Source organism: Bidens hawaiensis, unplaced genomic scaffold, assembly GCF_021521415.1.
Source record: "Bidens hawaiensis isolate Kalapana, Puna unplaced genomic scaffold, B.hawaiensis_p1.1 tig00005142_1, whole genome shotgun sequence".
NCBI classification, from domain to species: Eukaryota; Viridiplantae; Streptophyta; class Magnoliopsida; order Asterales; family Asteraceae; genus Bidens; species Bidens hawaiensis.
In genome coordinates, this window is record NW_027491327.1 from 44850 (window position 1) to 189028 (window position 144179).

Below are 144179 nucleotides of genomic sequence, written 5' to 3' on the forward strand. Positions count from 1 at the left end.
TGTTGTCACCACAACCTACCGTTTGCCACCACCAACACATCTAGAACGCCAATGCCTTCAGCGCCACCCTCCTACTGATGCAGCCACACCGTCATAGACACGTATACCACTGCAACCACCGCATACACCACGGTCTCCGTCTTCAACACTGCCACCAAGACACATCCACCACTGTCGGCGCCACAACCACCGCTGACGCCCAATAACTCCCGCCACGTGGTGTGACACTGTGACAGTATATGATTTAAACACTTCTGTAAACACAAACTGGTAGGCCAAAAACCCCTTGTTCGATCGTCATATAAAACAAACCTTGAAATAAAATTCCAATAACAAGCTCAAGTAAAAATAACATAATTCGACTCAAGTGACAATCATATGTCCATAAACTTAAGTTCTAGATTAGTTTCTAAGAATTAAGTGTAGGACTGAACACACTATTCTGGATTAATATGTTTACTGGAGCACATTTGTAAATGATATGACTGGCTTGGTTTTGAAAAGATGATGGTGGCAGAACAAGATGGATGATAGATCAGTTAGATGGTTTTGAAGGCACATATTGTTCTGATGCAGAGAGAATGAAGTTGAGTAAATGGCTATTGAATCGGCTACTGATACATTATTATGACGTGAACCCATTTTAACCTAACGCCCAACCCAACCCGCCCGCCCGCTTCGCCAGACCGTCAAGAACATGATATGCTTGAACGATTGCTATGGTTTCTGATTAACTAGTTTATAACTAAACTTAAAACATTCTCGTGATATCTAGATTATAGTACAGTTACTGCACCACTGGCCATCACATATTTTGAAAGTCTTTTTAGTAAATTTGGGATACCTATTAGGTTTGTCAATTAACACAAGCAGTAAACTAGAAACACAACAATCTTTCCTGTGAGTTATGATCCTAAAAATAAGAATGATAATCTATAACCAAAGCATTCGGTATTGCTTTCGTGTTGATGTTCTTCATTTGACGTGTCTGTTCTTTTTGGCCTATATAACCTTTTTTACCGGTCATGTTACTCACTCTTACCATGAAGAAACAAATATAACCCATTTCCTTTGAAAAACCAGGTTGCATTAGCCCAGTTTTATTTGATAATCACCAACTTAAACCTGTGCAGTGAAGCACGGGTAATAATACTAATTCTAGAACAGAAAACACACAATTTGGTTACTAAAAAGTGCATATTGTTGTACAAAAATTAATAACTAGATAGATAACATATTCTAATAAGCAATCCCTACACCCTGAACAACAGAGGTGCATAAAAACAAAGTAGCAGGCACCACCTTAATAAACCAAAACTTTACTGAACATTTTAAAAGCATTAGAAAACTTAATAGAAAAACACAACTAAACACATTCTAGAAAGAAGACAAGGTTTCGATGTAACGATAAAAACTTGAGAGTTGCAAGTTTTGTGAACATTTGCAACTATATAACTCCTTAAAACTCTTTTTGTGAACACTTATCATCTTCCTAGGAGTTACCAGCACCAAGAATGTGTCTTCTTCTTCTTTACCTCTAACCACATCAACGACTTCAAAACCCTTTTGGTATGGATGTCCCATTCCCCATAAAGCACCCGGAATCTTGTATTGAAGGAGCAAGCATGGAAAATCACGCAAAAGCTTGCTAAGTTGTACTCGATACTTGACAAGCCACCCTGAATGATCCCTCAACATCTCGTACACATTCACTTGCAAAATATAGTCTTCCCCATCTGTGTGAAATATTAAATGTAGATGACCTCTCGATTCCCCAAAATACATTATATTTGTTTCATAAGACATCATCTCCACTGGTAAGGGCAACATTTGCAATTGTTCAGCATCTAATTTCAAGTACCATAAATTATTTTGATAAGAGGAAGCCCAATAAACGGTTCCATTCCAGTAAACCGGGTTGTCAAAAATAGCTTTTGGCGCATAGAAAGATTTGATACAAATCTTCCATTTCCTCGTATTAGACGAGTAGACTTGAATCTGACACAAGTCCTTGTCAGGGTCTAAAACAAGAATACAAACAACTTGGTAGTGTTTTCGATCAAACGCCATACCCATAAAACGGATGGTCTTGGGGAGCAATGGGATGGCTGACAATTGCTTGGTGGTGGGTTGAAAACATAATATTCACGAGCACCAATAATGTGAATTTCATAGCAAAGTAATAAACCGTTACAAGATTGTTCGATTCTGACGGCGGAATGATTAAAGTAGGAATCAAGACTATGGAAAGGAGGAGTGCTTCTGTTTTCAACATCAAACGGGACATATATATCGCCAGCAAGATGAGCATTAGATTTTGAAAAGCGGGTTAAATAAGTGCGACCGAAACTACCTGGAGGTTTTGAAAGGTTATTATTATCATAGCGGTGGGTGAAGTGTGTGTGAGACAAAAGCAATCGCTAGTGTTTACATACGGATTTGAAACGAAGGATGGAGGTAACCGGGAGTCAGATAAGGATTTTGGTTAAAGGTCTTCGTTGGAACCGATTAGTGCTCCGGATTGAGTCGATTGATGATCAGAATTCTCCATGGAAGCCTGGGAGAAGCAGGTTTTAAGGGTTTTGTTTGATTTGCTGGCCACTTCTCCATGGGATTGTTTATTCGAATCCTCCATTAGAAGATTATCATAAGCACCAAAGTTGTTATTTTGATTAAGCGTACTCCTTGATAAACCCTAATGGCAAGAAGACACTTGAGACCTCCAACTTACGAAAGATGAGTATTGTAGCCCTTCAAGTTCAACGTACGTTGACTGAACGGCAGCAAAATATTCGAAGATTGCTAATTGAAATATAAAAAAAAAAAATTACTCATATTCTAAACAGAAGATTTTTTGGTTTATGGATTTCTTTTCATGTTTGCTATTTTGGTAAATGTGATTTGTTGATTGTAATTATTGAGGTCCGGTCATTAAACCTTTAACAATTTGAGTAATTAAAGTTTTAATTTGTGACGATTTTAATCCAATTGACTAGGGGTGCAAACAAGCCGAGCCGAGCCCGAGCTCGACTAGGCTCGAGCTCGGCTCGTTTAACTCGTTTCGAGCTCTATTTTCAAAGCTCGAGCTCGTCTCATAAATAGATTTTCAAGCTCGAGCTCAACTTGGGCTCGGCTCGTTTACTATATATATCAACTATTTTTTATATAATTATAATTATTTTTATATATTTTTTTCTATTATAATTTTATGTATAAAATGATATATATTATTGAGTTATTTTTATTTATTTTTTCATAACATTATATATATTAATTAATAATTATTACATATATATTTTAAAATATTATATAAATAGCAGGCTCGTTTAGGCTCGCGAGCCGGCTCGAGCTTGACAAGTGAAGCTCGGGCTCGGGCTCGATTAAGCTCGGGTCGATCAAGATTTTTAACGAGCCAATCTCAAGTAGCTTGCGAGTAGCTCGGCTCATTTGCATTGACAAACACCATCCAACTTATCCGCTAAAACCCCTCATGCTCGCCCTGAGGGGTATTTTCATCCACCCATATTTGTCTTTTTATTCACGTGATCATCCTTATTTTGTTAATATTGAAGGTTATATTTATATTTGTTAGAATTATTTTCATATCAATTATATGTTTAGAAGATATGGTTAGATATTTGATTTGATTTATCTCTTTGTATGTTAAGGGGTTTCCTTTTCAATAGTCGTCATGAAATATTGGGATACCATAAACCCTTTTAGTTAAAACCCAAGAACCATCAAAATCCTTCCACCACCATAAATCCGGCCACCAGCCGAAAAGCTATTTGGGGGCCTTGCGGCCGGTACCCATACAAACAATCATGGCGTTGACTGTGTGGTGGTGCTGCAAAGCAAACGATAACTGTGGCTTCCTAACAGACCTCGGCGATCTCATAGGACTAAACGGTAATACTCCAATGAAGACGGTGGCGCTGGTGTGATCACGTTGGAGAGCGGTGGTGGCTAGGGTTCAGAGACGGCGGATGAACAAGAGGGGTGTCACAGTCGTGCACTTGCTTCCCAATATAGAGATCGTTTACCGACGAAATGTGTTTTTTCTAAGAAGAGTTTTGATGAACCAATAGCTTTCCGATGAACGATGAACAGGATTATTCAATCACAATTCTTGGCGATCTAGAGAGCTTTCCTGCGAATCCCGTATCTCCAGTGAACCAGGTCCGGATAGTGATACAACTTCATGCGAGCTTTGTTTTCCGCTATAAGGCCCCTACATCGGTTTGTAGGAGTGGTGGTGGTGGATGGTGGGGGACATATTTTGAAATCAGAATGGACGAAAATACCCTTTAAATAGGGCACACATGGGGTTTTAATAGAGAAATTGGATGGTTTTTATCAATTTGACAAACATTGTTACATATTAAAACTTTAGTGACTCAAATTGTTAACGGTTTGACGTAAGGGTGGCAAAACAAACCCATTTAGGTTGTTTTGGGTCAATTTGGATAACTTTTAAAATTGAGATGGGTCAGGATGGATCAAAAGAATTTTGCAAGAAGGTTAAGATGGGTTGGGAAAATGCTAGTGACTTTTGGTTATAGGTTAGAATGAGTTTGTTTATGGGTTAGAATGGACTAAAACAAGTTTTATCCAATTTTATTTCAAACAAAACCCACAGAACCGAATAGAAACCAAGAAATCGAAACCGAAATCGTTGAAACCAAACATATACCGAAACCGACCGAAATGAAAAAAAGCAAAACCAAAGCGAAAAAAAACTGAAAAACCGAACCTAAACCGAGACAAAATCGAGTTTTTATTTTTTTTATTTTTTTTATGAATGAGGAAAAAGGGGGAAACGTTTTAGTTATTTTACTTTTTGCGTTTTCGATTTATAATTTGAGTTATTATTTTTTTATTAATTTTTTTAGGGGTTTTTGAACCCTTTGTATTTTAACCTTTACTTACTTCAAGATAAGGGTTAACTTTACCCATCTTGACCCATATCCGTCCTAAACCGAATGAAACCGAGAAATCAAAACCGAACAAAAACCGAAAACATTAAAACTGAATAGATACCAAAACGAAAAAAAAACAAAAATGAACCCAAAAAAAACCGAGCCTGAACCAAGACAAAACGGAGTTTTTTTTTTATGAATCGAGAACAACGGCGATGACATTTTAGTTATTTTACATTTTGCGTTTTTGATTTATATTTTGAGTTATTAATTTTTTATTAAATTTTTTGAATATTTTTTGAGGGGTTTTTAAAACCCTTTGCATTTTATCTTTACTTGGGTCAAGATTGATTAACTTTACCCATCTTGACCCATACCCATCTTAACCCTCTATTTTAAAAATCCATCATGACCCAAACCCATCACCCAAATCCAACCCAACCCACTCATATTGCCATCTCTAGTTTGACGATCAGACCAAAATAGTTAAAATTAGCAAACCATATGGAACAAAATAGTCATTCCCTCTATTTTTATTTATAAAGTTTTTCGTATTATTTCTAAGAATTCATTTTATTACTATGGAATATACCTTATGTGTAAAATAATTTAAGAAAAACAACTTACAAAAAGAGAGTTTGGTGTTGTGATTGCTTGTGAAACTAAAGGTCCGAGGACAATCCATACGAAAAGTAAAATATTTTACCTACCTTCATGGCTTCATGGATGAGACTATATGGTGCTATTTGTTTTTTTAGAGATAAGATGTGTGTATTCTTTGGATCATATTTGCAGACATCTGTAGAAAAAGAGTTGGACCAAACCTTCTCAGTTTACAAGAAAACTGTTTATTTTTTAACATCTGTAGACTGCTAAAATAAGCTGCTGCTGGTGTACAAACGGTGATGGTGGGTGTGTGGTGGTGGTGCATGGTGTTAGTGGTAGTGGTAGTGGACGGTGGTGGATAGTGGTGATGGTGGACGATGGTGGTAAACAATGGTGATAGGTGGCAGTCGGTGGGTGGTGGTGGTAGACAACGGACGGTGGTGGTGGGGGATGGTGGGTGGTGGGTTGTGGTGGCGGTAAATGGCGGTGGTGGGTGGTACTGGTGGTAAACGGTGGTGATGGGTGATGGTGGTGGACAGTGGGTGTTGGTAAGTGGTGATGTTTAACCCTCTGCAAACCTTAGAAGAACTTCTTAGAAGTTGATGAGCCAAGTCTGCACCAAAAATAGTTCGCGTAAACGCTTTCTAATAAAATGTTTTCGAAAAAACAAACAATTCGCAGATGACAATATCTGTACGTGGTCAGCGCGACACAAACAAAAGAGCCTACTCAGACATTTTTAAAAAATAATAAACACTTACCCAAGTCTAGTACAATGAATACAACCTACTACATCACAATAATAAATATATCTTTTACTTTTTTCTATAAATATTTATTCTAAAAAAATATTTAATATATATATAAGAAAAGTATGATTTTGCCACATATGCATGACAAATCATCTATCAATCACACAAACAGAGTCAAACTTTTGTTAGTCGCGGCTCGTTGGAAACAAAAATGTTAAAAGATGAAGCCAACAGCACTCAACTCATTAGTTGAGACGATTATTTTGCCAATAATACATAGTTAAGATCATTTAAATCTAATTTACCTGTATTTTTTTGATCCATTGACCTTTGGGTTTTGATTGGCCAATTCTCAGTGCTTCGATTATATTGTTGATGATAATTGGATCATTCTCTCTGGGTTTTTTATTTTATTTTTACAATTATTTAGACATTATTAGTTAAAAGATTTTATAAAAATTTCACTTACTAAAATTTTACTATATTGACATTTTTATATACATGGTTCGTTTTTTATTTTTTAAATGTCAATGGATTCATCATCCAAAAACGAATGGGCTCGCTGGTACTATACGCTCTACAGAAAACACAAAATATATTAGCGTAAGGAAAACCCAACCTCAATAGGGTTGCTCCGCCCCAGTTAGAGATGGATGAAAATTTATGGGGCCTGAGCTTGACCTGATTCAGCTCCATCGCCAATGAGTTTTTTGTGCTTTCAGTATTAATAAGGAGCCTGCGCCTCACCCGGTTCAGCTCTGTTGCCAATGAGTTTTTTAGTAAATTAGACTATGCTTTAATTAGTTCAATTCACGACATCATATTATCATTGTTGCTGTATTGATTTTGAATATTCAAATTGTTGGACCTGACCAATTCTAAGGTGATTGATTTTCTTTGTCTCCAACTTCACATGGAGACTCTGTGGCAAGTAGCTCTATAGTGGCCTCCACTTATTTCTAATTTTAGTGAGAGCTTATCAAAAACCTATCACACTTGTTATCTGCCAACAGTCTAACATCGCTGCCTCGTCTCAGTTTGCTCTTTATTATTTGAGCGGGTCGTTTTTCTGGTAAAGACTTGGTCATTCCAATCACACTCTGCTGCATTCATAGTAGTGGTCTGACACATGATTATCAGCTAGCCAAAAAAGCTACTTATGGCACCATCATCAAGATTTTAAAAACCTATTCTATAACACATTTGTCAAATCAAACAAAATAATGCCAGAACACACATTTGTTTGACTTTCAAGAGTTGAATATGTAAGAGAACCACGAAGCCTTTCAGATTCTTGCTCATCAGTCATCATATTTACATCCTTAATGGTCTATGAATTCTACAATAAAAAGACCAGCTAATTTGGTTACTAAAAAAGGCATATTGTGGTATGAATATCAAAAATTAGATTTTTCTTTTTCTTTTGCACAGCAATTACACAAACAAATAAACAGAAACCAGATTCTAATAACCGAGGCGCAGAAACAAACGAACAAAAATTCAATTATGCCAAAATATAAACTTGCAAGTAAATAAATTCCATTTCTCCAAAAACAAAGTTTTCAACAAACACAAATTACTAAACCTTCCAGTTTTATCATCAACTTAGTACCAGATATAAACTAATACTTTAAAACGCATTCAAACACCTTAAGAGAAAAAACATAAACAAACCTGGTTGTCTTCTAGACAGAAGACAAGGTTTTGATGTAACGATGATAACTTGAGAGATGCAAGTTGTAGTTGTTGCACCTATATAACTCCTTAAAACTCTTTTTGTGAACATTGTACCTTATCATCTTCCCGTTAGATGACAACACCAAGAATGTATCTTCTTCTTCTTTACCTCTTACCACATCAACCACTTCAAAATCACTTTGGTGTGGATATTCCATTTCCCCGAATTCACCCAGAGTCTGATATTGAGAAACCAGGCACGGGAAATCACGCAGAAGCCCATTGAGTTGTACTCGATACTTGACAAGCCACCCTGAACGATCCTTCAGCATCTCATACACATTCACATGCAAAATATGTTCTTCACCGTCTGTGTGAAATATTAAATGTAGATGACCTCTCGATTCCCCAAAATACATTATATTCCTTTCATAAGGCATCATCTCCACCGGTAAGGGCAGCATTTGCAACTGTTCATCATCTAATTTGAAGCATACGAACTTACTGCCACTATGATATTTGGGAGCCCAATAAACGGCTCCATTACAGTAAACCAGATAGTCAAACTTGGATATCTGCTTAGAGAAAGATTCGACACAAATCTTCCATGTTCTTGTATCAGACGAGTAGACTTGAATCTCAAACAAGTCCCCGTCAGGCTCTAAAGCACGGAAACAAACAACTTTGTAGCACACACATTCCGTTTGATGAAACGCTAGAGCCATATAACGGATGTTTTTGGGGACTGATGGGATGAGTGCCCGTTGCTTGGTGGTGGGATGGAAAACATAATATTCACTAGCACCATTGTGAACGGCAGAACAAAGTAATAAACCATTACAAGAATGCACGATTCGGACAGTGGAACGATTGAAGTAGAAACCAAGAGCACGACTACCGAAAGGATTAGTGCTTTTGTTTTCAACATCCAACGGGGCATATATATCACCAACAATTCTAGATTGAGATGTTGAAGAGATGATTTTATAAGTGGTTGCAAAAAAACCAAGAGATCTTGGAGGGTTGATTTTATCATACCTGTGGGTGAAATGTTTGTGACTCAAAAGCAACCGCCAGTGTTTACATGCAGATTTGAAACGAAGGATGGAGGTAACGGGGACCCGGATAAGGATTTCGGATACAAGGTCTTCGTTGGAACCGATTCGTTTCCCAGATTGATGATCCATGGCGGAATCCTCCATGGAAATTTCCATGATCAATAGAATATTATATGTTATAATAAACACTAAAGTTATTAACCCTAAGCCGTCGAGAGAGAGAAAGCCAAGAAGACACTTGAGACCTCAAACTTATGAAAGATGAGCAGAGTAGCCCTTCAACGTTGACCCAACGGCAGTAAATTATTAAGATAAAGTAATATGTCAAAGCATCAAATGTGGCACACCTTGTTGAAAAATGAAAACGTTATAATTCATAAAAACTTTTGGGCTAAGGAATTCCGATATAGCTTAAGTGACGCAATAAAAGCTTTTCCATGAGGAGGTTTTACCCTGTGGAAACACGGAACTTTAGCTTTAGCTGGTCGTGATAAAGAAACCACATGCTTTACTTGGTGGGTCAGGAATCCCCAGCTTATCAATTTATAATGAATCCAATTACTGCAATTCCCCATGATATCCTTTTTTTTTAGTTTACAAGGTCTATTTCTTAGTTCAAGATCCCTTTTACTAGTTGGAATCAAAGAATTAGCAGATATGTTCAGCCGAAAATGACAATAGGCATGGGTTATGAACTTATAATCTATAATATGTCATTTTATATGTATATATATGGTAACAATTATCTGCTCCTAATGCGTCCATGATGTAGCACCGGGCGGACTATCAGCTGGTGTGTATCATCTTACTAGAATAGAGTATGACGTGAAACAAACTGAAAAGGTATGCATAAAAGTATTTGCCTTGAAGAGCCTCCTAGAATTGGATTCAACCAGAGTAATGCGTAAAAGCCCTTGGAGCTTTCTATTTGATTATATTGAAAGGCCAAATTCATCTTATTTAGCAGAAAGATGAATAATCATTGCTCATTATCAGATAATCACTTATTCACAAACTTCGTGTAATGTTAATAGTTTTCATTTCCTATCTCATGACACCTAATCTTTAAAAACTTTGTTGCGGGAGTCCATAAATTATACGCATTACTCTGGTTGAATCATATCGACTTACGTTATTTTTTTTATTATTAAACCTTAGACTTATAATAGTTCTGAATCTAATCTTTATAGAAAGAAAATCTTTTGTCTTATGGTATGAAATTATGAATAGCTTAACTTTTCAAACTGTTACTAAATCTATGGAAAGGCATCAGATAACTTGATAAACTACAACCAGAAACATCTTAATAACCAATGAAATACATGTATTACACAGGTTGAATAATAATAACGATATAATTCATGAATCTTTAATTTTTTTTTTATGATGCGCATTACATATAATATCTATCTATCTATCTATCTATATCTAAAATCTATATAAATGAAACCTTTAAAAGCTCTCTGGTTGCTTCCTAAATTCTCTCAAACCACCAGATTGCTTTATTTGTAAATAAAAGTTTCTCATGCATTGACCCGAATTTATGGGTATGGGTCTCACCAAACCCAGATAGCTCTTAAACGGGTTATTGCATCTCATTAAATTAAAAATTAATCTCACTAAATATTTGATGTGAAAAGCTTATAAATAGGGATATACTAAAAATTAATATATGATTAAAAAAAGATATTATTTATAATTAAGAACAATTTTATACTAAAATATAAGCAGGTCTCGGGTCTCACCAAACCCAGATAACTTTTAAACCGGGTTATAACATCTCATTTATTCGTGAAACTCTTTTATTATCAAACCCTAAATATATTATTAACTTCCTTACAATAAATAAAATTAGAATTCAAATAAATATATAAATATTATAAACGAATAATGTAAAACAACCCCCGTAATACGGGGGATAAATTAAATTAAAAACTAATCATAACAAATATTTTATATGAAAATCATATAAAATAGCGATATACTAAAAATTAATATACGATTTTTTTAAAAAAATATTTGTTTTAATTAAGAAACAATTTTATAGTAAAAGAAAATAAGCGGGCCATGAGCCACCAAATCCATATAGCTTTTAAACGGGTTATAACATATCATTTATTTGTTAAGCCATTTAATCATTAGGGTAAAATTAAAATACAAAGGACAACAAAAATGAGAAGGGTGAGAAGGAATCTAATCCATTGATTTTAGATTTGAATGGTAGAAACTAATTTAAGAAAATAAATTGATGAAAATGACATGAAGGTAATAACCCACTTTTGTTGGCTTTCTCTTTCCACATGCAAGGCATATGTCAATCCCCCCACCATTTTAAAACGTCCATAAATTTTTCATGCAACATTATTTTTTAAAAAATTTTTCACCATAATAACAAACGTTTTTTATCTTTAATATAAGTACCATATTGTTATATAAAAATAAAAAAAATAGTTGGTTTTTTATATTATGTTATTGATTGTTCATTATGATTTTTAATTGGGTTTTTCTATACATTGTGTAATAGATTTTGGTCATTGTGTTATCAATTAATACTCATATTAAAGATAGCAATTAAAACAAAGATAACGTCATTGTGTCTTTGTGCTCATCATTTGTCTTACTATTTATTATTGTCTTTTAGTCATTGTGCATCACATTCATGTCATTATGTAATATGTAGTTTCCATTGTGTTTAACGTTTCAGGTCATTGTGTTATATGTATTCACCGTTGTGTTTTACGTTTCTGGTCATTGTGTTACATTTCATGTAATTGTGTAATATGTATTCATCATTGTGTTTTATGTATTTAGATAATTTGTTGTTATTTTATCATTGTATTTACGTATTATTATTACACAACCATATTATTAGCATTTAAAAAAAACACAATGATGATTTGAAAGACACAATGACGAAAAAAACACAATAACAAACAGAAAGACACAACGACGAAAAGACACAATGACGAAAAGACGCAATGACACAATGACGTATTTTTTTTAATTTTTATATAACAAAGTGATACTCATATTAAAGATAAAATACGCTTGTTATTATGGTGAATTTTTTTTAAAAAGTAATGTTGCATGAAAAAATTATGGACATTTTAAAATGATGGGGAAATTAACATATGACTTACATGTGGAGAGAGAAAATATATACAATTACTTTTATACCCTTTTAACTTTGGTCCCCACTTGACACATGCCAATCAACTAAGACTTCTCATACTTCTCATTTTTGTTGGCCTTTGTAGAATAACTCAACCCTAATCATCAAACCCTAAGTATATTAATAATTTTCTTACAATAAAAAAATTAAAATCTAAAAAATAAATATTAAAAAAACTAATTTAATTAACCTTAAAAGCTTAATTAATTCTTGAGCATAGTATATTTAAACTATCTATCAAGACTTTCTCTTGACCCGTACCCTGACACAAGGTTAGAATTTATGTTTGGGTACGTGTCAAATTTCATTATCTTTTCATATTGTCAACATATAACATCATGCTAAAGTTTTAAAACACCATATATTGATATCCTTTTTAAACCGTATAGGCAAGAACTCCTTTTGTATAGCATAAACCAAACCACAGCAACAATAGTTGATACACGCATTTTCAAAGTAACCTTGATAAAAAGGCTTTTGGTATTCAATAATTTGTTGGAAAAGTTATTGGTAACTCGCCTTTGAATAACTCGTGGGTGATTTCTCAGTAATATCAGCTGGAAATCGCGTTACCCATGACTTGGTTTTTGACAAGTACGGATGATGGACGACAGTTAGTATCCACCTTCACTGACAGCGGGGGACCTATATAGAAAAGTAGAGAGGTAGCCCAGGCTAAAAAAAATTGTTCAAGGTAGCCAATACATAAAACAAAGAAGGAAAAAAAATTGCACTAAAAATGTACTTCGTCAAGAAAGTTGAGAGGGAGCTACCCCTCAACCTATGCTAGATCTGCCTTTGTTTACCAACATATCTATTTGTAAGTGAAATCATTTGTTTTACAGTGAACAAACTGTTTTCTTCTTTTTCATTGTAAATTAGGGGGTATAAGTCTAATGTTATATGCACGGTCGGTCCATACTCACATACTTATACGTCTCCATCAGTTCCATGTATAAAAGTTGGTATTTGCTCTAGAAATATTTAAAGTCTAAGGTGTGTCCATTGAGCATCTACACATATTGAGCAAAAGTGAAATCACTAGCTTATATACAAATTTTTCATTTGACGTAGCATGCTGGATCAATCACAACTGTAAAAGTGATCTAACCGAATTACATTTTAATGGATTGGATCCGTTTGTTGAAGTGGCTTGGATGGCTATGTTTTTTCTTGGGATAAATAGAATAGTCTGATGCAGACAATTGTTTTTAGAGCTTACTTTTATTTATAGAATTTGAAGGCACATATTGTTCTGACGCAGAGAGAATGAGGCTGAATAATGATAATTTAAAACGCAACCCATTTTGGCACGAACCAAGTATATGGCATGAACCCATTTTAATTAACCTGGTACCCAACCCAGCCTGCCTGCTTTGTCAGACCGTCAAGAACTTGATATGCTTGAATGATTTCTATGGTTTCTGATTAACTATTTTATAACTAAACTTAACAATCCCGTGATATCTGAATAACTGAATTAAGTGCAGTTACTGCACCAATGGTCATCACAACCAAGGTAGTAAGTTCACATTTTGGATCAAATACAAATGAAATTAACGTGCTAATTGTGAGAATCAAGTAGAATAATTATCTATACAAGCAGAGTAGTTATGTAATTACATCATAGAGTATATGTAATTACTCTACTTGATTCTCACAATTAGCAAGTTAATTTCATTTGTACGTTAACTTTCCCCCGGATACCTATTAGGTTTGTTAACTAACATAGGCAATGAACTGAGGCTGCAGGCAGTTGTTTATATACACAGGATCTTTCTTGCTCGTCATACAAGCATTCTTAATGATCTATGAACTCTGGACAAAAAAACCCCCACACAATTTGGTTACTAAAAAGTGCATATTATTGCATAAAAATCAATAATATTAGATAGCATGTTCTAATAACCAAGCCCAATATGACTTCCTACACCCAGAACAGAGGTGCAAGAACACAAACTAGCAGGCACCGCCTTGATAAACCAAAACTTTGCTGAACATTTTAAAACACATTAAAACATCTTAATAGAAAAACATAAATAAACCTAATATATTGTCTTCTAGAAAGCAGATAATGTTTCGATGTACTGATGACACCTTGAGGGATGCAAGCTGCCGTTGTTGCAACTATAAAACTCCTTAAAACTCTTGTCGTGAACATTGTACCTTATCATCTTCTCGCGAGTCAATAGCACCAAGAATGAATCTTCTTCTTCTTTACCTCTAACCACATCAACAACTTGAAAAGAACTACTGTATCGATGTTCCACTGTCCCGAAAACACCCACATGCTCATAATGAAAGAACAAGCATGGGCAGCCACGCAGAAGCATATCAAATTGTAGTCGATACTTGACAAACCACCCCGAATGATCCGTCAACATCTTGTACGCATGCAAAAGGTATTCTTCGCCCTCCGTGTGAAATATTAAATGTAGATGACCCTTGGATTCCCCAAAATACATTATACGTGATTTATTAGTCATCATCTCCACTGGTAAGGGCAGCATTTGCAGCTCTTCGGCATCTAATTTGAAGTAGAATAAATTATTTTGAGAACCAGGAGTCCAATAAACGGCTCCATTCCAGTAAACCAAGGAGCGGAAGGCGGGTGCCTGTACAGAGAAAGATTTGATAAAAATCTTCCATTTCTTTGTATCCGACGAGTAGACTTGAATCTGAAACAAGTCTCCGTAAGGCTCCAAGGAACAGATACAAACAACTTTGTAGTGCACAAAATGTGTGTGATGAAATGCCAGTGCCATAGACCAGATGTTTTCCTGGGGCGATGGGATGATTGCCAACTGCCTGGTGGTGGGATTGAAAACATAATATTCACGAGCACCATTGTGAGGGGCATAACAAAATAATAAACCGTTACAAGATTGCATGATTAGGACATTGGAACGATTAAAGTAGTCATCAAGACGACTACCGTAAAGAGGAGCGCTTGGGTTTTCAACAACAAACGGGACATATAAGGATTTTGCAAGGGATTCGTACGGGTACCTTAAAATTAAATTATTGTGACCAAAAAGACCAGGAAAAGATTTAGAAAGGTTATTATTATCATACCGGAGGGTGAAGTATTTGTGAGTCAAAAGCAATCGCCAGTGTTACATACGGATTTGAAACGAAGGATGGAGGTGGCAGAGAGCCGGATAAGGATTTCGGTTAAAAGGTCATCGTTGGAACCGATAATTAGCGCTCCAGATTGCCTCCATTGATGATCTGAATCCTCCATACGGAAGAAGACGATCAATAGTAGATTAGGATTTTGATTGAGCGTGCTCCCTAAACCTAAATAGAGATTAATAATACTTAAATAGAGAGCCAATTATAAGACGTACGCATGAGACCTCCAACTTATTAAAGATTAGCACAGTAACCCTTGAACGAAAGCAAAATAAAACAACATGATATTAGAGTACTGTTAATTGAATTTAAAAAAAAATGTTTCAACCGTAAAAAAAAAATAATAAGAGGGTTCATTCGAAAATACAACACAACACACACTAAAAAAGACGGGTTCAAAATAAAGGGAGATAACATATGACAACTAGTAACTTAGAGTGTTTATGGAGTCGAATAAGCCAAGTTCTAGTTTATTCAACTCGGTTACTCGGGTTATTTGAATTTGAAGGTATGAAAGTTGTAGGTGAATTTATATTAATCGATTCGAATAATTTATTTGAATTCGAGTGTATTCGAATAAAGGAAAAGTAAAAGGTGAAATAAAAAAAAGAAGAAAGAACCAGCGCGCCTGAAGCTGTGGAGTTACTTACCCGTGTTCAGCGGGTCATGCATAGTAATGTTATGACCCCAAGATCAGCTAATGTAGTTTTTAAAAGATTGGGTTTTGAAATTCAAAAAGAGTAGCGGCGCAGCTTGTTGCCCGCTTGCCTTTTCGATGTAATCTAAACATTTTAATCTTATAATGGGAATTATAAAGAAAACAGTTACGTCAAAAAAAAAAAAAAACCAAATCACTGTTTTTCAAAACCTTTATAAATATAGAGCACAAATAACTACAAAATCAACGTGCAAAGTGTTGATTGAGATTGTTAAAATTCAATTATATGTTGTTTAACGTGTTGATGAGTTATTCTAATGTTGGTGAGCTTATTTTACTTGAGCTTATCAGTGAACTAACCTAGCGGACTTCAAGAACATTATTGTATATAAAATTATAAATATGAATAAGCGGCCTTCAATTACTATCTTTTATATATCAGCTAATATGTCGTAATTAAGGTTTCTTAAAAGGTAAATTGGTTTTAAATAATCCCAGTTATGCCCCATTGATAAATAACGGTCATAATTTAAGACTTGGCTGGTGACGCTCCCAAGTAAAGGCCTATTATTTGCTAACGGTCTACAAATAACAGATGATTAAGTCCGTTAGTCTAATGTTGAGGTGGTATGCATGAGCGTGCTTATGCGGCATCATACAAGGCATCCTTGTTGTCAAAAGCTTAACAAATAGCAACCCCCCCCCCCCCTCCTCTCACTTTAAACCGGGTCCCTAAGAATGGGATCCTGCACAGAGAAAGATTCAATACAAATCTTCTATTCCCTGGTATCAGACGAGTAGACTTGAATCTGAAATATGCCATCATCAGGCTCTAAAGCACAAATACAAACAACTCTGTAATGCACACAATGTGTTTGATGAATGCCAGAGCCATAAAACGGGTATGGCCTCCAAGGACAGGTGGGATGACTGTCAGTTGCTTGGTGGTGGCCTGGTTGGATTGAATGCATAATATTCAAGAGGCACGATGGCGAACGGTATAACAAAGTAATAAACCGTTACAAGATTGAACCAATGAATGCTACAGATTGTTCATAAATCCTCCTTTGGTGAAATGACTATAACTTCAAATCCGGTCGCGTAAAACGGGTTTCTGCGCAAGAAAAGACTTGACTAGATTTGAATCTCAAAAACAAGTCTCCGCCCGGCTCTAAAGCACGAATACGAACAACTTTGTAGTGCACACAATCTGTTTTTGTCGGAGATAAAACCGATGGTTTTACAAAATTCTTCACAGTGATCGTGGGATAAAATGCAGAATTAAAGCTTAGGATATGGAAATGTGACTTGCAACTTCTACGCGTCTTTATGGGTCGGGTCAAGGTAGGTGGGTCGTATCATGTTCACTGTTGTTTGGAGTGATTTTGTGTTGTGATCCAAGATAAGCCCAACTTACCCAATCAAGTAGCCCGTTTAAATGGCCCAACAAGTAGACGTAACCTAGATATAAGCCGGAGAGTGAAGGGAATAGAGGATGACGAATATGATGTTAGTACGTGGTCTTCTTCTCCCATCCCCTACTCTATAACCTCTGTAATTTCTCATCTCCTTCTTAATTGTATTTCCTTCTTGTAATCAATTTCTCAATCAATACAATATATAGATGAATGGTTTGATTTGTTGTGAAATTATCCATTCACTTCATTTTGATTGTTGAGAAAGAATGTATCGAAAGAAGATATTAACAATTCAAGATTCATGATTTTTTTTTTCATTTTACTTAAAAATTATTAACAAACAAACAAAAAACTCTAAAAATCTCATCATAACAGGTTATAGTTAGGATTTGTAGAGGGGGGATGGGAAATAAAGCTGTAACAAAACAGAAAGTACTAAAAAAGTAGTGTTAACTATTAAGTTACTAGAAGCGGTGAGAAGCACAATAGTATTAACAAATAAAGGACCTCATTAAACACTTGATCAAGCCCGTATTTCACCCGATTCCCTAGCATCAACATCAATGGTTCCACTCTTCTTAGCAAACTTACACAACTGAAACACACTGTATCTGCATAACTTAATACCTTAACTTTTCCAATATCCCATCTATAGTTACTACCTCTTTATGCAGCTCTTTTAACCGGTCCAACTCCTTAAAGAACTATGATACTAAATGTTTAAAACCAGTGGATGATTCTTCTCTTTCACAAGAATTTTTTACGAATCTTTTCAGCAAGTTCATGATATGCTTGAAAAAAGTATGTTCCCTGTTTTTACCAATAATCCCATTACTCCCGTGAAGAACACGATATGCTTGAAAGATTGCTATGGTTTTGATTATGACACAACTTAGGCAAGCCCAACATTAGATGGAGGTAAACAACAAATATTTTGTTTGGATTGGTTTAAAATACAAAGGATCCGTTGTTTGACTTTTGATTTTCAAGAGTCAAACATCTAACAGAACCATGACGCTTTTCAGCTTCTTGCTCATCATATGAACATAAAAACAGACAATTTGGATATAAAAAGTGCATATTGTTGCATAAAAATCAGTCATTAGATAGCAGGGTTTAACGACCAATCCCAATACGACTTCTACATCAAGAACAGAAACACAAGCCATACACGATCCAATTAAGCCCAAATATGTATTTGCAAATTGCAACTACATGAAATTCTATTTTGTCAATACACAAAATTATCAAAAAAACATAACTTTATCCAGATGATTTCACATGCCTTATGCAAAATATATTAAAACACATATTGATAAACAAAGTTATCAACAAACACAAAACTTTATTCCGATGAAATGACATGCATGTCAGATGCAACATATATTAAAACACATATTCATACCGGAAAATTAAACGAGCGCAATTGTCTTTTAGAAAGAAGACAAGGTTTCAATGTAACGATGAAAACTTGAGGACTCTTCATAAAAGTAGCCTTCGGTGTGATTATAAATCAGATTAAAACTCTTGTCGTTAACATTGTACCTTATCAACTTCCCGTTAGTTACCAGCACCAAGAATGTTCCTTCTTCTTCGTGTTCTTTACCTCTAACCACATCAATAACATTTAAACCCGCAAGCTCATAATCGTATTGACAGCCGACCATATCCAGAAAAGCACTTGGTCCACTGGGAAGTCCATCAAGCTGTACATGATACTTGACAAACCACCCCGAATGATCACTCAACATCTCATACACATTCATGCGCATAAAATTATTTTCATGATCCTTGTGTAATACTAAATGTAGATGACCTCCAGATTCCCCAAAATACATTGTCGATATTTGATAAAACACCAACCCTCTGGCACGGGCAACGTTTGCAACCGTTCAACGTCTAGTTTGAAGTACAAGAAATTATCGCCACTTTTAAAATCAGGAGCCTAATAAACAGCTCCGTTCCAGTAAACTGGTTGGCGGAAGGTTGGGTTCTGTGTAGAGAAAGATTCGACACATATCTTCCATTTCCGGGTATCAGACAAGTAGACTAGAATCTGAAACACGTCTCCATCGGTCTCTACCTCACGAATACAAACAACCTTGTAGCGCACACAATCTTTTTGATGAAACGCCAAAGCGCAAAAACGGAGATTGCCTCCCGGGACGGGTAGGATGAATGCGTGTTGCTTGGTGGTGGGATTGAAAACATAACATTCAAGAGTACCATTGTGAACGGCGTAAATAAGGACTAAACCGTTACAAGATTGCACGATTCTGACATGGCAACGATTAAAGTAGAAATAAAGATTGCGGAAAGGAGGAGGGCTTCGGGTTTCAACATCAAACGGGAGATATGTATCGCGAGCAAAAGTACCAAGAGATTTAGAAAAGTTATTATTATTATTATCACAGCGGTGGGTGAAATATTTGTGACTCAAAAGCGATCGCCAGTGTTTAGACACGGATTTGAAACGAAGGATGGAGGTGGCGGGTAGGCGGATAAGGATTTCGGTTAAAAGGTCATCGTTGGAACCGATAATTAGTGCTCCTGATTGATGATCGGAATCCTCCTCCATTGGAAGCCTGGGATTTGGGTTTTCTAGGATGCTTAGGTTTTTGACGTTTTCCTATTTGTGCTTTGCTCTCTATCTTTTTACTTTTTTATTATTTTTTTTCTTGATAGAGAGATCGTATTCTCAATAATGGGTTGGATTCCTTTCGGGCTGGGAGGTTCATGTGGTTTAAAAGTCTAAGGCGTTGAAAGGGCTTTTTTGTGTACTAAAATGGGGAATAATTCGATTACAGGAACACACAAATGCATCCTAAAACAATCATATATGCTTACATCATCAGAATTCATACGAAGTAGAACTTTTTTTTTGATAAAACCAACCAAACGATTTACAATGAAGTGATAGGTAAGCGGGCAACAAGCTGCGCCGCAACCCCCTTTTGGATAGCAAACACAATCCTACTAAAAACAAAGTTTTGATTCTTATGAGCCGATAAATTGCTATGCATGACTTTTTGAACTCTGTTTAGAAGGTCCACGGCATCTGGAGCTAAGTAACCAAAAGTGTCAAAGGCAAAGGGGATAAACACGTGTTGATTCTCCAAACAAGCTTTCTTGTGTTTAACAACCTTACCCGAGGCCGCCTTCAATGCTGCCTGACAGGCAACAAACCCATTGTCCCTTAGCCCAACAAGAGGGGAGACTCCTGTGAGGTCCACACAAGCGTGTTTCCCCCCTACCCACCCAAAAACAAGAATATCGGCCGGTCGTAACGTAGATCTTCCTTCAAGAGGGTCCGTAAGAAAGTTTACGGGAACCTCCTTTTTAGCTGAAATTCTGGCCCGTTTAAGAACATCGCATAGAACATCCCTCACCAAATCATGTCTGTATTTAAACTCAGGTAACTCTTTGCAATGAATTGCGTGCTCGCCAAAAGAATCCAAACAGACCTTGTGGCAAACTGGGTATGGCTCACCTACAGGGAACAAAGGAATCATTAATCGATACTTAAGGATGGTCCGGTACTCCAAGGCCGACATATGTTGGCCGAGTCCTTCAATAGGGATAACACTTAAGAAATCTTGAGCCCGTGGAGATCGAAGGCACTCAAACACCGCTTTTTGACGAGGAGATAAATCAAACTTCACTTCCAAACTCTGGATGATTCCACTATAAAAGGCACTCGCCAAAGCATGTTAGGCTTTAGGTGGGGCGGTGTCTTTATTACAGAAACCGCTAATATTAAAATCAGGAAGTGAAATATGCAACCGATCTATCGCACTCCCATAATCGGAGTCAAACCCATCAATACCACAATCTCGAAGAACGTGGTCTTGCAATTTTCAAGATTGTGCCCTCGAGGCCACAAACGCATATGTAGATACGTCTGAAGCTGAACATAAACCCAAACCTTCAAAACGAGTCGGAAATGATGCCAACCGCCATTGAAAATCTTCAAAGAAGGCACCACCACAAACCACGATGTCCTCAACCGCCCCCCGAAGGCCATTGTCAAAAACACAAACAGCTTCCCCCACATACTCGGGCTGGCACGTTCTGAGGCCGAACAACAACTTACCTACTCCCATACATGATCGAAGCAAAAGGAGCTCGCATTGAGGGTCCCGCAAATGTGGGAGATGGCTCATTAGTTCTACAGCCCGCGAAGGCTAAGGGCTATTGATAGTAAGCCGATTCGAGATGGCTAATCTCCCAAGTGATAGACCCTTTGAGCAGGTTAGACTTCAAATAAATAGAGAGAACAAAACAATAAAACTTTGCTAATTTTTTTTCTTAACATTAAACATAACAAGAAGGACTTATATATGCTTACAAACTAACGAAACTAACTAGACCCACTAATCCACTAACATGACCCATTACCTAGAAGTTGTAAACTAACTTGATACAAGAAATTGGAAAACAATAAAACATGCATGAGACGTGGGTGAGTTGCTTATTGCTTGAGGGAAACATGGGTACGTATCAATACTCCCACCCTAAAAAATGTCCTTGTCCTCAAGGACGGTATCGGTATGATTGTCCCATTGCGGGCGCCATTCAACTCTCCCAATAGAATTCGGTGCAGTTTTAACATGTCGCCATGGTGGCCGCCATGCATATCTTCAAGTGGCATTTGGTTCGTCGTAGATCAATGGCAAGGCCCAGTTGGTGTGTTTGTATGAGTGGCTGGTTGGTGTGGTTGCGGGTTTAGGGTTAGCCGTCGGTTTCGATTTAGTGTTAATAGTGGTGGAATAGGGTTGTTTTGGTCTCGGTTTGGAGGTTGGTTTGTGGTGCCGATGAGTCCTTTTTTGTGGTTTTTGATGGGTGAATTTGGTGTAGGAAGGGCTTCGGAGCAAACGGTTTCGATGGCGGTGTAGGAGGTGGCAGCGGTGGTTCATGACGTAACGGTGGTGGGGGAGTGGGTAATGAAGGTGGAGGTTCTAGGCCGAGTTGAACGCAAAAAAGTAGCAGTTGCTGTTGGTTTTTCTCGATAAGACTCCACATGTCATCAATCGTTGACACGGTGTGTGAGTCCATGGTGGAAGGTGAGTAAGCCGATGAAAGCACCATTGATAGTAAGCCGATTCGATATGGCTAATCTCCCAAGTGATAGACCCTTTTGAGCGGGTTAGACTCCAAAGAAATAGAGGGAACAAGACAATAAAACTTTGCTAATTTTTTTTCTTAACATTAAACATAACAAGGACTTATATATGCTTACAAACTAACGAAACTAACTAGACCCACTAATCCGGCCGCTAACATGACCCATTACCTAGAAGTTGTAAACTAACTTAATACAAGAAATTGGAAAACAATAAAACATGCATGAGACGTGGGTGAGTTGCATATTGCTTGAGGGAAACATGGGTACGTATCAGGTATACACCCCTCAACACCAAATTCCTTATTTGTTATGTTTACGTCATGCTAGCTTTCCTCCCATAATTCAATATCACCTTTCAATTAAGGAAATACGTCATTCTCTATCAGACTCCATAATTCCATCATTAAATAATAAAAATAATTGAAAAAAAGATAATAATATATGATTGGTTGAGAGGAGATAAGGAGGTAATGAGCTTATTGACCATGGTCAGTATCATCATGTCATGCGTGACACTTTTATTTGACTTTTGAGTTAAACATGTAAGAAAGCCATGAAGCCTTTTCGCATCTTGCTCATCATATGAGCATCCTTATGTCTATGAACTCAACTCTGGAACCAAAAACCACGCAAAACATAATAATATTTTAAACAAAGTTTTCAACAAACACAAAACATTACTAATATTTTTAAAGACATTCAAACACCTTAATAACGAAAATCATAAACCTAGTGGTCTTCTAGAAAGAGGACAAGGTTTCTTACTATATAACGATGACAACTTGAGACATCAATGAAATAGTGTTTTTTACTGTATAACTCCTTAAAACTCTTGTCGTGAACATTGCACCTTATCATCTTTTCGAAAGTTAACAACACCAAGAACGTATCTTCTTCTTATTTACTCTGACCACATCAACGACTTCAAAATCATTGCAGTATGGTTGTTCCATTTCCCAAAATCATGATTTTTTTTAAATAGGAAAATTGAAGAAGATAAAATGGTTTTTAAGAGAGAAAGATTGTTGATTGAAAATAGGAGATCCGCCATTTGAAATGGCGGATGCCATATTACACATAAGGGTTGTCAGTTTTTGTCTGGTGATGTGGACGAGAACCATGAGTTCCGCCATTTAAAATGGCGGATCTTGAATATTTTATTCGTGTTCCGCCATTTGAAATGGCGGATGTCAGTTACAGCTGACCGCCGGTCACCTAAATATTTTTTATTGACATCCGTCATTTCAAATGGCGGATGTGAACAGTAACTCGTACTTCCTATGACCCACCTATGTATTTTTTATTATATTTCGGTGACATCCGCCGTTTGAAATGGCGGATGCCATTGAAATATAATAAAATACATAGAGTGGTTGTCATGTCAAGTACTAAAAGTCACTGTTCACATCCGTCATTTCAAATGACGGATGTCATTAAAATATAATTAAATACATAGAATGCTAAAAGGTTAAAACTTGCACTTGCATTGTCGATTTTCCAATAAATATTAAAGGTATTGGCGCAGCTTGTTGTCCGCTTGCTTTCTGTTTCGATTTAATCTAAACATTTGCTTAACAAGGATTATTGTTACGAGTTAAATTATATTAAGTCATTCCAATGTCCCCGTGCTACATTTAATAGTGTAGTGGTTTTAACTCTACATTCATTAGTCTAGTGGTTTAACTCATGTAATAAATGTTGTCCCTAGGGCTGTGCAAATGAATTAACCCGACCCGACCCGGGTTAAACCCGACCCAACCTGAGACCGAAATACATAGAAAACCCATAACCGAAAACTGGACCTTCGCAGAAATACGAGTATCGGGTATTTTAGGTTCGGTTCTTCAGATTTGCATGCAAAAACCGAAACCGACAAAAAGGGTTGAATTCTTTATGAAATTAACTTTAAATGTTGCTAATTCCATCTTCTCTGTGTTGAATACCCATCATGGCTATTAATGGTTTAGGGAGGAGATGAAGACAACGATAAGAAGAAGAGAAATAAGTTTTAAAGTGTGAACAAGAAATATAAAGTTGCATGACTAAGGAGAAATGATATAGTAAAAATAGTCAAAAATTTGCATGTACTATTTTGGTTTTTCTCTTACACACAAAACTTTCTGGTGTAAATAAGTTGAAACCTAGTGGAAAGTTAGAAATTTAAGAGTAGTCATTTAATAGGTTGACAAACTGAGTGTAGGCTTGCTTTCTTTATTCCCCATATACAATGTAATTTTTCGTAAGCTATCATTCTTTCTTCACCATTTCTCTTCTATCATCTATTTTTTCTTTTTCTCTCCGCACCTTTACGAAGAACCAAGAAATCTTCATATCTTATAGAGCATGATGAAGATGACAATTTAGAATGACATGCGTTTGCATGGTTGAAGGAGACACGCAATAGGGTATTCGGGTCGGTCCGAAAATTGTCGGTTAACCCGGGTCTTGGCCCGGTACCCGACCCGAAACTGAAATGAACTGGATACATGACCCGATAAATAACCGATTGTTACACTACAGGTCAGGGTTTTGGTATTTTTAAGTCCGGTTTGTCGGGCTTTTCAGCCTAGCCCTAATTACGAGCACTCCTAGTTGTCCCATTTCAAAGGTTTTAGATTGTGTCAGATTTAGATATTATACATTCTCATTTGTGAAAATCTATAATTTAAACTGTTAACTGTATCAATTACTAAGTTCTTTTTGTAGATAATTATTCTCATTATTCAAGTTGATTTTGTGTGTTAAAACAGTTAACCTAATTAAATCAAGATAATAAAGAATCTGTTGTTTGACTTTTTACTTTTAAGAGTCAAACATGTAAAAGAATCATGAAGCCTTTCAGCTTCTTGTCCATCATATGCCCATCCTTAATGGTCTCTGTCTCTATAATACCAAGAACAAAGAAACCACACCAAAAAGTGCATATTGTTGTATAAATATCCATGGTGGCTCATGGGACAGTAAAAACAAGTTAAGGCTTTAGGCATGCACTTAATTAAGGCCTCCAAATCCAAAAAAATTATATATATATATGTTTAAGTTCAGAAGAGAAATAAGATTACTGTGAGAAATGTAAGAAATGAATATGAGCCACTAGTTTTATTTTAGGTTTTAAATGTTTAAAAATAAATGAAAAAAATATAAATGCAACAATAAATGCATTCTCTCTTTTCAATTAATACAACTAATATAACCATAATAAATCACTCTCTAATTATGGATACACAAATCCTATACGTATGTAGGTTATATGTTTTTCGTGTGTAGGTAATATGTTTTCTTATTCTTAAAACAAATGTATGTTATATGGTTTTGTTTAGGTTGTATATTTTTTATTGACATTTAATGCTAACATATATAAGATAGTTTTTTGTATTATTCATCACAATGTACCTACGTGTGGATTGATATTGATATATTGAGTTGGAAGAAATTGGTTTTGGATACAAAAAAAAATTAATATATGAATAAATTGTATTTGTGTAGGATAAAATTTTTGAGTGTAGTTTATATGTTTTTTGTGTGTAGGTTATACGTTTTCGTGTGCGTGTGTAGTTTATTGATGCTGAATTTTGTGTGTCGGTTATATGTTTTTTGTGTGTAGGTTATATGTTTTCTTATTATTAGAACAAGTGTAGGTTATATGTTTTTGTGTAGGTTGTGTACTTTTTTGTTGATATTTAATGCAAACACGTGTATATAGTTTTTTGTACTATTAATCACAATGTAACTACGTGTTGATGAATATTAATATATTGAGTTGAAAGAAATTGGTTTTGGATATAAAGAAACTTTAATGTATGAATAAATTGTACTTGTGTAGGATAAAAATTCAAGAAAGAAAAAATAAGTTATAAAAATAAATGAATTCTTAATATTTTCCAATTATAATAATTTGATTAGTTATATTAATTGAATAGATAACTATTATATTTATTGGTTACATTAATTGAAGAGGGAGCATGCATTAATACTTTCCATATTTATCTTTAAGCATTTAAAACCTAAAATAAAACTAGAGGCACATATTCATTTCTCACAGTAATTTTATATCTCTCCTGAACCATCCCCTATATATATATAGGGGGCGGTTAACGTACACTAATACACTATCGTACATTACGTACGCGAGTATCCAGAACATACATTATACGCGATTAAATTATTAAATACAATTATACGCCACAATACGCCAGTTATCAAAAGGGTATTTCCGTCCAGAACGTCCAACTATACTCCCCAAATCTATTCTTCAATTCCCCCAAATCCCTGTTCTTCAAAATTCATCAATTGATTCATCGAGCGTCCATCCATATCAATATAATTCAACCATCGATCGCTATTAAACTAATTTGCATGTCAATATCAAACTAATTGAATTATATAACCCTAAAAATGTTCGTACCCTGCAAATAAAACCTCAAACCCTAATACGTTCTGCTAATACGTCCTGCTAATACTTTCTGCTAATACATTCTACTAATACGTTCAAATCTTAAACATTCAATGTCAAAAACCATCATCCAGAACTCAAAATTAATCGATTGAAGCTTCAAACTGATGATTAATTGAATCGATTTCAAAGATTAACCGATCAATTGGCTTCAAATTGTTGATGTCGCCGGCGAGCGGAATGGCACCGACGATTAACCTGCAAATAAAATTTCAAACCCTAATACGTTCTGCTAATACGTTCTGCTAATACATTCTGCTAATATTTTCTGCTAATACTTTCTGCTAATACATTCTACTAATACGTTCTACTAATACGTTCAAATCTTAAACGTTCAATGTCAAAAACCCCATCATCCAGAACTCAAAATTGATAGATTGAAGCTTCAAATTGTTGATTAATTGAATCGATTTCAATGATTAACTGATCAATTGGCTTCAATTTCAATTAGTTGATGTCGTCGGCGAGCGAAATGGCGCCGCCGTCAGCGATTAAAGGGCGGATTTTGGGGTCATTTTTGGAGATGAGGCGGAGCTCGAATAAGGATTGGGTGCATGTTTGTTCGGAAACGGAGCTGAGTTTGCCGACGAGAGGATTAGTGTAATTGTGATTTTGGGTTTCTGAAAATCAACGGTTAGAAGTGTCGCGTACGTAATGTACGATAAATGATTATTGTATTTTATCCTTTATATATATATATATATATATATATATATATATATAGGATGAGTATCATTAAAGAAATCTTAAATTATTTAAGAACTCTAAGGAACTCTTAATAACTAACGTTTTCTATAAAAATTTTTGTATGTTAATATTATTTGAGTGTAGTTTTATCACTTTTTATATTTATATATATAATTACAATTATGCATATTTGTTTTTACGCACATCTAATTTTCTTTTACACATATGGAAGTTTGTGGATTACATAAATTTTACATATATGTAAACTTGTGATTTATATATGTAAATAAAAAATTTACATATCAAATATGATAAAACTAATCTTACATAATGTTATTATATAAAAAAATTAAAAAAATATTTAGTTTTTAAGAGTTCCTAAAAAGTTCTTAACTTTTTCTGAGTTCTAAAATGATACTAACCCTATATATATATATATATATATATATATATATATATATAGGCTAAGTATAAAATGAAAACTCACTTGAGTTGTGAAAACTCTAGAAACTCATTCTCAACCACATGTTTTTAATTAATGTTTAAATCTTTTGGTTCACAATTAAAGTGAATAAAAAATGTAAATATAAATATAACTTTTTCTCTCTCCTTAAAACATATATAAAAATTAATAAAAAATTGTTAAAAAATAGCAAAACATTTTTTTTTGATGTTTCGATGTTTTGTATTAAATGTTACAACATATATTACATGTAACCAAAAAAATACGATGTTACATAGGGTTTTCGCGGGTTTTCACATCTCAAATGGGTTTTCATTTTAACCTTACCCTATATATATAGGGATTAGTGAATATAAGGCTGTTATATATTTAAGTTAGATGCAAAACTATCAAAACTACGTAGTTTTGATCCAGATCTAATTAAATCCCTAATTTCCCTGATTACCTCTTTATCATTCGTTCCTCTCCTTTCCATGCAATCGCCTACATCAATATCATCCCTTTGTAAACCTAAAAAAGCTTGGGACCAAGGGTTAGTGATTTTTCAACTCCATTGGAATTTTAATTCTCAATAACCTGTTGCATCTGGAGGTTAGTAAAAATGCTTTCAACAGTAGCTTAGTTCTTTATATTTGTACCATTATATCCATGCTCTAATAGTTCTTTGTTAATTATTTTTTCTTTAAATGGACCTTTGTTAATTGTTAATTCTTTATATATATGTGTGTGTACTATAATATCCATGTTCATTTTTCTTGAACATGGCAGATACAACAATGGATCTAGAAGTTCAGTCACCGGTTGATGTTTTTGAAACAAATCTAATTGATCGTATTGATTCAGAAGGCCTTTCGGTCATTAATAGCGGTTCAGATTTTGAAATAGAAAAAAGAAATGACATGGATTATGCATTTGAGAAAGAAGCTAATGACATAATGGGAAAGTTTTTGATACTCCTGATGATGCTTATGATTTCTACAATCACTATGTGTTTTTACATGGATTTGGATTATGTATTCATACGGCTTATAAAAATAAGACAACAAATGAGCATTATCGAAGAATGTATGTATGCAACAAAGAAGGTTTTAAAGATTTGAAGTGTAAAAGTTCTGTAGGAGATATTAAGAAACGTCGAAGGGATTTAAGGACCGGATGTAACGCATGTCTTCGGATTTCAAGAAGAAAAGATGGGAAATGGTTTGTGGATGTGTTCAATGATTCACACAATCATGAGCTTACTGTTTCTCCCACCAAAGTATTGAAACACCGGTCTCATGGGAAGTTTCACCGCTCGTTGGCTTGCAAATCTCTAATGGCGGAACTAGGTCAATCCGGGTTGAAACCTTGCCAAATCAAGAAGGTCATAAATGCCATGAAAAGTCCACAAGAAAATAATGTTACATCAAAACAATGTTCTGATGTCTTAGCCAACCAACGAAAACAATACAAAGGTAAGGAGTTCTACGGCCTTATTAAACATTTCCAAGATAAATTACTAGAAGATCATAACCTTTATTTTGTTGTGGATTTATTTGATGATGGTTCTCCGAGAAATATTTTTTGGGCTGATGGGAGATCAAGAGAATCGTACATAAAATTTAGGGATGTTGTTATGTTTGATGTCACATACATGACCAACAAATTTAAGATGCCATTTGCCCCATTTGTCGGGGTGAATCATCATGGCCAGTCTATACTTTTTGGTGGTGCACTATTGGAAAATGAGAAACAAGATACTTTTGAATGGTTATTTCAAAATTTCTTAAAGTGCATGTTTGATAAGTATCCATCGGTGATAATTACTGATCAAGATAAAGCTATTTGCAATGCAATCAAAACAGTTTTTCCAAAAACTCGACATCGCTATTGTTCATGGCATATTAAAAAACATGAGACTGAACATCTTCAGTCTCTTAAAGTTCAACATAGTGACTTTGAAGAGTTACACAATTAATGGATAAAAAGTAATACGATTGAAGATTTGAAACTCGTTGGAAATATTTATGTCGTAAATACAATTTTCAAAGTAGCAGTTGGATAACGGAGATGTATAATCAACGTAAATATTGGGCTAAAGCCTTCTTGAAAGATTGTTTTTTTGCTGGTATGACATCAAGTGGAAGAAGCGAGAGCATTCATTCTTTTTTGGATGGATATGTAAATTCAAATACCATGCTGAATGAATTTGTAGTACAATATGATAAAGCTGTTGAGGCTCGAATGGCCGCTGAAGAAGATGAAGACTTCAGGTGCATGAATTCCAAGCCAAACTTTTCTTCTGTTAATCCGATAGAAGCAAAAGCAGGTTCACGTTACACTAAACAGCTCTTTAAAGTATTTATGAAGGAATGGATCGAAGCTACCTTCAATTTAACTCACGAGACAATAAGCAAGAGTTTAGAAGAAATCAACTATAAGGTTGGACAATTGAATATTGATAAAATATATTGGAGAAATGTTAAGTTTCGTCTCTCAGATAAGTTAGATGTTGCATGTTCTTGTTCAAAGTTTGAAACATATGGGATGTTATGCAAGCATATCTTATATGTATTGAAAAAAAAAGAATGTTCAAACCCTCCTTGATCATTATATTTTACCTAGGTGGACACTTGATACTAGATATAAGTTGGCTGATTGCACTATTGGGATCGAAGACACACATAGTGGGAATGAGGTCAGTGCATTAACTTTATGGTGTGTTCAATCAAATTTTAGAAAAGTGGTCGAGCAAGCAAGAGACTCTCTATTTGAGATAACGAAACTAAATAACATGTTGTTGAAGTTTTTAGAGCAAAGTACTCGAACAAAGTCAAAACAGCCTGAGAGTGTGTCACAAGATTCTAATGTGGGAACTTCACAAGTAAATATGATGCCTCAAACTAAATAACATGTTGTTGAAGTTTTTAGAGCAAAGTACTCGAACAAAGTCAAAACAGCCTGAGAGTGTGTCACAAGATTCTAATGTGTGTCACAAGATTCTAATGTGGGAACTTCACAAGCATTAACTTTATGGTGTGTTCAATCAAATTTTAGAAAAGTGGTCGAGCAAGCAAGAGACTCTCTATTTGAGATAACGAAACTAAATAACATGTTGTTGAAGTTTTTAGAGCAAAGTACTCGAACAAAGTCAAAACAGCCTGAGAGTGTGTCACAAGATTCTAATGTGGGAACTTCACAAGTAAATATGATGCCTCAAATTTCTATTCGTGATCCACAAGTTCATACTAATACAAAAGGTCGTCCTAAAAGTGAAACTAGATTAAAATCTTCCCTAGAAGCACCAAAAAAGAGAGTTTGTTCTTACTACAAGGAACTAGGTCATTACATTACTGGGTGTCCAAAAAAGAAGGTAAGATCTAAATTAACTAATAAAAATTAATCATTTTTGTTGTTAAAATTATTCTCATATTTAAGTTTTTCTTTCAGGCGAAAGATGCTGTACTTGAAATCGAAGGATGATTTGTGGATTGGCTTGAAGATATGTGCAATGTTTTGGTGTCTTTTGATTGCTATATTGATTTTTTTTTCAATTTGATTAGATACTAAGATTTTGGTTTTTTCTCATAATGTTTTAGTATGGTGGATCTATCATTTTTGTCCAGGATCATATTGATTTTTTTGCCTATCATTTTTGTCCACTTTACTGTGCAAGATATATTGCAGTTCGATTTACACCACTTTACTGTATTACATGGATTAGTAATTGTCTTTGAGCTTTTCACTGCATTTGACAAAGTATCAATCAGGATTTGTTTATAAAAAACATGATCATCAATAATGGTAACCTGCACTAATTTTGAATTACGATATTAGCTAAAATAATGGTATTCCTACTTGGGCAGCCTGGTCAAACTAAGCTCACAGCAAATGGATGCGATAGGGGTGTTCACGTTTCGGTTTAAAATCGTGGAACCAACCAAACCGAGCATCGGTTTGGTTTCGTGGTCGGTTTTATTTTCTTACTTTCGGTCGGTCGGTGTCAAAGAATTAAAACCACAGTGAACGGTTTACTAGCCTAACTTTAGTAAATTAGTAGTTTTTGGCTTATTATTTGGAATGATCATTGGCTCGCCTTTCTGTATTGACTTTGTGTTGATACATGTAGCTATGTTATGACTTTAGAGATTCACAGTTAGTTATAGGCCTGTAGCATCTATCGTTAGTTTGATTGAAAACTTAACCTGACCCGCTCAAATATGATGTCGCGGGCATTTTGGTAAAATCTGTTTATGAACAACATTCTGTGACAAATATTTTTCTGCAAATCTGTTTACAGCATGTTTATGTTATATGTAAGAAAGTTGAAATGAAAATCAGTTGAGAACTTTTAAGTCCTCTCATTTTATAACTAACTGTATGAATGACCGATTGTTAAAAGAACAATATAGTGAAGTAATAGTAAACGGGCCAAAATAAAATGGCCTAATAAACAAAAAAAACTTAAAAAACAAAACGGGTACAAGACCAGGGGCTGAAACATACATTCACATTTGATGATAACTTGTACAAAGAATGTAAATTTTCTTTACAACATAACAAATTATAATCTAACAGGCACACAATTCACAAATTTCGTCCAATAGTTTTTGTATCAATAATCCAAGGATGTCAAATTGCTTTTGGTGCAAAGCAGGTAGCCGACACAGAAGAACACCACCATTTCCTTCACCTCAAAATGCTTCTTCCATAACTCAATCATTTGTTCATGAACGAATTTCATACTCAATCTGCAAGGAAAGAATAATATGCACAACAGTTACTGTAAACAAGTTGAACTGAGCCGAGTCAGATTGGGCTCGGGCTTGAACTCAAAGTTAAACGAGCCGCTTAGCCTATGTGGGGCCCTGCATGTTTATTTAATAAGCTTGAGCTCGGATCGTAAATAAGCACGAGCCAAACTCATTAAGTTTATTTATTTTTATATTTTTGATTTTATACATACTGATATGCAAAAGACAAAAAAGTTATATTTTTTAGTATTGCAAAATTTATAAACTAGATAACCCTGGCTCTGGCTCGGCTCAGTCACAAAACCTAGTTGGCTCGGCTTGGCTCATTTACTAGCAGGGTTTTTATTTAGAGTAAGCTTCAAGCGATTCACGAGCTTTTTAACAGCCCTAAAAAACAGTGAATAGGTCAGTGATCAAATTAAATAATTACCTTAATAATCCAACAGCAGTGAACGGGTCAGTGATCAAATGAAATAATTACCAAAATTGCGGTTTTTGGGCCCGACAATGCAAGCATCGACTGTAACAACGGTTCCAACAGATGCTGAGCATAGATGCTGTAACACATAAGAATATTGTCAAACATACAACATCAGTGCCAATAATGTAGCAGCCTAAGATTAACATCATCATTCAAACAAAAAGCATAATAAAATTCAATCAGCCTATAGTTGAAAATTACTAGGTTTAATGAATAGAAATTGGAATTCGTTAATAGACGAATTCTTTTATTCTTTCGTGTAATTTAAGAATGCTTACCGCTCTGGATTTCATTAATTTTTGGAGTAGAATTGATTGAAACGAACAATTCTCTAGGCCAAGATCGAAGAATTAGATTTTGAAGTAGAATACCCCCTATCTCCAGGCTACTCTAGGTTGCACACAACAAGCTCGCTACAGGTCTCACCAGACAAGCAAAGGAGAGGAACGAATGATGAAGAGGTAATCAGGGAAAGTAAACTCAACGTAATGTATTGGTATGGTCATAGGCTTGGTTGTCACGAAAGTATAGGTTATGAGTTTAAAACTTGTAATTGTAATAAGCAAAAAAAAATTCTTATTAATTATGATGAAAAGGCTACAAAATCTTGTTTTGATTTAGGCATTTAAATAAGCCTGGCCCTTATAAATATCAATAACTAGATAACACATGTTCTAATGAACAGAGGCGCACAAACAAACTAACAGAGCCACATTCCAATTAAGCCAGAATATAACCTTGCAAGTAAATAAATTTACCATTTCTCCATAAACAAAGTTTTCAACAAACACAAAACGTTCCTAAACCTTCAAGTCTGACCATCAACTTAGCACCAGATATAAAATAATATTTTAAAAGACATTCAAACACCTTGTTAGACAAACATAAAGACACCTAATTGTCTTCTAGAAAGAAGAAAAGGTTTCGATGTAACGATAAACACTTTCGAATTCACAGGAGTAGTATTTGTTACTATGTAACTCCTTAAAACTCTTGTCGTGAACATTGTAATTTATCACCTTCCCTTGAGTTAACAGCACCAAGAATGTATCTTCTTCTTCTTTGCCTCTAACCACATCAACCACTCGAAAACCACATTTGTTTCGAGAGATCATGTTCCCGAAGTCATCCACACTCTCAATATGTTGGATCATTTCTGGGAAATCACCCAGAAGAGCATCAAGCCTTAGCTGATACTTGACAAACCACCCCGAATGATCCCTCAACTTCTCGTACACATTCACGCACAATATATCTTCTCCCTCACCAGGGCGTGAAACTAAATGTAGATGCCCTCTCGATTTCCCAAAATGCATTACACTTGTTTTGGACACTAACCCCTCTGGCATGGGCAACACAGATAGCTGTTCAACATCTAACTTGAAGTACAAGAAACGACCGCCATTTTGGTAAGCGGGAGCCCAATGAAGGGCTCCATTCCAGTACACCGGTTCGCGAAATTTGAGTAGCCGCTCAGAGAAAGATACGATACAAGGCTTCCATATCCTTGTATCAGATGAGTACACTTGAACGTGAATCAATCTCCAGTTAGAATCTAAATAACGAATACAAACAACCTTGACACAATGTGTGTGATGAAATGCGAGAGCCATAGAATGGATGGTTTTAAGAACTTTGTGACCTCCGGGGATCGATAGGATGAATGCGAGTTGCTTGGTGGTGGGATTGAAAACATAATATTCAACATCACCATTGTGAGCAGCAGAACAAAGTAATAAACCGTTACAGGATTGCACGATTTCAACGTCAGCACGATTAAAGTAGGAATCGAGACTGCGGAAAGGAGGAGGGCTTCGGTTTTCAACATCAAAGGGAACATATATATTTCCAGCAAAAATACCATGAGATTGAGAAAGGTTATTATTATTATTATTATCATAGCGGTGGGTGAAGTGTGTGTGAGTCAAAAGCAACCGCCAGTGTTTACATACGGATTTGAAACGAAGGACGGAGGTAACAGGGAGGCGTATAAGGATCTCTGTTAAAAGGTCTTCGTTAGAACCGATTAGTGCTCCAGATTGATGATGATAGGAATCCTCCATGGAAGCATGCGAGAAGCAGGTTTAGGGTTTTTTGCTTACAATTGCATGACGGAAGACGTATAATGGAAATGAGGCGTTGAGTGATCGTGGGATTAATGGGCCAAATTGGGCCGATTCAAAGTCCAAACGCTTTAAAGTTATTTGTTATTTGATTTGAAAGTTCAATTTTCCATAATTTTATTCATTCTTTTTTTTAACGGCGGTGGATTGCACGTGTAAACCTATCATTTTAGGTTCTATGCCCAAAGTCTACTCCTCGATTGCCCTGATTCGTTCATTCGGCCAGATGTCCATAGAAATGGAACCTACATCTCCACTAACGAGGGCGTGCCAACTAACTAATAGACCAAATTCACGACATAATTTTATTTCATTTGCATCTACTAAAATCTTTTCGAGTTATTCTTTATTTGTCATATTTAATTGCAAAATCGTTGGTATAAAATAACAAAGAAACAATTGTGTTGTTTAAAATCTGGCCTATAAGGGTGAGATGGCAAACAATACCAACAATAAACAAGCAGCGAGAAAGACAATACGATCAACTATATCTCACCCTTGTTGAAACCAACATCTAACAACAAAAGCACAACCAAACACTAGTTTTTACTACCCATTTTACTAAAGTTAATTGGTAATGCACATGATTAATGCTTTTAATTGAACTATATAAACTTTAAGCTTCAAAAAACACTTGAACATAAAATTCCTCCTTTTTTTTTTGGTTAAAACATGAAATCAAAGCATTCTAAAGTGTTGAAATTAGTATCATTTTGTCAAGGACTTTACCATGTATAAAGTTTGGTAGAATGAGACAAAGAAAAAGAATATCTTAAGTACCATTTTTCAACAAACAATCAATCATCTTTGAATTTAAGACAAGCTGAGCATGACAATAGGAAACAAAGGTTACCATATGGGAGCCACCTCCATCAAAAGCCATTAAAGAGTTTCAAAGCAACTTGAATTAGAACAACTTTTGTTCAACATCAGCATGTACAAAGCGAAATTAATTCACATGTTATATTGAATAACTGTCCCATAGTCTGAGACCTTTAAAAACCACCCTCCGACGATCAAGTCAGTATTAATAATATTAATAAATAGAACATTCAAATCAATCAACATAAGTGTAATTTATTTATTAATAAATCCATTTGGAGCTAGAATGCACACAACTTACAAGTTGAGGTTAAGTTTTATTAAATATGCTTAAAAACTTTTACAAGAGTTATTATTAAACATGGTTAATGAGGTGGTGTCTTGACCAACCACTAGAGCCTTTACAATAGATACTACAAGACCTCATAAAACATCTAAATCAAGACCACGCCACGTCATCGTCCCTCGCATCAACAACCACGGTTCCAGTCTTCTTGGCAGGCTTACTCAACTGAAACACAGGGTGTCTACATAACCTCCTTACTCCTTTTCTCAAACTTAACTTTTCTAATATCCTATCTATATTTACTACCTCTCTATGCGGTTCGTCTTTTGACCGGTCAACGCCGTTTCTACTAGAAACCGGCGAGTTATTTCCTGACATGTAATCATATTCCATTATAGACCCGCTCTTTCTTGGAAAACTCCAGAATTGCTCCTCGTTTTCGCTTCCTAGTCTTTTTAAAGTCGCGGTTCCTAAAGGACTATGATTATGATACTCGGGCTTTTCTTCACATGGATGGATTGGCTTAAAACCGGGAGATGATTCTTCTCTTTCACGAAGAGTTTTTAATACGAGTGTTTTGAGCAAGTTCATGATTTGAACTGCGTGAATCAATGCGGTCAATGGATCCGCCATCTGCATCCCACAACCAACAATATGTAATAATTAACAAAAAACAAAAAATATTAGGCCCAAAGTTTCAAGCCCAAATTAATGATTTTTGACAATTATTTCGACCCAAAATTATCAAAACCTAAATGTTAATACCGAAAGTCCGAAACCATACCAACCCATTATGAAAAGCGAAAACCAAAAAAAGAGAAACCAAACAGTTATCATTAACCCAAAAATCGAATTTTTGGGTTGAGCACAAAACTGACTCAAACCGAACCCACCGAAAACCAAAAAGGACCGAAACCGTTTTCAATAACCAAAAAACTGAACTTTTGGTTTGAGCCCAAAACCGATCCAAAATGAACCCATTATGAAAACCATAAACCAAAAAAATTGAATGGTTTTCAATAGCCCAAAAATTGAATATTCGGTTTTTGGTTCCGTTTGAACCCAGCACCGACTCGAACCGATCGATGCATAATTACCCTCAAAAGGGAAATTGCAGAATAAATTAACAAACTTTTAAACAAATATTTATACTCTTTCAGTTAGTAGATATGGTATTTACTACAGCCTACAAGTACATATGCATTAAAAATTCATTAACGAAACTCAAAACTATTTAACTGGACTGAATCTGAAAATTCAACTCTTTGAATGTCAAATTGTCATCATCATCATCATCATCATCATCGTACTCAGTATATCCCACCAATAGCAAAGCTATGGTAGGGTCTGAGGAGGGTAAGATGTAGGCAGCCTTACCTCTACCCCATAGGGATAGAGAGGCTGCTTCCGGTGAGACCCCCGGCTCGATAGTAGTTTTGCATCAAGCCTTGGACATAAGGCACATAGCACTCAATCATCGGGACACCGGCTGATCGGTGCATGTACCCTTATCTTTCAGCTATCAACGCCACTACATGATGCCTGGTTAATCGTCCGTCACTTTTAACGTTATTTTCACGAGATTAGTAAAATAACGTCAAAATTAGTGCAATTTCACTTTTGCCCACCCGAGGGTTCACACATATATACATCATATGTGCGCACCGCAAGCAGGGCTATTGAATGTCAAATTGTGAAAAGCATAAACGAAATAAATATAGCAGACCTGAGTCATATTGGGGGCAAACACCATAGCAATATTCCGTGCATTCATCTTATTTACTCGATCATATTTAACAACATCCGCCATTAAATTTATGGCCCAATCGAGAAGTGCAGCCTCGGTTGGAGGTAGGGACTTAACAAGCCGAGTACACTCGTCTTCTGTATTGCAATGCATGACTTGCTCCGGGGTCAAAGAGTCTAGAACACCTCTAGGAAGTTCTCTAAACCATGCCTGTTTTGTTCATATATAACTCATTATAATTTCCTTTTTATAAAATTTAGTTCTACCACAAAACCGACAGCATACCTTAACTAAACCAGCTAAACAATGAACATCAACACCATGAGGTACAAACCCTTTGTTGAGCTGCTTCCTAATATACTCTTCTTGACCGTTTTCACCGTTTATCCGGAATATTCCTTCTGCCTTCGTTATAAAAAACATCTAAAATATAAAAAAGTCTAATTCAAATGTTATAAGATAGATATGTGGCATTGGCTTACTTGAAGACCGCCTGCAGCATATAACCGCTTTTGCATCGTTAAAAGTATCGTTGGCACGCTATTCCCTCTCGAATCATAAGAACATTGCATCGACTCCACCGATACTCCAAACACGCATACGCTATTAATTACCAAAACATTATACCAAATCAATAAACCATGATTAAACAATAAAGATCTACAAAGACAGCATTTTTATTATAAAGACTCTTCTTTTCTTGATTTTTAAATATCTAAAAGCAAATTATCATTATCCATAATGCAACTCTAGAGACAAAATGTCACTATCAAACTCACCTACCTGCACTTTTTGTTATTAATTGCAGCGGTTACAAACTTTAGTTGTGCCCAGTAATACAAAAAACAAGATTCATCATTCATCAAACCGTGTAATAATATTAGTAACGGATCACATGTGACACCTATTTTCAAGTCATATTCTATCAATTTCGTATATTTGTTAATTATAGAATAACTTGGTAACAAAAAAGCGACGCAAATTCAGTCGGAACTAAACCCAAAAAATATATTCGTGAACACTAAAAAACCAAAAATTAACATATTATAAAAAAAAGTTTAAAAATTAAATCTTGACTACGTGCATTGGTAAAACTGTGTTAGTCAACACGAATTCAGTCGGTAACCATAAATTAAATTAAAAAAAAAAGTACAAGTTTAAAAAATGGGGAATGTTAACATACAAACTAAAAAACTATATAAAACATGCGAATCAAATAGTGTAATTATATATACAGGTATTGTAATTGTAATTATGTAATTACATTGTAGTGAAATTATAGTATATAATTACACGACACTATGTTGTACATATAATTACCCTATTTGATTCTCATAATTAGCACGTTAATTTAATTTGTTTTTAATCCAGACCCTTAAAAAATATAAAAACCAAATAATAGAATAAAAAATTAAAAAAAAAAATCTAAACCAAAAAATAAATTAAAGTTTAGAAAATAAAAGTTTAAAAAATGGGGAATGTTAACATACAAACTAAAAAAAACTGTACTAAACAAGTGAATCAAATAGTGCAATTATATAAGGCTGAGGGGTGTGGGGGGCTCTAATGGGGGCGCGAGTGGGGGCTCCAGCCAATAATATTATGACGTGTGGCAGAGAGAGAAACTGGATAAGGGTGGTGTTGGAGCCCCGTTGGAGCCCCTTTGGAGCCCCTGGCCCTGGTGTGGAGGGGCTCCAGCGGATTTTTTTTTTTTATTTTTTTATAAATATATTCAAAAAACGTATTATTAAAAAAACTCATAAATTATTAAAAAAAACACACATTAATGAAAAAACACATTAATATCTAAAAATAAAATAAAAATAAAAGTACTAAAAAAAAACATTATTCTTATTCTTCGGCTTGGTCTTCTTCGATCAACCTCTTTCGGATTTTTTTTAAAAAAAGTTTGGAAGATGGGTTGATTTTGGGTTTTTTTTTTGAAGTTTTGGTAATTGTTTTATGTGAAATGGGTTATATATAGGAAGAAAAAACTTTTTTTTTTTATTAAATAAGAGCCCAACGGCTCATTTTAAATGTCCAACGGCTAGATCACACTTTCCCATGTCTCTTTACGCCCATCCTCACCCGCTAACAGGCTTGCGCCTGCTTTGTTTTTCGTGCTCGCGCCCCGATAGCGCCCCTCTCGCGCCCCGGTGGTGTGGTGCTAGCGCCTGGGGGCGCGAGCGGAGGGGCTCTAGCGCCCCCGTTGAAGCCCCACACCCCTCAGCCTAATAAGTTTTGTAGTGAAATTACAGTATGGTATAATTTAACTACTCTCTAATTACACTATTTGATTCTCATTCTCAGAATTAACACGATAATTTAATTTGTATTTAATCCAAACCCTTAAAATATATATAAACCAAATAATATAATAAAAAATTAAAAAAAAAAATCTAAACCAAAAAATTAATTCATGAAACAAATAAAAATTTAAAAAATATAAAACTTAGTGGGTAAAACCCAAATCAAAAAATATATTAAAAAAATCCAATGAAGGTTATAATTTATAACCTAAGACATTTCATTGAACAGTTGGCGGGCACAATACATACCTTGCACTAGGAACTCTACAAGGAACATCAGACCGAAGCGAAATAGGCAAACCCAGGAACCCATTAAACCGATCAAACGTCACATGCGCCACGTGGCGTACATCGGTGGGACACCCAATATCCAAAGACGTAGAAACATCATCGGAATCATTAACAGTACACGTCAGCAGCGACTTCCGCAACGCGGCTAGTAATATCGAGACAATGGTGAAATTGTGAGTGGGGTGAGATGATGGGGTTTGCTGACGTGGACTAATAAAGGGTGTGGTGATTGGTGTGTAATTGTAATCTTGACAGTAGTAGCAAATATCGTTGATTACGTCACCATCGTCGTCATCGGAGGAGTAGCGGAAGAAGGAGGATTTGGGGTGAGGTAAGCCACCGCAGGATTTGGATCTGAAGTGTGACGTCATGAAGGATGAACCAGAATTGAAGAAGGTGAAGATGAAGGATGCATCAATGGAGGAAAATGACAGGTAACAATAATATTAATAAGTAATGTAATGTAATGTAATGTAAATATGTAATGTAATGTATTGTTTCTTTGTTTCGTATAATATGAGAATGGGGTGTGGATGACAGTTCGACGGATGGTCCACTTAGTGGTTTAGGTTTTTGGTTTTGGTGGTTTGTTTTACTTTTTATTATGATTTACTAGTTTACGGCACGTGATTCAAATTATAAAATTATAAGTAAAATAAGTAATAAATATATTACATCTATGCTTGTATCTATACAATGTGTACATAAATTAATTTTATTTATATCACAAAATAATTTTTTTAAATGAACTTAATAAACAAAAATGCCCGTGCAAAATCATGCCCGAGAATGCTTCTTTCTATTGAAAAATTCATTCTCGGTGTCATATATGTATAATTGAAAAAATTTTGGTTATGAACCAATTTCGAAAATAAGACTTCTCATACGATAACTACTCAGCCTAAATACAAAAGAGGCGTTATCTTTATTGATATATTTATCAATTTACCACCCATCAAAGGAAAGTAGAATATTAAAGTGTAGCAATGAATGTTCTTCAAGGACTATGTTTTTCTGAGCTACACCATAAAAAGATATTGATAAGTTTCAGAGTGTTTCTCGACTTTGTCATAATGACAACATAAAAAATAACACGTTAACCCATTCAATTTGTGAATATTTTGTTTCATTTGAGCATAGTTTTGCATGACATGCTTCCCATACAACGTTCTGATCACCATTGAAGGAAAAATTAATGTTAACATAAATATTTCAAATTTGATAAAAGTTAGAAGTATTGATAGGCATGGGGTTGGCATGTCTAAAGTGTTCGTAATCTTTTCTTAAATTTTAATAGTTGAGGGAAAAATAGTCAATTTGCCAAATCCCGAACCTTTTGATTATAATTTCAAAAAATACCCTTAAAAATAAACTTGAAACCCGAATCATGTTTAAAATTCTAACTTTCATACTTTTGACATTTTAAAGTCAACACTTTGAACCCATAACAAATTTGACGCTAAATCTATTTTGCATTCTCAAACTTTTAAAAATACTCAAAATTTTCATTTTTGACCCGTAACAAACTTTGACCTAAATGTAGTTAACTTGTACCAAACAATCTGTTTACCAATTTTTGACCCATAAAATCAAATTTAACTACCACAAAAAACCTGAAACAATTTTCATTTGAGAAACATGATTTGTTATTGATTTTTGGAATTCACCAAGTATTTTAAAATATATAGTAAAATAATATGTTAATATTTATATTTATAAAAATATATAGATATTATATAAATATAGTGTAAAAGGAAAGTGAATAATTATTAATTTATTATATATATATTAGGGTATATTAGTTTTGGAGGGAAAAAAATTATGAGAATTAACCAAAACATGACAAGTGTCCCCATTTATTTTACTTTATTAGAATAGGTAGATTTATGATGAGGTTATTGGTATTTTACCAAACAAGATTTAAAATATGAAGAATATGGAAAATTTTTAAAATGGCTGATGTTGAGATGTTGACTCACTCTTCTCAAAAATAATCCTGGTTTTAAAGAAATTCTTAAAATGACTAAAAAAACGATGGATATGAAGTAAACTGTTTCTGACCTGACAGATAAGTGCATCCAGTCAGGAAGTTGTCATGAGTCTAGCTTTTTAGGCGGATCCGACGTTTTGCGAAATCCTCTGACGGATTTGTGAGTTAGGTGATGTAAAAAAAAGGTCAGGTCCGAATGTCCGATGGTTTAATTCTTGTTGCCGTCGGATTCGGTGGATTAATCTTTCATTGAATTTCTCTAAGTTGAATTCATGGGTTTGTCACTTTTTGTGCGAATTTGTCAAAACAAATGTGATTCGTGAAAAGTAAACACTATGGTTGTGTTCTTATCGAAAAACTAAGCGATTTATACTATAGATTTGCTTGATTATGTGAAGAAATAAGAAAGATGAAGATGGAGGTTGATTATGAAGGTTTTAGGGTTTGAGATGTAGAAGATGAAAATAAAAAATATTACGTTGGAGACTAAAAAAATTGTGTCGGACCGAAAATATTACTTCGGACAACGGAAAAACTTTGTATTTTGTCGGAGGACCAGACATCAGGACATGTGGCGACTTCTGATAAGGTAGATTAATCCGTCTGGTCAGAAAAGGTTTACGTTGGATCCGACTAAATTTAATGGCCATTTTGGAAAATTTTTAAAAACCATGACTATTTTTGGAAAAGTTTGTTAACATCGACTATTTTGGAAATTTTTCCTTTAAAATATAAAAAAATTACATAGTATGCTGCTATTTTTAAAAGTTAGTTTTTGGTCAAATTACATGAAAATGTAGTTATGTTAACTTGACAAAATCATAAGACCATGTGGTTCCTAGGGACGGATGTAGTATAGAATTTGGGGAGCATTAACTATCCCTCAACGTTTTGTCCTTAGTGTGATTTTTTTCTTTTTGGGTTGGTTTTCGTATTTCGTTACCCCTGAAAAAATATTACGTTACCCCTATTTGTTTAAACCTCAACCAATTTAAAAGTTCAAATCAAATAAAATCTAAACAAAGCTTATAACCCAAAGCAAATGCAAACCATTAACTTTTTTTTTCTTTTGTTTGAACGATATACATCAAACATAAACAGGCTCAAAAACAAACAAGCTCAACGGAATCATCATTTTTTAAAAGTTCAGATCAAATAAAGCCTAAACAAACTTTATAGCCCAATAAAAATAAAAACCATTAACCTTTTTTTTTAGCGACAAACATCAAACAGAAACAGACTCAACAAAATCATCATTTTAAGGTTAAAGTTTTTAATACGGTTTTGGATACGCAAATTCAAGAATTTGGAAATGGATTTAGTGAGATCTCAACTAGTTTGTTAGAAAATATGTATGGTTTAAAAATATGATATTTGTTTTCCAAGTTTGACATATCTATGACAGTGGCATCTCAAGAGATGTGTCCGAATGATTTTAGTAATGAATTCAGAAGAGGGTGTATTTCGGGTGATCGTACGATTTTTTATCACACTTTAAAAGAAGATGAAAAATTTGCAAAATTTGGTGAAATGTGTGATCTATAGCTCGTGTAATGGTAGAAACCGGAAAGCACACCATTTTTCATCAATTGATCGAATATTGAAGCTGGGTTGGTTTTAACGATTGCAACCGTTGAAAAATGTTTTTATAAAATGAAGCTTATCAATACGGGTTTGCACAAGCGAATGGGTGATGAGTATTTGAACAATGCTTCACTTTATGCGGTCAAAAGAGAAATATTTGATAAAGTAAAAAAAAAGTGTGTAATGGCTCAATTTCAAGTATTCAAAAACCAAAGAGGAGAAATCTACAACCCATGTGTTTAAATTAACTTATAATTTAATTTATTATCGTGTTCTTATTTTTGTTTCATTTAGATTATAAATCACCCTCTAGAACATACCTAAAAATTTAGTTTATTATATCTATTATCGTGTTCTTATTTTTGTTTCGTTTACATTGTATGAAATACGATAAAAAAAATTTTGAACGTTACACTTGAGATTTATATCTAAATCCGCCACTGGTTACCTCTTAGTCTTTGGCGCCCCTAATCTCCATCCAAGCTCCATTTGACTGGGCAGGCTATTCCCCCTTTGGCGCCTCCAACCTCCACCTTTGTCGTTACTCCGATGACAGTCGAAGGGGCTATTGCCTTTGTTGGAAAATTTAGTAAAATGTGTTTTTACTAATATAATAATGAATGAGATATCGAATGTGTGGTCGGTGTAAATAATGCTATGTCACTAATCATGTTATGACCAATAATATCTTGTCTTCAAATTGATGGTTCATGTAACCTATTAAAAACATTTCAAGAGTCCTTTTTTATTACAATTTAATATGCTAATTAGCTCTTGTTTATGGCATGATTAATTGACATAGAATTTATGGTTTGTGTTCTTATGTAATGAACATAAAAGGTTCATTTTATAAAGAAGAAAAGATGAAACTTCACTACTATGAATCACACCAACCAAAGAAAAATAACATAATTTCTTTCTTCCATGAATAATTAGAGAGGAGTACTCTTTAAAATTTATATTCATCTTTCCAAGTTCTAATACACTAATCTACCTAGTGTAACCTCGGGCGCGTGGCCTTCCCCGGCAGTACATACTGCTTCGGCTGTTGTACCCTGGGAAACAGACGGGCTCTTTAGTAGAGACCCGAAATCTGTTTTAAGGGACCCGTGTTTAACACGAATTCTTAGCCACAACCGTCAATATTTTGTTTGCTTTTTTGTTGTAGTCAAGGTGCTTAGTCGAAGACCAAATGTGATGATGACACAAGACAAGGATAGTATATGAAGACCCGTTAAAGAACCCGCTAAAGACATCAGAGCATATTAATTTTGAATATGGAGAGAAAAATCATATTTTATATTCAATTTATTCGTTTTGTAAATGGTATTGTACTACTTTATTTCTCATTACTAACGAGAGTATCGTTAGTGTTTACGTTATTATTTTATTTTTTTAAATAAAAAGTGGCTCATGTCCTACAATCTTAAAACAGATTTCGTGAGATTGTTGCTACAATCTTAAACCTTATTTATAAGAATTTTAGGTTCACGAAAGAATTGATATAAAAGATATTTTCCATGAACTTTTAGAAATAATTTTGGGAAATATAATTTGTGGTACAATATCTTTTTTAGATATTTTAAAGATTGGAGTACAATCTTATATCTAAAAAATGTTGTGTTACATAACGAAATGTTTGATTCGACCGTTTGGTTTAGAAACGATTTTTGTAATCGTTAGTATTCTAACAACAGTGTTAGAAACGGTTTTTGGATAACCATTGAGGTTTTATGTCTAACAACTATGTTAGCAATGGTTCTTAGTATCGTTCATTTTAAAATGATTGTTGTAATCGTCTGTTTTCTAAAAATCGTGTTAGAAACGGTGATTAAAAAAAAGCATCCGTTTAAAACCATTTTTATAATCGGTTATTTTTCTAACATGTGGGTTAGACCGGGTGTATTGGTATACAACATATGTTTAAATATCTAACATGTGTGTAAGATATGATTTATTATATATATATAAACATATGTGTTTAAAACGTTTTGTGTAAACGTTAATGTTCTAACGGGCGGGTTAGAAAATAGTGTACTGAGACGTACATGTTTATTTCGGTGAAATAGTGCATAAAAGATTCCACGTGTGTCTTTTCATATTCCTCTCATTAAGTCACTAATAATTCACGCATTAACTTTGTGTTAATTGAGTGACTTTTGGGTTATACACAAGAAAAACCGACGGTTTAAAGGTTTTTGTCTCAAGTTTCATGTTTCATTATAATTGTTTAAGTTCTAGCATGTTTGTTAGAAATTGTTTATTTTATAAACCATATTGAAAGGAAATGTTTTATGTAAACATTTAATTTTCTAACTTATTCGTTAGAAACAAGTAGAAATGGATTCTTTTATAGATTGTATCATTGGAAAACGTTCTATATAAACGTTCAGTTTTATAATGTGCGTTATAACATATGTCTGGAAACCATTTTAGTACAAGGGTCTTAAACCTAAACCATATAAATTGTTTGATGTTTTAGGTCTTGACTTTGTTTTTTATAAACCCTTGTTATTATTAATATAATATATTGCAAAAGTAAGAAAGTGCTTTAAAATTATTTTAAACAAAGTTTTGTATATTTTAGATAATTCAAAAATGGTTTACTACTTTTGCTAAAAGTAGAATATGTTTATTTAAGATAACGTTCCCAACGATAATATATGGTGGAAAACAACTTCGTGTTGTGAACAAAATTGATTGTTCAAGTTTCGTTACTTAAATTTAGTAATTGTAACAACTTTGATGTTGTTTTGAACATATTTGTCAAGAGTATAGTTTCAACAATAGAATGAGGATATAAGGATATGTGTGCATGGAGTTCTATTTGAGGGAGTACCTCAATACATAACATAAAATGATATCATTGAAATGATTTCCATCGGATAATGAAAGTGTTGAAGATAATAACACTTTGAGATTTGATGTCTAAATGTCGTCTGTTTGCCCATTGATCGAATTTTTTTTTATTAAAAAGGGTTTTACACTTTATGTTGTAGTTTTGGTTGTATTATTATTTTGTGTTCAATATCTTCGGATAACACATGCAGTTTTACAACCAAATACAACAATATTTATCGTGACGAACAAAATGATTTTATAGATTTTTTTAACGGAAAATTTATGTTAAAAAAAAGATAATTTTTAAATTGATAGTTCAAAAAGAATTTTGCATAAAAACAATTTGTGAGTTGTTGCGTTGACTAAAATCTAAGACGACAGATCAATTGTATAACAATATCATGAGAGGGTCATGAAATAACGCGGTGAGTGTATTAAGATGAAATACACAAGAATGTGATATTTACCTCCTTGCAAATCAGTAAATGTGAATTAATATATGTTGATGACGTATTTAACTCCTTGGAGATTCACTAAATGTGAATTGTAACATAATATACGTAATGAGATATTTATATCTTTGGATATTCATCTTTGAAAATTCACCGAGCTAGTGTGAATCATAAGAGATCTATTATGTTATTATTATAATTGAATTTAAGTAAATCTTAAAAGTAATATGCTTACAAAATTGATGAATATATAAATGTTTCTATTTTCATCCATTTTGTTTGAACTATGTGAAAGTTTGCCTTTCATTTTGAGAGAGTATCTCAATAAATAGTTTCAAAAGACAACAATGAAATGTATAAATTACTTTATGCAAATGTGAATTCTAAGATTTTGAGTGTCAATCTAGTTGACTTTATCTCAACATAATAGTGATTGTAGACAAGTAGCGTTCATCTTGTTGGTAATAAATGTATTCATCAAAATGATTTGGATTAAGACTTATGTTCAAAGTCCATATAAGTCAATGGTGAAGCCTTGAAGATCAAAGGCAAAAGAGTTATGTTCCTTAAATGAATGAAAAAGTTATGTATGTTCTATATACAATAACTTGTGAGACTTTTCTGAATATTAAGGTTTAGGGATTGTGAATAAGTCTTGTAATTTTGTCTAACAAATGGTGGAGTGTTTCAAAGTGATAGTGTAATGGCTGTGAAGGATCAGAATGATGCATCTTCTGTTCACATGCTAAAGTATTGAAGTCTAAAGCATGATAGACTAATATTTGTTAATTATGTGCTTTGGGAAGACTAATTAACACGAAACATTTGAAACATTACAAGAACGAATTTGTGTATAGACAAATTTAAAGAAATTTTCATTTAATCTAAGGAAATGATATAACTTATGAGGATCTTAAGAAGACCTCAACTTTTTAGGTATGTTCTAGAGGGTGATTTATAATCTTTCCAGATTTGTGATGGTTTGTTAACAACCTTATGACGAGTTTAGCTTAAACTTTATCAAGTGGTGGAAGTTAACACTAAGGCATGTGCTACTTTATTAGTTAGTAAGCATTGATGAACTCATTGATACAAAGACATGGTCTTGTTCAAATCATGAGTGTCGAGTTGTCTTCATAAGTAAAGTTAAACAAACTATATTAAAATGCAAGAAATGTGGGGGGAAATTATTTAAGAAACTACTCTTTAGAAGTATGCAGAAAAGGTAATTGATATGATTTATCAATCTTGTGTAGAAAGGAAGAACCTTTCTTTACCCCATTCAAAAGTTGGATGATGTTATCCAATAGCACTTAAATGTGGAGGTGTCTTGCATTTGAACTTGGAAGGTTTAGCAATGAGGATTATTATAAAGCAATCTAACATTGCAAACACACGACTAAGTGGAGCACAAAAAGGTCGGAGTACATAATGGAGATGTGTTTGCCTTAATGATAAGTGTATCTTAAAAAGACAAATATTATAACCAGATTCAGGTGTCCACTGAGGTTATAGTCTTAGAAAGTTGACAATAGGAAAAATTAACTTATAATTTAAGAATACATCATAATAACTGATCTCAACTACGCAAGTTATCTGTAGTGACTAGACAAAGTCAAAGATAATGCTATGGACCCAACAACCCGAGGGTTTTGTAGAGATCAAGTTACGGAATAAGACTAAAGCCCATGAAAAAGGGTATATAAAGGTAAACCTAACTTAGTTGACTGGAGATCCCAAGATCTAAGTTCAATAGGACAACCTAATTATATATCTAAGGGTGGTCGCTGTGGGGGCATAGCTTATGTATAAGTTAACACATAAGCTGATGTATATATCCTCCTAAATTTTAAAGGGAGTCTAGTTACTTCCTAGTTCATTCCTATAACAACAGTGACATGTTATGAGGCTAAGCAATATGGTTAATGATTTGTGTAAATCATTATAGCCTTAATGCTTTTAATGATTTGTGGATAATCACCTATGTGAAAGAGAAGTAGGGTCGCTTCGAATGAAATTGTGGGGTGACAATTCCTAGAGCTTTCGCAGAACCAGGCTAGTGTTCCAAGACCATAATGGACACGACAATGAGGGGATGTGCCGCGCTAGGGAGAGTATTATGTGAAGTTTATTGTCGTCTACACAAATGGGGGTTTGTTCAAGGACATTGCGTCTACTAACCGCTAGGAGACTAAGTATGCTTCACAAAGAAAGGTTCAAAGCTAACACCTACCTATCTTGCAATTCTCAACTGTCGAGGTTATATTGGAAATTTTATGTGTATTGATCGATCTCCATTCATGTGGGGGATTGTTGAAAAATTTAGTAAAATGTGTTTTTACTAATATAATAATGAATGAGATATCGAATGTGTGGTCGGTGTAAATAATGCTATGTCACTAATCATGTTATGACCAATAATAACTTGTCTTCAAATTGATGGTTCATGTAACCTATTAAAAACATTTCAAGAGTCCTTTTTTATTACAATTTAATATGCTAATTAGCTCTTGTTTATGGCATGATTAATTGACATAGAATTTATGGTTTGTGTTCTTATGTAATGAACATAAAAGGTTCATTTTATAAAGAAGAAAATATGAAGCTTCACTACTACGAATCACACCAACCAAAGAAAAATAACATATTTCTTTCTTTCATGAATAATTAGAGAGGAGTACTCTTTAAAATTTATATTCATCTTTCCAAGTTCTAATACACTAATCTACCCAGTGTAACCTCGGGCGCGTGGCCTTCCCTGGCAGTATATACTGCTTCGGCTGTTGTACCCTGGGAAACAGACGGGCTCTTTAGTAGAGACCCGAAATCTGTTTTAAGGGACCCGTGTTTAACACGAATCCTCAGCCACAACCGTCAATATTTTGTTTGCTTTTTTGTTGTAGTCAAGGTGCTTAGTCGAAGACCAAATGTGATGATGACACAAGACAAGGATAGTATATGAAGACCCGTTAAAGAACCCGCTAAAGACATCGGAGCATATTAATTTTGAATATGGAGAGAAAAACCATATTTTATATTTAATTATTCGTTTTGTAAATGGTATTGTACTACTTTATTTCTCATTACTAACGAGAGTATCGTTAGTATTTACGTTATTATTTTATTTTTTTAAATAAAAAGTGACCCATGTCGCCACCAATAGAGTAGCAGAGCCAGCATGGGGTAACATAGTAACACGTTTCAACAAGTTGTATAACTATTAAGTAATATGTCTTATACATTTTGACTACTAACTAGCCTGTCATTTTAAAAAGATTGCATGTTCATCTACCACTTTTTTAACATGGCTGGTCAAGCGAAGTAATAACCACCTACTCAGCGCCTTAATTGTAGGAACACAAGATGAAAGAACGAAAAAAATAAAGAAAAACAAACAAATAACTGTCATAAGAAGAACAATTAGTCAACACCATGTAGAGCATATATCAAAGTATCAAACTACTGTTCATGTTGATCGATTCACAATCACTAGTACAACCTATTGGCATTGTAATGAAAACTAAACATGCACAACATTCTTTAATATTGGTTTAAAAGTTCTTGGGTAATAATTTATGTTTAACTTGTTCCTAAAAGTTCTAGGATAACAAACTCGTTGATTTGTTGTTTCCTTAAATAATTAATTATTATTTTTGTCAACATTCATTCATTCATTGCATAGTAACTTTTTCTAGATGAGAGAAGGGAAAACTTTCAGAGAATCCATTGAACTGTAGTTGGAAGTAACAAAACTCACCAACCCTAATCAGCTAAAAGTATGTAATTCACCGAGCATATTAATTTACGTATTTATTTACCTATTTAGTTTAACCAATTAACTTTCAGCTTTAATAAATTTTAAGATTTATTTTTAAATGTTAAGATTTCACAATATTAGTTAAATTTAAAATTTTCTTATGAAAAGCTTTGAAATATTATTAGTTAAAACATTAAACAATATATCAATTTTTGCCTTTTACAGTATTCTTTTCATTTATTATTTATGCCATAAAAGCATTCTCTTTATGCATTATTCCTCAATGCATCACAAATTAACATATTTTTAAAAGTTTATATTAAGGGAGTATTATTGATATTTGGTATAGGGTCACGTGGTGTGTTAGGAACAAACAATTTAGTTCTGAATTCTGAACATGCACCTGCAACCTGTTCCACCACCAAATTAATATTTTTAAGACTGAGGGGAGTGGGGCTTCAACGGGGGCGCTAGAGCCCCTCCGCTCGCGCCCCCAGGCGCTAACACCACACCACCAGGTCGCTAGCGGGGGCGCTAACGGTGCGCTAACGCGAAAAACAATGCAGGCGTGAGCCGGTTAGCGGGAGAAGAGAGAGGGCTGCACAACTTTTGATGGTTTTTTGACCGTTGGGAGCCGAACAAACCAAAAAAAAAAATATTTTTCCTATATAATTATACCCCATTTCACCCATTTTTATACCAAAACTTCAAACCTTCACCCAAAACCAATTCATCTTCTCAACTTTTTTTTAAAAAAAATGGCTGGAAATTGGTTCCCAAACCTTGATTCAGATTATCTTGACGATGATTTATGGTCGTTACCGCACCAACCGATGTTTTATTCGGAGCCGCAAGAATCATCCGGCTTTCAACCATCCAACACACAACCGTCTCCTAACTTTGTTGTTCCGGAGACACAAGAATCACACGGTGAAGCTACGGGACCAAAAAGACGCGTCCACCGGAAAAAACAAGTTGCAACGGACGGGTCGGGACCGGCTTCGACTCCGAGGACGAAACGGAAAGCCACTCCGTGGTCATCGGATGAGAAGGAAGCCTTGTGTCGGGCTTGGATAGTCATTTCTGAGGATCGGCGTTGCGGTAATTGTTTTAACGTTTTTAAAAATGATTTTTAATAAAAAAGTTAAATGGAAATCTAATTTATTTAGTCATTTTGCAGCCGACTACCAAAAGAGCAAGATTTGTTGGACAAAGGTTAGGGAGACGTTCTACATGCTCGTTGGGAGTACAGAGCGGAACGCCGATATGATTTCGGGTCGGTGGTCCGAAATCAGAAGATTTGTCGGCTTGTTTACTAATCTTTTCAACAGGATCAGCGGTCGTATGAGACCAAGTGGCAGTGATGATTTGGCGGTTTACAATTTCACGATCGAAGAGTGGAAGCAGGAGTGTTTGCGGAGGTATGGGATGGTGAAGACGTGGGACGATTTAAAGTTGTGGGAGAGGTTGAAAAGGTGTTCCAAGTGGGTTGAGCTGGTGGCGCCGGACTTTGATGCGGAAGTAAGGCCGAAACGGACTAAAACTAGTTCGTCTGGAGCGTATAGCACTTCAACCGGGTCGGATTGCCGCGTTGGATTCGACCTAAACATTGCGGAGGAGGAAACGTCTTCACCGCCGAGGAGGTGGCCATTGGGAAGGGACGCCAAGGGGAAAAAACCGGCTGAGGGGGAAGCCGTAAACATCGCCAATCTTGTTGAATCCCTCAATAAATTCAACAAAACCATGGAGGTGGTCTCTTATGACAAAAAGGAAAAAAGTCGAATGAGAGATTTGGACTTTCTTACTAGAGACTTCAGTAACCTAAATCCGGTCGATCAAATGCTAATGGAAAAGCAAAAGGAACGTATCCGAAAGAGGTTGATCGTAGAAGACCAAGCCGAAGAATAAGAAGAATGTTTTTTTTAGTACTTTAATTTTTATTTTATTTTTATATATTAATGTGTTTTTTTATTAATGTGTGTTTTTTTTAATAATTTATGAGTTTTTTTAATAATACGTTGTTTGAATATATTTATAAAAAAATAAAAAAAAAATTCGCTGGAGCCCCTGCTGGAGCCCCTCCACACCAGGGCCAGAGACTCCAACGGGGGCTCCAACACCCCCCTTATCCAGTTTCTCTCTCTGCCACACGTCATAATATTATTGGTTGGAGCCCCCATTAAAGCCCCCCACACCCCTCAGCCTAACATGGCTTTGGTCACATCCCAATCACACTCTCTCACTCACGTTTGGTTCTTGTCAAATAATACTTTATTAGATACATACATCGGCAGTACTGCCAGATCATAAAATGATTTTACAAGGGCATTGGCCACAACCTTCTTCACATTTGTTTCGGGTTTATAACATAATGAATACTATGTTTTCAAAGGGATGTTATATTCAAACACCATCTCATGGTGTTTTTACAACCCTATACGGCTTGTATAAGGGCTATAAGAGTCGTATAGCTATTGGCCTTTGCATAACTGACAAAAGTACGAAAGAAACAAGATGACAACCTTTTAAAAATACATATTTTGATTCATAATAATTAAACAACCTACGAACAACAAGAGTGTTTCGGGTACAAAAATTGAGAGAGATGTATGAAATAATGTTGGTACCTCGAAACTCTCATGTTGTTCGTACGTTGTTTAATTCGTTTGTAACAAAATATGTACTTTTAAATTACGTCTCTAGAATGATAATGATTCCTTGCCCTCTTTCATTCACAATCGACAGTATATAATGATACAATGGATCTCCTATTTTTGGAGATAAATCATACAATTGAACACAAAATATAATACTATAAATACATGCAAAATTGGTGGCATAATTAGTGGCGTCCATTACACCCCCGCAGTCGAAGCGGGAGGCAAACGTATGCTTAGACTGGATCTAAAATCATCGAAGAGGACCCGTGGAAGACCCTTGGTGAAGATGTCGGCAATCTGAAATCGAGAGGGCATGTGAATTATACGAACCAGACCTTTTTGAACGTGCTCCCTGACGAAGTGAATGTCGAGTTCGATGTGCTTGGTTCGTTGATGTTGGACTGGGTTACCCGATAAGTAAATAGCACTGACATTGTCATAGTAGACTAAGGAGGCTTTGGTCAAGGGATGATGTAGTTCAAGAAGAAGATTTTGCAGCCAACATATTTCTGCAACCACATTGGCAACCCCACAGTATTCTGCCTCTACATTGGAACGGGAGATGGTGGATTGTTGCTTGGACGACCATGAAATCAGGTTGTTGCCGAGATAGACACAGTACCCGGATGTAGAGCGACGAGTATCTGGGCAGCCTACCCAATCTGCATCTGTGTAGGCACGAATGGGGAGTGCCGAGGAGGGGCGGAGATGAAGTCCATATTCAGCAGTGCCTTGTAAGTACCTGATGATACGCTTAAGAGCGTTCTAGTGAGCCATGCAAGGAGAGTGCACGTGCATACATATTTGCTGAACGGCGTATGCTATGTCGGGTCTTGTGAACGTTAGGTACTGAAGTGCACCTGCAAGGCTTCTGTATGTGGTGGGGTCATGGAATAATGAATCTGGTTCGCTGGCCAATTTACTCTGAGTGTCAACTGGTGTTGCCGCCGGTTTGCATGAGTCCATACCCGCGCGATGAATGATATCTTTAGCATATGTGTGTTGTGACAGGAAAAGCGTGTCACCCGTTCTAGTAACTGAGATGCCCAAAAAATAGGATAAGGGGCCCAAATCCTTCATAGCAAATTCACCCGCAAGAATAGTCATAAGCCATTGGCAGAGTTGGTCAGAGGAGGTGGTGAGTATGATGTCATCCACATATATTAGAAGATAGGCGACATCCTGACTATGGTGATAGATAAATAAGGAATTATCCGTCTTGCATTGGGTGAATCCATGCTAAGTGACAAAATCAGTGAACCGTTGATACCAGGCCCTGGGTGCCTGTTTGAGGCCATAGAGGGACTTCTTGAGGCGGCAAACATGATCAGGATAGTTCCGATGGCGAAATCCCATTGGTTGGTGCATGTAGACGGTTTCCTGCAGGTGGCCGTGTAAAAAAGCATTTGTGACATCTAATTGATGTATCGGCCATGATTTTGAGAGAGCCAAAGTAAGGACTGTTCGTATGGTGGTTGGTTTAACCACCGGACTGAAGGTGTCACCACAGTCAACCCCAACCTGTTGACTACGACCATCACATACCAATCTTGCTTTGTAACGTTCTAAAGAGCCATCAGAACGAAATTTGTGCTTAAAGAGCCACATGCTACGAATAATATTCATGTCCGAGCGTCGTGGTATTAGTTCCCAAGTGTCATTTTTAATAAGTGCACTAAATTCGTTTTGCATGGCATCATACCATTGTTCCTTTAGATGTTGATCATAGGATGAGCAAGAAGCTGAAAGACTTCATTGTTCCTTTAGATGTTTGACTCTTGAAAGTTAAACAATTGATTTATCATCTATGTTCAGACATTATTTTGTGTTATTTGACAAAAGGTTGTGGGAGAATATGTTTTTAATATCTTGATGATTAGACTATGTGTTGCCGATGAAGCCCAACTCTTAATTCATCGTCTAATATTGCGTCACTTGACGTTGACTGTACACTTGATAAAACTCATGTTTCAAGAACAGCATATGCAAAGTCCAAAACTATATCCTCTCCCACAACGACGAGTTTGCTCGAACAGAGTCCATATAAACACAAATAAACACAGGTTATGTTTTCACAAATATACGACATAGTCGCAAGTGAATATTTGCAATTCGATTTGCCTTTGTAGATGCAACAAGTGCTAGTCAAGTATTCAATAAAACTGAATTGAGCATGCTGTTGTATACTTGTATAATCCAACCGAAACGAATATGTCCTTGTTAATGTTCATTCATTAAGTTTTTATCGGACAAGCGAACAGTTCACGAACACCTAACTGAACGAAGTTTCTTGTTCGTGTTTGTTCGTTAAGGAAATGAAGAACTTTTTTGTGAAAGGTTAACGAACATAAATAAACACAAATTATGTTTTTAAGTTGAGTTGGCTAACTGAAAATGGCCAGTGTCAATGGTTTTGTTTGACTACTAAGTTTGTGTTGGTATTTTTTTTTTAACATTCAACTTAAAAACATAATTTGTGTTTATTTATGTTCGTTAACCTTTCACAAAAAACCATTGACACTGGCCATTTTAACTTGATTTTAAGTTGAGTTGGCTAACTGTGTGAAGTAGTTTTGAGAATAATACCACTTTCCGGTACTCAGGTATTTATGTAGTGACAATGGATACGGCATTATGTTTCTATTTTATCATCACAATCTAATTAATGGCATATGAGTGTAGGCCTGTAGGGGTGTAAACAAGCTGAGCTCGAGCTTAAGCTCGGGTCGTTTTGAATTGTTCTTTGTCAAACTCGAGCTTGGCACATTTATTATTAATTTATTATTTACGCATATCTTTATGATTGTAATTTTTGTATATAATATAATATATATAATTAATATATATTATTTAAATACTTTTTGTCATAAGTTTATATATAATTATTGTTATTATTATAAAGAATGTATTAAGTAAAAATCATATAGATAAAAAGCTTGTCTAGTCTCGAGCCTGCTCGAGCTCGATTCTTGAAGCGTGGGCTCGAGCTCGTTTAAGCTCGGCTCGATTCTAGTTTTTAACGATTCGATCTTGAGTAGCTGACGAGCAGCTCGTTTACGCCTCTACTTGCTTGAAAAGATCTGTTCAAGTTACATCATAAAGGCTTGGCAGTTAAAACTAACTTGGTTAAGTTTCAGAGTGCGTTAATATTCTGTGTTTGCAGGTTGAGAAAATGGATGCTGAAAAATGGAATAAGTTGAAAAGAAACTACATTATCGAAATTCAGTTTAGCATTGATACATAGGCTTGTAATGAAATGAAAGGAGCCTGTACGTAATGCTCGAACACGAACAGTTAAACGGACGGGGTTTTCTTGTTCATGTTGGTTCGTTAAGAAATTGAACGTCTTCGTTTATGTTTGTTCGTTAACGGTATAAACAAACGAACATAACTGAATATAGATGAATGAACATAAATGAATGTGTGGGACTAAAAAGTTGTTAAAATTAGACTAAGTTGTAATAGGCCAAAAAAATTTTAATATGACAAACGTAAACTAACAAACATAAATGAACGTAAACGAACGTTCACGGACATAAATGAACGAACATGTGTTCGTGTTCGTTTATTTAGCTAAATGAACAAAAGTTTTTGTTCATGTTCATTCGTAATTTCGTATATTAAAATAAACGAACGTTAGAGAACTTCCCACCAAACTGTTCTGTTCATTGAACGTTTGGTTCATTTATAGGCCTATTGATACACATACAAGAAAATAAACCAAAACTTAGACAAATTGCTTGTTATAAACTGTTCTGTTGAACGTTTGGTTCGTTTATAGGCCTATTGATATACAAGAAAATTAACCAAACATTAGACAAATTGCTTGTTATAAACTGTTCTGTTCATTGAACGTTTAGTTCATTTATAGGCCTATTGATACACATACAAGAAAATTAACCAAAACTTAGACAAATTGCTTGTTATAAACTGTTCTGTTCATTGAATGTTTGGTTCGTTTATAGGCCTATTGATACACATACAAGAAATAAAACAGTAATACGTGAAATATCATAAATTTTAGAGAGTTTAAATATGTACTTCTTTAGAACAGTTTATAACAAGCAATTTTGTTTAAGTGTTGGCTAATTTCAAATTGAATCTGAACAAGATTGTATTATATTAAAGTAATTCCAACTTAAAATACATTTCTATCACAGGATTATTCAAGCTTTTCTCATCTGAGAGGTGTGCCATATCCGAAGCGGCTTCACAGCTATTGGAACTAGTGCATCAAACACTCAAGGTTGGCGATATTTAACTAGGGATGACTCCATCAAAGTATCACTTTTTTTGTTATTGTATGTAAGAACAAAAGTATATCTTCTTTTATTTTTATTGTAAAACACTTTTATGTCCACCCCACCAACCTGCTATAAAAAGGTTGCATACAGTTTTAAAAGTTACAATGGCAAAAAAGGCAAAATAGTTGGTTGCATTTTTGTGTAATAAACCCTATGAAAAAGTTGAAAGGGTTGATTGCTACATTTGTAACCTGCTTACAATCTCTTGCCATTATATGTGTGTAAAAAAAGTAATGTTTTTTCATTGTGTGTAACACTGTAACAGATTTTCAGTTTTTTACCATTGCATGCAAGCAATCTTCTTTTTTATGTTAATTTTCAGTATCAGTCCGATTTCCCACCTTCCATGAAAGGAGCCGTGTTTATTGATATTGGCATAAGATACAAACTAATGGCAGAAGAGATATTACAAAGACAAATAAACCTTGCTAAGCATAATTTGATGGAAGTAATTTTAGATTTTTAGTAATTAATAAAGTTATAAAAAGTTAAAAACCTTTTTTTAACTTAATTTAAATACATTACAGTTAAAACTGTCACCAGGCAATTGATGGTGCAGATGGATTTCAAAACATTATTTTTTTAAAATTTGCTAATAATTAAGTGACTTTTTTTTTATATATATTATATGAGAGAGATTGTTATTAATTTGTTATGCATGAATCTGGCAGGTGAAGGATTTTTTCAGATCGATATTTGCGGATTCGCCCCTACGGAAAGAATGCTTGTGGAGGATTGAAAATATCAAGTTTTAGGAGTGTGTCATTTTAAAGCTTTTGAAAATTTGTTCAGCATGCCTAACAAAATTAGGTTTTTCGTTCGGTTTGGCCCGGCCCAGCCCGGCCCGACTCGCATTACAAAAGAAGTTTAGGTTTTCTTAACTGTGAATACTTTGATAACCCTACTGATGTAGTGGAATCAATGAACAAGTATCTTTAATTATGGAGTTTTTTTGGTGGTTTTGGTTTAAGGCTAATGGGCCGGGATGGGCTATTCATTTTTTTTCATACAATTTTACTTTTTAAATGTGCACACTATATCAAGTTTTTTAATTGGTTTTTTCCCGGCTATTTACTGGTTAACCGGTTTGGTTTAACCGGTTTTAAGCTTTTTAATTGGTTTTTTACTGGTGAGCCGGTTCGGTTTTATCCGAAACCGGTTGTACCTGTTAGGGTTTTTGTGCTCGAAAACCGGGTTGTACCTGACCCGATTAACTGGTCTTACCAGGTTAGTTGACTGTTGACCACTAACTGGTTATTAAATTAACCTGTTTTTGAATACCTGGTTAACCAGGTTGTGCATGTCTAATGTGGGCTTTGGGTTTTTTCTTTTTATTAGTTTTTTCTATAATACAACAAACTTTCTTTTTTTTTTTTTTTTTTTCGGGTATATTCGAACATTGCTTGAATTTTTTTATTGGTTCTATAAAAGGTTGCCATTTAAACAATGTCTCGTTTGATAAATTATTTAAGCGTTGGCAGTGAGTTGTCATCTGTCAATGATTGATAATAAAGACGAATAAATTTCAGTTAAAGTAATCTAAATATTCTAAAATAAACAAGTTGAGACAAGGTGTTTCCATGGAAGGGTATTACTTTTAGAAACTTTGGTCTAGTGGTAAGACGTCTACTCTTTATATGTGGGGACGTAGGTTTGATTCTTACCGATCAAGGAGTCAAACCTTTTACATGACTCTAAAATGGTAGATTTACACGTGAAATCCTCTTCTGTTCAAAAAAATAAATAAAATAAAAAAACAAGTTGAGGCAGGGTGTTTCCATGAGATGGTATTACGACTTGAAGTCACAAAATATACAATAGGGCCCACCTTGAAACTAAAAGCGGTTGATAGACGGTTGTTTGAAAAGCAGGGGAGCTATGATTTAACATTTTATCCTGTGTGTAGTCATTTGACTAGTCCGCAAACAGTCGTTTGAAAAGTAGAGGCTGTGATTGACATTGTAGCCACCACTGTTTAACTGGTTCTCAAAATGTCATATTAATCGCTGTGTGGATTAGATTTCAAATGACGTATGGTCCCGTATAAATAATAAACATTATATTTTTTACAAGGTATTAAATAGTTAAAATATTTTTTTTAATCTTTTAAAACACGTTTATCACTCCACTCATTAATTTGTTTCCAAAAGGAATATTGTTTTAAAAAAAGTGTTTAGATAGACAACAAAAAAGTAAAGTGGTACCGAACGTTTTCCAATGCTTAATTTTGTATGCAAAGTTCATCAAAAGAACTAAAATTTAAAATCCTTTTGAGGGTATGTGTTGAAACAAGGGCCAAATAACCATTATAAAGAACATAAAGCATACTATGATTTTCTTTTATTATTCCTTCTATTGATTTCGATGTGAATCTCTCCAACAAATCTTTGTGAAAGAGCTTTTATGTTTTAACAAACAAACACCAATTTATATTATCATGATGACATAGAGGTGATAATTAACGCTTAGGTAGAGGTGCACAAATCGGTTAATCAATAATCGGTTAATTTTCTAACCGTTTTATTTTTGGCAGGAAATAACCGGTTAGACCGGTTAATCGGGTCGGGTACTAACCGGTTTTGATAAAATAATTTAAAAAAAAAATCGGTAAACTGGTCAGCGAATAACCGGTTAAAAACCGGTTTTTAATAAAATAATAATAAAAAAATCGGTTAACCGGTTTTGAAATCAATAATATAAACCGGTTACTAACCGACGGTTAGGATCGATTAGTAACCGGTTAGGACTGGACCGGTTAGTAACCGGTTTCTGTGTGCACCTCTACACTTAGGATCTATCTAATGATTCAAAACCTGACTTAATGGAGTTTTCTCCACAACGGTATGTTTCCACCTTGATGGTGTTTCTAGGTGAGTCAGACATAGAACGTTAAAATCAGTATAAACGGTTGATATCCTATCTCAGGAAAATTCAGTCAGGTAGTAGACAGAGTTCCGAACGCTGTTCGAAAAACAAAAATCATACTATGTCACGAGACATGGTTGTCAATAAATCATTCGATTTGTAACGAAACACAGCTTATAAGATTTACTATTTACTCAATTTTGTAAAATCTTCGGATTTGAACAGCAATCTAATATACTCCTAACAATACTACATCAATATCTACAACCGGACTAAAACCTTCAACCTCTAAAGTAAAAAGCATCTTATGACACACCAAGATACCATAAACACGAACACGAAACTCAAGTATGATTATAAGGAGAATTTTGTGTGTATCTGGTACAAATTTATTGCTACAAATTTGGTACCATTATACCATACCATCACTTTTCAACACAGATTTTCACAACACCCTCTTTTAGACCAGCTACAATCAAAACTGCTTTTATTCCAACATCAAACAAAAGCAGCGCCTATCTATTATTTCAAACTCCAAACACATCTCATATTTACTGCATCTTTTTTTTCCACACTGCAAGCAGGATTTGATCCGACATTTCTAGTCAAATTGTTTCAAAAACTTCGGTTGCCACCTTTCCAGTTTAACTTCCATTTGTTCCCTTTCAAACTTACGACTTGCATACCTTCTGCCACCAACCCAACCCGTACCTGCAAATTTAAAAATTTGTGAATATGGCAAAAAAATGTTGTGGCAATTTCAACACTCTTGTATGTTTAATGGGTCAAACATGTAAACATATGAAAAAAGGCCGGTTCGGGTTGCATATTTTACATAACATTAAATGGTGAGATTCATAAAATATAATGGTGATGACCACAAACCGATCTCATAAATTGATGTGTGGGCTTTTATATTGAAAAAGATTATTATTAAAGTTGATAAAAGTGATCATAAACGGCGGTATTAAAGTTTGTATACTTAACCGTTTTACATCTATGTGTGTATTCTTCCCGCCAAGTTGATATATATCTTTTAAGTTACTTGATCCTAGCTATATATAATACATGTATTACACAACATACAATTATTTTGTTATGGACTCGTTTTGTATTTACTCAATTCTTTATGCATCTATGCAATGTAAACCATTGCTGCCCTAAACAATATTCCTCGTAACTAAGCAATACCCCCTCTGTAGCTCATTACTTTTTACACTCACTGCCAAACCAAAAAAGATGTCAGTCGCTCCCAAGGATGCTAAAATTGTGATCAATGAAGCACCGGATCAATTTGAGTTTGCTGGGCACAAGGAACCACGCTTGAAGCTTGCCTCCAACTATAAAGTTGTTGACTCTTGGATGATCAAAATGCGCATTCACGACCGAGACCGTCGGCTCTGACCGTTATAACGGTCTTGGTTGTGATTGCATCTTCTGATCCAAGAGTCAACAACTTTACAGTTGGAGCCAGACTTCAAGTGGCATCCATTGTGCCTGACAAACTCAAATTCTTGTGCTTCATGCCCACAATTTCAACATCCACAGGAACGTCTGACAACTTCTTTTGTTGAGCGGTGAAAGTAAAAGCTAACAAAGAATACTGTTTAGTTACAAGGAATATTGTTTAGGGCTACAAAGGTTTATATAACATAATGAATTACAAATTGCATACATAAATAATTGAGTAAATATAAAAATAAGTCCATAACAATGAAGTAATACAAAGCTGGTCTAATACTTGTATCATATATACATAAGATTAAGTAACGGAAAAATAAATATCAATTTGCAGAAGGAATGCGCACGTACAATGGTTTCATTTTTTTAATAAATATACAAATTTTAATGGGATTATAAGTACCACCCATTTATGATCACTTTATTAACTCTAATAATCATTTTCAATATAAAAGTAAATTAAAGCTCACGTATCAATTTATGAGATCGGGGTGGGTTCATCAAATTGTATTTGTTTGATTACGGATCCAAAATGCAAAGATATGAAAAGGGCTAATTAAGATCGTATATGCTTCATAACAGGTCAATAAGAATATGAAACAAGCCAATTCAGATAACGGGTCAAACATGCAAATATATGAAACAGTTCGGGTTGCATTTTTTTGATAACGGGTCAAGCAAGCAAAGATATGCAAAGGGTCAGTTCAGGTTTTATTTTTTCGATAACGAGCTAAACATGTAAAGATATAAAATAAAGGGTTAGTTCAGTTTCACACAACTAGCTATATGAAAAGGGGTCGGTTCGGGTTGTAATTGTTTAACAACGGGTCAAAACAGGTAAACCGAACAAAACAACAGCTAAAGATAAAACGGACCAAACACCTGTACCCGTTTTCACAAAACCAACCCTTGATATTTCAAATACACCATCAAAATGCAATATGCCGAATTTCATATGAAATTTTGAAAACAATATTCAAAATTAATTTAAAAAAAAATAAAACCCTAAAAGTTTTTACATTCTATGATCCAACAATAGTATTATTCTAAAAAATAACATCACATAAAAAAATCTACCTAAAATTATAAGCAAAAGGTTTTTATTGGAATACTGGATCATCATTAACATCTAAAAATTTTGGCCAATTTCAGATTTTCAGATCAAATCTTGAAAAAAATATTCAAAAATATTTTTTTTTAATAAAACCCTAAAAAGATTTAATGATCCAACAATAATATTATTTAAAAATTACAACAACACACATATTACACTAATTTAACCAAATTAATTAAAAAAAAAATTACCAGAAATTATAAGCAAAAAGGTATTGGATCATCATTAACATCTGAACAATTTGTGTCAATTTGGCCAAGGTTCATATTTTCAGATCAAATCTTGTAAACAATATTATTTAAAAAAAAAAAAAACTTTTATGATCCCTCAATAATATTATTCTACAATTACACATCCCATAAAACCCACAAATTACACTAATTTAATCACACAAAAATATATTAAAAAAAAAAACTCTTACTAGAAATTATAAGCAAAGGGTTGTCACTGGATCATCATCATCAAATTCGGGTGAAGGAAGAACATTAAGATCAAACATTACCGGTTTATTATTATTATTATTATTATTATTATTAGTCACCGATTCAACCTCGCCGGAAAACTCATCCACCACCGTCGACGACGAGTCACAGTTACTCCGGCAATCTCCGTCACCGGAACCCACCTCCGGCACCGGCGGACTTGACCGCCGTGACCAACTCGCCGACTCCACCGTACTACTCAAACTACTACTCATCGCCCAAATATTATTATTATTATTATTATTATTATTAACACCAGTGGCACGATTTGTAATTTCGTGTTCCGGCAGGGGCAAAATTGGAAAATTGGTTTTTGCTTTAGAACCAGTTAGAGCGCGTGCGGCGGCGTCGTAGGCGCGTGCAGCGTCTTCTGCAGTGTTGAAGGTACCCAGCCAAACCCTAGCTTTTTTGTACGGGTCTCTGATCTCGGCGGCGTACCGGCCCCACGGGCGCTTACGGACGCCGCGGTAGCGTGGCGCGTGGGGCTCCGGCACCGCCGTGGCGGAGGGTTTGGTGGATCGGCGCATTGGGGTGGGGTTCCGGCAAGGTGACGTTGCCGGAGATGGGTTTGTCTCTCTAGAATAATATTACGGAGAGGAAGAGAATAATAAGGGTAGTAGTCATTTGGTAGGCAAATTATTATTATTATTATTGTGGAGGTTAGGCTTGTTCACGGTTCGGTTCGAAACCGTGAAACCGTCCAAACCGGTTATCGGTTCGATTTAACGGTTGGTTTTTTTCTTCAAGTTTCGGTCGGTCGGTTTTAACAATTTCAACCTGAAGTGTACGGTTTGGTTTACGGTTTATATCAAAAACCAACCGTACAAAACCGAACCGGACCGTATAATATAATTATATATATACTTTTAAATATTTTATGTTATATATATATATATATATATAATTTCAATATTTATGTTAAATATGAATTGATAATGCAAATACAGTAGCAAGTTGCAATGAATTGGTCTTTAAATTTTCTTCATTAAAGTATTAAACCTTAAATCAAGATATACATTATGATCTCAGGCTCAGAATCTCAAGCCACTTATTCCGATGTATTTTCATATTTCTTGACAGATTGTATTTAAACATGATCATGGACGAATTGTATTTATATATGTTAAACATTTCAAATTATTCGAGACTCAAACCGCGAAACCAAACCGTAATGAACGGTTTGGTTTAAGAGTTCAACGGTTTAGTTTTGGTTTACAAGAATCAAAAACCGTTACCAACGGTTCGGTTCACGGTTTGACCCAAAAACCGTGAAAACCGGACCGTGAACACCCCTAGTGGAGGTGTAAGTGAAGATGGGAGAAAAACCGGTTAATCGAATTGACTCAAAAATTTAACTGAAGTCGAACTTGTTTGAAACTGAGTATGTAGAAATCGGTTTGAAAAAACTAATTATGTAAAAACCGATTGAAACCGTGGGTTCAAAACCTGTTTTGTAATGTTTTCCGTCGATACCGGTTAACTGAACTGGAACTGATCAAAACCCAAACCGAAACCGAACGTAACCTGGTCAAGAAACCGGTTTTAACTGAAAACGAAACCGCTCATTTGTGTAACGTTACATGTAGGGATGAGCTCAGTATCGTACTGGTACTGAAATACCGATCCCGAAAATCACAAAATCTTGGTACCGGTACCGGTATTGAAGGTAAAAATTCGGGAAATAACGGTACCATACCGATCCCGAAACTCAAAACTTTGGTACCGATTCGGTACCAAATTGGTACCAATTTCGATACCGGTACCGAATTTGCTCATCCCTAGTTACATGTTATGATGTTATTATCATTGTTGTTGTTGAGGTATGTAACGTTTTGTGTGATGAAGTGGGTATTGAAGTGAAGATATGTTTTGGGTTAGTATATTGTGTTTAATTTTATTCTATGTGATTTGTGTTTTTAACATTATAGAAAATAGAAGATTCAATGTGATTTAGACGGTATATTGTATGATTGATGTGGTATTCAGATGGTTTTAAGGGTAATAGATTAATTAAGAGTGTTACAATTGATACCAAGATCCTCATAAATGAATGAGGAAGAGCATCTTTAAACTGTTTGGATTGTAAATGAAACCTACTATTGATGTCCACTATTGGAGGTTGCCCACATGCAAGAGAGAGAGAGAGAGAAAACTGTTTGAATTGACAAATGGCTACAAACTTTGATGTAAAGGAGAAAGATGAGAGAGAAGGGTCGGGGTTAATATGGAACTGTTTGGATTAGTAAGCACTTGCAAACCATTGTGGATGCTCTAAGATTATTGTTTTGTTGTATTGGACGTTAAGTTCACCTGTTGAAGTTGAGTTTATCATGCAAAAACAGATAGTTGTTAGTCTCATCACGGTTGACCTGGTTGTTTCATTTTAGTGTCACTAAACTCTAAAATAATAAGTATTTGTTTTAGAAATAGGGTTTATAAAAAAGGGCTTCAAAGTCTTGTTTCCTATGTGACGATGCCATGAAGAGGCTTTAAAGCCTCTCCATAATAAACAGCCTAAGTGGAAAACCCCAAGTTGGCAAGTTGCATGGAGGCGTGAATCACTGAATGTACTGTAAGTTGGATTGAAAGAATGGGTCGACTTGCACGATAAACCGAGAGACCAAAATTCATCTATCGCTCGATTTGTACAATAAATACATCGTCTAAAAATAAACACAAATTCGTGTTTGTGTTAGAACTGTCACTTTTACCTGAAACTCGAAACTTAACCCGAGAAAACCCGAACCCAAACTAACCCGATCTGAGAAACCTGAATCGATGTAATTCGGGTTGGTTCTTGGGTCTGATTCCTAGGTTTTGGGTCAACCCGAATAAACTATTTAATTAAAAATATCATATTATTTATAAATATGTATATCGTATTGTCACACCCCGACTAGCACAATGCGGAAGCGTAAAACGGGAATGTAACAGACACCTCTGGTATCAACACATTGTTTATAAATAAACATTACAAACTAATTTACAATATATTACATTTCTTTGTTCTATCATTGTTTTACAGTCTAGGTGATACAAACAAAACTAGTTCATTAACTATACGTTCTTACTACTAACACCCCTGCCTCTATTCACATAGCATCAATCACACACCTTGGGCAAGTAACAGATCACCAAATCATTCCGATTTAGGTACACCTGAAAAGCAGTTTAAAAGGGGTCAACTACTAGAGTTGGTGAGTTTCACGAGTCTCAAGAAAACAGTAATGAGTATTCACAAGTTAACACTTGTAATCATGAAATAAGTATGTATGCATGTAAATGATGTAATTATGCTAAGCTACAGTGAAGCCTTGACTGTATGTGTTGCGTACATCCATTTCCCACGCTCAATCAACCACTGTGGCCCCTTTCCGCCCACAACATGCCCCGGTAGCTATGTTTAACACTACACAGCCTGTTTGTATAAATATGGTCATGTGCAAACGACGCTATGTGACACGGCAATCAGGCCGATTCCGTTTGGGTTTGTCAAACCAATAGTACTATTCACAAGCCACCGGCTCGAAGTTAATCACTGTGATCGTGGGGACTCTCATGTGTTAGCACTTAGATAATTCACATCAATACATGTTTCAGGTATGTATATGTAATCAAACATGTTTTTCACCCCAAAAGTTCGTAAAACTGTTTAAATAGTGGGGTCATGAAACTCACGATTTAGTAGATAATCAGTACTGTATCAGCTCGTGGTTTGTTCGGTTCGCTATTAGTAGTTCCTATAATCAATATTATAATAATATTAATATTTTAATATTATTATAATCTCAATACTAATCTGGGTTGTATAACTAATCTGGGTATAGCTGAAACGCCCAGAAAGTGGCAATAGGCTTAGGTTGTGATGTTGTTCAATGTCTAATACTTAAAACCGAACTTGGCTCAGATTCTCGTTTTCCCAGCTTGGCCAAGTTGTTCGTTTACGCATTCAGAAAACAGTTATGGGAAAATAAGCTTGGGTAAACGTATTGGTTAATAAGATGATTAAGTTATAAAGAAGGATCACATACTGGGGTCCCAGATTAGCCACGGGGCCCGTTTCCGTTTATTCAGTTTGATTTAAGAAGAAACGCGCACAATCCACCCGGATTGTCCAGGTTTCTCATAGAAAAGTTCGTTTTTACATAATTAGTCCAAAAATATGATTTTTGATCACTCTTGGTGTTTTGATATTCCCGCAGATTCGTTAATCGCGAACTTGCCGGTTTTTATGAAAACTAAATTTGTTTAATCTTTAAATTAGCATAATTAATTAACTGTTAATCATTAAATTATGAAAATTTAGCCACTTATCAATTAAAATATGTAGATTTTTATAAAAATATTTCTGGAATTTTTTACTGATTTATTAATTTATAAAAATTCATTTTATCAGCTATATTTCGCCTGAAAATCGTCCGTTTATCCCAAACAATTTCCAAAAAATCCACCAAAATTCCTGAATGCTCAAATCGTGTCCCAAAACAACTTGTATCAATTCCAGAATGTAAAAAGCTTGTGCGATATTCTTTTCGACCCAAATTCCGCTATAAAAATTCACACGAACGCATATACACAAAACACCTTTAGACTTCTCCAAATGATCCCAAAATTCATATGTGATCAAAATACATCAAATTTGAGTTCCCAGAAAATTTTCATAATTTTGAAGTATTTTAGCTATTTTCCCAAATAAACGTTCCAATTCGGTAATAAATTCGCCAAATATTCTCGGATGGTCGAAAAATTACCAAGTTTAAACAGGGACTCATTGACATGGTCCCTGATGTTCCTGAAAAATTTGAAGGCCTAATAATATGCACATCATAACCTTAACCTAAACAGCCCGTAAGCGAGTGTTTCGGCATTACCTTAGCGGGTTTGGCTCGTTTCCGACTTTCTAATCAACTTTTCGAGCTCTTGTGCTCCTATGTAGGCTAGGTACAAGTCCTATATCACAAACCAAGCACCCTTTAACTTAGGGTTTCGGCTAGTGCACAAAACGGAACTTTTGAACTGTAAAAACGCCGTTTCAACCATTTAATCCGTGTTTATGGCCAAAAAAACTATCAAAACAGGTTCCTTACCATGTGTATGATCAAAACATGTTTATGGACCATCTTTGGGATTTTTACATGGTTAGGAATGATTTTTAGTAATCAAGACATGTTTTCATGGTATTAATCAAGGTTAAACAAATACAAAAGTTACTTATTTAAGCTCCTTACCTTAGGGTTCGAAGGATTCTGGAAAATCAGGTTTAGAGCTGCTTGGACCTCAACTTATTATAAATTAGAATGAATAAACAAGCTTGTGGAATAAGTTTTATAAAAAAAATGGGGGTGGGGTGTGGCTGGTCCGATCGGAAGGCTTAAGGGCCCATTTTGGGCCAATTTTCTGATTCTAAAGGCCCAAAAACGAAAAGCTCAATCCAAATTTAGTTCAAGTTCGGTTTTTGGCGCGAAAAACTTATCGGGTGCGTTAAACAGTGCGAAAACGTGTGTTTTTCGGCTAGTTTTGTATAAAATTATAAAAACATACTATATGTTTGTAAAAATCAAAAATATTTGCACGGATCGCTTAAAACATTTCAAATAAGTGTTTGGTAAGTCTTTTTCGGCTTAACGGATGATACAATGCTTGGTTTGTAACTGTCTTTCGCGTTTAAATCTATAGCGGGTAGTTAAACGAGCATGTTTTCGTTTTAACTTGTTTGTTATCGAACTAAGGCCATATTACTAATATTTTAGCTTGTATTAAACGTATATCACTTATAGATGCCCCCCGGGATATCTGGGTCATAACCCGACCCGTTCGGTTACTCGTTCGTTTGTTACGCAAAATGCGTTTATTTGCTTAATCGGTAAATACGTACTGAGGTGTACCTTGTTTTGGCTCAAATGTCACACGTATACTGAACACTTGACACATTCCACATATTATGGTTGATCGACTATTTATTATTTACATTTCTTTTTTATTTATAGCTAATAACAACCGTAATTGAATAATATGTTGCTTTACGGGGGTTATGTTTATTTATTATTTGGTTATTTACGTAACAAGTAAAGGAGAATATGTTGCTTTAGTTTTCGCGTTGTAGCTTTTCTTTACTTTTTTTTTACCTTTTATTTTCTTAGATACCCAAACCCGATTAACCCAACCCGAAATAACCTGAACCCGAAAAAACTTAGGAGATTTGGGTTGAGTTTCGGGTCTAAATGAAAACTTTGAAACCCGAAAACCCGACCTGAAAAACACACCCGAAGAACACCATAGTTTGTCACACCCTTTAACTCGTTTCGACCCATGACTCGTTTCGATCATAGTCTGACCTAACTCGTTTCGACGCCACCCAAACCCATTTGCCACCCCTTTTAAGTTCCAACTTATATAAAGAAAGAAAAGCAAACAACGTCACCTCTTCTTCATCATCTCATATGCGAATATACAAAACCCTAATGAAATCATACTCCTTAAATTGCACGTCTTCTTCAACAAAAAATGATTAACAACATATCCAAAACCTCTAAAATATTCTGCTTCTCGCAAGCTTCCATGGAGGATTCTGATCAGCAATCTGGAGCACTAATTGTCGGTTCCAACGACGACCTTTTAACCGAAATCCTTATCCAGTCTTCCAGTTACCTCCATCATTCGTTTCAAATCCGTATGTAAACACTGGCATCGCTTTTAACTCACAGATATTTCACCCACCGGTATGATAATAATAATAATAACCTTTCTAAATCTATAGGTCTTTTTGGTCCAAATATATATTTACCGTATGATGTTGAAAACCGAAGCGCTCCTCCTTTCCGCGGTCTCGATTTCTACTTTAATCGTTCCAATGTCAGAATCGAGCAATCTTGTAGCGGTCTATTACTTTGCTCTACCATTCACAATGGTGATCTTGAATATTATGTTTTTAATCCCACCACCATGCAACTGGCAGTCATCCCATCGCTCCCCAAAAACATTTGTCCTATGGCTTTGGCATTTCATCCAACGCATTGTGTGCACTACAAAGTTGTTTGTGTTATTTCTTAAAAGCCTGATAAAAACATGTTTCAGATTCAAGTCTACTCGCCTGATACAGGGAAATGGAAGATTTGTATCGAATCTTTCTCTTCGTTAGAATACGAGTGCTACAACCCGGTTTTCTTAAATGGAGCCGTTCATTGGGCTCTCTCTTGCTTACGTAGCAAATTTTTCTACTTCAAATTGTTAGTATTTTAGTGTAACTGGATTAACTGGTTGGTCAATTTAATCATAATAAACATTAAGCAAGTTCGGGATGTGTGGAGTACACACTTGCTTTAGTTTACTGTGATGTTAGGGGCGAAGCCCCTAATGAACGGTGATTCAGGGGCAGCGCCCCTGATTGCGGGGTTCTAGGGGTGGCAACCCCTAGCAGGGTCCAAGGGGCGCTGCCCCTGGCTGGGGTTAAGCTGCCAGGTTAGCTTGGAAATTTTTTTTTCATTAATAACGCTTCATTAAAAATTCATTAGAAAAATGAATTTTATGATTATGTTAACTAATCATAAGTATTATTTGAAGTTTATTTATTTATGTTTTCTAAATTTTGAATAGATAACTGCTTGAAGCAGTTATGCAGTTATCTTGAACTACAACTGCCCTGAAGATATAATACGTTATTGGATTGATCGACAAACTTACTGGTTCATCTTCCTCACAAATTCCATACGAAATTCTTGTCTCAATTTAGAGTTTTATCCGATTAAAGTGTTTTGGAGAACCGCCAAAATAACTTTTAATCCAGGTTGCTATATTGAAGTCCCCAACACAAATTAGATGTTGAACAGTTGCAAATGTTGCCCAAGTCGGTGGAGATGATGCCTTGTGAAACAAATACAATGCATTTTGGGGAATCAAGAGGTCATCTACATTTAATATTATACACTGATGACGAAGAAGATATTTTGCGCTTGAATATGTACGAGATGTTGACAGGTTATTCGGGGTGGTTTGTCAAGTATCGATTACAGCTTCATGAGGTTGTAGGTGCTTTTCCAAATATGGTCGATCAATACGGTTATGATTTTGAAGTTGGTGATGTGGTTAGAGGTAAAGAAGAAGAAGAAACATTGTTGGTGCTGTTGACTCCCGTGAAGATGATAACGTACAACTACAATGTTCATGACAAGCGTTTCAAACAGATACATAGTTACAAAACCCACCGTAGACATTTTCATCGATACATTGAAATTTGAAACCTTGTCTTCGTTCTAAAAGACCATTGGGTTTGCTTATGTTTTTTTATTTATTTTTTTATCATGGTGCTTGAATTTGTTTTAATATGTTGGTAACCTTCTGGTTTATTAAAGTAGTGCGTGTTAGTTTGCGTTTTGCGCGTTTGTTTTAGGTGTAAGAAGTGGTATTGAGATTGTTATTTGAACATGTTATAGCTAGGATCCTTAAGACTATATATTGAACCTGTTCTAGAATCCAAAAGGCTTCATGGTTCTCTTACATGTTTCACTCTTAAAAGTCAAAAGTCAAACAACAGATCAAATGTGTTCCGCCATTATGTTGTTTGATTTGACAAAGGTTTTGGTAGAATAGGTATTTAATATCTTGATGATTGTGGCACAAAGTTAATTATAAGTTTATAACGATCTTTTATTCATAACTCAAACATGAAATTGATTGCGTTATGAAAAAAATGATGGATTGGTGTTTGGGAGAAAGATGTGGAGTGGAATGCCATTTTTCCTCATTATATTATCATGTCCGTGCACACAATAATGTATGTGTATTGCATTAGCGACGGATAACTTTAGCTACGCATTACCAATGACGAGACGAGTGTTATTATTCAATTTTAATATTTATTTTTTTTTATGGAATATTACCAGTGGCATGGTGTTTTCCCATTACAAAATTGGTGGGGTTCAAAACTTTGCAAATGCATAGTTGGGTGTTGTTTAGATGTTGCCTTTTTTTACGATAATGTTTTAACATCTAAAAACCCATCACCGCATCACCATACCGTTTGACTAATAGGTAGTGAATGAGTGAATCGATAAAAACATGTAACTGTGTTTACGAACGGATGGATTTAAACATATGATCCGTTAATAAGTTGGTTATTAGAGTAATGAATGTGAAATATTATAGTATATATGACAGGTTGTTGAAATTCATGGAGTCCTTGCATATTTGTATGTCTTTTGTTCCAGTTCATATTCCCATTCTATATTCTTACTTTCCTTGTTAAACTTATTACTCATTTCCTTAATAAGACACCATTAATATTCATAAATGTATATACAACTTGCTATATACATACACAATATTCATCAATCATGAGATTCATTGTCGTTTGTAACACAATATAGATCAATATGTTCTTTTCTACTTGTCTGCAACTTATAATTCTTTGCACCGTCACAACCTTCAAACCTTCTATCTCACTCAATCTCTCGATCGTTCCCTTTAACGAAGCTTTCTCCCCACTCTACGGTAACCAAAATGTTGTACCATCCAATGATGGTAAATCTGTTCAAATCTCCATGGACCAGAGGTCAACAGACGGGTCGGGTTTTGTTTCACGATACACATACAATCATGGCTTGTTCACTTCCTTTATCAAGCTACCGAACAGCTACACGGCTGGTGTTGTTGCTACTTTCTATCTTCAAAACAATGAACCGAAGCGGGACGAGATTGATTTTGAGTTTCTTGGACATATTGATGGTGAAAAATGGGTTCTTCAAACCAATGTTTATGGTAATGGAAGCATTAATAAAGGGAGAGAAGAAAGATACACATTACCATTTGACCCTTCTAAAGATTTTCACAACTATAGTATTCTATGGAATTCGGGTCGGGTCGTTTTTTATGTGGACGAATGGCCGATTAGGAAAATGGAGAATGTTGAAGGTATGGGAGGTGAGTTTCCATCTAAGCCTATGTATTTGTATTGCACCATTTGGGATGGGTCGGCCTGGGCTACACACAAAGGCGAGTATAGGGTCGATTTACAACGTGGCCCATTTGTTACGGATTACTCTTTTGTCATAAACGGATGTTGTGTTAACCAGTCTGGGTCGACGCTAGCTGAGTGCAATGTCGATATTCCTAGTGGTGAACTTTCTTCAGATGAAAGACTTACAATGAAGTGGTTTAGAGGATGGTGTATGACATATTCATATTGTGATGATAGGGTTCGGTACCCGAATTCTTTACCCGAGTGTGAGGTTAACGGTCCAGGAATGCCGCCTGTATTCCCACCCGTTGAAGCACCAGGATCTGGGGCAAGTAGTAGGTTCATATAGTATAAAAACCTTACCTACAAGGTTCTATATATATTTATCAACGTGTTACTATTGATTGATTTTAAATAAAAACACGAATCGAGTTGGTTCTAATTAGTTCATTAATAAAAGGAGGTCCCTAACGGATATCTGGCGATAAGGTGTCTACCCCTCTGTCTAAGAGGTCAAGGGTTCAGATCCTTGTATGCCCATATAACTCTTTTTATACCCAATAAAATGAAAACAAACTAAACACAACAACGTAATCCTCGACATCGCTAGCAAAACTGAAATCCGAATTTAACAATTTCACATTAATCCAATCGCAATAACTTCTTTAACTTAAAATAAAAAACCCACCCAAACATACCGACCTCACCTAGTAGCAGCTCTAGCACTCATGGACGAATGATAATTTGTGCTCCTTTGTTTCCTATACGAACTGTAAACGTCATCATACTGACTCACTTCATTCGGGTTAGCTGTCGCCCCGAGCCCCAACCGACCCGACCCACTTGAACCGGGCTTCTTCTCTACACTTCCATCTGCAAACATCCCAGTTTCCGGGTCCACCTGTAAATTAGCCGGTGGAGGTATACACGCACCGCCTTTACGAACCACAGGCTCTCGTTCATATTCGTCTTCATCATCACTACCATCAGCCCGCATTGGGCCCTCAGACGGGTTTGGTTCACCAATTTCCTTAAAAAATTTTGAAACTTTTTCTAGAATCTCGGATGTGGGTATGGTAGACGGGGGTATAACTGTCGGGATATCTAACGGGCTCATTGGAGAGTATGGTACTCCACTACCGATTTGCATCTTTCTAACCATTCCGGGAATCAAACCTGGTGGGAATAAAGGGTAGGGCGATACTTTTTCGGTGGCAGCTGGCGGTGGCAGGACATGAGGCTGAGTTGGCAGTTGAACGGGCCCACCATACCCGCCAGGTGGGATTGATGGTGGTAATACAGGTGGCACTTGTGTATCATGATAATCTTGTTTGTCTGGCTGCCAATGCACCACATTTTGTCCTGAACAAAATAGCAAAGTAAATAACCAATTAACATAACTACTGTACATGTTTGTTTGACTTTGATTTTGACTTTACCTGGTATGGTAGACGAGTCAGTCTTGTTAAGTGGGCCATTCAGCATCTCATTCTCGAGTGCGCGTATAGTATCAGGATCATAAACTTCTTTTGATGCCCAAAATTGTACAATTTTCTGCAACCGTGACTGATTTTCATCTTTGTTTATCGGGTTGTGGTAAATTCTTGCAAGCATGGAACCTAAAACATGCCTAAATGCAAGTGCCTCGTTATCAATCTCGTGAGGGTTCACACGTCTTTGCAAGCTGCAGTTAAGTATCAAAAATCAACGTAGGTTCATAAGTCATAACTGATAGTAAATAATAATATTATTGATAATACCTGTCAAATAGGATGTCATTAGCAAGGTAAATAATATGCAACTGTCTTTCAGGGTCATCAAGTGAATACACTCTATCTCTAAGTGCCTCTGCTAAAGCAGGTGCAAATGGCGATCTCTGCATGAACCACATTTTGGCACCTTTAATAGACTCTTTGGTGCCTGTGAGACTGTTAACCACATTATTCATTTCTGCTGCCACGTCAGCAGGGAGTGGGCCAGAGAGACCTTTGAAAGGCCTAGAAGACTGGTCAAACTCAGGCCGACCATGACCAAAAGGCTGAGAATGTTGATGCTGCTGCTGTTGTTCATAATATGGCGGATACTGGTGTTGAGGCAGTTGATGTGCACCAGGACCTGGGGGTAAATGTGGGGAGTTGTAGATAACAGGATTAGAAGTGTGCAGCATGTTAACGGATGGCGAAGGGAAAGGCGGTGGGTTAAACATGGCGCCAGGTGGGCGGGTAGCTAACCAGAGTTTGTAGCGGTAGTAACCATGGCCATCACCGCCAAACAAGAAACTATAAGCGGGATTATCTTTCTGTTTATCCCGGATCATAGCTTCAAACTCGGGCCCGTTTTTGACAGCGTACTCGACAAGTTTATCAATGCATTTTTGTTGTTCAGGGTCGGATGGTGGGGCGGCAGGTGGTGGTGGTGCATCGTTTGGGTTATGGAATTGAGGTGGAATATGTGGCGATAAAGATGGCGGCGGTTGTTGGTGGAGAAGGTGGAGATGGGGGGCGGGGTGAGGGTGGATTTGTGGCGGTTGCATGAGGGGGTGGCGGGGGAATTGTTGGATTTGAGGATGTGGTGGTAGATAAGGAGGGCCACGAACTGAAGATAGAAACTGTTGATGTTGTGGGTGATAACCGTAAGGCGGTGGCTGCTGCTGATGCTGTTGCTGTTGCTGCTGGATGTTGGCGGCTTGCTGCTGTTGTTGTGCAAATGCCATGGCGGCGGCGGCAGCCGCAGCATAATCATGACCCTGTCGATCCATTAATCGTCAACAAGATGAGTTCTTGAAAGATACCTAGCATGAAGTAAAAGCATCACATTGATTAAGAAACAATGACACTAACGTATAACTATGAACTATGATAAAGATAACTATACTATTGGACGCCTGAACACGAATAACCGAAGTTAACACGTGTAACCAATGTCGCTCCCGTAACTGGCACCTAAACGTGTGTAACGGCGCCGGAATACACACAATTGACATTAAACATGTGTAACCGACGTCACGCGTTACCAGATCTGGTTACTCGTACGGAGCCAGTTATGCATCAGTCTTTGAGTTAGAAGCTGGGTTTCACGCGTTAGGTGGCGCTGGAAGCGCGCTTCCTGACCTAGTACGCGCAACTGGCTTTAGAATGGGTGTTTCCTGGCATTTAAACACGTATAACCAATTCATCATGCTTAACTGAAGCCGGTTACTCGTGTGGGACGTTGGATTAAATGCATACTGAGGCCTGTTTACACATGTTACGTGGCACTGGACACACTTTTCCAAGCCCCGGTATGCGAAACCGGCACCAGAACGTGCGTACCCAACGCCAGAATGCGCTTAACCGATGTTAAAAACCAAGAAGTAAAGCTGAAATGTACAATAGTTTCAAAAAAAACAAAGATTATACCAACCTGTTTTGACCCAAAGCCCATCCTGACCCGAGCCAAAATAACCTTTTTTTCAATCGACCAGTTCCAACCCTAACACGTTCTGGCCCATGCCCGAACCCTCCTGATTCGACCCGTTTTCCAATCCTAGACTAGATGATTAAACAATATAGCATTTCAAACCAATTTGTAACTTCCTCTCTCTTAACATTTAAAGTGTTAAAGCCATATGTTCTATAATTGCAGCCAACTAATTCAACAAGTAAAACACACATGAACTAGGCAAAGCTCAAACAATATAACTATAGCTATATTAATTAATTATATATCTACATAATTAGCGCCCTGCTTGCGGTCCGCGCATATAATGTATATATGTGTGAACCCTCGAATGGGCAAAAGTGAAATTGCACTAATTTTGACGTTATTTTACTAATCTCGTGAAAATAATGTTAAAAGCGGTGGAAGGTTACTCAGGCATCATGTGGTGGCGTTGATAGTCGAAAGACAAGGGTACATGCACCAATCGGCCGGTGTCCCGATGGTTGAGTGTTATGTGCCGTGCCTTATGTCTAAGGCTTGATGCAAAACTACTTTCGAGCTGGGGGTCTCACCGGAAGCAGCCTCTGTATTCCTACAGAGGGTACATGCACCAATCGGCCGGTGTCCCGATGGTTGAGTGTTATGTGCCGTGCCTTATGTCTAAGGCTTGATGCAAAACTACTTTCGAGCTGGGGGTCTCACCGGAAGCAGCCTCTGTATTCCTACAGGGTAGAGGTAAGGCTGTCTACATCTTACCCTCCTCAGACCCTACCATAGTTTTGCTATTGGTGGGATATACCGAGTACAATGATGATGATGATATATCTACATAATTAATATCTTAACACCAAAATGTTTTGAAATTAAGCTACTAAGCATACAAATAGTTTTGAAATAAAGTAATTACACTACAAAAAATTACTTACTCTGTTAACAAATTATGGAGTAATAATAAGTGTCACTTAGCATAATTACTCTGGTTATTTGTACGGTTTGTATTTGATCCAAACACATCAATTAGAATCATTTAATCGGCAAAGTTTAGGAAACAAAAGATTATAATAAATAAAAACCCTAAAACATGGATACGCACTTGAGGGTAGAAATTAGGGCTTGTAATCCAATAAGAAGATCTCAAAGTCGTTTTTGCCGGAACTAATTGGAGCTCCGGCGGTCGGAGTAGCGAAGATTGACGGAGCAGTTGCCGGCGTCAGCCGGAGATTCGAAGATTGGTGGTGGGCTTGATTGTTGTGGAGTCTTCAGGTTATTTTAGTACTTAACAAATTGTAAATTTCTTAAAATTCTGAAAAACAAAATTGAAATATATAAAATAAAAAATTAATATTTAAAAAAAAAAGAAGAAAAGAAAAATACCGGAAAATATATTCGTTCATCGTGAGTGGTGAGGGGGGATTAGGCTGTCACTTTTACCCGAAACTCGAACCTAACTCGAGAAAATCAGTACCTGAATCTGAGAAAAGGCTAATCCGAACCCGAACCAAAGTAATCCGGGTTGATTCCTAGGTCCGAATTTTAGGTTTCGGGTCACCCCGAACAAACTTTTAGTTTTAAAATCATATATTTTTTTTTATGTATTGTAGGCTTAGTCTTGGCCGTTGAAATTATCAAAATTTAGTCCAAATCGACTGTTTTTATTCCACATATTATGTATCAATTGGTTATTGATTATTAATGTTTCAATTTACAACTAAAATCAACTTTAACCCAACAACCTAATCATGACATACTGAAGACGATTATGTCGGTCTTGTTTATTATGGTTGAACTTTATTAAATTTTAGGTGCTGTTTGTTTTTTAAGACAAAAATTGTTTGCAATCTGATTTCATGTCTGCAACTAAAGATGTGGTCTGAAGGTTTGCAATATGAAAATATAATACTGTTTGTTTTATAAACTGAATATCGTCTACATAAGCTGAAAATTAGTTACCTATCATACACATCACAGTAGATACAAGTCATTTAACGTCTGTAGACTGCTAAAATAATTGGTGATGGTGTACGAACTGTAGAAGTGGGTGGTGGTGGACGATTGGTGGCAGACGGTGGGTGGTGGTGGACGATGTGGGTGGTGGTGGCGGATGGTGGGTGTGGCGAACGTTGGGTGGGTGGTAGTGGACGGTGGTTGTGGCCGACGGTGGGTGGTGGTGGCGGTGGGTAGTGGTGCTGATGTAAGGTGGTGGTGGGTGGTGGACGATGGTGGTGGCAGACGGTGTAGGTGGTAGTGGTGGACGGTGACGATGGGTGGTGGTGGTGGTGGGTGGTAGAGGACGATGGTTGTGGCCGACGGTGGGTGGTGGTGGTTACGGATGGTGGTGGTGGACAGAGGGTGGCGGACGGTGGGGGTGGTGGTGGTGGTGGTGTTGAAGTGTGAAGAAGTTGAACAATAACTTATTTTCTAAGATCATAATTAAAAACATTTTTCATATCCCTTTTTAAAAAAAAAGACAAACAGTTTCCAGAAGCTTTTGTCTGCGTAAGCCCCTTGCAGACCTTTAAAGCAAAATCAAATAGAATCTTACTCTTTTTATGATGTTTTATCGGTTTATTTTTGTTTTGTTATTGGTTTATTTACATTACTAGTAAAGAATAATATGTTACATTTAAATTTAGCAATGTAGTTATTTTTTTCTAGGATACTCGAAACTCAATTAACCCAACCCGAAAAAACCCAAACTCGAATTACCGGAACCCGAAGAAACCGTGATAGATTTGGGTTGGAGTTCGGGCCTGGATTTAAAACTTTCAAACCTGAAAAACTCGATCCGAAAAACTAATCCGAAGAACACCCCTAGGGGATGCATCATTTCGGCTCACATTCACAGGTACGCGATGTCGTCTTTGCGTAGGGGTATGAGAGCAGGCGCTATTTGACTCTGCTCGTGCTAATTATCTTTTTATCTACAAGTAGCCGTTTAACTTTTATTACTAATCTTTTAATTGTTAAAACTGTTTTCTAAAATAAAATGTACCGCTTGTTACTTAGTAGCTAGGTATAACACGTAGTGAGTGAGTGACTTCCTGCTGATCGAACGTTTATGCAGTTATGCGCCCTCTCATCACTCATAATATTTGTAAGAATCCAGCAATTTATAACCCGTTATCAAATCTATCTTAAAAAATCATATATAAAAATAGATTTTCAAAATGTTGCATTATATGAAATCATACTAACTTCACTTCTCACATTATGAAACAACTCAATTCCATATTCATGCCTCTTAGTATAATTTAGAGTTGTTAGTTAAACCTTTTCAATCTCTTAGGTCAAGGAAAAAATTACTTTTGTTTGCATAATATGTATCTTAGACTTCTTTTAAGACATCCAACAAGGTTTAGGAATGAGGTTGCACATGGCCAATATATTAACAATATAATTTAAGCTTTGTTGTTAACAAGAGAGGATAACGTACTAAACCAAATGTAATACAAAGATGCACTAGATCGTTCCATTGATCAAAACTAATACAAATAGAGAAGCAAATAGCATGGGTACACAACATGACTTACATAGTTCAACTTCAAAATTATATGAAACATACAGACAACTAACAAATTATAGCAAATGCAGGACAGGTAATCACGTACTCCTCGATTGCGCCCATTATTAAAAAAACTGAGTCAAAACATAGAAAACATAAGTTAGCCCGCAACGTTTACATAATCATGTGAGGTGATCACTATTTATCTATAACTATGCGGTAGATATTGATATCACTTGATATATCGGTGATATATCAGTTATTGGTTTCTTGGTAAACTATCAGTCAGAATATAAGTACATATAATATCGATGACATTGACCGATATTTGATGGATATCTGACCGATATCTCGCTGATATTTCCGATATTAGGGTTTTAAGTCTTAATTATCAATTTTTGGTGTTCATTGTTATTGTTTTTAAGTCTTAATCAGTTCCTACATGCTACGATTTTTAGTATTTTACAAGTTGCAAAAGGTTAATTTGTTAATGATCAGAGAGTATACTAAATTATTAGTGTTAAATTGCTATCTATATGAATTTTTCATGATATTAAAATTACCGATATTCCACCACGATAACTGATATCTCAAATATCGGTCATGACCGATATCCGATATTTTTTCGCATTAACTGCTTAGATCTATAATACCATGAGTTTTGAAGACCGATTCATCAAGCATCTATTTCTTGACTGACGATGGATGTACTTTCTTTCTTTTGATTCCCGATATCTGGATGGATCTTCTTCCTTAGCATCTTTCTCATCAACTGTAAACATAAATAGCAACAACCCACATTAAAAGAAATTAGTTACAAGACATGACACCTTAGCAAAGTCTCACATTGCTTTATTTGTGCACAAGATGTTAGGGTATACAAGAATACACCGTCTCAAATAATAACGAGTTTTGGGCGTAATAATTATGGATGAAATGAGAGGTACACGATTAAGCGTTTCTCTTGCAGGTAATACAATAACGGGATTAGAAACAAATTAAGATCCTTAACTCGAATACATGAGGTATGTGCATCTTGTAGTGTTCAAATAAGAAACTCACTTGTTTTGTTTTCCTGAACGGTTGAGCTAAACCATCTTTTTCGAGCTTCTTCTTCGTCTTTGAGATCAAGAAACTCTTGATGGATTCATTGTCGTTATTACTATTACTATTACTGCTACTATTACTGTGATCGAAACTTTGATCGTACGATCATCAACTAACTCGTCATTCTTGAATGAGTCACTTTCAGAATCTGCCCGAAACAAGTCAGCAAGAGTGGTTCGCTCTCCACTCTTCATGATATTAGTTGCATCTTTCACAACTTCATTTTCTTGATCCTTGTTAGCTTTAGCTACATGATCTTCTTGATGATCAAACCCATGACTAGAATCTTTTTGCACCAATATTGGAGATTCCATTTTTTCATCATTATCGTCAAAAAACACCACTTGATTACACACAAATGTGTCTTCTTTCGGCTTAAGATCTTGAAAAAGATCGTGCCCCAACGTGCCAATGGCGAGTATACCTTCTCTCCAGCCATCACACGCACCGACAAATCCTTCATTTTCAAGTAGTGCTACCTTGTCATAATTATCAGCATCCTTATTTGCACCTTTATGAACAAATTGACGATGGACCCAACCGAAGATCTACGGGTTAACAAAAAAAGCAAAATGTAAAATGTAAAATGTAAAATGCCAAATGCAAAATGAAGTATTTAGTTATATGATATATAAACTTAATAACATGTAGATGTATAATGAATATTAACCATTGAATACCTTCATTTTTCTTGTTATTTGAATGAAGTTTAAGTTGATAAAGATTAAGAAGGAACATAGAATATGTTTTATTTGTTGGATGCATGGTGGCGACAACGGACAAACTGTTAATAATAATAGGGTTTAGGTAAAAAAAGGACCAAAGTGGAAGGGGGGCTAACGTGGTTGGAGTCTTGCATTGTGACACGTATGTACGAAATGTTTTTGTGTTTTTTTCCCTTGATAAATTCATTGGGATTAGTTGGTTAATGTCTTGGTAGTTATAATATATTTTGAAACGATAGGCAATGTTAATATGTATGTATTTATGTTGTTAATAACTAAACATAGTGATGTGCATACAAGGACGAGTGTTTAGCGGTACAAGCGATTTTGTCTAGTTAGTTGATCTGGAAATCTAGGAATGACAAGAATTTCGAGGGGAAAGCTTTCTCGGTGGTCAAGGTGATTAACGAAATCAAAATAACTTCATTCTTGAGGGTAAAAAGTCAGAGCAAAAGATCTACGTTGGAGTGAGAAAAATGGTGTAAGTTTAATTTTTGTCAATTTACTAATGTAACTTTGTGTTCGGTCCTTTGGCCGTTTATTTTCTTGTTTATTTGTATTTTAGGGCTCTTGTTTCTTGTAAGTTGTTCCTTTTTCTTCTTTTATTGGGCTTTCAAAAGAAGTAGCATGCATACGAGCGGTGGTTCAAAAATACACATTTCAAAAGGTCCCTTTCTTTCTCATTCGATCAAATTTAATATATGTGTGTGAGAGGGCCAACCCCTCCGCCCCATTATATCCGGAATTTTGGACGAACACCTCTCAATCCAAAAGGGAATGGGCCCTCCAATGGGGCGTCCATCCAGCTTTTTCACGTGATCATCCATGTCTCCATCCGTTTTTTTACGATGTCCATGCTTGAAAATTTGGTTGAGTTTGCTTTTTTAGTGATGTCCATGCTCGTCCACGTCTCCATCCGTTGAAAGGAACATGGGTAAGTTCTTAAAAAATGTTTCCATCGTTATTTTCTATATTTGTTTATAATTTTCTGAAAGGCCCCTCACATTTCATATTTATATGTATTCTTTATTCAATTAAAGTTTTTACCCTTTTTTAATTATGTTTTCGACTTCTTTCACTGGTATCAGGAAAAGTTAATGTACAAATTTGGAGCAACCTTGCGGAGGGATCTAAAGCAATAACAGAAACAAGTTTGTAGTGCACACACTCTGTTTGATGAAATGCCATAGCCATAGACCAGACATATTTCGGGACCAGTGGGATGAATGCCAATTGCTTGGTGGTGGGATTGAAAACATAACATTGCGACAAGAACAACAAAGTAATAAACCGTTACAAGATTGCAGGATTATGACATTCGAGCGATTAAAGTAGAAATCAAGACTACGGAAAGGAGGGGTGCAGTTTTCAACGTCGAACGGAACATATAAATCATAGTGACCAAATAAACCGACAGATTTGGAAAGGTTATTATTATTATTACTATCATACCAATGGGTGAAGTATTTGTGAGTCAAAAACAATCGTCAGTGTTTACATACGGATTTGAAACGAAGGATGGAGGTAGCAGGGAGTCGGATAAGGATTTCGGTTAAAAGGTCTTCGTTAGAACCGATAATTAATGCTCCAGATTGAGTCGAATGAAGATCGGAATCCAAGCCAGAGAGATTATTGAATTTAAGGAGTGTATTTGATTTAGCAAAAACATTTTTAGTGTTAAAATTAATTAGTATGAAAAGAAAAGGCAAAATAAATTAAAATATGAACCAATACTTTAGTGACATGTGACCATGATGGTAGTGGGCAAACTAGTTTGTGGTGGCATACTAGTTTGTCCAAGTTTAGTGATTTTTCTTTTTTTTTTCTTTTATTAAATAGTGTCCCAATCCAAACCACTCCACCAATAGGAGAAGTCTTAGCACCCGATGAGGTGTATAAAGTCGGCATAAAGTTCGAAATTTGAAACTCCATAAAGTTATCGTGAAGCCACTTTAGTCTTTTAATTAGTTATTTTTTGGGAAATTTTGAAATTGTTTCTTTTTAACATAAAGATTTAAGAAGTTTGGTCCCTTTTTGTTTTAGACATCATAAATGTATTATCCAAATAACTTATCATGAGTTGGGAGATGTTCAGAATTGCTTATTTTATGTAACTTAAAACGTATAACTTTTAGAAAAAGCTATAAGCTGTCTAGTATTTGGAATGCTTGTGAAGGTATAAGTCAATAAGTCAAAATATTACAACTTATTGACTTATGGGAAAAAGTCATGAGGAGGGGAAGTAAGGAATCCAAAACACCCACTAGATTAATTATGTGGACGGGTATATTCACCGGTCAATGATAAATATGAGATGTGTTACTAAACATGAAACACCAATTTTACTCGTGGAAACTAAATTCCATATATTAACTATGGATCATATTATTATGCGTGTATAAAAATGAGAAAATATAAAAAAAGAGTTTTTGTGATTAAAATAAAGATAAAAATAATGGATGTGAAATGTTTTTAAAATAAGAGATAAATATTTTAAAATATGGTTTTTATTTAAATTATAAAGTAGAAAATAGTAAAGAGGTTATGAATGCTATAATATTTCTATACTAGACTCAGTGTTACGGTGAGGGCATTGGCGCCCCTTCACATGTGTCAATTTGATTAGGTTCCAGGCAATATGACGTCTTCTTCAAGTCACACAACAAAGAGCCTTATAAACGTTATCAAGAAAAAAAAGTAAGATTTCATACTTACGTCTTCCGGGTCCATCAAATTCACCAGCCCACATAAATGTAAAGTTTGTAAAAGGGGGCCTAGTTTATTACTCTAAAATACAAGTTTTTTTCTTTTTCAAAGATTTTGGGGGCAACCCAATTATTGTAAGCTGTTTGTTGCTAAGCAGCTATTACATGAGTAGTGTGAATGAACATTTGACGAGGTACGGGGTTTAAGTCTAAGGCTCTGAGCAAAGCAGTGATAAGAATGGAGTTGATTGTTTCCATGGAGTATTACCCGGACCCAAGTAGCATATTCGTTTTAGTTGATCATGCACGTTTTATAAAAATGATAATTTTGTTATTGAAAAGATAATTTATTCTCCTCAATGCTTCTATTTACATCACGTTAGTAGCATGAACCGTTAGGGGGTCTACACAAGCCAAACAAGTTATGAATTGTTTGATTTGTTAAAAAGCTCAAATCAAAGCTGTTTGGATTGGATTGGATTGGATTGACATACAACGGATCTTTTGTTTTAACTTTTTTGACTTCAAGAGTCAAACATGTAAGATAACAAAGTAGCCTTTCAGCTTCTTGCTCATCATATACCCATCCTTAGTGATCAATGAATTCAATAAATAGATAACAGTTTCTTTATTTTATTCATTTATTATTTTTTTTAACGGCCAATACTTTTTTACACTATATTTTAAGTAAGATTAAAACCCACACCCTTTTAGTTGAAACATTTGAAACTAGACTAAACTAGTTGTTGTGATAGACTAATAGGCCATAGTGCCATACGTCTGTTGTTGTTAATAGCACCTTGATAACTTCACTAATATTTTAAAACACAATCCAAACCTTAATAGAAAAAACATAAACAACCCTGCTTGTCTTCTAGAAAGAAGATAAGGTTTCGATGTAACAATGAACACTTGGGACTTCATACTCGCAGTAGTCGTTTTTTGTCTACATATAACCCCTTTAAACTTTTGTCGTGAACATTGTACCTTATTCACTTTATAGGAGTAAACAATCCCAAAAACGTTTCTTCTTCTTTTTCACCTCTAATAACATCGACTTGAAAAACACAATGGTATGGATATAGAAAGTTCCCGAAATCATTCAGGCTCTGATATTGAAACTTCAAGCACGGGAAGACACTTAACAGCACATCAAGCTGTAAATCGATACTTGACAAATCACCCCTAGTGATCCCTAAACATCTTGTACATATCTACAAGCAAAATATCTTCTTCACGATTCATGTGTAATATTAAATGTAGATGACCTCTCGATTCCCCCAACATACATTGTCAATATTTTATTACACACCATCCCCTTCGGCACTGGTAACATTTGCAACTGTTCAACATCTAATTACAAAAATACACATTCAAATGGGCCTTTTCTTTCTCATTCGATCAAATGTGTGTTGAGGGCCAACCCCCTCCTCCCCTTTCTATCCGGAATTATGGACAAATACCTCGCAATCCAAAAGACAACCCTCCAATGGGGCGTCCATCCACCTTTTTCACATGATCATCCACGTCTCCATCCGTTTTTTAGCGATGTCCATGCTTGAAAATTTGGTTGGGTTTGCTTTTTTAGTGATGTGGATGATTGAAAATTTGACTGAGTTTGCTTTTTTAGTGATGTTCATGCTTGTCCACGTCTCCATCCGTTGTAAAGGCAAACTTGGGTGAGTTCTTAAAAAGAGACTTCATCTGTTATTTTCTAAATTTATTTCTAATTTTCTAAAGGGATGTTACATCTCATAGTTATATGTATATCTTTATTCAATTAAAGTTTTGCCCCCGTTTTTAATTATGGTTTCGCTTTCTTTGACTTGGACCTACACACAAAGAATAATAAAAAATAAATATCAGGGATAAATAGTGCAATTGCGGATGAGTATGATTTCGCATAAATTTTTGGGGTCGGGTATCGGGATGGGGTATGAAATAGAGTGAATTTTTAACCTATTATATATATATATCAAAAAGTAACATTTGGTTACCTCACACTTTTCACTATTCATGAAAATGTTCACTCTCCACCGTACACGTGTTATCCGACTCATATTATTCTCTCTTCTCGACTCCTGATTTGTTTGTTTTGCTTCTCTGGTAACATTTAGGCGAACATTCTGCCTCTCTACTTCATAGTTGTTTAGTTAAAACATGAAGATGCGAGTGTGATTGTGTGAATGCTCATTTAAGAAACAGAGTAAATAAAATACTTTATCCGAAGAAATTTATAATTTAGTACGATTAAGAAATAACAAACCTAAAAACTTTGAACAAAAGTCAAATCAAAGTAAGTAAAGTAACTAACTTAGCTACGAAGGAACTTTGGCTCGGCCATTTCCTCATCACTAGGAAACCTTAAAAGTTAAAAGTGGCGAGCAAACATACTAAATATTGAATATCTATTAAATATACGGTTTGACTCACCGTGGTCAACAAACTATATAATCTAATATAGAAAATTACAAATTTTGTCCTTTTGAATATGCAAAATTATGGATTGGGTCCTTTTCAAAAATGAGTTTCACTCGTTATCCTTTATTTGCATGTTTTACTTAATTTTTGTCCTTTACAATAATGGTCATCCAATATCCGTGGCATGTGCCAAATATGTGAGAGCAAAAAGGTAATTATTATATAAAAAATTAATATTATATTTTAGATAATGTGGTCCCCATCATTCTCATCATCTTCAAATCATCTACTTCATCAAACAATCTTTAACCCTAACCCACCACTACTCCGACCAGCATTACCACTACCTGCAACTGCCGCTTACACTACTGTCACCAACACTCTGACCACCAAACTAAACCTCCCTTCACAAAACATCCTCTCAAATATGGTTCATTATTAGTGGAAAAGTGAAAAAAAGATTCATGCAAAGACCCAACTAGACCACACTGGTCAGCCACCCTTGCATAAATTAGTAGTAATAATATCTAATATCTTGTCTCATCACCAAACGCAAAGCAATATACCGAAAGACGCAAAAATTAAACAATGAAAGCTATAGTTGTACCCAACACTTCACCAAATTTATCCTTGTTTTCGGTCTCCGATTCTCCCTTCAAAAGCGTACACCGCCACACCAATCCTGTAAAAGAAGACCTAAAGCCCGCTAACGCTTGTAAAACCGGACTAGAATTTAGTTAAATAATGGCTTCTCCCCTGATAAGTATACCCATGGCCCCAATGTCTACTCTATCAGCAAATACACTTAAAGGAGTTAAATGTGCCTATGTTGGAATTGAATTCAACCGTAATTGAAACAGAAAACACGCCCAAATATAAAAACGCTTTTGCTAAAATCCCCAATATGAAATTGGGGTTAAATTCAACCCTAATTGAAACGAAAAACACCCTAATTGATCGCCCGACCGGACCGGCGACGACAAATCCTAAATCACCAAAAGAGTAGATTTTGGAGAATCCTTTGATGGATTCAAGTTTGTGTCATGTTTTAACGAGCATCATACTGTATTGGTGAGGTATCCGACATGTTTGAAGGTGTAGGGGAAGCCGAGGACACCGGCACCGATGGCGGCGATAAAGACGTTGACGAAGGTTTTGAATTGGGAGGATTGAGTGGAGTTTGAACGAAGATGAGGGGTGGTGTGTGTGATGATGAAGGTGCTTCTGAATTGTGGTTGTGTTAATCAAAACCCAGTGAATTTTGGAAGTTGAACGAAGAGGATGAGAATGATTCACAATCTTTTGTTTTTGTCAGAACGGCGACTTTCTTGTATTTAGGCTACCGCACCCTTCAAATTTGGAGAGCCCCAATGCCCCACTCTGGTCAGACTATGTTGTCTTAACCGGGCCCACACTGGCTTCAGAGTTTGGCTTGGGCGTTCCCCCGGGAAACCATACCGCCGACTGTCACTTGACAGCCGTTGTGCCACCACAAGAGTAGAACTCTCTGGCGTAACACACGGTGGGATGAAAACCCGGGTGGGCTCAAGATTCAAACTGACAACCTTTACACAAGGCCTAGCTCAAATCCATCATTGCCACTATCCACCCAAATATGACACAAGTGGGATTCGAACTTGAGTCTCCATTGGAGAACCTAAGCCTCCTACCACTAGACCACAAGTGGGGGATTCAAATATAGTATTAACTTTATAATAATAATAATAATAATAATAATAATAATAATAATAAAGATTGAAAATTACCCTTTTGCCCTCACATGCTTGGCACTAGGGGTGTGTTTTTTAACCGTACCCGAAGAACAAACCAGAACCGAAGCGACCCGAGACCCAAATAACCCAACCCGAATTCACCCGAACCGATTAAACTCCTAACCCGAACCCGAGATAAAATATTCGGGTCGGTATTTGGGTTTAAATACCTAGATTTATGTTGACCCGAATAACCCGAAGTATAATGCATTGATGCATGTATCCCTAATTTTATAAGGTAGTTTAGCGTTGAAGTAGCACAGTAACCTTATGTATTCTTGTTCGGTTGTTCTCAAGACTCCAATTAATATTGGATTATCACATCTCAATGTATTAATGACCATAAAGCATGCGGAGAATGTATCTTCAATTCAAAAACTTAAATAATATAGTATTTTAGCCAATATGTGGTGAGCATGCTTCTTCAATCTATACAAGTATTAATCCGCATGCTACAACACTCATTCATCTCGTCTAATGCATTCTTTTATGATAAATTTCACGTTTTGCTAAATAATATATGCTATTGTTGAATCGGGCATTGATTACAATGACTAAATTGTCGGTTTACCTTCACCAAGCGAATCGGGCTCCGGTTACTAAGACGGTCGTATGATCATACTAATGAGAACTCTATGCAAAAGGGGATATGTTGGACCTCTCCAAAACGTTATCAAGTAAACAATTAAATATGTAGCAATTAGCAAATAGCATTCAATTGATACTCACACAATAATTATGTTTGTGATTTTGAGTATATATATAGAATAGAAAATATGAGTAAGTACGCATATGTCCCCAAAACGTTAGAAAACAGTGTATAAAAAGGGGAATGATCAAACTCACCTGATCGATTAAGCCAAACGGGAATGAACACGACAAGAAACAATAATCACACTCTTCGAGAATTACCGACAAGAATCCTAATTAAATAATGATATAAGTGAATTATAAATGATATAATACGTATAAAGGATTTAGGATTCGATATGATTTGAGTTACAATTATGTTTAATATTTTATGGATTGAACGATTAATCACTACGAACTATTGTTATTATTTAATTATAAAAATCATTGTTTAACGAATAATCGAACTTACAAATAATTAATTTGAATAAATATAAGTTGAGAGCCATTATAATAATAATTGTTTTAAATATATAATAATAAAATTTATATCCTAAAATCGTTAACGAAACTTGATGATAAAAATATATTAACGTATTTAATATGTTTATTATAACTTTGTTTAAAACAAATAATACATATCTAGTAAATATGAGCAAATCTATAAAAACGTCTTTTGCAACGAGAAACATCAATCTTAAATGTCGGGTTTTAATAAAATAATATTGGTTCATTATTAATAATAAGATATATATATATTTATATATATATATATATACATATACGAAAACTAATAACGAGATTATTTGACATGAAAAGTTTAACTTTTATAAATGTCGGTTTTAAAGAAAATATTGTTTAATTAATATTTATTATTAATTATAATATATATATAAATAATTAAAAACATGTTTAAACAATGGAAGTAAAATAAAAACGACAAAAAGAGGTTGCTGGGTCTCGAACCCGCAACCTAGAGCCAGACCAGACACGAGCACCCACACCCTAGACAACTGGGCTAGGGCGGCAGCTGAGTTAAGTTTGTAAACGGAAGTTTTTATACAGAAATTGATTAAGATCAATTAAAAACCCTAGATCAGCAATCGATTAATCCATGTAACGTTTGTTTAAATTGGTTTAGGGTTTTCGTAAAGCATGCTGAGACGAATTAAAACGTATAACTTATTACCTAAATCGTTGATGAATCACGAGTAAATTGTGATCTCACATCACCGGCAAGAAAAGGATGACGAACGAGGTATGAACGGCCAATTATAATCCAATTAACCACAGGGCTTTTGATTGAGATGGTATGAGAATTGTGTAGACGGGATTAATTGAATTATTATCAAGCCTAGAATATATAATCGATTTTAGGGTTAGTCGGTTCATAATATAAATAAATTCGTGTTATAAAGAATCTTGTTTCTTAATTAACTAATACAGTTAGGCCGGATATGGTAAGAACAATCAAAACCAAGATTCAATTCCAAGTTTAAATCGGTATTTGAGGCTCAAGTAATCAAAACGGGTCACGGAGTTGGGTTAATGGGTCTTTATCCATGGGTTACGGGTTTGGGTTAATTGGGTTATAAAAGATTGTGTAAATATTGCATTTTTAGTCCCTGAAGCTTTGAGATGGGAACAATAGTGGATTAAAGTTTATATTCGGGTTAAAAACGTACACTTTTGAAAGTTAAATATATTTTAAATAAATATAAATCGTATAAATATTTCTCGCTAACGTGATACTTTCATCGTTAAAATTTTCCAATACTAGGACGGGTCGGGTTATAGATATAAGTGGTATGCGGAAAAACCCGAGTTGTTACAGCAGGCAGATGTAAAAATATCTTAATGCTGTAACTGTAAAATGTATCATTTACAAATGAATGTGCTCACCAGTATTTCCTGCTGATCAAATATTTTTAAACATGTTTCAGGTGACTTGTTAGAGACAAAGGAATGATGCCTGCAGGCTTCCAGCTTAAATAAGTGGCTTGTCACCAGATAAAGAAACGTGTTTTGTAAATTAGAGTTTATACCTATAAAACTTATGTTTGTATAAAAATGGGTTTTATCCCAATTTATGAAATAAGAATTATGGTGTTTTTATAACTCTGATCAATTTTTTCTAACTACGGTTCTGATGAAATATTCCGCTGCAAAGTATTTTAATTAACACCGATACCACCATTCAAAGTTCACGGCTCCCCTCCCGGGGTATAGGGGTCGGGGGCTGTGATTGGATTAAACTTTGGTCTCCATTGAAAAATCAGACTTCCTACCACTCCACCATATTCCAAAAGATCTTTATAGAGGCAAGGTAGTAAAAGTGACCCGCAAGACCAAGAAAGAGATCCGCGGATCACCAATAAACACCACGGGTCATTAATGATACCCGCGGTAGAGATCCACGGACCACGAAGAGCCCCACACGAGGAAGAATCAATAAAGAGTTCCTACGTGGCGAGGGAGAGCCGTTGTAACAATATAGTTCTAGAAGATCTCTATAACATTCCATGATAAGGACGTTAGCCAATGAAAAAGGGTAGCTGGATACCTGATAACAACAATGCACATGGCCAGGCTGTCACACCCTATCAAGGCGCGACACATGTCCATTCAGGTAGAAAAGAATATCTAGACAGTGACAACTCCACCAATTACCTTCCCCCCTTCCCCGGCTATAAATACATCCATCACCATCATGAGGTACCCATTCACAGATTACATCAATCACTTTGTACATTATCTCCTTACCAAAGAACTGTACTTATTCTCATGCCGGAGGATGGTTACGGAAAGACCCCCTTCTTGTCCTTCCCGTGACAAGACTCACGGTGTCTATTTTACAGGAATTAGTTGAAGATCTGATTACATATGACTCGTTAGTTCGTGTTGTAGTTCATACTTGATGGAAACATAGATCCAATCCTCACTGGATTAGATCCGTGCTTCTTCAATCATGACAGTACAAATTAACTGGCTAAATTTAAAGAAATAGGTATTTTGGGTCAAAATTGGTCGACAAATTTAAAGAAATGGGTTGATGTGGGTTAATGTCTTAAGGAAAAGTGGCAGGCTTGGGTTGAACGGGTTTTGGATTTGAATGAGTTCGGTTTAGGTTTTGACTCGGATTAGGTTTCGAGCCGACACGAGTTTTCGCACTTGACGGGTTGGGTTTCGGTTTCCTTTGTTTCTTTTTGGTACGAAGCACTGGACGGGTTGGGTTTCGGTTTCTTTTGTTTGTTTTTGGTCGGATTCGGATTCGTTTTCGGTTTTTTTGTTTCGTTTTGGTCGGTTTTTTCGGGTTCATTTCTGTTCGGTTTCAGCTTTTTAGTCTTGTTTGATCGATTTTTCGGTTTCGATCAATTGTTCAGTTTTGGACCTTTGGTTTTCTGTTTCGTTTTCGTCAACTTTTCAGTTTCAGTCCATTCCTCTCGTTTTTTTTTTGTTTTTTTGGGAAGGAGGACAACGGATGAAACTTTTTTGTTATTTTACTTTTTTTTGTTTTTGATTTATATTTTGAGTTATGATTTTTTTTATTAATATTTTTGAATTTTTTAGGAGGGTTTTGATGTTAATAAAAACCCCTCAAAAAAAATTCAAAAAATTAATAAAAAAAATCATAACTCAAAATATAAATCAAAAACGAAAAATGTAAAAAACAAAAACGTTTCCTTCGTTGTCCTCATTCTAAAAAAAACGATTCGAAACCCACTCGTTCTGGCCTCGACGCATTCCGACCCGGACCCTTTCTGAACCGAACCTGTTGAGGCTAACCCGTTCTGAACCGATCCAAAACAACCCATTTTTTTAGTTAACCCATTCTGACCCTAACTAATTCCGACCAGGACCTTTTTCAACCCCACCCCACCCCCACCCCCACCCCCACCCCCACCCCCAAAGAAGCTATCATTAAAAAACTATGGTGTCTCAACTTTCAACTTTAACTTTGGCCTAAGCTTTCAACTTTACTAATTACTTTATGCCGACATGGAAACCCTAATGTTAATCTCCTCATACATACGCTGCTAAATTCAAACACACGCACCCCTTAAATACATATAAACCCCAAACCTGCTTCTTTTCTTGCTGGATTCCATGGAGGATTCCGATCATCATGAATCGGCAGCACTAATCGGCTCCAACGAAGACCTTTTAACCGAAATCCTTATCCGTCTTCCTAGAGATGTTCAAAACGGTTTGGGACTAGGAACCGGAACCGGTTCCTAACCGGTTCCTATATTCAAAACCCCCTTTTAAACCGGTTCCAGGCTCGAACCGGTTAGGGAACCGAACCGGTTCTCCCACCCTCGGACACCTAACCTATCTAACCGGTTCTTACCGGTTCCTGTACCGTAACCGGTCAAAAAACGGCTATTTTTGACCCTAACGGTCAAAAAACAGCCAAAAAAAACGGTTAGGAACCGGTTCCGGATGGTTCGGTTCCAGAACCGGTTCCGGTTCGGTTCCCGTTCCTACCCGCCCCCACTCAGAAATGCAAGAACCGGTCACGGATCATCGGGTTGAATCAGATAGGGTCCGGTTCCTACAAAAAAACGGGTAGAAACCGGTTCGGGTCCGGTTCGGGTCAACTGGTTCGGTTCCAGGAACCGGTTTCGTTGAACATCTCTACGTCTTCCTGTTACCTCCATCCTCCGTTTCAAATCCGTATGTAAACACTGGCGGTTGCTTTTGACTCACACACACTTCACCCACCGCTATGATAATAATAACCTTTCCAAATCTGTTGGTTTTTTTTCTCAAAATAGGTATGTTCCGTATGATGTTGAAAACCGTAGCCCTCATCCTTTCCGTAATAATACCCTCGATTTCTACTTTACTCGTTCCGATGTCACAATCGAGCAATCTTGTAACGGTTTATTACTTTTTCGTACCTTTCACAATGGTGATCTTGAATATTATGTCTTCAATCCCACCACCAAGCAATTGGCATTCATCCCATCGGTCCCAAAATATGTCTTGTCTATGGCTATGGCATTTCATCAAACAGAGTGTGTGCACTACAAACTTGTTTCTGTTATTGCTTTAGATCCCTCCGCAAGGTTGCTCCAAATTCATGTCTACTCGTCCGATACTGGGAAATGGAAGATTTGTATTGAATATTTCTCTGCGCATATATCCGAGTTCCACCACCCGGTTTACTGGAATGGAGCCGTTCATTGGGCTCCCTATTATCTAGATAACAATTTCTTCAACTTCAAATTAGATGTTGAAGAGTTGCAAATGTTGCCTGTGCCCGAGGAGCTGGTGTCTGCTGAGTTATCGACAATGTATTTTGGGGAATCGGGAGGTCATCTACATTTAATATCGGAAACCAATCGCGAAGACAGGATATCGAACGTGAATGTGTACGAGATGTTGAGGGACCGGTCGGGGTGGTTTGTCAAGTATCGAGTAAAGTTTAATGAGCTTCCGGATTTCCCAGAGATGTTCGATTATGATTCGAGAGTTGTTGATGTGGTTAGAGGTAAAGAAGAAAATGAAACATTCTTGGTGCTGGTAACTCCCGGGAGGGTGACGAGGTACAATGTTCATGACAAGAGTTTTAATCCGATATATAGTCTAACCGACAATGACTTTTATGATGATACCTCAAGACACGAGTTTTATGCAGAAACCTCAAGTTGTCATCGTTACATTGAAGCCCTGTCTTCTTTCTAAAAGGCAATTGTGTTTGTTTAATTTTTCGTTATTAAGTTGTTTGAATGTGTGTTTTAAAATATATTGCATCAGGCATGTGAATTTATCTGTGTGATTTATATTTTGGCTTAATTGGATTGCGTTTGATTTTTGTTTGTGTGCCTTGTTCCGGCTGTAGGAAGGTGTACTGGGATTGATTATTAGAACCTGTTATCTAATTATGGTTTTTACACAACAATATGCACCTTTTAATAACCAAATTGATTAGTTTTCTGTTCTAGAATTCGTAGACTATTAAGAATGCCCATATGATGAGCAAGAGGTTGAAAGGCTTTTTTTGAGTCTATTTCATGTTTGACTCTTAAAAGTAAAAAGCCAAGCAACATATCCTTTGTTTACAATCTAATCTGAAGTTCTAAACAACTGTGATGGCCATCAATGCAGTAACTAAACTTAATCCATATATAACGGCAATGTTTAAGTTTTGTTATACGGGAGTTGATCAGAAACCACTACCCTAGTAATCATTCAAGCATTTCATGGTCTTGGCGTGGTAACGGGATTATGGGTCAAAACGGGGATATATTGTGTGTCGATTCTTGTTACCTTTCCTTACTCCTTAATAGGGATGAGATCGGTACCTACCGGTCCCGGTCCTGAAAATCGCAAATTTTTGGTACCGGTACCAAAATATTCGGTTCGGTACTGGTACCAAAGGTAAAAAATTCGGAAAATACCGGTACCGATCCCGGTCCTGAAACTCAAAACTTTGGCATACCGAATTTGCCCATCCCTGCTCCTTAACTAAACCAAAATTATGTAAGTTCCGAAGTTTGAACTTCCAAGATTATGACATGAGCTATACATATATCGTGCAGTGAACCAACGCAAAGACATGATCCATGTTGTAGATATGAATGGCAACTTGACTGGGGAGTAGTTTTTAACCTCTAGTTATTATTTATTTCACTTTATAAATTTGTTTTTGTAGTTATGTTTTTATATATTTATAACTGTAACTTTTGTTATAAATAGTATATGTTATTTTAGTTATATTTATCATTAATTTGTATATAGTATGACTTATTATTTAATATATTAAAAAAATATATACAAAATAAAATAAGTGAAGCTTGGCTCAAGATTATTTATTAAACAATTTTATATTAAGCTCTTACTTGATTCGAGCTTTTTAGCAAACTATTCTCAAGTATTTCCTAATTTGTTTGGATCGTTTACACCCCTAATTGTTCATGCTACAGCTATGATATATGAATAACATACAGATGCACTGAGGGGAACGGATTACCATTCCAATAATAATATAACCGTGGATGAAAACATAAATTATCATTTTATAAAACGTGTACGATCAACCAAAACGAGTAACAGTACTTGGGTTCAAGTTGTACTCCATGGAAACACTCAATTCCAGTCATATCACTACTTTGCTTAGAGCCTTAGACTTAAACCATCATTCAATGGTCATTTCTCACTTGGTTGGTTGTCAAGTCACAGTACTCACGTAATACCTATTTAACATTACTTTATGTTTATATGGACCGGTGGTTTTGACGGGCCCGGCCTCCCGGAAGACGTGCATATGACGCATGTTCGAAATCTTATTGTTTTTTCCTTGGTAACTTCATTGGAATTAGTTGACGTCTTTGTATCGATATAATATATTTTGAAACGATAGGTGGGGATTGATAAGCAATGTAATAGCATTCGGAACCCTCTATCATTATTTACCCTATAATTTAACAAAAAATCACTTCTTAAAATTTACCTCTTATTTAAGAAACATTTCACATCTCATCCACCATTTTCATCTTTATTTTACCCACAAATACTTATTTTATTATATTCCTTTTATTTTTACGCTCGCAATAATTTGATAAATGACGAACAATAGCTTTTCATATTTAAAAGACTACTGTAGCAATTTCGCAAGATATAGGGGTGAGATAGAGAAATGATGGATGAAAGGTAATGAGTTTTTGGTATAATTTTCTTTTAATTTAAAGAAATAGGAGACGTTGATGGATGGAACGTGAATATTTTATGTATGTTTGTTTTTGTTTTTGTTTTTTTTTTTTTAATTTTATTTTTTCTTAAGAGCCCATTCTATTAAAAGAATAGAAATCCAAGAAGAAGCTGAGAAAGTACACAAGCAAACCGTACACAACAAAACTAAAACAAAACACAAAAAAGGCTACACCGCATTATCACTAATATTACACTCAACCCACATCATTATTCTAACCGGCTTCAAACTCCCGAATGTAAAGAATTGAAGTTTACTATAACTTTTATCTTCGTCCACACCATGATCGACCATCAAACACAACTTTAGCCGGGATTTTTCTCGTAACTGCCCTCCAAGCTAGAAAATTCGCCTTTGGAATTGCCCTCCAAGTCAAATAAGAAAACATGAATCTGGTTGAATACTAACTTAATGTCGTTGAACGAACCCGCTATTATATTTTTAATGGATGTTATGATTTGATTCTATGATTTTTTGTTTCAAGTATGTTATCGATTTTTGTTTTTGTTTCATATGTGTTAAGGATTGTGATTTTTTGTTTCAGATATGTTATGAATTATTTATTAATTAAGACTTTTATGCTTGTTTTTTGAAAACTTTTGTTTCATTAGACATGTATTATTCATTGTATGTTTAAACAGATCTAGCAGGTTAACCTGTTATTAAACAGGTTCGTGTTCGTGTTTGGAAAAAAATAACACGATTAGTTGTCGTGTCGTGTTTAGTACCACCATCATGTTCGGTGGACAAAAATCATGCCAGACTGGAGGACATGAGAAGGGATACCGTCCCGAATAGTACATGTACCAAGAATCATTAGTCAGGAACTGATATATGCCGTATTCTTGCTTCAACAGTTAGGTTAGTGAGAAACCTAGTTCACTTTAATCAAGATTTGCAAGCAAATAATCTTGAAACAAAATATTTTTTCATTCTCCTTTAGTTTCTCTATACGGGATTTGCAAAGAGGCTCCAAATTGATTGCATGGCTACCTTTTATTAAAAATAATGACAATTGCAATTTTGGACTAAGCCCATAGTTTTCTATTTCTATTCTCTTCAAGTGATAAATTTATATGTTTAGGTTAATAGTCAATATCCAGTACGCCTTTAACTGAAATGATGTAAAGATATAACATGCTAGCTAGCAGTTTCCCAGAGTAATTTTTTAAAGGAAAAAGATATAAGTAACGCGTTGTCGAGAATTTTTGGAACTGCCACTAGTCACTACTGGTGTAAGTGAGCCATTAAGATAAACAAGATTCAACACACAATATATCCCCTGCTTTGCATTTATCCCATACTTGGTCAAGAACATGTTATGCCTGAATGATTGTCATGGTTTATAACAAAACTTTAAATTACTGCACCAACGGCCATCAGAATTCCAACAGGCGGGACCGTAATGAACCAAAACTTAACTAATATTTTAAAACATAATCCAACTCCTTAATTAGAAAAACATAAACAACCCTAATTGTCTTCTAGAAAGAAGACAAGGTTTCGATGTAACGAGGGAAACTTGAGAATTTAAGGGAGCCTCTTTCGTAACTACATAAGTCGTTAAAACTTTTGTCATGAACATTGTACCTTATCATCTTCAAAGGAGTTACCAGCACCAAGAATGTATCTTCTTCTTCTTTACGTCTAACCACATCAGCGACTTCAAATTTATAGCGGTGGTATCGATTATACATCTCGGGGAAAGCATCCTTAAGCTCGTCAAGCTGTACTCAATACTTGACAAACCACCCCGAATGATCCATCAACATCTCATACACTTTTAAACTATTTTCTTCATGATTCGGGCTGCATATTAAATGTAGATGACCTCTCGATTCCCCAAGATACATTGTCGATATTTCATTAGGCATCAACTCCTGCACAGGCAACGTTTGTAGCTGTTCAACATCTAATTTGAAGTACAAGAAATCGCGATAAACGGGGGCCCAATGAACAGCCCCATTCCAGTAAACCGGTGGGCTGAAGAGCGAGTTCTGTACAGAGAAAGATTCAACACATATCTTCCATTTCCTGGTATGAGACGAGTAGACTTGAATCTGAAACATGGTCTCATGGGGCTCTAAAGCACGAATACAAACAATTTTGTAATGCACGCAATGTGTTTGATGAAATGCCAGAGCCAAAAACGAATATGGCCTCCGGGGACTGGTGGGATGAATGCCAATTGCTTGGTGGTGGGATTGAAAACATAAATTTCACGAGCACAACAAAGTAATAAACCGTTACAAGATTGCACGATTATGAAATTGGAACGATTAAAGTAGAAATCGAGGCTAGGAAAAGGAGGAGGGCTTCGGTTTTCAATATCATTTGTTTCCAGCAAAAATACCAGGAGATTGAGAAAGGTGGTTATTATTATTATTATTGTTATCATACCGGTAGGTGAAGTGTTTGTGAGTCAAAAGCAATCGCCAGTGTTTAGATACGGATTTGAAACGAAGGATGGATGGATGTAACATGAAGCCAGATAAGGATTTCAGATATAAGGTCTTCGTTGGAACCGATTCGTTTCCCAGATTGATTATAGGAATCGCCGATCATTTGCTTGGTTTTGGATCTGGTGTTTACCATTTTTTTGGAGCGTTGTATAATTTGGGGTTTTGGTGTTTCGATTACTATCCTATATGATAGTGAGCTTTAATTTAAGCTGGTTTACGATTAATGGGCCTAACTTGAAAGGCCAGCCCGAAGTTGGCCAATTTAGTGGCCTGGCAATGGCCATCACAGTTGTTTAGACACATGTAAAATAAACTTTCAGCTACTTGCTCATCGCATGCCCATCATTTGGGACTCATGGTGTAACTTTAGTTTTCAACTTGTTATCGGATTTTTTTGGCACACGATACGCTAGGCAATATATCCGGACACCATGTGTCTGTCACTTATACGACTCGTATAGTGACAATTTTTTCACACATCATCAGAATTTGTTTCTATAACTATTTGCTTTTTTATTTTATAACTATGTGCATTTTTATTTATAAATTGTTTGTTATTTTTTAAAAAATATGTGGTATATCATTTCTCAAATTATGTGTTTTCTTATTAAAAGTTTTAATTAATTAAAAACATGATCTTATAAACAATTTATACAATTTTTTTTAAATTGTGCCTACTTGTATATAAACAAACTCTGTCAATATCTGATAAAACTTATCCACATTCGATTCATATAAATCTGTACGGGTGGATTGATTCCTACACCTACGGACTCAGGTTCCATTTCTCTAGTCCAAATTAAGACGGCTTCTCTTGATCTTGCTTGATCTTGCTTGTAGTGATGCCTCATCTCAGCACAGCAGATTCCAAATGAACAAATTCAAACTTGATGAGAAAAGGATCTTTCTGATTCTCGAAAAGATGAGGGCAATGGGATTGATCGAGAAAGATCTCTTGTTTTAATGGGGACCCTACAATGGATTTGATTTTATAACTATCTATCCTACAAACATATCAAGAAAAAAATAATGAACGGGTCCTTAGATTTATTTGTGATCTTTAAGGAGCCGTATGAGATGAAAATCTCATGTACGGTTTTGCAATAGGGATGGGAACAGTGATGTTATCATCTACCGAGCAGGGGCAAAAATAGGATAAGTAGACATATAATTCGAGTGTGATAGGGGTGGTGGTAAAGTCTCTCTTGTGTGTTGGCCGAAGGTAACATAGTTACATGGAAACCCATAATATGTTCGAAGATCTCGCAATGATCTTCCAGTTCCGAGGAGAATTAGCAAAACTCCATTTCCAACAAGAGAATTGAATGGACTTTTCCCGTAGCTACAATACTATATACTAAGAAAAGTATGACCTACCTCTAGTTCTGGTATAAATTCCCCCCCCCCCCCAATGATATCCATCCCCCCCTCAAAACGGCCAAGGCTTTAGAATCGGGTATAACTCAGAAGCTGATGCCTGGATTCTTGCAAACCTCTAGCAAGCATCGCAGAGCTCTTAGCATGTGCTACGTAGTGATGTTAATTATGGTTACATCTATAAGTAGCTTGGTCCATCTTTATTCCATTTCATATATGTATGAGGATCCGCATAGCCCTCTGCGAATTATAGAATATAAGAGAAGAGAAGAGAAGAAAAGATCCCCTTATAAGATCAAACAATTCCATAGACTTGAGTATGATTGTGAATGTGTGATAGCATCTACTATACTATACAATACTATAACAGGAGAGAATATCAATGAATCTGATTATTGCCATTGCTCAGGCGGGAGGGGATACCCTTTTAGCTGTATTTTCCAGGGTCAATTTTTGCCTGTCGCATAGCGTGATGGGTTTCACTCAACCTAATATATGGGCGGTGTCATACGCGACGAACCCACCCAGGAGTCCATCGTGATACGTGACGTAACCTCCACGGAGAGGTAACGCGTGTCCCACCGCGTGTCAACACGTGGCATCTTTTGAATGTGCTGAGTCATCGTGCTACGCGATGGGCTGAGAAATCAGCTTATATAAAGGGGCTAACGACATGTTCACTCACTCACACCAAACACCTTCACTCGCACACACATAGCCTTGTTTTGTGTATCGAGCATCATAGTGCGTTCCAAGCCCCGAGGTTCCGACGGTTTAAGCCCCAGTTCGCGATAGAAAGTAGAAGTGCTGCTCGTACAAGCTTAAGCATTAAACTCCGAATACCCTACGCTTAAGTTATTATTTTATTATTATATTATATGGCTTAGACCATAGTTGGGAGTATAGCCCAAACCTTGATCAAATTTATGTTTACATAAGCTTTGAATATACAAAGGTTATAGCTAAAATATTACTTCTTCATGACTAAGAAACATAAGATTTTACATACAAAGGTTATAGTCAATTGACATTTCTTCTTGAAGAAGAATCCTTTCATAGATGTTTCTTCATGAAGAAACTCAAACACATGATTAGTAAATAAACAGAAAGACTACAAGTCTAAATATTTTATTAAAACAAATGATCAATCAACGTTTAAAGCTATTAAAACCAGACTAAGGGTCTGTAGCCGGATCAAGAGACGATCTGAGTATTTAAATAAACCTATTATATTATAGGTTGAACATCATTCATTCATAAAGGTTTTCAAACATGATCATCGCATCATTCAGAATATACAATAACATGTGAATACGGTAAACCTTTTTACAATCAGTCATTAAGATAAATGGGTTGTTTATCTTAACAAGTCAGTCAGATGTTTATATGAGATTACATGATCTCTAACATATAAAGATTTAAGGGATTGCGTGATCCCTATATTACAAGATAGAAAATAAAAGCAACTCAGACCCAGTATACATGTGTCTAGATCCAAACATATATATATCTAGCCTATCATGCAAGGCTACGTGGATGCAGACTAGCAGTCATAACCAAGTTCTTCAATGAGCATCAGTTCCTGGAGAACCTTAATTGTGTGTGTATGGCAAGTGGTATAAAGATTTATTAAATGTTTTTAGAGTCAAAGATTCACTAGCACATCGCTAACGTAGTTTTCCTCACATTTCAGGAAACAAGTATAGTATAGATAGCAAGGAATTAGAGTCACTCATGGAGTTAGATGCTCGCTTTTGGAGATAGCTCAGTTTTTAATCATTCAAATATTGTAAACAGATTAAACAGGTATTATAAATAAAATACTCGAATATTAAATTATCCGAGAAGTTTTGAAATAAATGAGTTTTATTTTAAACAAAGTCTTCCGCTAAAATAACCATCTACTATGATATATTTACAAAACATGTACTAATTATTAGTCACACTTCTAAGCCCTAAGTTAGGGTGTGACAGGTTCAAAAGGCCTTGTACATGTAATGGATCCTGCAGTACTATTTCTGCATCTCCTTTACCAAATCCGCCCTTAAAGAACATTTGTGCCAGATTTGATATACATACATATATACATATATATGGTGGAGTTATAATAAGAAGTGAAGTATGTCTAAATAGTGTAAGAAGCAATCTGATGCATTAGATTTGGTAATCTGATGGTCTAGATGGAAAGTATATTTTGTAGGATGTGTGTTTTATTTTAATACTTGTTTTATAACATTTTGGGGCATAATTGTCTAGTGTTTTATATTATATATGGAAACATTGTCAATCTATAATTATCATTTTTTAATCCAAATTTAAAACACAACACCAAGAACATCACAAGATATATAACAGTGTGTTTTAAATCAAAATAATCAAAATTTAAAAAAACACCAGATTTTAATCCAAATTTAAAACACAACACCAAGAACACCAAAAACTAAAACACACTATAGCTTGAACATCATAACAAACATTAATGAACAAAATATATTACAACATGTTTTTATTAATTACAAGGCTTTTAAATAAAGAATTTTCTAACTGAAATGATTTAATCTAGACTACAAATATGAAGATCAATAATATTTAAATTTATCCTTAATACCAATAGAAAAACGTTGTGTTTAAGAACAAAAACACAGTGTCACCGATATTATCACTCCCGTTATCATATACACTTACTTGAAAAATCCGAGCTTACACCATCTACCATCCTCCATTCAACACACAAAACCCTAGAAATTGAGAATTCTTCAATTGAAGCCTAATTAATAACATTAACAGTAGAACACTAAGTTAACAAAATTGATAACATAAATCGATAGAGCAATAAGTTAACAAAAAATATTATTGATGAAAGGATTGATAAAATACACACAGAAATCAAGACGTAAAATTGAGTTTCAAAACTGAAATTGAATAAATAAAAAGACATAACTTAAAAATCAGAAATATAACCTCCAAATTAGAAAGAGCACAAAAAAATGTAATATAACCTGAAATATAACCTTCTACCAAAAAAATTTAATGTTTAAATCAAGAAAGATCCATACCTGGGTTTCAGATGTCATTTCTGTGCACGACCACGACTGTGGTGGCGAGTTTAAGACGTCGGAGGTCTGTAAAATTAGGGCTCAATTAGTTCCAAAAAAATGAAACAAATACAGAGGTAGGAGAACAGAAGACCGTAGAGCACATACCAGTTACTTTCTTGTTCTAGAGAATAAGAGTTCACCGGCGATTGTTTGTGGTGGTGGATGTGTATATGATACACATCCATATCACTTCTTACTTTTTTTTAGAAAAAATCACCTCTTATTCTAACCTTTCTCTCCCCCCACCCCTCTCTCTCTCTCTACACACACTAGGATAGAGCCCGTGTGATACACGAGTGGTTAAAAAATTAAAAATTGAGTCACGGGTTATAACATAACTAATAGGGTTCGTGTCCCATATTGTGTTTAGAAGAAGAGATTATAAAATAGGAAGCTGCTCACATGACATTTACGTAACATCTTATGTAGAAGCCTAGAATGATGTCATGTGGAAAAATCATTTTGTTTTAATATTAGATTATACACTTTTGACCCGTAAACTTGTAATACCCTAGTAAAAAAAATCAGCAAATTGATCAAAATATGAAAACTAGTTATTATTTCTTAGGTAATAACTAACTTGAGATAATTAGAAATTGTAAATAATATAATTCTAAAAAAGTCATAATTGGTTTATTAATAAATATTAAATATTAATGAATGCATTAATTGTCACATGATTTAACATAAAAATGTATTAAATTGAAGCAGTGGTAATTAAAAAGTTAGTTAATTACGTGGAATATATATAAATGGAAATTGATTAGTTGGCATCATTTGTTGATAACATATTTAAAGAACATGTGTAAAACATGTATTGTTTTAATATATTAGTTAGATTAGATTAGATATGCCATTTAGATCAGAGCACGTTTCCTACGAGATTCCCTAGACCCGTCACACGCTGACTTAGGGCCTAGGCGTGTGACCTCTTGTTTGTGGTGCACAAATTCATGGAATGTAGGTAGTGGTTATTATCGATTTGATGTAAAAGCCGGAATAGTGTGCATCTTTCGTTGTCGGCAAGGAGGCCTTCATCGCCCTCCACTAAAGAAGCCAATCCCAGGGAATAAGGACGATTCATATAGACCTGTACGATTATAATATAGAGTTTTACATCTTGAATAAAATTTGGCCTTTCAATAAAATATAAAATAAATGCAAAGAAGTTAACAAATCATTACGTAATTACTAATTAAGCTTCAATAGCCCAAATCTGAGAAACCCTAAAAGGAGTCCGATCATCAATCTGGAGGATTCCATGGAGGATTCCGATCATCTCTGGAGCAGTAATTGGTTCCAATGAAGGCATTTTAACCGAGATCATTATCCGGCTCCCTGTTACCTCCATCCTTCGTTTCAAATCCGTATCTAAACGTTGGCGATTGCTTTTGAGTCACACTCATTTCACCCACCGGTATGATGATGATAATAATAATAATAACCTTTCTAAATCTGTTGGCCTATTTAGTCGTGATGGTTTATATTTTCCATTTGATGTTGAAAACCGAAGCCCTCCTCCTTTCCGTCGTCTCAGTTTCTACTTTAATCGTTCCAATGTCATAATCGAGCAATCTTGTAACGGCTTATTACTTTGTTATGCCGTTCACAATGGTGCTTATGAATATTATGTTTTCAATCCCACCACCAAACAACTGACAATCGTCCCACCGCTCCCAAAACAAGTCTGGAATATGGCTCTGGCATTTCATCCAACACTTTGTGTGCACTACAAAGTTGTTGGTATCCGTCTTCTAGAGCCTGAAGACTTGTTTCAGATTCATATCTACTCGTCTGATACCGGGCAATGGAAGATTTGTGGTGAATCTTTCTCAGTTCAGAACCCGCCCTTCTGCCAACCAGTTTACTGGAATGGGGCTGTTCATTGGACTCCCGATTCTCGCGATCTCTTGTACTTCAAATTAGATGTTGAACAGTTGCAAACGTTGTCTGTGCAGGAGGGGTTGATGTCTAATGAAAGATCGACAATGTATTATGGGGAATCGAGAGGTCATCTGCATTTAATATCAAAAACCAATCGTGAAGAAACTAGTTTAATTGTTTACGAGATGCTGATGGATCATTCGGGGTGGTTTGCCAAGTACCGAGTACAGCTTGATAAGCTTTTGAGTGGTTTTCCGGAGATGGTCGATCAATACGGCTATAGTTTTCAAGTGATTGATGTGGTTAGAGGTAAAGAAGAAGAAGATACATTCTTGGTGCTGGACACTCCTTTGAAGATGATAAGGTACAATGTTCACGACAAAAGTTTTAAGGAGTTATATAGTTACGAAAACAACTACTACTTCGGTCTCTTAAGGTTCCATCGTTACATCGAAATCTTGTCTTCTTTCTAGAAGACAATTAGGGTTGTTTATGTTTTTTCTAATTAAGGAGTTGGATTATGTTTTAAAATATTAGTGAAGTTTTGGTTTATTACGGTCCCGCCTGTTGGAATTGTGATGGCCGTTGCTGCAGTAACTGCGAATATATTATAGAAATGCTTAAGTTTTGTTGTTCTTGGCGAGGCAACGAGATAATGGGTCAAAACAGGGGATATATGGTGTGTTGATTATTGTTTAACTAAAGCGTATGAACATATATTTTAGTTGCGTATGAACAAACATTAGTACTGTTTTGTGTTTGTTGAAAACTTTGTTTTAAAATTTATTTAGTCCTGTCTGGTTCTTTGTTCTAGAATTCATAGACATTTAAGGATGTCCAAATGATGAACAGGTAGCTGAAAGGCTTCATGGTTCTCTTGCTTGTTTGACTCTTAACAGATACTTTGTATTTCGATGGCCATTGGTGCAGTAATTGCACTTGCTCCAAATATCGTGGGGATGTTTTAAGTTTTGTTATAAATTAGTTAATCAGAAACCATAGCAATCAACTAATCATTCAAGCATATCATGTTCTTCATGAGGTAACGGATTATGGGTCAAAACAGTGGATATATTGTGTGCTGATTATTGTTTATCATAATTAAACCATTTGCACTAGCAGTGGCGGTTCCAAAATTTCTCGACAACACGTTACCTTTATCATTTTCTTTTAAAAGAGTGCTCATGTGAAATTGCTAGCTAGTAAGTTATATCTATAAATCTATTCTGTTAAAGGCATAGTCGATGTTGACTGTTAACCTAAACATATAAATCTATCCCCTGAAGAGAATAGAAGCATTACTAGACAAGAAATAATTTGTAAGTCTTCAAGCATGTCACCACATTTGACCCAGAAAAAAAATAAAAAGTTACAGGCTTCGTCCCAAATTGCAATGTCATCATTTTTAAAGGTAGCCATACAATCAATTTGGAACTCCCCCCCCCCCCCTCTTTCTTTTATTCATATGCGAAAATACCGACCTCCCATTTAAAATTAGTGTTAAGTCCCCGCCTCCACCCTACCGCCCTGTCCGTCATTGGATATGTAGAATAACGGCTAGTGAGTGACGGTTACTTGTTGTCCCATGTTAGATCTCACCATGTTCCATGGGCCATGGATCAGTGCACGGTGGGCCCGATCCCAACATCATGGCATCTTGGATTCTTATGTCCTCTAGTCTGGCATCGAGGTGGACAACAAAACCGGTTCCTGGAACCGGTTCGGTGGAACCGAACCGGAACCGAACCGGTTCCTACCCGTTTTTCGTATGAACCCGTACGGTTCCGTTTCAACCCGACGATCCGGGACCGGTTTGACATTTTTGGAGGTGTACCGGGTAGGAACCGGAACCGAACCGGAACCGGTTCTGGAACCGGTTCGACCGGAACCGGTTCGGAACCGGTTCTAGCCGTTGGAGTAGTTCTAGCCGTTGGGAAACGGTTTTATGGCCGTTTTTTGACCGTTGGGGTCAAAAATGGCCGTTTTTGGCTCCCCAAACACCCCACTACTAGTATAAATAGGTATTTGGTGTAATGGGTTCATCACAACACTCAAAACGCAAACCCGAACGCAAAAAAATAGAAAAAACGCTATTTGCTTGAAGGATCACTTGGACTCAATCGATCGTGTTCAATACGTAACCACTCTGGAAGACGAAACACCACTTGATGTTCGAGTGCACGACGAACAAGAAGGCGTTTCTACAAGTAATTCTGATGAATAAGTCGCCACTCAATAATTACGACGAACAAGAAGCCTTTTCTAGAAATAATATGTCACAACTTTATATTTATAAGTTTAATGTTTTGTTAGTTTGTTTTTGAATATTTTAAAACATGTAACCTTTTTTTTTGAACTTCTTAAAGTAAATAAAATGAATTTTATGTTAATTGTTTTTTTTATTTAACATGTTATACAAATACGAATCGTATAACACCGCTCTTGATTATAATTCAGCATTTGACTTGCGTAAGCCAAAAGACTATAATACATAGCAAACTCAACAAATGTAACACGATACAGATTTAAGTTCACCATTACACGATACACGATACAGACTAATCAATTCAAACACGCTGACACTCATAGCATTAAGTTCAATATGTTGTTTACCATTGCTCTGTGGGTGAACAACAAAAGTAGCATGAGCCTCTTCAGAAATCAGAATAACACAAATCATCACCTACACAAGCAGCGGAAACGAAAAACGAAAAAAAATAATATTTTACACTGTAACCGGTTGGAACCGGTTACAGTGTAAGAACCGGTTTAGGAACCGGTCAGAACCGGTTCCACCGGTTCCGGGTCCGAGGGTTGGGGAACCGGTTCGGTTCCCTAACCGGTTCGACCATGGAACCGGTTTAAACAGTGATGTTGACTAATGGAACCGGTTCTGAACCGGTTCCAGTTCCTTTGACCAACCCGATTTGATCACCTATAGTCTGGCATAACGTTTGTCCACCAAAAGTGATGGTGGACTCTTATGTTATTTACTTATTATGTACATCACTAAAATAAATATAAGTTTAAATAAATATAATTTTGTGAGTAGATACATGCAGTTGGAGATTTATCTATCTACTTAGTGTCCTTATCTTTCATTTATCATTAGAAATATAAAATTGAAAACATTTTAACATTTTTTTCTAAAATGTATCTATAGAGTCACATTAAACTAATGGTGAACTTGTGTAAACTTAGCAACTTAGGCCATGTGACTACTTGTTATGGTTGCGGGGTTCACCACATCATGCCATAGTAGCGACGTGGTGATCCTTGCTACTTCATACCTCCACATTTTTCCTAAAATCCTTTTTGTTTTGCGTGATGACGATCCTCTCCGGCCTCTACAATTTTCTCCACTTTTTGCTGCATGTCGGCAACTGGCACCCCTTCCAAGCAAGATAGCACATAGCCATATATTGATTGCATAATTCAGTTGCCTGCTCAAGTAAATTATTTTTGCAAACGTTTCAGGAGCTCGACCTTGACTTAGGAGTAATTTTTCCTTCTCAAGTTAATTATTTTATAATTTATTAATATATATTTATAAGTATGTTTTTATAATGTTATAGCCAGGGGCGGACCCACATAGGTCCGATCGGGGTCCCGGGACACCGATGTTTTTTAAAAATTACTTAGAGACGGTATAGTAAATTTTGTAAGGACCCCATAAAAATTAATACTTGGAACCCATATTATTAGGATTGAACTGGTACAGTAGAAAGTCCCTTGTTTTACTTGTGAGAGGTTGTAGGTTCAAGCCCACTATACTCCTTTTTTATTGTTTTTTTAATATCCTAGTCTTAGTTATTCAGTTAGGGTATTTGTGCTTTTTGTTAGTTTCTCTCATATAGTCATTATCACCATACAACATATATAATGTTAACATGGATTTTGCATATTCTTTTATTATTTACCTTGTGTATGTATATTATAATTAATCATTTATTTGTGTTAGAGTTATTTTTTCATGTTTTGGTCAATTATGTAAGACCATATATATAGATTACGTTCATGTTTTTCGGGTATGAATTAAAAGTGTATGTTTCATCTAGTTTCTAATTTAGATTCTTTCTACTTACTCGTTTCCAATGACACCATAGTTCCGTGTTTTATTATGTTCCTCGCCTCGACCCGACCCGAATAACGACCGACCCGAAAAATTTTGTAAAACGAAAAAATTGGGACCCCGTTGACAAAAAATCCTGGGTCCGCCACTGGTTATAGCTATAGTTTTTAATATAAATAATATATTATACTGTTTAGTTTTACCATATATAATATTAATTATTCTTTAATATGTTTGACTTGATTTTAGCTTTTAGCAAACAATATCAAGTAGTTCATAAGTTGTATGGCTTGTATACAACCCCTGACTATTTAGCAACAAAATAATTGTGGAAGAAAACATAACATGTTATAGAGGGAAAATATCTCATAATAGTAACCAACTTTAATCGTTTCCAATTAAGTCACTTGTATTTTAAAAAAAAAATTCACTTGGTCACTCGGCTTTCAATATATCTTAATTAAATCACTCAACTTTGAATGTGTCTCAATTAGGCCACTTAACATTTTTTTTATCAGTAAATACTAAATACATACCTCTAGTAGTATAGTAGTTATCCATCTCGTTTTAGAACACTCATTTTAGTGACCTAAATGAGACATACTAAGGGTCCATTTGGCAAGTGCTGAACCATTAAATGCTAAACCAGTAAGATGTCTGAATGGTTAAGAGACTCTGATCCAGTAAGTGTCGTTTGGTTGGACCTCTAAATGATTATGTAGAATGACTGACTATTTTATCTCTCTAAACTATTTTGTGCTAAATTCACTTAATTGCAATTAAACTCATGAAACGGGTCACAATTATTGAATTAAAATAAAAAAAAAATGACGAACGAGTAAAAATATGATGCATTGACATGAAGCATGTCAAACGATCACAAAAAGTATATTTTCACGAGTTACTAATGAGAGTTACAAGTACACGAGTTAATAGAAGCTATATGAAATTCAACTAAAAACTGAACCACACAAGATAATATTATGAAAATCAGCATCCTTGCAATTGCCCGTCTTCAGTTGAGTTTGATGTGTGATGTTTCTATTGAAACACAAGCAAAAATAATAATTTAAGACGGATTACTTCACCTGTCACTATACTTAATTAAACCCTATTTGGCCCTTGGTATATGAGATTGAGTCTTCATTATCCACGTCACTTGTCAGCAACTTCATTAAAATAGAGCATTAGCATAAAAAGTAATAATGTAGCAGTTAATAAAAATTGTTTTAAAGAATTATGCAATTATGCAGTTAATAATGTAGCAGTTAATAAAGTAATTAGTAATCAATGATTATGCAATTAAGTTTTAAAGAATCAGATAAGAGAAACTCAGAAGCATCTGAAATAGGTTTGACATAAGTGAAAGAATTGTTTTGTGTCCTACATAACCTAGTCAAACAATCATAAAGCTTAAAAAAGTAAACTAAGATTAGCATATTCTAATGATAGGGATGATGCCCATCAAACCTGCAAGTCTATATCGGTCAACTCGAACAACACTTTTCATAAATGTATTACAACTTTCAAGTCAACTTCTAGATTTCCCAAATGAACTTGTAACTCCTAGAAAAAGTGGCTAGAATCATGAAGAGATGTATCAGTTAATGTAGTTTGATATTAGAAGGTCACGAGTACTTAAGATGTCATTTAACATGGTAAGTTGAATTAAGATTACAAAGAGTTTAGTTCTAAAGTATCTGCTATATGAGGTAGGTACAAACAGATCAATGGACCTTAAACTGATCATCACGATTCTACATTTTTAGCAACAAAGCTTCCTTCCCTCAAAAATAAACAAACTGATAATAGAGATAACCACAAACTCACAAGTCACAACTCAAAGAGATCACTGCCCACTGCTTTTATAAGCTTCACATAAATGGCACCATGATAGCAGAAAATTGGGCAGACAAGCATGATAAGTACAGGCAAGGCATTAACTATGATAGGAAGGACTTTAACATACATCATATGTAACATGCTGTTTTTTCTATGTTTTCATAATAAAACAACCAAAAGACAAATCGTAAACTAAATTATCAAATGAATGGTTACAAGATCATGGCGCCTCACTAAACACAAATATTATTGGCGAAACGATGGTTGTAAGTTTTGCAAATCCATTTCTAATTATGTGCAAACTTATGTATAGTCCTACTCGCTTGTGCAAACTTTCAGTAGTCCTACTCTTTTGTATCAGAAAGAACAGATTTGTACAAGTATAGAGGGGATTGTATGTATAATAATGTAGAGATCTCATCGAGAAAGTTATGGTTAAACAATAGCCAAAAAGGTAACTAAGGTGCTGTTTGTTTTTGCAGACATAAACTGTCTGCAAGCTGATTTCATCTGTTTTCATGTCTGCAACTGAAGATGTGGTCTGAAGATCTGCAAGCTGAAAATATAAGACTGTTTGTTTTTATAAGCTGATACTGTCTGCATAACTGTCAAACTTATCTCACAAGATAGAAGTCATTTATTCAAGTTACATCTAGTTTTTAGTCTTTGCTTGCCATGCCGATTTGGTTTTGGTGGGTGGTGGAAGGTGGTGGTGGTGGATGGTGGTAGTGGCGGCGGACGGTGGGTAGTGGCGGTGGATGGTGGTGGTGGACAATGGGTGGTGGTGATGGATGGTTTTGGTTGGTGGTGGACGGTGGTGGTGATGGATGGTGGTGGTGGTGGGTGATGGATGGTGGTGGTGGCGGTGATGGATGGTGGTGGTGGTGATGGATGGTGGTGGTGATGGATGGTGGGTGGTGGACGGTGGTGGTGATGGATGGTGGTGGTGGTGGCGGACGGTGGTGGTGATGGATGGTGGGTGGTGGACGGTGGTGGTGATGGATGGTGGGTGGTGGACGGTGGTGGTGGCGGTGATGGATGGTGGTGGTGGTGGCGGTGATGGATGGTGGTGGTGGTGGGTGATGGATGGTGGTGGTGGCGGTGATGGATGGTGGTGGTGGTGGCGGACGGTGGTGGTGATGGATGGTGGGTGGTGGACGGTGGTGGTGATGGATGGTGGGTGGTGGACGGTGGTGGTGGTGGTGGCGGTGGATGGTGGTGGACGGTGGCGGCGGGGTACGGGGGTGGTGGTGGCGGCGTACGGTGGGTGGTGGTGTTGGCGGACGGTGGTAGGAGCAGTGGATGAGAGGGTGGCTGCAAAGGGAGAAGAGTAGGGTTTTTTTGTGAAGATGTTTTAAGCAAGATTTCCTTGCTTTTCTTTTAAGATGAAAGAAGATAACTTCAGATCTGTTTTAAGAAAAAAAACAAACAGTCTTCAAGGGTAATGTCTGCGCGCCTGCAGACATTAGCTCCTTGAAGATGTTTGAAGAAAAAACAAACACCCCCTAAGTATATTGCACTGTTTTTAAAACCTTTGACTTAATAACTTGCAAAAACCAACACCATACACATGGTTTTGGTAATTTCATAATCAAGATAACATAATTTACCAGGATAATATCTATAAATATGTGAGAAGTGATAAAAGCATTGTTGTTTGGGAAGAGGATAAAGAGAGATGCATGAAAGCATGAAAACAAGTAATTAATTTATGCATTTACTATTAAATAAACAAAGTTTATCTTTTTAATTGAATCCTCAAATATTTTTTATCTGTTGGCTTGAAATTTAGCATAACAGTAAATTCTATCTTCATGTGAACATGTGGTTGATCAAAGGAAACCTTAGTGGAAGTTTTAAACAAAGGATCTAGAAGGATTTTAGTGAAGATGGTCGTTACTTAAAGCTTGGTGGGATTAAACTTAGGGTATATTTGGTTGGAGGTAATGGAATAAAGGGGGAATGAAATGGGAGAAGGAATGGAATGGACAAGAGAATGAAATTGATCATTACCATTTCTTTGTCTTGTTTGGTTAACCTATAGGAATGAAATCAATTATTAATTTTTATTGTTTGGTATCCAAAAAAATTGGTGAAGTGAAATAGAAATAATAAAAACACTCATATCTCAAAATACTTTCTAACCCAAAAAAAAAAAATCCCTACAGTGGCGACGGTGGTAGCTCCGGCGACGAAAATGATAGTGGCGGTGGCGACGGTGGTGGCGGCGGCGGCGGCGGTGTCAGCGGAGTTGTTGGTGGTGCCGATGGTAGTGGTGGTGGTGGTGTTTGTTAAGTGGTGGTGTTGTTGAGAAAGTAGGGTGAATGAGGAATGGAATGAAAAAAAAGGAGGGTGTGAAGGAATGGTTTTGATGGAATGAGATTCCATGTGTAATGGATGATTCCATTCCATTGAGCAACCAAACACCACTTTTTTCATTTCCACGTAATGAATCATTTCATTCCTACTGTCATTCCTGCATACCAAACGCTACCTTAGCGTATGGCTGATCGGAGGAGACAAATCCATGAATGAATAGTACTCATATCAATGTGTTTAGCCTCTCTATGGGAAACGGGATTTTAATTTACTTAAGAACAAAACATTTTGATTATCACAAATGTGTGGTTAACCATCTAGCGGCAACTAGGCATAAAGTCAGTCCTAGACGAAGATGGGTGATCTGGTCGATCTCAATAGTCATGTTAGCCATGGTACTATGTTCGGACTCACGGCTTGAACAAGAGTGTAGCTTGCTTCTTGGCACTCCATGATAAGAGATTAACACCACGAACAATGGAGTAGAGGTAGGTTAAACGTCAGGTTAATCTAATACAACATGCTTATTTCACATCCGAATATCCAAGAATCAAACTTGTGTGAAAAAGTTGAAAAAGAAGGCCATATATATATAAGAGTGACCTTAACACAGTGAAGGAATCACTAATCGCACTGAAAGTGAGTTTTATTAGGGGCGTGTAAGCAATGACTAGCTTGATTAACTGCATAAGAGTGATCGAGTGTAGTGATTGTAAAATAGTGTAATGCCTCAACAAGTAGACGATACAACATGGGTTCCATAAAACCAGAACCAACACTTGATGCACAATTTCTGGCCAAATGGTTTGACAGGGGCGAAACTTCTTTAGGGCCAGGGCCCACCCCCCTGTTTTCTTGCGTAAAAATTAAACAACTTGTTGGTATTCCTCTGGCCACAAGTTTGATAGATTTTAGCCCATAAACCCAAATTTGCACCGCATGTGTGGTGGTAGGAGTTGTAGAAAAACACATCACAAAACTTCAAATGAGTAGTGAAGATTGCATCTTATAAACCACTAGTCATTTTGTTCCATATCTGATGTGGGATAAGGTTTTACAACTTCAAGTTTTGAGGCGTACATTCAAACACACTTTGCTTAATCTTCCAACACAACCTTCATGTGCTATGTAACAACTTGCCACGCTAACCAGACAATGAATTTGATTATTCAATTAAGAAGATAAAGTTAGTTAACTAAAAGAAAATGTATAAATTACTTTGTTTTCATGCATATATATCTTTATCCTCTTCCCAATCAACAAGATTTTATCACATCTCATATTTTTATAGATTTTATTGTAATATATTATGTTATCTCGAAAGCACAATAGCTTCAAACAAACACGTATTCTACATAACCCAACTTGTATCAACGTTTGTTATGATTCCGTATTGATAATTGTAAGTAAATTCAACTTATAAACTAACGGCTTGATGATATATAGTAAAATCACTAAAACAGTATTCTAAACCCCATGGTTGTCTTTTGAAGATTTATGATTTAATTTTATGAGCTATTAAAAGTGCTAACTCGTTTTCAAATTTCGATATTAAGATATTATGTCCAAGATAATGTGCATGAAGATCGTCATTTGTAATACGGTGCTCCTGTTGTTTCCTAATCGGGTTAAACTTTTTCAACATCTCAATGATTCCAAAAAGAATTTTCCATACTTCTTTATACAATTAGTTATTTGATCTATGAAATGCTAAATGTATTTTGCAATATATTTCGCAACTGCAGTAATCCTCAAAATGACTTGTTCCATTGATCTCTTTCTTTCTTAAACTATTTATATGCTGCTTTATCAAATTAACGTATATAAGCAATTCTGATGCCTCTTGATTCTCATTTCCGGTGCAAAGGTCAGTTATAAAATGTTACCATACCATTCTATACGTCTACATACCACATATCTTTAGTATTAGGATTGTTGCTAACCCGACCTGACATGACCTATTATCTGACTGACCCGTACTTTTTTTGGGCTTAGTCTATTAGCATATTAGCACTGATCGATCACTGGAAAAAAGGTGACCCATAGGGGGAAAAAAAGCTTAAAGTTCGGGCAAGGTGATAAGAGAAGTGTATGGTGGTGATTTTATTGATGACAAAGGGTTTAGACTTTAGATGCTGATTTAATACAAAAAGAAAAACAAAATACTAAGAGCGCGTTTGTTTCACGGACTTTTTCTAAAGAATTTGGAATTGGAATTGAATGGAATGTTTGAGAATCCCTATCATGTGTTTGGTTAGTTAATATGTATTGGAATTGGAATCTTCTTCATTCTCGGTTTTTTTTTCTTTTTTTTTTTGAAGAAACAACGAAGGAAACGTTTTAGTTTTTTTATATTTTTTGTTTTTGATTTATATTTTGAGTTATGATTTTTTTAATTATTTTTTTGAATTTTTTTGGAGGGGTTTTTATTAACAATAAAAACCCCTTCAAAAAAAATTAGATAAAAAAATCATAACTAAAAATATAAATCAAAAATGAAAAATGTAAAAAAACTAAAACGTTTCCGCCTTTGCCCTCGTTTTTAGAAAAAAAAAACGATTCGAAACCCGTTTTGACCTGTTCCGACTTTGACCCATTCCGACCTGGACCCGCTCTGACCCGAACCTTTTGACCCTAACCCGTTCCGACCGAATCAAAACAACCCTTTTTTAGTTGACCCATTCCGACCCATGGCCCGTTTCGACCCAACCCAACTCATTTGCCACCCCTAGTGATTAGGGTTAATCAAACAATCATTTATTTTCCATAACAATCCTTATAAAATATGTAGGATTTTAAAATCACATGAAATGTGGGATTTAATGGGATTTAGTTTCCATTCCCATTCTTTCATTTAATGAAACGAACATATCAATTCATGGGATTTAAAATCTCATTCCTTAGAATTCCTTCCAAATCCTTGAAACGAACAGAAACTAAGAAAAATAGATAGATGAGATGAAGGTAGGGTAGATGGGGATGACAAGACAAAGTACGAGGGGTATAAGTGTAATTACATGTGTGCCATTCGGCTAAAGTTAACAGAATGCCATGTTTTCCTTTTAAAAAACACATTGGCCCAACATTTGTTTTTCATTATTTTTAAATTTATATGTAATAAATAAAACCAAAATTGGTAGGAAAATTAAATAGTATTAGAAGGATTACTTATTATTTCTTAATCTTTTCTAATTATTATTATACTCGATAGGTTTTACAAACTGAAGAGGTAGGTCCCAGCAGAGGCGGTTAGGACCCGCAAGACTCCCTTAAAAGGAGACGTCTGCGCAGTTGAACACGCAAGACTCCTTAAACGGACGTCTGCGCAGTTGAACCCGCAGACTTCACCATAGGGACGTCTGCGCCGCGACCTACCAAACCTGCAGGACCCACCACGCTCAGAGTTGTGACGACCTCACATACGGTACGCAAGCTGGTCCCGCAGGAAATGCCTCCCTATGGTTTCCAAGTATCCCCTGTTCCCGCAGGTGCGGATACCCGCCATTAGGGACTGGCCACCCGCGCAGCATGGCTACACGCATAAAGGCTCCAACTCGTAATAATTCAGTAGTCACCTGAAGAAGGAATGAGCAAAGCCGGGAACATTCCCGCATAAAGGCGGGAGGGGGAAAACTCCCGCCTAAATGAGCCAGTCCGTATAATAATGGAGGATCTTTTGTGTGATACCTGACGAGGTATGGACAAAAGATCTGACCAACGATACGACAGCTCACTGACAGCAGCATGGCAACACGCCACAGCACTGTGACCATTAGCCTTCGCCTGCTCACCAACTCCTGCCATACCACGTGCCTAGCCTGTAGTTGGTGGAAAAGGAAAAGTGAACAGCACGCCTGGTCACTGTCAGCCGCTACCTATCCACCAATTACCAGCAGAGCACGTGCGTAGGCCACAGTTGGCAGAGTAATAGGCCGGCTAAACCTCCTTGGAAACCCACCTTCGGCTATAAAAGACATCAAATGGTAATATCATTTCATCATCTAATATCTTATATAATTTACCTGATAACTGCTCTAGTATTAATAATATACTTTTATATTCAAAGAGTAATATAGACTGATTCTCACGCCGGAGGGTGGTCACAAGGAGGAACCCCCCCCCTTTCTTAGTGACGAGCTCACGGTGTCTGTTTTGCAGATTATCGGAAGAACCATCTTGCCGGAATTAACCCCTCGTGGGAAACGTCTATCTAACCCTCAGGTTACTCGTAATCTGTCGGGTTCGACTGGTGTTTCTTCATTGGCGCCATCCGTGCATAAAGCTAGAACTTTATTTTTCTCCAGTTTTTTTTTTTTCAAAATTTCTGGAAAGATGGTTAAGGATACTCCGGTCCCAAAACCGAGTAACCATGAGACTCCGGTAATTATGACCCCAGCTACAAGGGGGAATACCGAGTACACAAACTTTACGAACACTACCCCAGCTACCCAAGCCGGGGCAAGTGAAGTAAATAATCAGACACTGGGATTCACCGATACCCAGTTAGAAAATCAACAGACGAGGCTCCCCTGCCAAACACTCGATGAGGTTAAAGCATGGGCCGAAGCACGTCAAAAAGAGTTCCAAGCTGAGTTGGATGACCGTTTACGTTCAATCCAACAAGTGGAAGAATTCGAGTACGATGATGATTCGGAGGAATCCGAGGAAGACGCGAACCCTCGTCATAGGGCGAAAGGGAAGCGTAAAGAAACGGATTCCCAACCGAGAAGGCGTTTTGGAGAAGCATTCAGTCCAATAAACGTGGGCAACAGCCCACGGGACTTCTCCAAAACATTCACGCCAACTGCGGCAAGGGCGGGAACGTCCAAATTCGCAAGGGACATTGCGGAAGCAATCGCCCCAAGAAGTGCCAAACAAATGTCTAACATAGGCACGTACGATGGTATTTCTGACCCTGACGATCACTTGAACAGATTCATCGCGGGGGCGACCGTCAGTAACTGGACGGAACCCACGTGGTGTTATATGTTCCAAATGACGCTGGTCGGGGCAGCTAGAGCGTGGTTCGACCGTCTGCCGGTCCACCACATCTACGATTGGGCAGACTTCCAACAGAAGTTCAGCCAACACTTTAGTCAGCAAAGAAAGTACACTGAGGAGCAGTGGACAATCCTCAAGTGCGTCCGAGAGGACGAAGAATCTTTGCCTGACTACATCACTCGCTTCAACTCGAAGAAGCTAAGCCTGGGCAACGTTAGCGAAGATCTCGTTCGCGCCGCTTTCATCCAGGGCGCAAACGACCCGGAACTCATCCGCACCCTGACGGGCAAAGATGGCAAGCCATCCACATGGGATGCCATCATGACCGCAGCTAAACGCTTTGCGGAAACCGAGAGGCAACTGGGTAGAGATCTTCCACAGAGCACGAACCTCTACACCCAGAAGACGAGGGAAAACAACGTCCTTACCGCCCGATTAAACAAAAAGCGGAAGCTGGGCATTTGGCAGTCAAGGGTAAACTTTGACACCCCGTCCGGTTTCCAACATCGGTTGGGCGGAAGAGACAACATGAAACCGGAGAAGAACTCCAGGTGGACGCCACTCACAAAGAGTGTGACCGAGATATTCGCCACGGATGAGCTCCCGTGGCCAAAGGCTCCGTTTATCCGGCATCGCCACAACGCTGATCGGAGAAAGTATTGTGATTTTCACAAAGTCAAAGGCCACAACACTGAAGAATGCTTAGACGTAAAGGACTTGGTCGAAGCATTTGTCAAGGATGGGACACTCGCGCACCTTGTGGCGAAGTGAGCGTCGAGCAGGCTGATGCGTGAACCCCACCTGGGGAAACGCACGAATAAAAATCGCAGCTTCAACAGAGACTACATACTGCATAAACAACGAGATCCCGAACAAGATACATGTCGGCTCGATGGTGCTCCCATCCAAGCCACGCCTAATGGGAGCTCAATTACACAGTTTGTATGTAGATCAATTCCAAATTTGTAAAGAAAAGGCCTAGAGCCACTTCTAATGGAAACGATTCTCCTTCAAATTGAAGCTGATGATTTTATATTTGTATTTTATAAACTTTGCACATGAAGATGCCGGTATCCGCCGCATCAAGTGAAGAATCGTTGCGTGGGGAAGGCGGCAAAACCCGCACAAACCCAAAAGCATCAAACCTTCACGCAGGTGAGTTAAAGGGGAAAGGTTCAGCCATCCCACTATGTGAAAGTGCCGGTATATCCGCATGAATCCTGGTAGAGGAAGCTGAACACTAACCTATTAACAACCACGCGTTGAATGGTCGATTTGAACTCTAATGCCGGTAGTCATCGCATCAAGAAGTCATTGCGTGGGGAAGGCGGCAAAACCCGCACAAACCCAAAAAACGACAGAGCCTTCACGCAGGTCAGTTAAAGGGGAAAGGTTCAGCCATCCCACTATGTGAAAGTGCCGGTATATCCGCATGAATCCTGGTAGAGGAAGCTGAACACTAACCTATTAACAACCACGCGTTGAACGGTTGATTCGAACACTAATGCCGGTATTCACCGCATCAAGTGAAGAATCGTTGCGTGGGGAAGGCGGCAAAACCCGCATAAACCTAGAATGACAAGACCTTCATGCAGGACAGTTAAAGGGGAAGAGTTTAGCCATCCCACTATGTGAAAGTGCCGGTATACCCGCATGAATCCTGGTAGCGGAAGCTGAACACTAACTCATTAACAACCGCGCGTTGAACGGTTAAAAGTCATTCTGAAAGGATAAGGAAAAACCTATGCGCAGGTCAGACAGGTAAAGTTTAGCCATCCTACCAAGTGCAAGTGCCGGTCCTATTCGCACACTCACAAAGGGGGAAGCAAAACTTCAACCTACTGTCAACCACATTCAAGGTTAACTTATTCTAAACACTTGGGAAATCGCTAATTTAAACTAAGTATGCAAGTCATATAAGGTTTATAAAGCAATGAACCCAAAGGAAATAACAGTCTTATCCACAAAAAGATTTGTATTTCACAAAGATATATTACAAAGAATGGCTGGGTAACTACCCGCCTACAAAACAAAATCTAGTCTATCCTAGCAGCGGGAAGGGATCTTCAGAATCAAGCTTCAGGACCACTTCCACTTGGACCCGCCCCATCAGTAGAGCGCGGCGGTTCAAGAAAAGCTCTGAGGATAGCAAGTCCATCATCAGCGGCAGCGACTTCGTTCACCTTCTCCACCACCGGATGCGGGAAGGCGGCATATTGGTTCACCGCTTGGTCATATGCAGCTTCGGTGTCCACATCGAACAAAGGGAAGTTGGAAGGCGGGAAGCCTTTCTCAACAAACCCTAGACCAAGCAGGAAGCCGGCCTTTTCCCCATCCTCATGAGAAGCGTTGAGGGCTGCGCTCATGGCATCATCGTAAGTAGTCTCTGAGAAGACCCGATGCACAACCTACAAAGAAAATACAAGTGTCAAACACCTTTTCTATGAACAAAGGAAAGCGTGAAGACGTAAAGCTAAACATACCTGAGACAACGCTTCTCGAAGAAGCCACTCCTTGGCAACCAGAGCTTCTTGGAGGGCGGCTTGAGCTTGGGTGCAGGCGCGTTCGGCTTCGCTTTTGTTAAGGTTGGCAAGTAGCACTTCCTTTGCGGCAGCCTCTTCGACGCCCTTAAGCTTCCGCTCGGTATGGTCAAGCACGCCCCTCTGGTCCAAGATCTCCTGGAGCTTCTTGGCATCTTCCATCGCCAAGGCATCATGAGCACGTTGGAGAGCCTCTAATTTGGCCTTGAGCTCCTCGTTCTCCACGCGTAAAGGCTCAGCAACGGCTTCAGCCTTGTTGGCCCTCTCGGTTGCGTTCCTCGCAGTCTCCTTAGCCAGCCGAAGCTGTTCGTTAACAGCTTGGGCAGCCTTGGAGCGGGCCTCGAGTCGCGCTTGAACCTCAACCTCGAGGGCCTTGAAGGCCTTCTCCTTCTCCGCAGCAGCTGCGGCCAACTGTTGGTTCTCCTCCCGAAGAGCCCGCGCTTGAGATACTTCCTTGGCGCGAGCTGCTTTCAACTTGTCGTTTTCACGACAAAGCAGCTCGACGCGTGGCTGCATCCGGGCCTGGAGAACCCGAAGCTCATTGGTTAGCCTACCCTCCTGGTAGCTAGCCATGGCTTCCCCCAACGCACCATGGGGAGCAGCGTGGCGAGCCCATTCCACGCACTCCACAGGGGTACGAAGGGTTGTTCCTCGGCGGATGTTCCATCGCGGAACATACACTTCATTGGAATCCGACACTGCAAAAGAAACAAAGCAGTTAGGAAAAGATGAAGAAAAAATATAAAGGCTAAAAGAACCCTACGCACCTGTAGGGTCGATCACAGGCCGATAGCCACCGAACCCATCGCCTGAACCTAAGGGAAATCCATCCAAAAGGTCGGGCAGATGGGAAGGTGACAAAGATTGGCGAGAAGCCCTGCGCGTACCTGATGGGCCGGCCGTCGTTGCCGGTGGCGGAGGTATAGTAGCGGCCGCCGTGGTCGCCGCCGCAGAATCTGCAGCAATCGTAACCGCCGGCTCGGTGAAAGATGCTGTAAAAATCGCACTTACCACCGGCGGTGACGTCATCTCGGCTGGAACAGTCGGCTCAAAGGAGTGAGCAACTGATCCAGCGGAAGCAGGCGCAGGCGCCTGGGTCGTCGCCTCAGGTAGGCTGACCGAGCCTACCGTCATCGGCGGAGAGGTACTCCTCTGCGCTCCACCCTGGAATGCGTCAACATCCACGCCTGCACAAGAAGATAAGTGTTTCAATAAATTTAGAAAGTGAAATCTACAAAGATAAGAAGGATGTTTGTACTTACGGGTTCTCTTGAGCTTGAACGTACGGACGGGCGGGGACGAACCCGATAGAGCCGGTCTCTTGATGCCGGTCACCGTCGTCGTCATTGGTTCTCCGGAGGTAACAGTCGTAACCTCCGGAGCAGTGGTCTTCTCACCACCGGGGTTCCCCGCCACCTCTTCATTATCTTACTCAGTGTCAGATAAGACCACTGGATCGGCTGTGGAGGCCACCTTCTCCTTCCCTTTCCCACCGGCAGCCTTCCTCTTCCGCACCAACGGAGGACCATCTGCGGATTCCTCAGAAGAAGATGGGATGTCAGGAATTCCAGCAGCAGGTACAGCATTGAGGGGTGGAGGATAGAATAACGCCTTACCTGGCCGCCGGTGGCTCAGGATCTCGTGGCCCAGCGGATAGACCTCCACAAACCGATCCGCTGTTTGTTCCAGGATGGGCAACTCGTTCTCGTCTAGAGCACGAGTACCCACCCGCACAGGACCGTCAGCTTCCCGCGGGTACATGAGCGACTCCAAATCGTTCCCCTCTGAAAGAAAAGAAACAGTTAGAAGACAAAACTCATATCAGCAAAAAAGACAAGACATACCATAAGGAATAGAGTTCAAACCGTATTCGAGAAGGATGGGAAACCGAGACGCCTCCTTCCATACCCGGCTCATCCCCAGCATTACCATCCCGGACTCCGGAAACCGGTAAACCGGAGATTGGACAAGAGATATCTTCGCGAACCATTCCGCCTCCTGGTAGCTGGAAGCGTGAAGGCTCGGAAGCGCTTGCCCCTTTTTAAACTTCATGGCAATGGGGATGGCGCGGGCAGAAATGTAGAAGAACTCCCGCTTCCACGATCGGAAACTGCGCTCGGTCGCGCAAATCTTCAAACCCTTGATCCGGGTTGTCAGGGTGTACCACCCCTGGATGCACCTCCAAGTATAGAAGGTCATCAGGCGGTCCACATAGGGCTCAATACCCAGAATCCGGCACACCCACTCGAAGTGCCGGATCTTGGCAATCGCCATCGGATGCACCTCGGTCAGGTGCACACCATGCCTCTCCAGGACACGGTACACAAACTTTGTCAATGGGAACCTAAGGTTCCCATAAACAAAGAATGCAGCATATACCCCGATCTTGCCGCTGGGGGCATCGTACACAGTCTGGTGGGGTTCAGGAAACTCAGGCTCAAGAGACTCAAGCATGAATTTCCTGACGACGTACTGGTACAGATCGACAGGTAGAGCACACTGGCACTCGCCAGCAGTACTCCTATCGTCGGCTACAGCTTCAGCATCATGGGAAGACATATTGCAGAGGAAGAAGAAACGATTTCGGAGGAATGCTCAACTGAATAAGGGAGTATTCACCAGAAATCGCTTTAGAGATGAAGAGAAGAAGTAAAGGTGTGAATTACAAAGGACCCTCTTCCCCTTTATATAGTGATCGCAATTAATGCGGTGAATTTAATGCGAATGAGAGAGAAATTGAAGGTGCAATGAAACCGTGACATGTGGCACCGGGCAAGCTGGCAACAGCTGTTGACAGGACGAGTGCCATTAATTCTGCGGCCACGCGCCCGAAAAATCGCGCCCACGCGCCGTAAAAAGCGACTGGAATGACCATATAATGTCACGTCGCCATAACTTCCAGCACGTCCTGACACAGTCAGAAGAAACCGTCGCACGACGACTGTTCTTATCCTTTCACCAACTTTTCAAATTTCAAATATTCAAAAAGATTCGAAAAGTAAGCGGGAAAAACCCCTTACCCTGGCTATCCAGTTGACCGTAAGTCGGCTGCGGGTACAGTGTTAAGGCAAAACCCTTCATATACCTAGCACCCGCAGGGAACAGAGGCCAAGAATACCCAACTATGAAGTCGGGTGCGGGTACAGTGTTAAGGCAAAACCCTTCACATACCTAGCACCCGCAGGGCACGGAAACCGGAAAAACCCAATTATGAAGCCGGGTGCGGGTACAGTGTTAAGGCAAAACCCTTCACATACCTAGCACCCGCAGGGCACGGAAACTGGAAAAAACCCGACTATAAAGCCGGGTGCGGGTATAGTGTTAAGGCAAAACCCTTCACATACCTAGCACCCACAGGGAAGTGAAGCCGAGAAAATCTTGGCATTTCACCCAACTACAAAACGGGCACAGGTACAGTGTTAAGGCAAAACCCTCCACATACCTAACACCCGTAAAAAGTCATACCTCGGCACCCAATTGTAAGTCGGGCGCGGGTACAGTGTTAAGGCAAAACCCTTCACATACCTAGCGCTCGCAGGGGATTAAACGCCAGGAACACCTCGGCAACCATAAGTCAGGTGCGGGTACAGTGTTAAGGCAAAACCCTTCACGCACCTAGCCCTGCAGGGATTTAACGCCAGGGATACCTTGGGAGTAAAGTAACTAATAAGACGAAGTGCGGGTACAGCGTCAAGGCAAAACCCTTCGCATACCGAGCACTCCATGGGAATTGAAACCAAGAAGGATCTTCTGGGCCATGCTTGCAGAAACGGGATTAACATCCCCGTATAGCGGGAACGTCAAGAACTAGATTGTTTGAAACTTCAGGATGGAATTGGTGGTTATAACATGATTGATCACTATGTTCAAAACCACCAAGACCTCATGGAGAATCTACACAAAAGGTTCTAAACGCTCCTGACTTGCGGGGAGGTTACAGACCTATCCGCATCATCCCAGAGATCAAGCAGAACATTGGGAAATTCTGCGTGACATTGGGAAACCCGTGGGTAAGACTTCCCGCGGAAAACCCATAAAACTAAACCCTTTTCAAAAACCCCTTGTTTAAGTCCAAAAGTTCACCTCACTTTATTAAACATTCATGAGAAGAACATTGGACTGGGGGGACTTGAAGAGGTAGGTCCCAGCAGAGGCGGTTAGGACCCGCAAGACTCCCTTAAAATGAGACGTCTGCGCAGTTGAACACGCAAGACTCCTTAAACGGACGTCTGCGCAGTTGAACCCGCAGACTTCACAATAGGGACGTCTGCGCCGCGACCTACCAAACCTGCAGGACCCACCACGCTCAGAGTTGTGACGACCTCACATACGGTACGCAAGCTGGTCCCGCAGGAAATGCCTCCCTATGGTTTCCAAGTATCCCCTGTTCCCGCAGGTGCGAATACCCGCCATTAGGGACTGGCCACCCGCGCAGCATGGCTACACGCATAAAGGCTCCAACTCGTAATAATTCAGTAGTCACCTGAAGAAGGAATGAGCAAAGCCGGGAACATTCCCGCATAAAGGCGGGAGGGGGAAAACTCCCGCCTAAATGAGCCAGTCCGTATAATAATGGAGGATCTTTTGTGTGATACCTGACGAGGTATGGACAAAAGATCTGACCAACGATACGACAGCTCACTGACAGCAGCATGGCAACACGCCACAGCACTGTGACCATTAGCCGTCGCCTGCTCACCAACTCCTGCCATACCACGTGCCTAGCCTGTAGTTGGTGGAAAAGGAAAAGTGAACAGCACGCTTGGTCACTGTCAGCCGCTACCTATCCACCAATTACCAGCAGAGCACGTGCGTAGGCCACAGTTGGCAGAGTAATAGGCCGGCTAAACCTCCTTGGAAACCCACCTTCGGCTATAAAAGACATCAAATGGTAATATCATTTCATCATCTAATATCTTATATAATTTACCTGATAACTGCTCTAGTATTAATAATATACTTTTATATTCAAAGAGTAATATAGACTGATTCTCACGCCGGAGGGTGGTCACAAGGAGGAACCCCCCCTTTCTTAGTGACGAGCTCACGGTGTCTGTTTTGCAGATTATCGGAAGAACCATCTTGCCGGAATTAACCCCTCGTGGGAAACGTCTATCTAACCCTCAGGTTACTCGTAATCTGTCGGGGTTCGACTGGTGTTTCTTCACAAACGGATTGTTTATGTAAAGGTGTTGGTATATGTTCCGAACACCAAGGAGTTCTCATAGCCTAAAAGACACTGTAAATCTAGAGCCACTCGTAAAAAGTTACCTTAAAAAATTTAGAACTCCTATCACCTATAAATATATAAAGTGATTTGATAGCAAGAACAATTGATCACTCACTTCATCTATTCTTAGCTAACTTTTTCTTCCACTTGCTCTTGCATACACGTTTTGAGTGTTTATTCTTATTCTCATGTCACTCGGTTTCAAGAACCAAATCCTTTAACGAATATACGAATATGATGTTTTTTGTCTAGACGACAATGTCATAAATTGTATGTACATTTAATGATTTTAAAACGTGGTGTTAATGTTATACAAAAGATTGGGGAGATGTCATTGACATATAACTAATAGTTGTCGGCATGTGGCGGGGGTAACCTTAAGATCTTAATCAATCGAAGGTATAATCATATCATCTATAATCTTTTATCTTTGATTAATCCACTTAACAGAATGCGTTATTTCTATTTTAGTAACATAACCTTTTATGCCTAACTTACTTCAAATTATTGTTTTATTTTAGACTACTAATGGTCATTAATTTATTTGAACTTTATATTTACAATCCGTGCTAACTATAGAAATTAGATAAATCGTAGTTGATATAAGAGTAAATGGCCTTCAAAAGGTTAATATAATAAACTATTCTTTCTAACTTCTATCAAAGATAATTGCATTAAAAGCTCGTACTATCCTACAAAATACAAATCACTTCTAAACAGTGAAACTCATTTTGACCCTCACCAAAATAATTATATTTTGAACTCACATATTCTGACCCTAACTTGTTTTGATGCGTGACCGGCCCCGCACAACCTGACTTGTTTGCCTGTAGTAATAATGAATTTGTTTGTAGCCTATATGTTTGATCATGATTATGATCACAGTGATTGCCATGATCATTCATGAAAGTTGCAAATGAATTTGTTACGCTTTTTCTTAGTTTTTTTTAAGTATTAAATACTAAAAATTGTAAAATCACATTTCTTTTCAAATCTTGCAATGGGCCCACGAGAGTACGAGACCATAGTGAAAGCCCAATATGCATTTGTTAGTCGGGCTGTTCACGAGCCGAGCCGAACCGAGCGAAGGCTTGTTCGTTGCTTGGCTCGTTTACAACCGAACCGAACGGCTGAAATTCGAACCGAGCGAAAAACGAAACGAGCCAAAATCGAACCGAGCGTTTTTCGATCGAACATCGAGCGATTTCGAGCATTTTCTATTTCTTTTTCACTTTAAAATTTTCAATAATGAAACAAGTTTGAAGGCTGGAAATAATATATTTTGTAAGCAAATTAGTATTTTTTAGACAAAAGTATAATATGTTGTAAATTTTTAGGAGAAAAAAATTTGAAGTCAGATATAATAAACATGTAAACAAACTTTTAGTATTCTGAAAACTTGAATCAAACTAATAAAACTATAAAATTGACGGAATAGGAAAAATTTAAAATGGTTTAAAAAGTTGTATACTTATATTTTATGTTTATTGTCTATATATTTATATGTTTGTTCATATATAATTATATATAAAATAAATTAAAAATATTCGAGCCAAGCCGAACCGAGCAGACTTTTGCTCGTTGCTTCGCTCGCTTACAAACCGAACCGAGCAGAGCGGCTCATTTACAATCGAGCGAAAAAACGAGCGAGCATTTTCCGAGCAAATTCCGAGCGAGCGGCGAGCGAGTTCGAGCGGTTTTGACGGCCCTATTTATTAGGTTTTTAGTGGGAAATAGTTAATTACAGTATAGTACGCACCTACCTATGTGGTCAACATGGTTTTGCTGATTGCAATATTTGTTTTCGATTTTGGCATTCAACACCCTGAATTTGGTTATAATACCATAATAAACGTAACTGAAATTGACTGAATTTGCGTCAACTCACTTTTTCGATGCCGGGACCGACAACACTCAAGTTTACCAACTCACTGCCACAACGCTCGTGATCGAAAACACTCGGGTTTTGCTCGAGTTTTACCGACTGACGTCACCTGATTGGTTCACCTCAACTTTTATATTTTGTTTGTTTTATTTTTTATTTTAGTTACGGTACAATTATGCATGCAATCAAAATCGATTGAATTTGCGTCGACTTATCACCTCAACGCTTGGATTTTACCGACCTATCCCAGCGCAGTACACTGGGTAAAACACTAGTTAGTTTATATATGAATATTTGTTGCTATTAACCAGAAATATGATAGGGATTTGTAACGATCAGAAATAGACATGGCAATCTTGATGCACTTTATTCTACAACATGAAAATAAATATATCATTCTCTAAATTGGCATCCTCCGTGGTGTTCCTAAAAACCAACACGATCCAACGTTTTCTAACTTTTAATGTGACAGAGTCGCATAAACTTTGAGTTGATTTAAATTGTTTGGTTTATTTTCGTTACTGGTACCTGTACTGATAATTTTGGTGGCCCGGTTAGGTGAAAAGTCTTTTTCCTCATCACCACCTGTACTAATAATTACTAGAATCAGCATGTTTTTCGAATACATCTGAAAAAAAATATCCATATCGCCTAAAACACAAATCCATAAAAACTGCTAAGTGTTTACTTAATTAGCATTTATAGTTTTATACTATATACAAAACATGAATTTCCTAATATGTACTTACGGTGGTGGCGCCGGCGACAGTGGCGGGAAATGGGTGGGTGGTGGCGGTAGTGGTGGTGGTAGAAGGCGAACGGTGGATGGTGGTGGTGGTGGATGGTGGCGGTACTGGTGGTGATAGAAGGCGAACGGTGGGTGGTGGTGGTGGTGATAGAATCTCGTCTCTCAAGACGAGATTTGAAAATCTCTTTTTTCTAGAATTTGAAAATATGAACGGAAAATATATGAAACATAAAAAAACAATTTCTCAAGACGGTTTTTTGAGAAAAAAAAGTTTAGTAAAAATCTGAACTTTTACTTCAAGATTCAAAATATTTGGACTTTCCCTTCATCATTTTTTCAAATCTGGTCTCCTCCATAATTTTCTTTAAAAATTTGACCTGCTACCCCAACATTATTATCTTTTCTCAATGCGTCTGAAAAGTACAAATTCTAAAAAATTTTGAGGAAAAAAAAAGCTATTTTGAGGACTCTCTCTCTCTAAAAGGGACTATTTTGGAAATTTTCCCTTATATATATCACACTACACAAAATCCACTAATTCTCATAGCATTCCTGATCATATATCAATATATATCATATAATTACATTAAAAATAACTAGTTTTTCTCTCTTCTATTTAATTAAATAATACTTTTTATACCTTTATCATTATCTATTTTCTTTCATTCACTCACAACCATTTTTAGAAATATTAAAAAATTATATCGTATAAATAGTGAAACCCAATATTTAAAAATTTTTTCTCTCTGCTTTACTTACAATCACTCATAACCATAGTATATAATTTATAAATCTCCCTCACATATTTTTAAGAAACGGACTGAGAATGCTCTTACGTAACCAAAGCTCCATCTCGATCTCCAAACAAGCCCAACTGTTGGTGAGCCCAATAAGGTCCGATAGGGTGGGCCCGCTCAAGCCCAATTTAGGAATTTCATTTGGGAAAATTCCAAAATAAGCATTTATGAAAAAAAAATTTCAGTTTTAGGTATTATGTGCAAAAAATTTCAGAAATAGGTATTATAAATTAGTCGTGACGAGTAGATTATAAAGTTAAACTAGTTGCGACAAACTAGTCGTCACGACTAAAGGACTTATGAATTACTCGTGGGAGTTGATTACGATGCATGAAATTTATTTAGTCATGACGAGTAAATGATTAAAGAGCGTGCTCGTTACGGTTAGTTTAATGACACATGGCAAGTTCTAATTGGTTATACAAACTACTCGTCACGACTAGTTTATAATACATATTTCTGAAATTTCTTGCAAATGGTACCTAAAATTTGAAATTTGTTTTTATAAATGCTTATTTTGAGAATTTTCTGATTTTTACTTTCTAATTTAATGATAAACCAACCTTGCTAAAATGGTATGCATGATATTCAAATGATCGCGTCTACATTGTGGAGGCTTAATTCCAACTTCAATTGGATAGGGATTCTTTTTAATTTATCATTGTAATACTTGATTCGATAATAATATCTATATACACGAAGGTTACTACTATAAACATGTCTTAATAGTTAAAACTAAAGCCAATGCCTACTTCAGTAGTGGCGGACCATAGTATCTTTTTAGTGGGGCTTAACCAAAACTTAATAGAAAACGATAAGGATTTTCAAGTATAATAACACCAAAAAAAAATTCCGTTATGAATGGTAGTCGCCCCCGTTCTTTGTACATGGATAAGCCTATTACCGCCTGGCCGTAATGGCACGAGGTGGCGTCACGTCCATCGGGTGGGAAAACTCTTGTTACATCAAACAGTACACATTTGTCAAGAAACAAATAAAAAAACTGGTCCCTCAACAAACCCCACTAGAAGACAAAATCAATACTCTGCATCGATTAATTAGGGGGACCTGTATGGGTAACACCCCAAATACTGCATCTATAGCTACAAGACAAGAAAATCGTATCTACCAAACAATGACAAAAATGAAGATCGTACAAAATGGCTAGAGATGGAAAGGACAACCCACTAGGTGGCACCTGCAATATGATAATGATTGGTTGAGGTGAATATGTACGAGACTTTGTCTCTATAGTCATTATTAAAACATTATAAAGTTGTTGATTCTCACCAAGAATTTACTATTGGAAATTTGGAAGGCCTATAAGTAGGCCATTTTCTATTGCTATAAGGGTTCTCCCCTTTATACGGCTTGGTTAACAACATGTCAATTACACATCGGGGTTAGGTAAGAACTAAGGGACAATGCTCCTTTAACCTAATTGGCCTACCTTCGAAGCAACTGGGACTTGAGCCGCGCAGGGGGGGGGGGGGGGGGGTTGGTTTGGTGCAAGGCCTCATAGTAAGAAGAGGAAGCTGTCAATTGAAAGAAATATAGAGCCATATTGTAATCATGCGATATCATTAATGCATCATAGCTTTACACTTTTAATTGTGTGTTTTCCATATTTCACTCAATACCTCTCATATATATGTTATTACATCATACATCGAGAAGTCAATCATAACCTAAACATATCTAGTCGGGATATGCTTTAGCACGGGAGATGTGTATAGTCGAATTGAGATGATACTTGATTGTTACTAGCTGGATCGTTCACAACTCATAAAAGCAGGATACACTATTGCTTATATGGACGAATGGTAAGATGTATAAACCAGCTTGTTTTTAAGGTTGGAGAAATTATGTGGTTTTAATTGGTTTCTCAAGGAGGAGAGGCACACCATAGCGGAAGGTTGCTATGGTGTGTCAAAACTGTTGCGTGAGAGCTCCCCTATGAAATAACTTTATCTCCTATACAAAGGGCAAATGTTTAACAAAGTCATCAAACCGTGAGTTGAGGCTAAAGGGTTTGTGTACACTATGTACAAAAAACCCTCCACGAGTGTGTTTAAGCCAACGGGCAAGGTGAAAGTTCTCCAGCTCAACCGCAAGAATAGGAGGGAACATCAAATCGCTAGGGACAAAGGCATTACTTTATAATTAGCTATGTTTTAGGCAAAATTTGGTTAAGTTTCTCACCGGATTAAGTGGCCGGTTTTGTACTATGAAACCTAGATGTCTTGCTACCGGTAATCTAAAGGTTCATATATATATATATATATATATATATATCCAGATTAAATCTGATCCAATTGCTCAAATAGACTGATTTTTACCATCTTTGAAAACAGGTAAAAATATGATCTTCAAACTGTTGACAGATACACATCATCTTCAAACTTTCAAAACACATCAACAAAAAAAACTATACAGAAGTACAAACACATAGCGTTTGTCTTAAACTAATTAATTCATGAGAAAATAGAAAATATACCCTTATAGCATTTCTAATTCATTCCTTACCATATATTCATATATATCATATAACTAGCTTTAGAGCCTGTGTAACACACGAGATGATTCAAATAATAAAGTTACAAATAAAGCAAATAAGCACACACTGTATATGGAAAAATAATTACATCTATGCTTATGTCTATATTATGTGTACATAAATTGATTTTATTTAAATCAGAAAATGATTTTTAAAAAAAATAAACTTAATAAAAAATAATAATAATAGCAATAACGCAAGTACAAAAACATATCTGAGAGTTCATCTATTGAAAATTTTATTCTGGGTATCATATATATATATAATTGAAAGAATTTTGGTTATGAACCAATTTTAAAAAAAACTTTTCATACAATAATAGTTCTGAGCTACATCATGAAAATAATTTTTATAGTTTTGAGGGGGCTTCTCGACTTTTCCATAATGACAACACGTAAAAATAACACATTAACCTGTTTAATTTTGTGAATGTTTTGCTTCACTTGAGCATAATTTTGTATGACATGTTTCACACACTACATTTTAATCACCATTAAAGTAAAAGTCAATGCTGACACAAATATTTCAAATCTGATAAAATTTAGAAGCTTTGATAGACCTAGAGGTAGCATGTCGAAAGTGTTCACCTTTTTTTCTTAAATTTTAATAGTTGTGGGAAAAATAGTCAATTAGCCAAATCCCGAATCTTTTCATTATTTCTAAAAATGTCATTGAAAATAAATTCGAAACCTAAATCACGTTTAAAATTCTAACTTTCATTTTTTTTTTTGACATTTTCAAGTCAAAACTTTGAACCCATAACAAATTTGATGATAAATCTACTTGCATTCTCAAACTTTTAAAAATACTCATATTACCCATTTTTGACCCATAACAAATTTTGAGCCAAATGTAGTTAACTTATACCACACAACCTATTTACCAACTTTTGACCCGTAACAATCAAATTTTAGTCCCACAAAAAACCTGAAACAATAATTGATTAAAAAAAAACCGAGAAACTGACTATGATAAACTTTATTATATATGATAGTGAATGGTATATATTACCATATATTTTAGTAAATTAATTGAAAAAATAAATGGATAGTTTTAAAGCATATATATTTTATAATTTATAAGAATATTTATTTTTATAAAAAATGTATAGTATATATAATAAAATTGAAAAAATAAATGGGTAGATTTAAAGCATATATCTATAATTTATAAGAATATTTATTTTTATAAAAATGTATAGTATATATAATAAATTAAAGTTTAAAGTAAAGTGAATAATTTAATCATGTTATAGATATAATATAAATAAAGTGTAAAAAGAAAGTAAATAATTATAGATTTATGATATAGTTATTAGTTTGAAGGCAAAAAAAATTATGATGTTTTACCACAAACTGACACATGTCCACAGTTATTTTACTTTATTAAAATATGTAGATTACACTATAAATCATTGTTTTTTCTCTCTCATATGTTTAATTAAATAATATTTTATACTTTTATTATTATCTATTCTTTTTTCTCTACTCACAACCACTTTTAGAAAATATTTAAAAATTATATGGTATGAACAGACAAACCCGAAATTAAAAATTCTCTTTTTCTACTCACAACCACTCATAACCATACCATATAATTTATAAATCTGCCTCAGAATCGCTCATAATCATACCATATAAGTAACCAAATCTCCATCTCGATCTCCAAACAAGCCCAACTGTTAGTGAACCCAATAAGGTCTGATAAGGTGGGCCCGCTCAAGCCCAATATAGAAATTTCATTTGCTTTCTAGTTTAATGATGAACCAACCTTGCTAAAATGGTGTGCATGATATTCAAGCGACCACGTCTACAATGTGGAGGTTTAATTCCCAACTTCAATTCTATAGGGATTCTTTTTAATTTATCATTGTAATACTTGATTCAATAATAATATCTATATATATATGAAGGTTACTACTATAAACCTGTCTTAATAGTTAAAATTAAAGCCAATACCTATTTTAGTAGTGGCGGACCATGATTTCTTTTTAGTGGGGCTTAACAAAAACTTTATAGTAAACGATAGATCAGGATTTTCAAGTATAATAGCACCAAACAAGATTCCGTTTTGAATGGCAGTCGCCCCCCATTCTTTGTACATGGATATACCCTTGCATTTCAGTAACTATTTTAAAATATTTTTATTAGTCAGATTATTAGATTGTCTTTTTCTCTAAGTCGTGAATCCTGAAGAACTTTAGGTCTTTAAGGTAACGGGCATGACGCAATAGTTCTCTACGTTTTACTTTGAACAAAAGAATACTAATATAATGTTCTTTTAAACCCAAATAGCTTTTAATTAATTACTAGGATGCTTTGCTGGTAAACAAAAATTAACGCTTCACGTGACAACTTCCTAAAAAGTACAAGTTGAACTTATCTAAAACACGTAGTGTCGTTCAAATTCTAGAATCCGAAACTATATTAATTGGAACGTTTTTTTGTTTATAACGATACCAGAAAGTACAAGTTTTGTTTTCTTATATTTTGACTTTTGAGTACCAAATGCTAACCTAAATTAATTTGATACAAATATTCATAAATTCATAGATAAATTAGAATAATATATATATATATTTTTAAAACCCTATATTTTCAAACAAAGCCTAAATTTAGTCTTATACCTATCGTAACTTTTTGAAGGCCACAAAGTCGATGCTAGTTGAAGAAACGTGGATCTACTCACTGGTAGCAGATCTACTTTCCTCGGGTATGATTAAACTGTTTCACCGATGGTTCCTCTGAATCCGTGTTCTTCCACCTACAAAATGAACAACGCCGTTACTTACCCCTCAGAAAGGGACAGAGGGGTCCTCTTTGGGGTAACCCTCCGGCGTGAGAATCAGTATCTTTGTGGAGAAGATAATAATGTGTGAGTCAGTGAATCTCAAGAGTATTGCTGAATCGCTGAATACTCTTGATTGTGTGACTGTGTGTTTTCTGTAACTGACTGTGAGTGAATATAATTCAATATGATTGAATGTGATATCACTGCTTGTAACTGTCAATGATTGAGTATGAATGTGTCATCAAAGTGGAGTTGATGCTGTATTTATAGTGCTAGGGTTTCCACTGGTTGGGCTCAGCCTCGTTGGCCTCCTCCAATCGCACTGCGCCACGTGTCCTCTGGGACACCTGGCGCTTTCTCGTTGGTTGTAATCATGTGGTAGCACATGTGTCATGCTGAGTTGTCGACCTTTCATTTGGCAGCTGTCAACATCAGCATATTCTTACTCCTTAAAAAGATGCCTTCTGGAAGATTGTCTGACGTGCACAATCAAGGTTGCCCAAATCCTGATTTGGATAAGGACGAGGTTGATTATGTGCACGTGTGATATGCGCCCATCCTGAGGATGCGCGAAGTCTTCTTTTTATTCTCACGCGCAGATATTTCATGCGCAGGTGTGATATGCACGAGCGTGTGATATGCGCCGCGCGCTGGTGCGCCGCGCGCATATGTGACGCGCGAGCATATGTGATGTGCAAGAGCATGTGATATGCGCCGCGCGTTGATGCGCCGCGCGCATATGTGATGCGCGAGCATATGATGCCTGAGCATGTTTTGTATGCGCCATGCGCCTGGGTTTTGGCTTTGTGCCTTCATAATGTCTTTATCTTGTGGGTTGACCCGCCTTGCTTGGTGTTGAGGCGGGTACATACCTCTTCACTAGTTGAGTAATTGTGATTTACCTGATTCCGTTGCAAGATATTATGGGTTGTGTTAATTTATTGTTAACCGTTTTTCATGCTTAAAAAATATACGTTGATTATATTGGCACATACCTTAATCATGACCCTGCGATGCACGGTGGTAGTTCCAGAAATTTTTTTCAGGAGGTGCACTACTTTTATATATTTCAATTTTATAGAATCAGGTATAAAAAATTCCTTGCCAGTTCTATGTTCGGGCCGGTTCTATGGTTCAGGCAAAGTTCATTACAAACTAACAAATTAAAAAGTAACAAACTATCAAATTAAAACTAACAAAAACTAACAAATTAAAACTAAAATTTAACAAATAACTTAACAATTAACAACATCAAGAACAACTGAATATCTAACGAATGAATCTAAACTTACTTTTACATTGGGCGAATTCTAGGAAGAGTAACAAGGGTGAGTATAAGGAAGGGAGAGAGAAAGCAACTTAAAAAAAAAAAAGAAAAAGCTTGTTGCATGGAATCAAACCCGTGACATTCTGTCTACAAAACCAACAACTTACCAGCTAGTCCAACGCTTGTAGCATGAATAGAGTGGTTCATTCCTAAGTTATAATGTGGTTCCTCTAATATTTTCTACATATCAATACATTATTATTTCGAAACTCGGGTGGTTCCAAAGAACCACCCATTTACACTATGGATCCACCCCTGACGATTAATGTCATGCCATTTTTATAAAAGTCATGCCAACATGAAACTCACATGTTTTAAGTACTTTCGAACTAAACTTGAAGTACGTGAGATATTTGGAAACCTAAGTACACTCTATAGAAAATTAAATTCCATAAAGATCAAACCTTTATTTAACACATGACATCTTTAAGTAGCTTGTACCTTCGAGTACTTGTTCTTGGTGAAGGGGCTCCGGTGGAAGACCATGACTTGCCTCTTTCCGAACCCTCTTCGCGATTTTGTTGCTTGATCTTGGAACCGGAGTATGCTGACCAGTTACTTGCTCGGGTATCGGTTTTTGAGCTTGATTTCTTTGAATAACCACTCGGTTTGGCGGTTCGGATCACCTCACTTTGACACCATTCGCAGAGTTCTGGTGGCTCGGATGACTTGCTATAGTAGTTGCTAGTGCTACAATACCTATATTTGAGTAATAATACTTCATGAGTAAAGGTGCTACTATAAGTCTATAACTACGTTATCTACATTTGTTATATGTACAAGCAGTAAAACTTGTAACATAAGGGTATGTTTGGTTGGAGGTAATGGAATGAAGGGGGAATGGAAGGAGAGAAGGAATGGAATGGACAAGGGAATGAAATGGATCATTACCATTCATTTTCCTTGTCTGGTTAACCTATAGGAATGAAATCATTTATTAATTTTTATTGTTTAGTATCTAAAAAAAATTATAGAAATGAAATAGAAATAATAAAAACACTTCTATCTCAAAAAAGTGAATAGTTTTTAAACCCAAAAAAAAAACCTACAATGGCGACGGTGGTAGCTCCGGCGACGAAAATGGTGGTGGCGGTGGCGATGGTGGTGGCAGCGGTGGTGGTGTCAGCGGAGTTGGTGGTGGTGCTGATGGTAGTGGTGGTGGTGGTTGTTAGGTGATGGTGTTGTTGGGAAAGTAGGGTGAAGGAGGAATGGAATAAAAAAAAAGATGGGGGTGGGAAGGAATGGATTTGATGGAATGAGATTCCATGTGTAATGGATGATTCCATTTCATTGAGCAACTAAACACCACTTTTTTCATTCCTACGTAATGAATTATTCCATTCCTATTGTCATTCCTGCGTACCAAACGCTACCTAATGTATAGCTTTTGCGGATCACTTAAATGATTTGTATAAATAAGAGCTCGTGTACCCCTTGTTATATTTTTATATGGTCCTGTATAAATCTTTTTTGCATATCATACGAGCTATATAATCTTATTATTTATGAAAAATGGTTATATGTTTCCATATAACCTAATTGATTATGAATAATGGGTCATGCTATAGCTATACCACTCTCATCTGATTTCACATCATCAAACGAGCGCCCACAAAACAACCAGTCGTCCGTTTTGATAGAAAAGTTAAACTTTTAAAATTATTGGTCATGGCAGTCATTTGAACAATGTCCAGATGATCGTTCTATCCATAGACGATTAGATTTTTTTAAACTTTTGATCAAACGACTGCCCAACCTCCATCAGGATTGTTATTGAAATAGGATTAGATTTCTGGAGATCTATATACAGCTATGAGTAATATATGCATAATAGAATAATAGTTGAAATTTCTGGTTGACCAACTATCTCCGATATGCACTCACCATGAAAGAGTTACAAGAACTTATTAAATAATAAATTAATTTATAATATAATAATTAATATATGACGTGTAAACCACCAAAACATAATATATACTCCTCCGTCCCATTAGAATTGTCATAGTTTGAAAAACACAAAGTTGGTGAATTGAATTATTACTTTTTTTTCTTACTAAATGACAATAATGCTCTTGGAAATTGGATCAATCAATATTGTTTATTAATGTTAGTTGTGTAAGTTTAAGGGTAAACTTGAAAATTGACTAATAAATTTTAAAAGTGGACATTTATAATGGGACAAATAAAAAAAGAAATATGAATACATTTTAATGGGACGGAGGGAGTATCATGAATATGAATAAAAATGGTAGTTAAACCGCAATATGTATGAGTATGAGAGAGATGATATATATACGTACGAGTGTTGGAAGCGGTGTTGGCACTTGATACATCGGAAGATCTTGTCAGGGAAACCAACGTCTCCACACATGCAACAAACTCTTTCAACATCCACCATAATCAATATTCACAGCTCTTAAATCTTAATTTCAGAGAGAAACAAGCACACACACAGAGGCTAGATGTGTATGTACATATGTATTAATATTAGATATATATGCGCGTATGGAAAGCGTAGGTGTGGTTGAAATAGGTCGACGTCGACCACATGTTCCTTGCAGTCGTTTTCAGTTTGGGAGAGAGAGAGGATTCTAATGTGTGTGTGTGTGTGTATAAGCATGGTTAAACAATAGCTAAAAAAGGTAACAAGTATTTTGCATTGTTTGTGTCCCCTTTGACTTAATAAATTGCAAAAACTAACACCACACACATGGTTTTTGTAATTTCCTAATCAAGATAACGTAATTTACTAGGATAACATCCATAAAAAGATGTGATAAAATCATTCTTGTTTTGGAAAAGAGGATAAAGGGATATGCATGAAAAGTAATTTATAGATTTACCTTTTGTAGATCAAAGTTCATCTTCATAATTGAACCCTCAAATTTTATCTTTTTATCTTAAAATTTGATCTTATCACTAAATCACTCTTCAAGCGTATAGTAAGCGGACTAACACGAAACTTGGCACAAAAGTGTTGAAACAAAGGCTTTTTGTACGTGAAGAAGGTCGTTACTAGAAGGTTAATAAGAACAAACTTGATGTATAACTGACCAGAGGAATAAACAAAACTGTGAACAAAATGGTAGTCATATAAATGTGTTTAGCATGTTTATGCGATGATTTTTACTTAAGAACAAAACACTATGATTATAACAAAAGCGTTTTTGACAGTTTGGTGGTAAGGCATGAAGTCCTGAAAGAATATGGGTGATCTAGACAGTCTCACCAGTCGTGTTAGCCACAACACTTGCTGTGTTCGGATTCGCATCTTGAATGACTCCATGATACGAGACTTTCACCTGAAAAGTAAAGTAAATGTAGGATGGGAGTATGGTTTCAATACAATGATTAGCCAATTGGTTACATCCAAATATCTAAGAATCGAACTTGTGTGGGAACGGTGCTTAACATACCGCCTTCGATATGTTAAGAACAAGATAGCTTGATTAATTACCAGCATAAGAGAGATCTGGTCTAGTGATTCATAAATAGTAAGGCCCCAACAAGTAATCGATATAAGGTGGGATTTGGAAAACTCGTACCAATACTTTGAGAAAGTTTCATTTGTGGCAAGATAAGTAGCCACTAGTTTGGAATCGAGTAACCTACTCAAATGAGAATGTAATGGGCACACTTACGAACTTAGGAATAGGCCATTTTCAATGTAGACAGTCTAAAAGATATTGGGATTTCTTACGCACATGATGACAAAGACTATGATTAACAAATTTTGATGGTTGTTCCATGAAAAAAGGCTTCCATGCAAAATAGGGGTGTGCTAGGTGCAGTTTGGTGTAGTTTTGGGCTAAAACCACAACTTCGGTCTTTGGAATTTGAAAACCATTCAGTTTCGGTTTTTTCGGTTTCGTTTTTCTTTCGGTTTTTACCATTTGAGCCTTGAAAATTTTAGGCCGAAAAGAAAGTTTGTCGAAAATAATGAATCTAGGTAGAAATAATTTTGTTAATTGTTTTATACATTTGATAAAAAATATTTGAGTTACATATATATTAAATTCTTATAAATTACTTAAAATAAAAATCTAGAAATTCAGTTCGTTTCGGTTTTTGTTATATGCAAAACCAAAACAACCGTTCGTTCGATTTTTACGCAGACATAAAACCAAACCGTCGGTTTTTGTTTGGATTCGGCCTTTTTCGGTTTGGATTTTTCGGTTTTTTTCAGTTTTGGATCAGGCTTTTCGGTTTGATGCAAGCCCCTAATAAAAAAGGATAATATGTGCCTTGGAGGCTATGAAAACGAGACTAAACATGTGTGAGTATTCCAAGTTTGGAATTTGTGTGAAAACTTGAGTCACTGGGCAGCCTTTTTTAGTCTTTTAACCATGCCATTGGAGTGACACATTAGTCTTTTAGCCCGTAATGTTGTTATTTTACCATTCATAACTGAATAAGTATTTTACATTTCTTGCGATTAATTATTTTTAAGGTAACCTGCCTAGTGTATATGAGAGAGTTTGGCATTTAATTAGTGGTTGGGTTCCAATTTTGATGTTGGACCCTGAAACTTTTTCATAATGAGGTTGAGTAATGCTCGTCGTAGGGCAAGGAAAAGTAACTGTGGTTGAAACGGCATGGCCAAATGTTTGCTGATAAAGTAGATAACGGTGTGAGAGAAGATGTTGTGGATTTAACTAGAAAAATAATAAAAGCACGCACAATCGATAATTTAATTACACATCAGCATTCCCGTTTAAGGTTACTTTTTGACACAATAGATGACGTTAAAAATAGATTATTATTTCTCTTTTGCTATATAAAATCGCTATTTTTGCACGAGGAAAAAAGATGAAATATTCTACTAATTCACGGATGATTTTGTTTGATTTTCACCGAATTGACCTTTTAATAAATTTTTACGCATTGGCATGTTAGCCCTTAGAATATTTTAAAAGGAAAATAAAGGATAAAGTACGAGGGGTATAAATGTAATTACATATGACGTGCGTTTAGATATAGCTTAATACTTGGGGTGCAAACTGCAAACGAGCCGAGCCGAGCATGAGCTCGACTAGGCTCGAGCTCGGCTCGTTTAACTTACACAGAGCTCGAGCTCGGCTCGTTTCGAGCTTTATTTTCGAAGCTCGAGTTCGACTTGTAAGTAGATCTTCAAACTCGAGCTCGGCTCAGGCTCGGCTCGTCTACTATTTATCAATTGTTTTTTTGTATAATTATAATTATTTTTATACATTTTTTCTATTATAATTTTATGTATAAAATAATATATATTATTTAGTTATTTTTATTTATTTTTTCATAACATTATATATATTAATTAATAATTATTAAATATGCATATTATAAAATTATACAAATGACATACTCGTTTAGACTTGTGAGGCGGCTCGAGCTCGGTAAGAAAAGCTCGGACTCGTTTATTAAACGAGCTAACTTATTAAGCATGGCCTATTTGCACCCTATTTAATACGATTACGCATATCATCCGGCTAAAATTAACACAATGCCATGTTTTTCTTTAAGGAAAGACATTGCCCCACATTTATTTATTTTTCATTATTTTTACGTTTCTATGCAATAAATAAAACAAAATATTAGGAGGAGAATTAAGTAGCATAAGAAGAATTACTTATTATTTATTAATCTTTTCTATTATTATACTCGATAGGTTTTACAAACAGATCGTGTGTATAAAGGTGTTGATATATGTTCCGAACGTCTAGGTGTTCTCATAACCTAAAAGACAGTGTAAATTCATAGCCACACGTAAAAAGCAACCTTATCTTAAATATATAAAATGATTTGATAGCAAGAGCAATTGATCATTTACTTTATCTATACTTAGATACCTTTTCTTCCACCTACTCTCATATACATGAGTTTGGTGTTTATTCT

The 144179-nt window shown here is 36.4% G+C and overlaps 10 protein-coding genes and 5 pseudogenes across 10 annotated transcripts; 4 read left to right on the top strand and 11 right to left on the bottom strand.

Annotated features, from left to right (window-relative positions):
• Window positions 1-71: 71 nt before the first annotated feature.
• Window positions 72-2551, bottom strand: LOC143628993 (F-box protein At5g07610-like; annotated as a pseudogene).
• Window positions 2552-7962: 5411 nt separating this feature from the next.
• On the bottom strand, window positions 7963-9168 carry LOC143628994 (F-box protein At5g07610-like). Its single transcript, XM_077098404.1, has one exon. It carries the CDS (start codon window positions 9166-9168, stop codon window positions 7963-7965), a length of 1206 nt encoding a protein of 401 aa, XP_076954519.1.
• Window positions 9169-14244: 5076 nt separating this feature from the next.
• Window positions 14245-14949, bottom strand: LOC143628995 (F-box protein At5g07610-like). The gene has a single exon (XM_077098405.1). The coding sequence runs from the start codon at window positions 14947-14949 to the stop codon at window positions 14245-14247; it is 705 nt and encodes a 234-aa protein (XP_076954520.1).
• Window positions 14950-18774: 3825 nt separating this feature from the next.
• Window positions 18775-100971, bottom strand: LOC143628996 (F-box protein At5g07610-like; annotated as a pseudogene).
• LOC143628940 (protein FAR1-RELATED SEQUENCE 5-like) lies at window positions 28900-31505 on the top strand (annotated as a pseudogene).
• Window positions 33224-35409, bottom strand: LOC143628978 (F-box protein At5g07610-like). Its single transcript, XM_077098397.1, has 3 exons — window positions 34279-35409; window positions 33338-33413; window positions 33224-33243 (listed from the first exon to the last, which is right to left on the bottom strand). Exons 1-3 carry the CDS (start codon window positions 35398-35400, stop codon window positions 33224-33226), a joined length of 1218 nt encoding a protein of 405 aa, XP_076954512.1. The 5' UTR covers window positions 35401-35409.
• On the bottom strand, window positions 36580-41286 carry LOC143629032 (rho GTPase-activating protein 5-like). Its single transcript, XM_077098422.1, has 5 exons — window positions 40874-41286; window positions 38798-38918; window positions 38601-38720; window positions 38295-38525; window positions 36580-37201 (listed from the first exon to the last, which is right to left on the bottom strand). The coding sequence occupies exons 1-5, from the start codon at window positions 41284-41286 to the stop codon at window positions 36722-36724; spliced, it is 1365 nt and encodes a 454-aa protein (XP_076954537.1). The 3' UTR covers window positions 36580-36721.
• Window positions 61756-64952, bottom strand: LOC143628941 (ethylene-responsive transcription factor 3-like). Its single transcript, XM_077098371.1, has 2 exons — window positions 64365-64952; window positions 61756-62079 (listed from the first exon to the last, which is right to left on the bottom strand). Exon 1 carries the CDS (start codon window positions 64950-64952, stop codon window positions 64371-64373), a length of 582 nt encoding a protein of 193 aa, XP_076954486.1. The 3' UTR covers window positions 61756-62079; window positions 64365-64370.
• LOC143628979 (putative xyloglucan endotransglucosylase/hydrolase protein 28 pseudogene) lies at window positions 73794-74726 on the top strand (annotated as a pseudogene).
• On the bottom strand, window positions 74937-77162 carry LOC143629030 (SUPPRESSOR-OF-WHITE-APRICOT/SURP RNA-binding domain containing protein 1-like). The gene is made up of 3 exons (XM_077098420.1): window positions 76138-77162; window positions 75817-76061; window positions 74937-75739 (listed from the first exon to the last, which is right to left on the bottom strand). Exons 1-3 carry the CDS (start codon window positions 77133-77135, stop codon window positions 75081-75083), a joined length of 1902 nt encoding a protein of 633 aa, XP_076954535.1. The 5' UTR covers window positions 77136-77162; the 3' UTR covers window positions 74937-75080.
• Window positions 81891-83092, bottom strand: LOC143628980 (protein TILLER ANGLE CONTROL 1-like). The gene is made up of 4 exons (XM_077098398.1): window positions 83087-83092; window positions 82524-82954; window positions 82362-82479; window positions 81891-82071 (listed from the first exon to the last, which is right to left on the bottom strand). Exons 1-4 carry the CDS (start codon window positions 83090-83092, stop codon window positions 81976-81978), a joined length of 651 nt encoding a protein of 216 aa, XP_076954513.1. The 3' UTR covers window positions 81891-81975.
• On the bottom strand, window positions 88618-89488 carry LOC143628981 (amino acid transporter AVT3C pseudogene; annotated as a pseudogene).
• Window positions 95292-96417, top strand: LOC143628983 (F-box protein At5g07610-like; the record flags this gene model as incomplete). Its single annotated transcript, XM_077098399.1, has 1 exon — window positions 95292-96417. A coding segment is annotated over one exon (1059 nt), but the record flags the coding sequence as incomplete, so codon positions are not given.
• Window positions 100972-107007: 6036 nt separating the features above from the next.
• LOC143628998 (F-box protein At5g07610-like) lies at window positions 107008-107670 on the top strand. The gene has a single exon (XM_077098406.1). It carries the CDS (start codon window positions 107008-107010, stop codon window positions 107668-107670), a length of 663 nt encoding a protein of 220 aa, XP_076954521.1.
• Window positions 107671-138673: 31003 nt separating this feature from the next.
• LOC143628942 (uncharacterized) lies at window positions 138674-140703 on the bottom strand. The gene is made up of 2 exons (XM_077098372.1): window positions 140606-140703; window positions 138674-139004 (listed from the first exon to the last, which is right to left on the bottom strand). The coding sequence occupies exons 1-2, from the start codon at window positions 140701-140703 to the stop codon at window positions 138716-138718; spliced, it is 387 nt and encodes a 128-aa protein (XP_076954487.1). The 3' UTR covers window positions 138674-138715.
• Between the last annotated feature and the right edge of the window lie 3476 nt (window positions 140704-144179).

Excerpts from the sequence above, each read along its gene's own strand:
- LOC143628994 (XM_077098404.1), bottom strand. The coding sequence starts at position 9,168 with ATGGAAATTTCCATGGAGGATTCCGCCATGGATCATCAATCTGGGAAA.
- LOC143628995 (XM_077098405.1), bottom strand. The coding sequence starts at position 14,949 with ATGGCACTGGCATTTCATCACACACATTTTGTGCACTACAAAGTTGTT.
- LOC143628978 (XM_077098397.1), bottom strand. The coding sequence starts at position 35,400 with ATGGAGGATTCCTATCATCATCAATCTGGAGCACTAATCGGTTCTAAC. Across the intron at positions 33,414-34,278 it reads ACTCCTGTGAATTCGAAAGT|CATCTATGCTCAGCATCTGT; the intron begins GTTTATCGTTAC and ends TATGTGTTACAG. Across the intron at positions 33,244-33,337 it reads GCCCAAAAACCGCAATTTTG|GGCTGTTAAAAAGCTCGTGA; the intron begins GTAATTATTTCA and ends ACTGTTTTTTAG.
- LOC143629032 (XM_077098422.1), bottom strand. The coding sequence starts at position 41,286 with ATGACGTCACACTTCAGATCCAAATCCTGCGGTGGCTTACCTCACCCC. Across the intron at positions 38,919-40,873 it reads TGTAGAGTTCCTAGTGCAAG|CGTATGCGTGTTTGGAGTAT; the intron begins GTATGTATTGTG and ends GGTAATTAATAG. Across the intron at positions 38,526-38,600 it reads GTTTAGCTGGTTTAGTTAAG|GCATGGTTTAGAGAACTTCC; the intron begins GTATGCTGTCGG and ends TGAACAAAACAG.
- LOC143628941 (XM_077098371.1), bottom strand. The coding sequence starts at position 64,952 with ATGCGCCGATCCACCAAACCCTCCGCCACGGCGGTGCCGGAGCCCCAC.
- LOC143629030 (XM_077098420.1), bottom strand. The coding sequence starts at position 77,135 with ATGGATCGACAGGGTCATGATTATGCTGCGGCTGCCGCCGCCGCCATG. Across the intron at positions 76,062-76,137 it reads AATGACATCCTATTTGACAG|CTTGCAAAGACGTGTGAACC; the intron begins GTATTATCAATA and ends ACTTAACTGCAG. Across the intron at positions 75,740-75,816 it reads TGACTCGTCTACCATACCAG|GACAAAATGTGGTGCATTGG; the intron begins GTAAAGTCAAAA and ends TATTTTGTTCAG.
- LOC143628980 (XM_077098398.1), bottom strand. Across the intron at positions 82,480-82,523 it reads GACTCATTCAAGAATGACGA|TAGCAGTAATAGTAATAGTA; the intron begins GTTAGTTGATGA and ends TCACAGTAATAG. Across the intron at positions 82,072-82,361 it reads CGTTCAGGAAAACAAAACAA|TTGATGAGAAAGATGCTAAG; the intron begins GTGAGTTTCTTA and ends TTATGTTTACAG.
- LOC143628998 (XM_077098406.1), top strand. The coding sequence starts at position 107,008 with ATGGCTCTGGCATTTCATCCAACACTTTGTGTGCACTACAAAGTTGTT.
- LOC143628942 (XM_077098372.1), bottom strand. The coding sequence starts at position 140,703 with ATGGTGGATGTTGAAAGAGTTTGTTGCATGTGTGGAGACGTTGGTTTC. Across the intron at positions 139,005-140,605 it reads CAACACCGCTTCCAACACTC|GTATTGTAGCACTAGCAACT; the intron begins GTACGTATATAT and ends ACTCAAATATAG.